The 103,949-nt window shown below is 50.7% G+C and overlaps 4 protein-coding genes across 7 annotated transcripts; all 4 read left to right on the forward strand.

Moving 5' to 3' along the window:
• Positions 1–674: 674 nt before the first annotated feature.
• CACNG2 (calcium voltage-gated channel auxiliary subunit gamma 2) lies at positions 675–51,901 on the forward strand (the record flags this gene model as incomplete). Its single annotated transcript, XM_084269789.1, has 4 exons — positions 675–885; positions 46,914–46,997; positions 50,721–50,861; positions 51,366–51,901. The coding sequence occupies 4 exons, from the start codon at positions 675–677 to the stop codon at positions 51,899–51,901; spliced, it is 972 nt and encodes a 323-aa protein (XP_084125915.1).
• Positions 51,902–66,419: 14,518 nt separating this feature from the next.
• On the forward strand, positions 66,420–73,520 carry EIF3D (eukaryotic translation initiation factor 3 subunit D). 3 transcript variants are annotated; one of them, XM_084269195.1, is made up of 15 exons: positions 66,420–66,512; positions 66,890–67,023; positions 67,352–67,397; positions 67,751–67,887; positions 68,000–68,085; positions 68,562–68,634; positions 68,759–68,874; positions 69,075–69,207; positions 69,809–69,956; positions 70,213–70,343; positions 70,617–70,702; positions 70,922–71,051; positions 71,511–71,653; positions 72,457–72,737; positions 73,424–73,520. In XM_084269195.1, exons 2-15 carry the CDS (start codon positions 66,901–66,903, stop codon positions 73,435–73,437), a joined length of 1,647 nt encoding a protein of 548 aa, XP_084125321.1. In that variant the 5' UTR covers positions 66,420–66,512; positions 66,890–66,900; the 3' UTR covers positions 73,438–73,520. The 3 variants fall into 3 exon arrangements, with proteins under 3 accessions (XP_084125321.1, XP_084125323.1, XP_084125322.1); XM_084269197.1 differs by having other exon boundaries at positions 68,762–68,874; XM_084269196.1 differs by lacking the exon at positions 66,420–66,512 and having other exon boundaries at positions 66,782–67,023.
• An 845-nt stretch (positions 73,521–74,365) lies between these two features.
• Positions 74,366–82,137, forward strand: FOXRED2 (FAD dependent oxidoreductase domain containing 2). The gene is made up of 8 exons (XM_084270693.1): positions 74,366–74,922; positions 76,483–76,734; positions 77,244–77,513; positions 78,265–78,431; positions 79,093–79,258; positions 79,748–79,989; positions 80,864–81,034; positions 81,780–82,137. The coding sequence occupies exons 1-8, from the start codon at positions 74,399–74,401 to the stop codon at positions 82,043–82,045; spliced, it is 2,058 nt and encodes a 685-aa protein (XP_084126819.1). The 5' UTR covers positions 74,366–74,398; the 3' UTR covers positions 82,046–82,137.
• Positions 82,138–83,984: 1,847 nt separating this feature from the next.
• On the forward strand, positions 83,985–92,258 carry TXN2 (thioredoxin 2). Of its 2 annotated transcripts, XM_084279038.1 has the most exons (4): positions 83,985–84,037; positions 84,715–84,932; positions 86,577–86,700; positions 91,496–92,258. In XM_084279038.1, the coding sequence occupies exons 2-4, from the start codon at positions 84,715–84,717 to the stop codon at positions 91,610–91,612; spliced, it is 459 nt and encodes a 152-aa protein (XP_084135164.1). In that variant the 5' UTR covers positions 83,985–84,037; the 3' UTR covers positions 91,613–92,258. The 2 variants fall into 2 exon arrangements, with proteins under 2 accessions (XP_084135164.1, XP_084135163.1); XM_084279037.1 differs by lacking the exon at positions 83,985–84,037 and having other exon boundaries at positions 84,423–84,932.
• Positions 92,259–103,949: the final 11,691 nt, after the last annotated feature.

Below are 103,949 nucleotides of genomic sequence, written 5' to 3' on the forward strand. Positions count from 1 at the left end.
AGGGCTTACAGTATACTGGGCAGTCTGGCTTGGTGGTAGGAGCGAGCGAAAGGAAGGAGAAGCAAGCAAGGAAAAGTGAGAGAGGATTGGAGCGACTGCCGCTGCCGGGGGAAAAAAATAAAAACCCAAGGAAGATAACTGGGAAGGAAAAGGATTTTCATGGCGCAGGCTGCAGAGCTAAGCAAGAAGACTGAAGGTTGCATCTCTGCTCTTACAGTCTCTAACTGTCTAGGTCCAGATAATGAGAGATTGTGTTGAGGATGCTGCTGCTGCTCCCCTGTTCACTGTGGAAGCCATCTCCAAATTAGCCATTACATATGGAAACTGGAGACCAGAATTTTAGAAAAAGGGATTAAGGCGTCTCGTTTTGGGGGGGGTTTCTCTCTTTATTTGTTTGGTTTTTCTTGGTTCTTTTCTCTCTTTTCTTTTTCTTTTTCCTTTTTCCTTTTTTTATATTTCAACCAGAACGTTTCCGATTTAAAAGGCAAGCCTCTTCCCGTGTGGTCTTTCTAATTTACACTCTTTTCCGTGGGCTTTCTTACCTCCCTTTTTTGATATCTATCTCTCTATATATACCCATTATATTATTAGTCGGAATTATTATTCTTTTATTTTATTAAACACACACACCCCAAGAATCAGAAGGCGGTTGGGTATTTGTATAATGAAGAATTATGGGGCTCTTTGACAGAGGTGTTCAGATGCTTTTAACCACCGTTGGTGCTTTCGCTGCCTTCAGCCTGATGACCATAGCTGTGGGGACCGACTACTGGCTTTACTCCAGAGGGGTTTGCAAGACTAAAACTGTCAGTGAGAACGAAACCAGCAAAAAGAACGAGGAAGTCATGACCCATTCTGGATTATGGAGAACCTGCTGCCTGGAAGGTATTTGATTCTGGACCTCCACACACCACCCCTTTTCCTCTCCCACCACCCCATGTTTATCCCCCCCCCCCCCCCCCCCCAAAAAATCCCTCCACATTCCACCATTTTCTCACTTCATTCCTTTCACCACAAATTGAGAGCAGTGGGCTCGGTTACTCAGGGCACAGAGGCAAGAAGACAGGCAAAACATTCTCTGCTCTGTTCCTGTCTCCCTTCCTTTTCTCCACCCTCCCACCCCCCCACCCCCCCCCTACCCGCCTCAACCTTCCCCAGAAATTCACTTTCCCCTTCCACCTGGAATAATGTGTTACAAAAACACCGAGAAACCCTTTGCAAAAGCAACTGTGCGGTCTGCCTGTCTTCAGCTTGTTTGTATTGCCTGGGAAAGCGATGCCAAAATGCTGTATTATTGCTGCGCTCCGGCTGTAACCACAGAGTGAAATAATTGCTCTCTTTGCATATGGCTTATTTGCAAAGACAAGACTGGGAGTGAGGGGCAATGTGGGGAGGGGGTGACTGCAAAGCACTCCGGATGCAATCGTTGGTTCACTTTAGGAGGGAAAAAGAGAGAAAGGGAAACAACCCTGTTATGTCCAAAACGCCTCGTTCAGTGAATCTAACAATTCCAGTCAGAGTTCAGAGCATTTCGTAATGTCTGTAAGCAGCCACATCTCACTGGGCTGGGTGCAGAGGGGTCTAGTTGGTGGCTGATTGGTTTCCTTTGGGGCTGGGATTTTTCCCCCACTTGTTTGTTGTTGGGGGGTTGGTGAGTGTAGGTTTTTTGTTTGGGACTTTTTTTTTTTTCTTTCCCCTTTTTTTAAGGTTTATGGTAAAGGCTAAAAATAAACAAGTCTCTGAATGGAAAAATCAGCCTAAGTCTGATGTGGTGAAACTGAACAGCAACTCAGTGACATGTCTGATGGCAGAAGAGACACCGCCGCAGCCAACTTCTGGAATCAGACGTTCCTAAGGGAGGGGGAAAGAAAAGAGGGGACAGTGATTCGCTTTTAAATATGTGTTGCTCAGTACTGCTATTGGTGTACGTGTGGGCTGGGGAGGTGGTCTTCAGCCTCTGCTGGAGGGATAGGGGCAACCGCTGTAAATGCGTGGTTTATGTTACACACGTAGCGAGGAGGAGAGGGCGAGAGCACAAGAGCGCACATTGCAGCCCATTGTAAGAGCCCTGTTTATGAATCAGCTCCCAGCTGGAGGGTGGGCTGTCGGGGGTTTATGGACATCTAGGGATAATGTCTGTGTGTGCCGGAGTCCACCAGAGCTGGGTGTGCCTGGAGCTCCCTGATGGGAGAGAGCTGGGAGTGGGTACCGCAGGACTGATTTTCTAAGACCGGCACTGGGAGATGGAAGGCAGCGGGGGGAGGGGGGAATAAACTATGTATGTCCTGATGTCTCTCACCAAAGCAAGCTAAAGCTGCTGTTTGGAAATGGTTGTGTCCGGGAAGAAGCGCGAATTTCCCCCCCGTTCTTGGTGCAAACGGTTGAGTGATGGCTGGACATGTTTTGAATAGCTAAGTGACTTCATTGAGCGATGGTCTATTTGACGCATACTGCATTTAGTGCCCTTTGTCAACCCAAACTGCTGCCTTTTAACATATCCTGCAGAGGAGCTCTATGCTGAATACTATATGCTGTCTCCACGCCAGAAAATCAATAGCAGTAAATTAATGGGGGATGTTTTAAACACACTCGCTCGCATGCACGCACATATTTCCTCCAAACAGATAAATATATAGAGGTATGTATTAATAAAAATGAAAAGTCTTTCACGCAGCTATTCATTACAACTGGGGAAGGAGACATCTCCTTAATTAAAAATTAATGAGAGAGGGAAGGGGGAAAAAAAAAAGCCAAGCCCAAAAGGAAGCCCAAATGCAAAGCCATGCGGGAAAGGGAGGCTGCAGGGAAGAACTCCCTTCCTGAGCCGTGTCCCCAAGCTGGAGGGTGGAGGGAGGCTGGGGTGGAGACAGGAGGTATGAGGACCCCGGCTGGGAGAGGCAGTGAATTCAGATCATGTCTATCTGCCCACAGCGCCGTACCCAGAGGGACGCGGTCTGAGGGGGAGGAGGAAGGGGCGGGTGAGGTTTGTCAGATCGGAGGAGCTCAGGGCTCCTTCTCCTTTACATCTGACAGGACCCCACAGGCACTGTGGAGAAGTGGCTTGCATGGCAAAGGAAAGTGCCAGGATGTTTCCAATTAAAAGCTCTGAAGTGTCCCCAGCCCCTCCCAGTGCTGCACTGCCAGCCCAGTCCCCCTGCCCTCCCTAACTGATGCTCTCCAGCGGGCTTGAGCTGCAGCCCTGCACAAGGGGTGTGAAATTTAGCCTGAGCACAAGTTGCACAACCATATGAGGGTAGGGACGGGACGTTTCCCTGCCTCCTGGATGCTGGGTAGAAGTGATGAGTGGGGTAGGAGGGTGCAATGCACCACACAGGCGCTGAGCCCAGCTCTGAGTCCCTAGCCTCAGGGACTAAGGGCACAGGTTGCACCAAAACTTGGATAAAGGCTGAGTAGCGAGAGCATCTCAGCAGGAGGCAAAACCATCCCTATGGCCACATTCCAAGCAGGGCCTGGGAGCCGGTTTGCCTCATGGGGTGGCACGGCACAGATCTGGCACCGCTGCTGCCAGGGTGCCTCTGCTTGGCTTCCTGCAGCCCCATGGCACTCTTGCTCCCAAGACAGCACAGCAAAGTATCACCACCAGCACTTGCATGGCAGGTCTCTTACTGTCACATCTGATCACCTTAGGGGTAAGGTTTCTTCTTTCTTGGCAGAAGGAATCAGAAAGGTGTCCCTGGTTGACTTGCTCTCCCCAGTGAAAGCGGCCTGCTGGTGAGCAGGAGAGAAGGGTTGCAGCAAAGGCTCCTTCCTCCCATGATGCAGAGGGTGGGCAGATTTGCAGAGGGAAGGTCTTGGTTCCAGGAGGCTCCAAAAAGGGAAAAACCCTTGGACTCTGTTCACACCCTGCCAGCAGTGTGGCAGAGGCACCTGACATAGAGACTGGGACAGGCATGTTTCTGCTGCCTGGGATGGGCCTTGGAGCAGCTCTACGGGGCAAGGAGATGGAGAGGAGGGCAGGAGATTTTGTAACAAGAAAACAGTCAAAGAAGGAGCCCAAACTGCCTCCTGCTACTGGTGGGAAGCCTCTAACGAGGTTGCCTTAATTTCTGGGGATATGAGGAAATGCTGGCATTACTCAACACTGTGGGCTGTCAGAGACGGTGAACTCCTCGTGTGCTAAACTGTCTTTCGTCTTCTTGCCCAAGACATCCAATAGCAAATATGGATGTGGAGACTCAGTCTTGGGCTGTATACACAGATATGCTGCGGTCAAAATTGCAAGTGCCTCTTGGAGAATTTTACCCCTGGGCTTTCAATTTTCAGGTTCCCCTCTCTTCGTTCATTCTGTTCCCCACAGCAGACATTCAGTCAGCATTTTTATATCTTAGTACTTCTCCAAAGAGGAGTGTCATTTGGGACATTCCTCCTCTATTTGGGATTTCTTTTCCCCCTTCCTTGTGTCCCACGGTGAGCCCTTGCTCCATGGTGTGGCTAAAGCAGAAAGGTGGTGTCAGTTCACATTACTGCAGATCACACTTCTGATTTGTTTCCTGATCTTCCTTGAGATAATTCTTTCTCAGGCTTTGGGGTTGCTCACATATGTCCCTGGGCCATTCAAAAAGCTTTGCCCTTTGAGAAAAATGGCTTTAACTGCACAGGCACAAAACACACGTACACCAAGCATCTGAGGTCTGCAAGCTCATGCCACACATGGATACTGCACCTCTTACAACTTCAAAATGGCTGCAGATCTTCCAGCCTAATTCCTTCTTGGCACCGAATGTTTTAAAACCACTTTTTATTATGAGTGATGCCTTGTCTAATTCTTTCATTAGCTCCTGTAGATCTCCTACAGGATCTCAAAAAGTGAGTGACGATGCCTTATCAGGGTCTTATGAAGCAAGCAAATGAAATGTATTTTATATCTGTAGGTTATTGGTTTTGTCATGTTGTCATTATTATTAGAAAAGGGATAGGTCTGGGAGGCTTTTGTACAGAGAAGGAGGGAGAGAAGAGTCCAGGGCAGGCAGGCATGAGTGATGCGCATGGGGTTAGACATCCCTGTAGATCTGACTGGTGTGAAGGCAAATAATTGAATGGATGCTGGTGCAGAAAATAATTCCTGCCTAGAGACCCTTCCCAAGGAAAATTAATGAGCTGATCTGTTCCCTTTCCAGCTTGTTATGTCTGAACAGCACATGAGAGTTAAGTGCACTTTCAGTGTTTGCAAAAACGAAGAGCTGACAGCAAAGTGAGGCAGGGCACAGGCAGTGGACAAGCTTCTGCCAGACAATTCCGGTGCTGCGTCGCTCCCTCACGTTGCCTTCTCCCACTGCTGCTTGCTCCTAAGCCACCTCTTTCTTTTCACACCCATCTTACCAGTGGGTTGTTTCCTTATCTTCCCTCGTACCTTTCCTGATTTCTTTTCTTTTCCCCTTTGTTCCTGTCAGCATCCCTAGTTTCACGCTGCAAAATTGCCTGCTGTCATACTTCCAAGGATCCACAAATCTACCAGGGTCCTTTCCCCTGACTTTTGCTGTCCCAATCCAGGGGCTTTCCTGAACACACAGTGAAAATAGGAGTAGACTGAGACAGGGTCTCCATGTCTTCGTGGTTCAGGACCGGGACCAGTCTAGCACAACCCCGAGATGAAGCAGCAGGCAATGGCCCGACACATAGCTGATTGCTGCTGGCATTGCATCTGCCAGGGAGAAGGATGCAGAGCTGGATGAGCCTTGGATGAAGAGGAAGACAAAGGACTTAAAAAACATGGGATGGCAGATGGTGAGGGAGAATTATTTGGGATGCCAGACTTGGGTGGGTTTGGTTCTCCTCTCAGCTTAAATTCACACCTGACTATAAGTGACCAAGAAGGACGGGATTTGAGGGGCTGAGACCTGCAAGTTCAATGCCTTTGTAAGATCTGACAAGGAAATGCTGTTCCACACCAGTGAGCTGCTAGAACCATCTTTTAAATTACTTCTAAATTATGAATCTTCCTACTGGCAGAGAAAGAGGAATGGGTTAATATTGTCCTGAAATGCACCAGAAATTGTCTTGCTGAAGAGAGTGAGAGCGAAATGCAGTGGGAGGGACGTGGAGATGCAGTGTGGCAGCAGTAATGTATAAAGAAATTACACAGAGATAGAACAAATGTCTCTTTGCCAGGGAGACCAGGAGCTATTCCTATCTGATGTTTCCCTTTTAACCCATCCCTTTCTCCACGCAGCGCTCTGAGCCCCCGTCTCACTCCTCTGCGGTTTGGTATGATCTAAACAAGAGTTTTGGGGGAGGAGGAGGACCGCTGAGGTTTGACAGCAGAATCTCCATGTTTATTTAATTTAAAAGCAGTAGCGAGGAGGTTGCCGGGGGGAGCAGGGAACATTTCAGGCTCTCAGATGGCTCTGCCCCCTGCCCCTGTTTTAAGAGCAGATTCCCAATCAAGCATACCCGGTTTATCCCAGGGGGAGCCCTCGCTGCTCCGTTCTGCGCTGCTTCTCCCTTCCATATTGCACTCGTTGTCGGGGGATGTGCTGCTGCCTTGCACGGGCATGTAACCTCCCCCCTTGCAGGGGGCTCTCGGGGTGGGAAGGGAGATGCTGCCGGGGGATGGGTTAGCAGCGGGGCTCTCGCTCTGTATCACTCCCCCAGCCCGCAGCTCTCATCCCAGGGCGACAGCTTCCCAGGAGGGGCAAGGCAGATCACAGAGCAGGGTCGGCATATGCAGAATGTACTGTGAATACAATACACCTAAAAGTTATTTTCCCCTTGCCTGTATGACCCCAGCTGTTTCCTTGCCCTCCATCTTTGACTCATTCTATCCATCTCCATTTTAATTGGTTCTCGTTTCCCTCTCCAGCTTTCCTCTTTATTTTTCTCTTTCATCTTCATGTCTCTTCTGTGCTTCCTCTCAAAAGCAGCTTCTCCTTCATTATTTCTCCCTGTTTCTCTCCAAGTTCTCAGATACCCATCCCCCTTGCTCTTTCCTCTGTTACATTATCTCGTCCTTGCTTTGCTCTGTCCCCTTTGCTCCTGCCATTTCATCTATCTGTCCTCTTTCCTCTTTTCCCTGCCATCATTTCCCCCCTGGCTTTCCCCCATCTCACATATAGTCACCACCCCACCCCCACCCCACCCCCCACCCCCAGCTGAAGGACCCCATCCATTCAGAGCTGTGCTGCCTCTATGCTCTAAAGCAACTGTTTCCCAACCCCTCTCCAGCTACCCCATCCTCCTTTCTCTGGCCAGTGTCCCCCCTCCTCAAAGCAGCATACGACACTAGTTGCTCTCACTGTCTTCTCTTGCCCCCAGGGCAGTCTGTCTACCTCTGAGGGGGGCGAGACCCAAGCCCCTCCTTCTGCTCCCCTCATTGCTCATTGCCTATGGTCAAGCCAACAGCCCTCCACTTTGCTGCCTCCAAACTCCCGTGGCCGGAGGGCTCACTGGCAGCTCAGCTGATGAGCTGGCTCATCTGCATGCAGCCAGCAACTGGGCTGGAAGGAGCACACAGCAGCCCTAAAAAACCTCCCTGGCAACCCTCAGACACGGATCAGGCCAGGATCCAAATGGAAAATAAGGGTCTCTGTAGCCATAACCCTAGGGCAGTTGTTGTGCACTAGAGTGAAGGATCTCTGGTTGTCAGGAAGAAGTGTCTCAGCATGCAGTCGTCCTTTTCAAGCTGTTTACAGGGGGATGATTTTCTCTGAGATTCTCAGGAATGCCTAAGAGGGGTGATGTGAATGGGGCTGGGGTCTCCGGGCCTGCTGGATCTCGATAATCAGCTAAACGAACTTCAGTGAGTCAGGTCAGAGGGTTCCACTGGCTTGTGGGAAATGGGGGATCATGTACCGTGCAGGGCTTTGCATGAACCACAGCAGCTCACTGGATGCCAGACCCAGGGATAGTGTTGCTAGCGGCCCAGTACAGTGCATAGCTGAGACACAAAACCCACCACCAGCAAGTCCCTTAGCGTAAAGGGTGGAATAGAGAGGATAGCAGAGAGTGCAGGAGCAAGGTTCATGCAAGGGATGGGGTTTCAAAGTCAGAGGAGGCTTCGTAAAAGGAGGACAGGGACAAGGAGGAGTAGAAAAGCCTGTGTGTATGAAAGCAGCCTGCAAGGCTAGACGTGCTTGCCTGGAAAAGGAGGTGAATGAGAGGGAAAGTGATTGGATTGTATTGAATAATGAATGGGGTAGAGAAGATGGATCAGTAGCTCTTGATTTCCCCATTTTGTAACACACAGACAAGAGGACCTGACGTGAGTCACCGGAGACCCAGTTAAAGCTTTCTCATTTGATGCGTATCAGGGCTGTGGAGCTCATTGCCACCGGAGCTCCCGTGGCCAAGATTTTAACAACATTTAGCAAGCAAGTGGGCATTTACGACAGAGTTCACGAAAATTAAGCATCCTCCTAATGGATGTGAACAGCATTTTGGGTGTTTCGTAATTCAGCAATTAAGCCAGTCGCCATAAAAACTAGGATAACATTTCACAAGGGCAGTCTATCCCCTATCTGACTGCCATGTGGTTCTTGCCTCTTCCCTGAAACATTTGTCAGGGATTAAACGGAGCTCAGATTTACTTAGTCTGGCATTTCTTTTGTTTCTAGATGCTATGCTGTGCAGTTGCAACGTAAGATGCAAACTAGGCCTGCGTTTCTGCTGGTCTAAATGACTGTCCTAATTTGACAAATTAACAGCGAGTTTAGGTATTTCTATCATATTTTTTTTTAGGAAGGATCTGGGATAGAGAGCAATTAAGAGCATATGGAATTAAGTGGAGTCCTTTTTCTTCACACCCCAGGGTATAAAGTAAGTAGTTAGCGATGAAGGTGCCATATATGTGCGAAGAATTATTATTGTTGAAGTCCCTGCTTCCCAGAAAGCAATAGGCTTTGGGTCTCTTTGATGCTATCGTGACTAAATTAGAAACGAGGTTGTCTCTTTTCTCTTGTATCTGTGGAAATGATTACTGAACTGGCATCTGATGACGTACAATACTGTAGTGCTTCTATCCACAAGAGATGAAGGCCCGATTCTCCCCTTGATTGCACTGATGCAACCCTGCTGACTCGGATGGAGGCACACTGCTTACGCTGTCCATGTAGGCAAGGGGAGAGTGAGGCTGAGGAAGGGCTGTGTGTGCTTTAAACAGCCGTGCCCCCAAGGTGGTCGTGTGCCCCCACTTTGCCAGTGCCATACCTGACAAACCAGGGGCTAAATTCACTTCCAGTGCAAGTGAGTGCAACAGCCCCAAAGTTAAAGAGATTCCACACTTATTTGTGCCAGCTGCTCACCCACTCCAGCATTTCCTTTTTGACTATTTCCATTTGCATCGTCTTTCACCCTCATTAGAAAAGATCAACCTGGCTGCCCTCCCTATGTGACAAAAATCCTCCCATGGACTCTTCACCTTGGATCAGTGAGCCTGTGAAATGGCAGAGGTGACCACGAATGCCCTGGCATTCACCTTTCCCTTTTTCTTCTTCCTGCATTTCTATCTTACATCGAATCTGTTTTCTTTACTGACAGCTTTCTGTCTCCCAGCCCCATTTATCCTCTTTGTGTTACGGAAAAGCTCTCCCATAAAATCCCAAGCAACACAATCAGAGTTTTCATAACAATCCCTGCAGGATAGGTGAAACCCGCTTCTGTTTCTGTTGCACAAGCTGCTGAAGTTTTTATACCAGCTTCCTATCAAATCTATAACTCCCCAGAGAAGAATATGGACTTTGTCCTGCACCTCCTATTCCCCCAGAGCATATACTCCTAGCTGCTAGCTGTGAAAAACAGAAAATGAGGATGGTATACGAAAACTTGAGAATGCAATGCCATCCTATCCATGGGTAGGAATACTTCTGATGTGTGTGTTTTTGCTAGAAGCAAACAACTCTAAATTTCTGATTTAGCTTGTTGTGTAAAGTATACATTCTGTCAAATAAAGAATAACACTATCCACCTCCGTCCCCTGGATTTTCTATCCCTTTCTGATTTATCTCTGCCTATTTCTCAGTTTTCATTCTCCTCCTGAACATGACTTTTTTTTTAGTGTCTACTTTATTTTTCTCCTCCCACTCCTTCATAACTATATTTTATTCTTAAATTTGCCATCACTCAGAGAACTCTCTTACTTCAGGTCTTGTTTATACCACCAGTGTAGCTGCAACGCGATGGATCGCAACTGAACACTGAATGTTTCCCAGGTTTATGGTCATGTTCATTCAGCATTCTTGGTTCAGATTTTTCTTCATTGTCTCCACCAGACCCATTTGGAATTCACTGTCTCTTCTTTTCTTCCCTCTTTCTCCACATCACCTTTCACATCTGCCATTTTCTCCTCCAGCCCTCACTCCTGAAGACATTTCTTCTCTTCTCTTTAAACTTCTAGCCCATAGTCCTCCCGGGTAAGAACTACTCCCCTTGATCCCATCCTATCCAGCTTCTCCAGAGTGGAAAAGCATTGACAACTAAGAATGTTCACACGTGTGTGTGTGTGTGTGTGTGTATGCACATTTGTGCACATGTGCATCTCCTTCCACATTCAGTCAGCAGGAAAGCTTGGTGGTTGAGATGAAGTGGCCTGGCTCTGACTTCTGCCTTTCAGGCAGCCATGAGGAGTCATCTCCAAATGCAGATGCTGCCCAGAAATGCCTTCAGAGTATAGGGTCTCAAGGGATCAATCATCAAGAAAATCTGCTGCTTCGTTTTAGATTCAAGCATTGCCCTTTTCCTTAGGCTGAGGGTCACGGGTTTTTGAAGGACAGTGGCAGAATCATGAAAGAAGGCTTTTTTCTCTTGCTCATTTCTGAGTGAGGGAGTGAATGAACTGTGATAAATATTTTTTCTGTATATAGCTAGAGCTGTCTCAAAGAAGTGGCAGAGGAAACAGATGGCAGAGGCCCTTTATAGGCAGCTGCTGTTGTCTCTTAAGGTGTCACCATCACAAGAAAAGTGGTTGTAATTGGGGAACTTCAAGATCAGTAGCGCCTGAAAGGACTCGAGCAGAAAAGAATGTCATCCTGTATGAAAGGAGAAGGGGGGGAGATGGAAGTCAAATATTCGAGACTAAGGAATGGTGCTGGTGAGGTCAAATAAAGTATAGGGAATAGGTTGAAGCAGCAGTGATGTTTTACTGAATGACACGGCTGTGGGGTGGATGGTATCCCTGTGTTCATATTTGGCACAGAGAGTGGGAACATTGTAGGCAGGGGAAAGAGCCAGTTCAGAGTATTTTGGGGACAGCAGGAGGGGCAGGTCTCCATAGGAAACAACTGAGTGAGGGACAAAGATCCCTAAGGCACTGTGGAGATGCAGCTGGGAGAGAGGAAAGGTCCATGAATAGCTATCTCCGGGCTTCCAGCTCCTCCAGCTTGCTGCAGAGCACCCCTGCAGTGTGTGCTTTGGGATGGGGCGGGGGGGTGTGTGTGCGTGTGTGTTTGTGTGCTACAGTTTGGTGTGGAAGTCTCTGTCCCAGATATTCTTCAAATAATTTGCCTGCCTGGAGCCCTATCATCTCAGTGTATGCAGCACAAAGAGCAATTGTAAGTTGACCTGTAAAACAACAGAAGTGGAGACATGTAGCGGCTTCCTCAAGAAATAACCAGGGCTAGGTTCCTTCATATCTTCCAGGCTAGGGGGGACTGCACAGTGGGACAGATCACTAAGTCTTCCAGTCATGGACTTGTTTAAATCTTCTCCCTTTGTGTCTCCAAAAGTAGGAGTCACATATTCCTTTTCAAGGAAGACAAAATACACAGAAAAATTCAATAGGGGGTTTCGAAGGAAATCAGGGAGGATGACAGAGTCTGTCATGAAGTGCAAGGGTTTGGGGTAACAGAGCAGCTGTGGACAGGCTTGGTGTTGGAGATTAATTGGAGCTGAATGTTGCACAGTGTCCTCCAGCTGAGACACCTCCATTGCAACTGCACTCAATAGACTCAAAGGAAACAACTGCCGAGAGCAGAGCAGTGCAGCTGTTTTGCTGTTGGGAAAGGGAGCAACAGAGAAATGAATATGTCTACCCTGCCAAGTGCACTGCAACGCAAACAGCAGCATAGCACACAGGAAAAGCATGGGATCCACAATTTTCCTAAATTTCAGGTGACCACCTAATCATTGCACCACTCTTCCCCAATCATCGCTCCACTCTTCCCCTCTCCAGTCATCACTTTGCCCGTGTGTGTTCACAGGAAAGCAGAACTCAGAAAGGCCAAGAACGGCTTTCCAGGAATTAATTCCAGGGGCTGTCTAAGATCACAGGAGAAAGGTGTTTTTCTGCGTGCTGCATCATTACAGCTTGGCCCACATTTACAGGAACAGCGAGGGGGAAAGCGTTCAGAGCAAAGCAAGACTGCGAGAAGGAGCACTGTGAGGATGCAAAGGCGCCAGGGCCAGGCAGCATTTACACTCTTCCCTGCAGAACCTGGGGGGATGGTTTGTTTCTGGGAGTAGACTGAGCCAGCTGCGGAAAAAAGCATCTCTGCATGCTGGAAGCATGGGGCTGGAAGGGTCTGTGGCAGCTGCAAAGCACAACTGGCCAGAAGGAATGACTAGGCAAGAGGGCAACCAGGACTTGGCCACAGCACGGCATGTGGAGGTGGTAATAGGAATGCAGTGTGAGTGCTAGAAGGAGCTAATTCAGAAATATGGTCTGAAAGAGGAGGGTGAGTCAGGAGAAACCCTGGGACTCAGAGGTAGGAGATGCTTGAACTGCTGAGAGAACCAGGAATATTAGCTGGAGATGATGGATGGAGATACAGACCTCCTTACCCATCTTCTCTGCTTTGTGGAATGGGGCATATTTTGTTCTGTCTGATGCCAGCATCTTCCACCCCTAAAGGCCTTTTCTTCCTCTCCTCACTGCTCCAGCCCATGGGAGAAAGAAGGGTTTAGGCACATATAGGCAGAACAGGATCAATCACACAAACCAACCAGCCACAGACTTGCAGCAATTTGTAAGGTGTGACCAGTGGTTGCAGCTCCACGCAGTAAAGTCTGAAAAAGTAAATTTGGGGAAGGGAAGAATCAAAGGAGCTGGACTATAAAATTCTTGTTCTGATTTGGTATTGCCAGGAAATTTATCTATGTAAGCAACTTAAGGCAGGCACGGCCACCTCCTGTGCAGTAAGCACATTAATTTGTCCTTCTTCTGGAGTCCTGGGGTACAGTTTCTGTGGCAGAGAACCCAAGGTTTGTCCAGATTACCTTTGGTAAATCAGGGGAACAAAAATCTCGGGCTGCTGCTCTTCGGCAGAAGGTTTCTGTGTGTTTCACCTCTTATTGCCATTGCGCCATTGCGGCTGCACCAAAGCTTCACGAAGGGTGCAAACACCTTATGCTAGGCACTGTACATACACAAAAGCTGTCGTCCCTACATCAAAGAAGTGACAATCTAAGATGACAAATGACATATGAAAGGCAGCAAAGCAGAAGACAGCAAACGTGTAGAACTTATTTCTGCATTGTTGCTTTTGACATCAGTAAGAGGGTATTACACCTAAGACTGGCTTCACCTCCTTCTCCAGGCAGAGCAGAATGCAGAACAGGTCACATCTGCCCAGTTCCAGGCAGTGCCAGAAGGAGATACCTGAATAACTCCAAGCAAGCTAGTTCAGGTATTTCAAGCCCTGATGGCTGCCCAAGCATAGCACGCTGCACAGGCAAATTATCAGCGTGTCTGAGAGCTGTCAGGATGCAGCACTTACTCAGGTGTGCCGCTTCCAAGACCCGTGCAAGGTCACATTACATTGTGCCATGGAGACTTATAGTAAAGAGCCTCTCTTAGCTCTTAATCCAAATTTAATTCCCATATCCCCGTACGGGCATGCCTGTGTCGCCATGCTTGGTAAGCAGAGGTGGTCTGAAGGGAATGAATGATCACGTTTCATTTGACTCCCATGGGAGAGATATAGTACTATTTGGGGTTCTCAGAGGGAGCTTGGTCCCAGACACACCTCCAAGTGCTGGAGAAATCTGAGGCCAGAAGATGCCATCACAGCTGGATTTCTCCTTTGCAATTTTAGCAGTGCAAGGATGAAGGACAGAGACTAATCTCCATGTGACCTGCAGATCCTGTCCTTTCACATGAGGGCTGAAGCTTGCTGAAGAGGCAATGCTGGAATGCTTTTGCCCGTGTGGTATCTGCCCTGGGGATATGTGGCTACTTCCATCTCTAGGGTTGTCACTTACCAGTGAAAATTCATTGGATTCATGACAAAACTGCAGGATTTACTAGCAAAGAAATAGTTTGTTCTGAAAATAAATAAAATCTGATCTGGAGGTGGTAATTTACTCAGACACCCAAGAGATCACTTATTTTGAGTATCTTGTTTAATTCTCACTGAGACTGCTAGTTTTCTGTCATTCTTGATCTTAGTTTTCTTGGAAAAAGGTGTAATATGTTACATGGCTTCTTCCCCACAACACAAATAAAGGAAAAGACTCAAGGAGAGGAAAGCTCCATGGCTGTCACTTCACCGGGCTGCACCACCACTGGAACAGAGGTTCAACCCACATCCAAACGAACCCTTAAGACCCGTACGAAGTCCTGGTCTTTTGGATCCACACGAAGAATTTGATTAGATCTGTGCAACAGATACACAGTCAGTAGCTTTTCCTAAATAATGAACTAATCAGAAATACTAAAAATAGGCTGCATTGGAACATCAGTTCAGCCATTTGGAATGTAGAGCAAACGGCACTGAATGTGTTTAATGAAGTGAAAGACCTTTGTTTTTAATCACTGAGCTATTGATAAATTGTTGATAGGTGATCAAATGTGGACTTTGCTTTCAAATGTTGGGACTTTATGAACCTGCCAAGACCCTCTTGAGTCACCCTTGTTCCTTTCACTGCTAATGTGGTAGGACTTCCTGACCTTTTCAGGACCTAAAATAAGAATAATTGTAATGTCATCTTTTTTTTTCCTTCTGGATAACAAACATTTAGCCTCTGGGCCAGTGATCAATTTTCAGGAATAAATGTTCATAGTTGTACAAAATCAGACCCTGGGAACTGGGTTGGATATGTGAGAGAAGGTGACAAGATGGGAGGCAAATCAGTTCACATCTCTACATGCTGTTATGAGAATATAACACCAGAGCATTAGATTAGAGGGATCGTGAGAGCAAATGAGAGGGAATCTGTTTTTGTGATTGTACAGCAGCAAAATGAGTGGGGCACTGGGCCAGAGCCTACAGCTGAGGGGAGGCTGAATTTCAGTGGAGAGAAGGAAGTGACCTGGGACCTTATGGATGTTAGACCAAGGGACATGCCAAAGGAGCAAGGGAAACTGAGGCTCTAACAGGAAAACATTAGGTGTATTACGAGTGTTGAGACAACACCATTGAACTGGTTTAGTTCATGAGAGACTCTACTGGCTGTTCTTCACATGTGGACTAGATCTTCCAGCGTGGCTAGATTGTACTCAGTCCCAAGTGACAGAGGAGGAGAAAAGAGTCTTAAACTACTGTCACATTCACAGTGTTTGAACTTAGTATGTCCAGGATTTCACCTACCTACAGGACATCTTCAGATGGAATTTAAGCACAACTCTTGACTACTTTGTGCTATTAAATTGGGCGAAACAACTGGAATTAATAAATTTGAGGACCAAGCCCTGTATCTAATGGTTGATATATGCTAATACATTAGTGATCTTAGTGGGCAGTTTGCTATGCACCTTGAAGCTACCATTACTTTTCCTTCCAGTGGAGAAGAACTACGTCTTTCTCATGGTCTGCAGGAAATCTCACACCATATTTGACATACAGTTTACACACTTTACAACCATGTTTTAAGACTGGTTTGTGTAGTACATACAGCCCTTAACAGCTCTAAGTTAATAGTATTGGGGTGCGGGACATCACCCAATCTGTGCTAAGCCGGGATAGTAATTAATTAGCTGACTGAACATTTGCATTCTGATTATAAACTCCCAAATTATTCAACTTTATCCTATTAGGAGCCAGGTTTTCCTTTTAACCTCAACTGCAAACTAGCTGTCCATCAAGTATGATGCGTTCATACCTTAGGGTGATGAGAGCAGCAGAAAAGCCTAAATAGGTTGCTAGAAAGTGCTGCAAATAAAAGAGAGATGGATTTCATTAGCAGCGATTGGCTGCTCTTTAATTGGATGAATCACCCAACGGGTGTGTTCCCAAAGCCAATCAGAGCGTGCCAGTTCAGTAGAGTCACAGTGAGCAACGCTGTGCTGCGTCATTCAGCATTCTCCGTTGAGTGATTAAATCCATGTCATTTGTAATAAATCAAACGTTGTCACAGGGTCAATCTTCTGGGTCACGCTAGGTTATCGTGGTGATTCTGCACTGGTTATATCAGGTACTGCTGTGTCATAGAGGATTTTGCTGGGTCATGGGGTCACGCTGGGTTCCTCAGATACCATCTCTTGAACTCACCAGGAGCCCTGCTGGAGTGTGTCAGGGGAATGATGAGAAGGGTTTGCTACACAGCCTTCTAGTGTGCCTGTTACGGCCCCTTCTCATGGCTGAAGTGCAATTGGAAAACGTGTACTTGTCTCGTTTATTAGTTTAAACAGACCCTGTGACTTTTGTGATTTGTTCCCTTCAAAACAACACCTGCCCAAGGCCCAAAACAGGCAAGATCTAGTCTCGAGGCAGTGACTTCTTTTTTTTCAGGACAGAAAACATCATGCTATTTCAGTTAATCGTGTTGTATATCCATAGAGACAGGAAGAGAACCTGCCCTCTGCTAACACTGCTGCATATTGCTGGGGGAAGTTCCTTGTTATAGGGAAACCCCCACACAGCCAAGGACTGCATAAACCTCCCCTCAATTAGGGGATGTGGCCAAAGGACGAATAATGGAAGTAACATGACATCATATTCCAGGAGTCCCTTGCTTTGGTGGTGGCTCGCTTTATGTTATGTTTCTGTCAGGTATATGTTGGAACAGCCCTGAGGTGACTCTAACTCGCATCAGAGACTAAGCCAATCTCTTCTGGTCTGATGGTCAGAAAAATACAAATGCAGCACAAAGCCACCTTTAACCCCCCACACCATCCATCCTGTTTCAGATACCGCTGAGAAAGCTGGAAATCCACAGCTTCACTACAGAAGTAACTTCGAATGGCACGAGTTTAAAATGTTGACATTTTTGTGCATAGAAATTCTGGGAATTTTTTTAAGATCATTATGGCCTCCTATGAAGTCTGTGTGGTTAGTTGAGAAGTAACTGATGCTTTTTTTTTTCACAGAGAAGGAACGTAAGACTAGCTTCAATAACATTTTTAAACCTCTCAGAATAAATTTATTTTCCATGACACACATGGCACCTCCAGAATAGAGAGCGGCAGATTGTGGTATGAAAGTTTTACTGGTACCAATCAGGATGTCATTCCCAACCCACCAGTGCCATCACTGGTCAGGTAAACAAAGACTGAAAGATGATTTACTGAAGGCAATGTCCCATTTTTCATCAGCAAAACCAACACTGCTGGTGAGGTTTCAGCTTGTGCTTTCTATACATGCCATTGTTGTCTTCTGCTCACAGCAACACAAGTCATTCTGTTAGTGCATGGTTTTTCACTCCGTGATGCATTTGATCACCCAGTGTCCCCAGAGCATAAGAAAATGCTCCCATACCCATTCTATATGTGGAAAAATTCGGACACAGGAAGATTAAATGGTTACCCAGGTACATACAAAGACTGTGGCAGACCTGAACTCACTTTTCACCAAGTCCTAAGTCTGTATTCAAATCACTACACCATCCTTCCATAGTGCCATTTACCTGGCCCCCACTGACTATCACACCACGGAAGGGTATTGCTGTTTTCCAAGTCTGAAGTACATAGATGATCTCTAAAGCACCATGGTAATGTCATGAATTGCAATCAGTAATGTATTAGAGCTGATTCAAGCTCTACAGTACTTCTTGCAAGCTCCCAAATTCTTTGAACATGGGAGGTCTCTGCAGGATCCACATCAGATCTCGCTGGTCTTCTGTTGGAGTCAGTGAATGAGCCAGGAAAAAAGTTATTCCCTCTGCAATTGAAATCAAACTCATCTTTTCCTCAGTAGCGCTATTTTAAGCCATTCATTATTATTTTTCTCTCCAAAGCAGAGGCCGTTTGATACTCAGGGGTTGTTCGAACCAAAGGGGAAAGAGAGAACACCAGCTTATTGTTCTTGCTGCAATCGCAGACTTACTTGGTACCTAAAAAAGATTTTTTTAAAAAACAAACCAACTCTGCAATGCTTTCAGTAAAAGGAAGAAAACAGCAGAGGAAAAAAGAAAAAGAAAATCCATGCTGTTGAAGTCTCGGGCAGTGTCAGGGAAGTAAGGCCTGAACTTGACATATTGGGTCAAATCCACAGTTACTACAAGTGAGCATAAACGACTGATTCTTACTTTCAGTGGTGATGTGTGTGAGGCTGAGATGTGGATTATCTCATTTAGCCTTTGCCATGTACAAAGGATCCAACACTGAGTTGGTGTGTACATCTGCAACAGATGGTGTTTAATAGCAACAACAGGCACTGTGGGTGTGCCTTTCCACGTCTTGCTGGATTCCAGCTTTCTCCTCGGGCTTTCCATGTCAGCTGTAGCTCACCTGGAGGAATTTTCAGGTGTGTTTTTTCTACTGCAAGGAAATTCATCCACAGTAACTTGCACTGCAGCACAGCTTCATGTGCGCTAAATGATGCAGGCAATGACACAGTTTGGCACCTCACATTGCTTGCCTTCTTCCAAACACCAGCACAAGGAATCATCTCACCATCTTTCATGAATTTCTTTCTCTACCTGCTTGTCTGTGTTTTCGGGATTTTTTAATTCATGTTCATCAGGTGCCTTCAATCCCCAAACATGTTCCCAAATCTTTTCCAATGTCAGCTGTGGAGCTAAAAAGGGATTTTCTGAATTTGATTGATCAGGCTGTCACAAACCTGGCTGGGAGCCATTTGTTGGGCACTCATCAAATTGCTGCCGCAGAATCCAGCTGCTGAATTTCCAATGTGTTTTTAGCCTCTGGAGCGTAAAGAGAGACAAAAGCACTACACCTGACTGGGCATCTCCAGGGATGTTTGAGGGGCACAGAGCCTCCATCGACCCTCTCTTTCTGAGAGCTCAACCTCCTGCTGCAGTTGCCTCTCCCTGTAGGTTTACGAGACTTCCCCAGGTAGCTTCAGTGCAGCTTTACACACACTCCTATCATGAGGCATGAGCCCTCTGGCTTGCACTTTAATTCATCGGGTGCTGCTAGATGTAACACGTGATAAAGGTGAATTTTGCGCACAATATCCACACCCAGGAAAATACAGGTCATGAAAAAACCACAAACATGGTGTTCCTAGCCACTGCTCCCTCTCCCTTTGACTCAGTGTAGGATCTCCTGCCTTCAGACTGCCAGTTCATAACTGTCTTTTCTGAACATGGTTATCCCCTTCATTAAATTAGGCTTTTTTTCTTTCAAAAACCATCCACTCCCCTATCTGCCACCCATTCTCTCCTGTCTCTTGATGAAGTTTCCTGATTTGGTCCTTGCCCAAGTCTGTCTTCTATCCTTTCCATCTTTACCTGGCTTTACTCAGCTTTTTGTAATGTGCATAGTGCTCAGCAATCCCACCACCCCTGCATCCAATGTCAGCCATCGCCCACCAGGATTCAAGGACCAGCTACTGTCATTGATGTATGAAGGACTCTTCAGCCTCAAAGTGAGCAGGCATTCACACTGAAGCTATCCTCATAGTTAATAACACCATGACATCAAGGAGAGCGCACAACTCATGCAGAGGTCTCACATCAACATGAGGCTTGGGACCAGCTGTTTAACAGCTGGCACCCAGGGAAGAGGTTTTTAAAACTAATGCTATTCTAGTAGCATTGCTGGCTAAATAAGTACAGTGACTTAGAAAGAGGTAGAGATACTTATCTCAACAAATGATTGGGGCCTTCAGCTGCTCATCTGGCAAGTGTTCAGAGCTGCTGGTTCTGGAGGACACCTGTCCTCCTGGATCTTCTCCACCCATTCGAGATTCCTGCACGGGAGCTTGGAGCAAAAAGATAAGATCAGGACAGATTAACTTCTATAGCTGTTATATATAGCTGTTACTCAGGAACCCAGTGCACAGCATCACCTGTGTGTTTTTATAAAGGGAAATAGGTGGAAGCTTCAGGTTGTAGGTGGCTGCAGCTCAGTAGATGCTCCATTCACAACCTACAGTTTAAGGACTGTGCTGTGGTATGATTTAGAGGGTAAAGGACAGAGTGCTTTGGTTTTGACAGGGGCATTGGGGTAAGACTTTCCATGAACGGGCTGTGCATACAGCCTAGGGTGTGAGACAGAGTCTTCCTGCACTGACATGCCCACACACAGACCAAGTAAGGATGACTCGATGGGCTTTTATTATAAATGATCCTTGGCTAACAACATGGACAAAATAATTTATGGCTCTTCCTGCATTTCTGAATAATCTTTAGTAGGTTGAATTGTCCATAAATCTATTGCTGTTCTTTGGATAGAGGTGTGAATCCAAGGACTCTCTGACTCTTAAAATGATGAAGTTTGGCAAGCAGAAATCACTTTTTAAATCAAGGATTCATTCTTCTCTCATTTAAATACTGCAGGAAGTTGTGACACACTTACAGGAAGTAAGGTCTGATTCTGGTAAACCAGGCTGCAATAACTTGCCATTTTTGGAGCAGGATGAAACACATGGCAATTATAATGCAAGAAGCTTTATGAGGATGTAACTGTTTAAAAGCTGATTAGGAAAAAGAGGGACTTGGCATCCAATCTGGAAGGGTAGTAGAGGGAGGGATGGCTGCATGGCAGGACTCCTGTTGGTGTATGAATGTCTGCGCCATGGTGGCATTGTTATCCCCTTCTTGTCCTGACAATATACAGTCAATGGCACTTCAGGAGGTGGGTGGGGGACATCTGGTTAATGAGGAACAGATGGACATCATCGGACGTGCGCTATACCTGCTCTTTCCTTCCTCGCGCTCTGATTTCTCTGTTCTCCCCTGCAGCTGAGCTCTTCCTTCTCCTTCCTTTTAAATGGGAGGGAATGGTTGTGTGCCCCGGCGAAAGAGCCACAAATGGCTCTGCTCAGAGCCGAGTGCAATACCAGCAAATGCAGTTAGGAAATGTCTCAGCTGTAGCATGTGCCTTTCTCTGGGATCTACATGCTGTGCTGGTCCCTGCTTGCTGCACCCCTTTCCCACTCCAGTTCCTGGACCCATCATGGCAGTGGGCAGCAGAGACCACTTTCTTATGTGCCATTTCTTTGATATGACCTGTTTAATGACTTGAGAAGGACTTTCTTGAAGCCCATTCTTTGAGGCTTGGCAGTTTACTGTGAAAAGGTATTTGTTTACCCATCCTGGCTCTCCTCTCATTAGCTTGCGGGGTGATTTTTAGAAGAGGTGCAATGACTACAGCTGGCAACCTGAATTTCCCTTCCATCCCTCTGGTTCCCTACCAGCGAATAGGTAGGATTTGTGTCTGCACTCATGTGTTCTCATCCAGTTAACGGGTGCCAGTAAAGTGGGTTTGTTGGTCTCCCATAAAAATCTGAAAAGCTGAATACAAACCAGATCCTGAGAGAAATACAAATTCCCAAAGGCTTGTGCATCTCACAGCTCAGAGGAGACAGCACAGCGTTCCTCAATGTGCTTCTACAAATGAAATCTTCCTAAATCCCTGTGTTCCAACCAACGCTGACAAAATAGCAAAATAATTCCTATCAAGTTCCAATTGGCTTTCATTAATACTGGTGGCTTTCATTGAGATTTTGTCCCTGAGCGATATGACAGAAAAGCCAGTCCCTAAACCCCTTCTCACTCCTTCTTATAGCAGTTGTACTTCACTACAGCTATGCCTGCTCAGAGTTACAGAGTTGAACTGATCCCTCAGTTTAGGTTACACTATGTGCTTATGTAACATCAGCACAAGGTTTTGCACCTTCCTCTAACTCACCAAGTGTGGGTGAGCAAAGTGCCCTGAAACAGTCCCTTTCAAGGGCACCAAGCATAGATACAGTCCAGCTGTGCTACCTTCTTCTGAGCCTCTAACCTGAGAGCTGTTACCGTGTCCAAAATCAGGATTAATTTTCCATGTAGGTGTGTTTTGGATTAAAGGCCTCTGTGTCCCTTCTGTGTTTTCTACTGCAGCTGCTTTGGGGACACATTGGATTTTATATATAGAGGGCAAAAGCATATCATGAGTGAGGATGGAGAACTTCAAAAGAGGTTGTTGTAGGTCAGGTGAGGTGGAAACCAAATTAGTCCACTTGAGTTGATCATTTCAATGAAGAAAATGGACCGAGCCCCCATGGTATTCTCACTATAGCACATAAATGCTGAGTTAGGATCCAGATCCATCCTCTGCCAGGATTTTGACTTTATGGGCAACTCAGAAGTATTATTCAATATACAACCCAGCCAAAGCATCATGACTACATCTGACTGTCCTTGGCTTTCCTTCCAAGATCTTTTCCATACTCCCTCTCTTTCTGCCTTTTCCCAAATGAGCCCTCACTCCTCTCTTATATCCATGGGGATTTAGCAAGCAGATTCTGTCACAGTGAGTTAGCAATACCTCAGCAGCCTTACAGAGTCCAATAGCTATTGGAAGGATGTGGCAAGGAAACGGAAAAGGCTGTTCATCCTTCTCCTTTTCCCATTCATCAGAAACTGAAGCATGACTCTCTTAGCTTTGCTCTGCATGACCCCCCTGGACTCTATTCTGCCTGGGACATTTCTTTCATTACAGCAGAGAAGTGAAGATCCTGACCCCCACCAGAGAAACCTCTGAAGTCCAGAGAGGCATGACTGTCTTTATGGTACTCCTCTCCCACAAGCTATTGAGCGACACAGTCTGTGACTGGTGTATGCTTCATTGAGTTCACAGGGAGATACCAGTCTAAGGATCCCATCCAGAAGTCCTCAGGGAGAGAACACTCTCAGCCATCCCTGGCAGCTCATCTCCAGGCTACACCATGCACATACAAATGAGTCTGTCAGGCCAGTCAGTGCTACCATTTTCTATCTGCCTGGATGGCTGTATGCTTCTTGTTTCATCTTTGATCCTTTCCTCAGTCACAACTCATATCTCTCATATCTCATTCCACAGGGACAACAATTCCTTACAAAGCCCTCTACTCCCATAAAAGAAGTATCTACTCAAGGTCACTGATCATGCGATCCTCCTGCTGCAATGGAGTTGGGGTGGTCTGGGCGTTTCTTACCAGCATGACCTCCCTGTTTGACAGCTCCCTTCCCTTCAACCCCAGGGTGCAAGTCTTGGCAATAACGCCATCTTCAGTGTTCCACCTCTAAATAGCCTTCCATCTGCTGAAGAGTGAAAATCAGTGTCGGTGCACCCGAACCTGTTCCCTTGCAGGGAGATTTTCTATGCACTGCCCCAGATTTGTCAAGTCCATTATGAAGAATCCTGTTGTGCAGCACTTCGATTCAAGACACGCTGCTTTGTAAGATAAATGCAGGTTGAAAGCGTGCAGCTGCATTCCTAGAGAAAAGGGCTACAATTCCCCAGAGACCCTCGAAGGTCCAAGGTAACTGCAGTCATGACCTTATTGCCTGCACCAGTCTCATCACTGCAGTAATGGAATGAACTTGTACAAGCCCCACTGGAGAAGGGACAAAACTAATAATCCCCATCCTCTCCTCTACAGCAAGTGCATGCCCAGAAATGACCTGGCATGCCTCTGAGGAAACTTTATGCCCAGGACTGGAGAGGGAAGGAACTGGGATTTACTGGTAGTTTTAAGAGTCAGTGGATTTTGGATTCTTGCAATTTCTTGTCAACTACAAGCTGATTCTTTACTTTCCACCAGAATGCAGCAACATGCAGTGATGTGCATTGCTCTTTGGCTTTTGAGACTGCTTCATTGGGATTTCAGGATTCCAATCTTCCTGCTGTGCTCATGGCACTTCTCAAATGTGGTGGGACCCATGGTTGCTCCAAGCTAAATAAAACACCCCTGGCCTGAGTTAGAGTTCAGTAGCAGTCTTTTCTCTCTGATTCAGTGTCACTGGTAAGTTGGAAATAATAATAATGCACCACAAACCTTAGGTGAAGTTTCCATCCGAAAAATGTTCTCTGAAGCTCACCAGTTATGAAGAACAACATGACCACCCAATGGGCTAGATCCACTGGAGCACTCATCCTTTCCCAATGTTTAGACTAGCATGGATGGTTCTTTTACTTTAGTATATGATCACTAACAGAAGTCTGACAATATGTTCCCAGTCTGGAAAAGTCTGGTTTTCCCTATATATGTTTTTCAGACTGATTTCTTTTCTCCTTCTAAATTCTAGTTATAAGACCAGTTTCAGAATCTCAGTCCTGTGGTAGGATGAAATTTTACAGTTGCTCTGTAGGTATTTATAGCCTGGTCATTATCATGCTGTGTATGTATTTTAGCACCAGCTTTTCAGGCTCTGCAATTACATAGCACTGACTTTCACCTCCAGTTGTGCTTGTTTATATACCCTCCAATCACAGGGCAGGGGGTGTTGTTCAGAAAGTTGTGTTAGTTAAGTTTGAATCACAGGCTAACTGAAGCGTTCAGGTGGGAAGGGACCTCACAAAGTCTCTAGTCCCAGCTACTGCTCAAATCAGGGCCAACTGTGAGGCCAGGACCTTATCCAGCCGGGGCCAGGTTTGAGATCATATCCCAGAAGAACTGCAAATGGATGAAGGATATCACTGAAGAATGGCTGTGCCCAAACTTCCAGAGGCATATAGCTTTTTAAAAATTAATACTGGTTTGTGCATCACACCTTTGTAACTTATCCCAGCACCTCAGTCTTGCAGTCCTCAGCAGGTACTGATGAAGAACTGAAAACAGCCCATCTTAGATATCAGATCAATATAACTTGCAAGCCCTGCTTGGGCCATATACTTGTAGAAAAGCCAAAGGAAACACCTCGTATGACTTTTCTTAGGTGGTATACACAAGTAGAGAGAAAACTTCGTCTACCTTATCATAATAACTAGAGGGTATCCAGAGAGTAAGACATGCAGGAAAATGTGAGCTGCAGTATCAAGTTCCTTAGGAGCTCACTGTGTGTACATGAACCCATGGCTGTGAACTCATGGCAACATCTCTGATGCTTCTCTGCACCAGTAGGTGAAATCACACACACCCTATTTCTGGTCCCTGCAGTAAAATGCACATGGGGCTCCCCTTTGTCCTGGGGATGAGTGGACGCCTCTTTGTGAGCCAACTCTCACAGGCTTCTGTGCACCTAACAGGAACGTATGCCCTTCTGCTGGCAAAGGGTTAGGCTGGAGGAATCACCATATCATAACCCATCCAGGCTGTCCTCAGAGTCCTGAGAACAAGAGTGGGATTATGAATCCAGTGATGTTGTCTCTGGTCAGCATGGATGTTACTGGATTTGGATTCCTGGCCTGTCAGGAGAGACAAGGAGAAATACATCCCTCTGAAAAAGCATTTATTTGGCTACTTATTCAGGAAGTTGTACAACAGCTCAGGGAGTATACTGTTCTCATGTAGTGCAAAGTAGGCAGGAAAGTTTTAGCAGCAACACCAACCAATTTAGCTGTTCAGATAAAGTCTACTTTTCTTTTTTTTCCCCATAAACATGCCGAGGTATCACAGTCCTCACGTGTTGAGGATCTACTGCTGTAGGTCTCAGAGCTGCAAAACTGTGCCAGCCGGAACTGCTCAATAGTTCGACGGTCTAGTGGACAAATGAGAGGATGAGAAATACAGTACAAGGCAATCTGAGACCATGTGAGCCTCTGTCAGCCAATGCCACCATTCTGGAAAACCCTGGGTAGTAATTAGAAACAGTAAGTATTTCAGAATGCAGCATTCCCTTCTGTGATACATGTGAGACAAACACCAAAAAAAGGCTTTAGGCTGGACCCCTGGATCTCGTCCAGTCAGGGCAGTTAAACCTGCACCCAGAAGTGCCTTCCCAAGCTTCAGGCTCCTGGGAGAGGCTGCAGCTCTAGGTGGTACTGCACACTGATGCTCCAGAGACATCAGCCATGGGGCTACAAACAGCTTTGTGCAGAACCCTGGTATCAGCTTGGGCATCTTGTATGATCAGAAGCTTCCCCTTTTGCTGTAGCAGTGGCTGCACTGGCCTCAGGCATCTCCTCTTTACTGTCACCTCCAGTAATTCCTTGCACATACATGTCACTGTTAATCCTGCTTTCCGTGAGCTGACTGCCCAGGCCAGCTCAGAGATGGGGCTCTTAGAGGGAAGCCACACTCCCAACCTAATGCTGTGCAGCCAGAGGAACCCAGTCAAATGACTTTGCAAACAGCCCCAAATTTGCTTGCTCGTATTCACTAATACGCCCCATAGCACAGAGTGTCTCTGTGCTACATATGGTAGATGAGCACTCGGTGTTTTGTTGGGTTTGAAATGTGTGTGATTCCCAGGGCTGCTTATTGGTTTTATAGCTGGTTTATAATCTATATGTTAGGTGTGTAATGGTGTACAGTAGCACGATTGATCCAGAGCTAGATGTGCTGACACTGTCATCTCTGTCATCTCTCTCTTAAACAGTTCATCAGATGTTTGCAATATAAGGTTCCAACGCCAACTTTATTTACCCACAGCCATTACTCTGCACTGCAGCCATTTCACTCCACACAACATCTGGGGTTTAATTTCGGGACTTCTTCATTCAGGAGCAAAGGCCCTTCATACAGTGAGCTGCAAGAGTGGTTTCATAGGCTCAGCTGGAGAAGATGGAAGTTTATAACTAATAAAAATGCCAGCAAATCGTATACATTTGGCTGCATTCACAGCTTGAGCTGAGTGAATTGGAGGCAGCGCGAGCTGCTGTAATGTGTCATTTTCTCTGTCCTGCCAGCACGTAACTCACACAACTTTAACTATCTTAACTACCGCTGGACTCCCCCGCACTTGTCCCTTGCCGCCCAATAAACAGGATAGTGATGTGGTGCTCCTAATAGCACCTGTAAGGCTGCGCGGTACTACAACAGTAGCGCTCCTGGAGCAGCCAAGAAAAGAAACATCGCTGAGCAGACCAGTAATTGAGAAAGCTGATGTATTTCCACCAGGAGAAGGTAGCAATTCATACTCTCTACCTGTCATTATCCTTAAGTATTGATTCTCCAGTCACATTTTCTTTGTTAAATGGCTTATTTCATCAAGGAGGGATTCTGCAGTTGCAGTCAAACTGGGACTGAATGGGTACCTGTGTTTGGAGTGAAAAGTGGATGTGACCTGAATTTTAAACTAACCTCTAAGACTAGCCTTTTAATGTCAACTCAGCATGCTACATCCCCCAGTGTTGGTTAGCTCCTGCTGTTTGAAGGGACAGGCTATGTACCAATGGGTCTGTTGTCAGGATTTTGTATCTTACTTTGGAAAAAAATTATGTGGTGGTTGTCAGATGGGCAAGGACATAGGTTTTAGTAAATATCACTTAAAATATTTGTGTGTGTGATCATTCAGTTTACTTTAAACAAATTTGCTTCGATTGTGTTCCCACTCCATTTGTCTGCCTTCTGTGTCTGTTCCAGCAACATATTTACTGGCACGGATTTTCACTCAAACAGCAACATTTAAGTGAACATGTTTGCAAAAGGCAAATGTTGAATCTATAATCAAAAAGTATTCACTCTGATGAGGCGCTACTATTAATGAGTTAAAGCCACTACCGAATCATTACAGGGAATTTTTAGTCTGAGGGAAACTTAGAATTTACATGCTAAGACAAGAGCTGCAAAATATCTGGTTTTCCAGGCATATTTTTAATATGTTCTTCTTTTGGGGAGGGCAATGGAAATGAAAACATTTTCCATTTCCAGTTGATGGTGTAGGAGAAAAGTCATTTAGTCTATGTGTCCAGTCAGAAAAGAACTGAATTTCAGACCTCTATACTTAAAGCAATGTTGGCAGAAATGGATTAGCAAACAAATCAGAGGTTGAATTGCCCTTGTGTTGTCAAAAAATGTCAATCAACAAACAAATTAAGGGAAATTATTCTTTTCCTCCAAGAATTATTTGAAAACAGATGGGAGTGAGAGCTAATATTTTTGATGGAGCATACATCTCCCAGGCTCTTCAAAAGAGAGAAGGGCTCTCTGTTGATCAGGCATGGAATTGTATTTTCACATTGCTTTTCAATCCCATCTTCTGGAACATTTGTACTGTGTGCTAGGAGAACGCAGACTGGCCTGGGTTCACAGTGGAAAAATACAAGACTAAACTTTTCAAAAACAATTGAAAACAAATCTGAGATCAATTGAAATCAAGACAGAGGGGAAAGGGAGAGAGACAACCCAAAAAGCAGATAGATGGAAATGTTAATCCAGGCCAAGGAAGCAGAACTGCAAAAAGATAAGTCAACAACTGGAGCTGTAGGACAGTGAGGAAACTGGTGCTGGGAGAGAAATGTGAGTAATGGCACAGGCTGGGCCAAATCAACTTGGAAAATAATGGAGAGGAATTTGAAAATATGCCTTGAAACAAATGGGAAAGCAGCAGTTTGAGGTGAAAAGGCAAAGATGTAATACCAGTTGTGCTTAGTTGTGCAAACAAATTCAGGAAACCCCTGAGTAAGAACATTTCAAAGGTCAGACCATGCTGTAGACATTATGACTGGTAGATTTGCTGTTGTGATGTACCTAGGGAGAAAAGATGAGTTAAAAATCCACAAAAAATTAGGCAGGCTATGCCTAGCATATGCAGAATGGGTTTCATAGATGGACAGAAAATGAATATGGATTATTTGAAGCATTTTTGCTTAAGAGGAAGTATTTTACCTGTGAAGGAGTTAACTGAGAAAACACAGAAGCTATCCTAGGCAGGAGAGGCTGCAGCTAAGCAGGGAAGAGCCAGTGCAATTATAAAAGGTATGTGTATTTCAGTACTCTTGGCATTAAGGTAGTTGGTAATGCTCACAGGAACTTTTTACTGAAACATCTTTTTTGTCTGTGAATGTCAGTTTGTTGAAGCTGACACTCTGCAGGAACATACTTTCTAGTCTCAGCAGAAAAGGTTGCTTAGATCTGAGATGGGATCGCTAGTCAGAAGGAGAGAAAGAGAAGAGGCAATCAGAGGAGCCAAATAATTAACTCATCTAGAATACAGGAAATCCAGGATGAAATCTTTGCTGGGTGCGAAGAAGAATTTGGACCCAGTTTCCACCATTTCAATAGTAGCCTAGATGCTAAACCACTAGTTCTTCTAGGGCAGGGTTGTTTTCTTCCTTCCTCACAGAAAACAGCTGAGGAGGTATGGATATGTCACAGTATGAACTAAAGGTTTATACTGAAACTTCTAAAATACCCTGATGCTTTACACCATCACATCTCTCCACCACTGAAGGCAGAAAGAAGACCCCGAAGCAGCAGTATCCTCGTGAACGGAGGCCTCTGGCTCTGATGCCAGAAGTAACTGAGCTCTGTGTGGTCTTGATCAGATGGTATACAACTACATTTTCACAGGTATTCCTTTCTCAGTGCCTCATCTAAGGTATTTTGCACCTACTGTTCCATTCTGTATTGTTCAAAGGTGCTGAAGACCTACTGCTCCCTTTCAAGTCCTACAGCAAAGCAATTAGGTTAAGTTATTTCAGACTGGGTTCCCAGAAATGAAGACGCATAAAATGAATGAACACATGAAAATATTGGCCTAATATCTCTGTGACTCAGCTTTTCTATCTCTACAATGGAGGGAGCGATGCTTACCGATTTCGCAAAGTGCTCTACGGAGGAAAAGGAGTATGAATGTTAAGTATGATTACAATTTTTAGTAGAAAAAGATTTGAAGAATCATTTATCCCTGGAGAAGAGATACCAGCACAGAAGAGGCAACCCTGTCCGAAGAAGTGCTTGAAAGTTGAGCAGTTGCTAAGGCACCAGAGTACCCTCATCGCAACGAGTATCTGCAGCCGGATGGAGTGGGCAACCATTTCACAAGACTGCCACGAGGTAAAAAAGAAATGGGACCAGTCGTCATTAGCAGAAGGGAGATCATTAGACTTCTGCACTACGGTCTGCATGAACCTACAGCGAATGTGGATGAGGACAGTCATGTAGGAGAGATAAGAGGGAGTGACTCTCTTAAGCGCTCTATGAAGAATAAGGAGGCTCTGGGTGCTTGTTAAATGGAACGGCGGTGTCGATGGAGAAGCCCGAGGACACAGCAGATAATGGCTTATTTTCAAAGAGTCGAGCAGAGTACCAGAAGCTAAGGAATTACTGGAAACAGGAGTAAAGTAAAAAGCCAGAGTAAGGAGATAGGCCTAAATGATGAGAGGTACCAGGGTCAAGAGAAGTAGTTGTTTTCTTGAGCGACTGAATTATGTCAGATGTTTCCAGGACTGCAAAGAGAGTAGGAGGAGAGGCATGAGAAAGGTTCAGGAAAGGGAGGAAAGGGGGGGTGTTAAGTCTAAGTGAGATAAATCAGGGCAATCTGCGATTGAAAGATGAAAAAAATATATTGTACTTGTCTGGAAAAGGGCTAGGAGGTGAGAACAACATGAGTGTGCTAGGAAGAATACTGGTGTCAGAGAAAGAAGGAGGAAGGGCTAATAACGGCTTGAGAATTGAAGAAGGAATAGGAACAAGACTATCCATAATAAACTATCCAGTCTCCTGCTGGATATGAAGGAAGGATTGGTACTGCTGTTTCTGAAAGTATAACCCAAATGATTGAAAAATCAGAGATAGGACAAAGTACCCTGAAGAAGATCTTCAATTTTGTTTGGATCTTGAATTTTCAGATTTTGTTTGGTTTGGGTTTTGGTTTTTAATGTGGACAGTGTTGGACAGAAGTGGAAATGCACATAGCACTGCAGGTATTGCCATAATGGGCTGAGAGAGGGACGGAGGCAGCCAGACAAACTGCAGATGTGCACTAAAAAGCATGTGGGGAGAATGCTTAAAGGGAACCAAAGGTTTAGTGTAATCCTGAGATGAAGAGACAACAGGGGTTGGAGCAAATCAAGCAAAATTGGGTTCATTATGAGTGCCAGAGATCAGGAAGCTGAAGGTGAGAAACTGCATGCCAATAGTTGGGAAAGGAGAAGAAAGAGGAAGGGGCAGCATGAAGAAAGAGTCGACACAGTTGGAGTAATAAAGTAAAGACTGTAAGAAGTCTGAAAGATCACAGAAGGTAAGAGAATAGAAGAAATTCACTTGTAGAAAATTGCTTCAGGACTGAAAGGAGAGATAGGCTGTTTCAAAAAAAAAAAAAAAAAAGAAATAAAAAATGCATAGGATGTATTTAGAGTTTCAGAGATGGGAGATGGGGGTTCTCCCAGGAGGGACCCACAGGAACAGAATGTTTCTTGCTCATGCTGGCAGTTCTGTCCTGCAGGAACTACCCTTGGCAGGACATGATCTAGGGAAGCTGCAATAAATAACAGAGACAGTGGTATCGATCTCCTTGGGAACCTGCAGAGTATGGGAAATGCTCTACTGCTGGGATTATCCCTTTGGTTGCCTTTTGGGGAGGTCCTGAGGTTGAAGGCGATCCCACTGCTTTCTCCTCTGTAGAAGTGTTCTGCACCCTACAGTATGTGGGCTGGGATAGGAGATCCTCGACCCCTCAGCGTCATGTTCTGTGGCTGTGATGACACCCATCCCACTGCTCACAGACAACCCTTTCCCTGCAACTGCCTCCCCTTACAAATTAAAGCTTCTGATGCGTGGCTGATTGATTAGGCAGAAGCAATATAGAGACAACGCTTTACCAAGCTATTTAGACCAGATCACAGAAGCACAAAGCCACTCAATTCTCAGAGCCAGAGAGGCCCAGCAGGACTATAGGGGAGGCTTAATACTCACACTAAAACACCCAGCGTGCAGCAGCTACATTATCTTTTCCTTACCTGCTGTTCCACTTGTGTCACTCTCTCTTCTCGAATCCCCGTGCTGACTTCCAGTCTCCTTCTACATCAAAGTTCAGTTCCTCATTTCATCTTCAAGGCCTCACGTGGCTCTGTCAGAGCTTGCTCCTTCCTTCCCCTCCCACCCTACTCGGTGCTCACTCAGCACCTCTCCACCTCCCCAGCCCCCCTCCATCTCACGGCAGTAATGACTCTGCTCCTTCTATGCTGCTGCCCTCTCCCCACCTTTCACCGCACAACTTGATTCACGTCTCTCGTGCCTGCCTCAGGACTCATTTACTGCAGCTAGTTTTCCTGTGTTAATGACTTCCACTTCTCCTACGCCCTTGGCAAGCTTTGCCCCTTCTGACTATTAACTTTGTTTACTACATTACATCTTTAGAATAAGGAATGATTCAGAGATACCCAGCCAAAGCCAGGAGCAAACAAGACATGAACATGCTATAGCCCAGTTTGTGACCTTTCTCAGGCACCTCCTCTCCTCATTTCAGCTGGCATGTCTCAGATTTCATCTTATCCCCACTGTTTTCCCACCGACCTCACCAGAGACAGGATCCAGCCCTCATAGTTGCTGCCTAACAGCTATCAAGCACCTCTTCTGAAGAGCTGAGCATCCTCAGTAGTGCCCCAAAGACTGGGGTCTTCGTACTACAAAATCCTGGGGGCAAGACACTGCCTTTTTGGCTGCCAGTAAAGCACCCTGTACACATGATGGCATGTGGAAATGCATAATAATGCTTAACGCTACAAGCAGACAGCATTAGCAGGGAAAGACTTTCCCCTCCTACTCACCCTTTGTCTATCTGTTTCATTCCTGTTGTCAAAATTTAGCATCCTCCACTGAGAGACTCGGTTTTGCTCTGATGCTTGGAAGGCATCCAGTCCCAGCTCGCTCCCTTTCTCTGCCAGTCTCCACAGGTATTCTGTACACAGGGCTTCCAGCTAGTCAAGAAATGCTCTCTCTTCTCCCCCCTGCAGGGGAATCTCCGAGTGCCGGGGTTGTTACAGGATCCCAGTGGTTAGGTAAAGTCATTCATTCTTGCTCTGATGTATTAACCACCTCTGCTGCGCAGCACACCATGAAGTGCACTACAGGAAAAGGGGAGTGCTTCAGCAGGAATGGAGGGCAGCCCCAAAGAGGCGTTTACACAGAGCATTTATGATGTCAGGTCACAGAGGAAGAGAGAGGAAAATCTGCAGGGTTTTGGTTCTAGCTTGGCCAAACTCATTTTGATGTTCACTAAAACTGGCTCCAGGAGAGACAGTTTGGAGCAGAGACTAACACGTAGACAGAGTATCATGTTTGAGGTTGACATGACTCTAATGTTGGCTTGGCAAAACCGAGGCCACAGCCTTCCAAGGCTTTGCTGCTCAGGAGGACCAAGAGGACAAGGTCTTGGCGCTCAATGTATCTCATAGGTTGGTTTTGAAGAAACAGACATAGACTGAGATGTAGCAACTGTAGGTAGAGGTAAGTGGACAAGTGCCTTCAGCAGCCACAGCTGTCCCAGCAGGACCCAAAGTGAAGCTGCAAACGTTTGCTAATTAAGGTGTATGGTACCTAACAGGAAGTCAGGTAGATGCAGAGACCAGGCTGGAGAACTCTTTCCTGTCCCAAGAAAGCTCTGAAATTATAAATCTTCCTGTTCCACACTGAAGTGGGGAAAAGATGGGTTTTTAAAGCTATTGTTTTAAACCAAAACCATGAGTTAAATGCACTGAAATTGTCACTAAGCCGATAGCTCAGGTATTCACTTCATTCACCTTTATTTAGGTGCTCGGGTGAAAGTGTCTGAATCTCTCTGAGGAATTTTAATTGAAAAAACTGACCAAATTCAAGAGAGAAAGACTTTCAGCAGTGGCTGTAGCATAGACAAAAAAAAAAAAAAAAAAGGAGTTACTCATGGAGAGACAGACACAGTGAGACTGAAATGCTGAAATGCTGCTGTTCTTTGATCTCAGCACATTTCCTGACTGGCAACTCCAGCTCGAAGGTAAGATAATGAGGTTGAGATCTAAGGTGCAGCACAACATTTGTTGTTGCTTCACAGACTGCTGTACCTATAGCACTAAATCAGGAACTGAGGAAGGGGTTGGAATTTCAGACCAGTGGAGAATTCATTCCAGTGGAGAATTGCTAATTTTTTCCAAGGAAAAGTGGGCAAATCCAGGAGTTTGGGGTTTGGCAGCTTTTGTAAGATATGATGTTGTTTTACAGACCTGAAATCAGGGAAATTTCCCTTCTGAAACTTATGTTACACCATGCTTGGGGTAGGTGGGGAGATCTGGTTTGGTGTAAGAAGCTCTGATGGTCCTATCTCCAGGTAATACAATCCTGGCCACAGAAGGTGGCTTGGTACCTGGTTTGGACACGATTCAAAGAACTGCAATGGCCTTTCAAGTTTCTAACTGAGTGTGACTGGACCAGATCACATTAGAAATAATATTCCCTAGTCTAGTATTGTGAGTAAATTTTATCCCATTATGAATAGCCTCCTCCCCAGGACGCAAGAGTAATGTTACGTGTAGAGTAGCTGAAAACGCTTCAGAGATTAGCCCTAGCACATAGCTCACACCTACAGACTCTTCTGTAATAAATTAGCGTGCTCAATGGATGAAAAAATATTGGTGCAGCAGCACGGCTTGCAGTCAAGCTTCAAAGGGGTTATTATGACTGAGCAGCAGTCCCTGCTCCCCGTACGCCTTCTCCAGCTGTGCCACAGGTAGTTTCACACTCCTCCTTTGCAGCCTTCCCTTCAACCCCCCTCTTTCCAAATCATCCTTCCCTTTCTGACCTCCACTCACCTTTCTTGCAGGCATCGTCCCTAAATCTAGCACACTTTTCCCCTCCATGGCTCTGTTTTTAAAAGCCAGCATAAACTAAGGGGACACACACACACGCACACAGCCATAAATGTCTCACGATCCTGTGCTGCTATAAACCTCCCTCCTCCAAACACCCTGCTGGCAATGTTTGCTAGTTAAATAAGCCCAGTGCTGTGCTTAAGTCTAACTTCTGTTGTAAGCACTTCAGGAGAGGGCCAAGTCACTTTTGTTTCCTTGTAAACCACTGGGGTACCTGCCACCCAGAGGAAATAACAATAATAAAATTATTAATGTTGTAATACCAGCCTCTAAAAGCTAACACTGCTCGCAAGGCTTGGCATTTGTTTTTTTCTCAGCTGCATGAAAGGGACCTAAAATCAAATCTGTGCTATATCTACTTTAACACCCAATGTTTGATGTGGATTATGAGAAAAGCAGCAAGTTGAAACAGCAGCAGCTCGTCTGGAGGCATTGAGAGCCACCGCGTCGCTGCACTCACACAGTCTGATCAGAGTCAGGCGGGCCAGCTACCCTGTTCAGCCCTGTGGGATACAGACTGTGTTTACCAACACTTCCTGCACTCTGGCGACCCAAGTCAGAAAGAAGCATGATGTTTGTTTTGTGTGCAACAAAGCAAACTCTGACTCTTCCAGCACCGAGGGTACTGCTCTCCTACAGCTTTCACACACCAGCCCAGTTGTGACTGTGGATATTTGCCCTGCCAGCAATTACACCAAAATAATCTCAGGGAATTGTGAGCCTAAACTTGTTTGGCATCCATATACACAACCCACACAGCTCTTCAAAACCCACATCTCAGCTTGGCTGGGAAATGCTAGAAGCAATATTAAGCCATGTTTTGATTCAGGCTGACTGGGAAGGGGCTGCAGCAAAGGCTGTCCCCACCCCAGGGATGCTGCCAAGGGAGGGTGCTCCCCTTTCTAGGGTAGCTGGGGACACCAGTGGCTTCCTCCCCATCTATCTGTAAGAAGGGGCTTGCTGTATATCAGGTCAGCTCCTCACTCTTCCTGCCCCATCTTCCCTCCAGTTTTTTTTTTTTTCTTTATTACTTTAGAAGTATTTGGGAGACTTTGGATTGTTTTGTGAGTGAGGTCTAGGTCAGGAGTGGATTTACTAGGGTAAGCATCCTAAAGAGGTTTGGTGACAAGCGATAGGATGAGAAGGAATGGCTTAAAATTGCACCAGGGGAGATTTAGGTTAGATATCAGGAAGAATTTCTTTACTGAAAGGGTTGTCAGGCATTGGAACAGGCTGCCCAGGGAGGTGGTGGAGTCACCATCCCTGAAGGTATTTAAAAGGAGTGTAGATGAAGTCCTTAATGACATGATCTAGAGGTGGACTAGTCAGGGTAAGGCTGCGGTTGGACTTGATGATCTAAAGGGTGTCTTCCAACCCAGGTGATTCTATGGCACACTCTCATTCCTTAATCCCTGATGGGTAGCCCTGGTCTGGGTGGGGAGATGCACTGTTTTGGGCTTTTCCTGAAACACCAGAACATCAGGGCAAGAAGGGAAGGAAATTGCAAAACTACAGGAAATTGCAAAAATAGAAAGTCTGCCCTCTTCCTCAGGGGGTTCATTTTCTGATCAGAGGTGGTGCATTTCAGGGCATAAAGGGCACAGGGCAAAACAGGCTCCACAAGATCCCAGCCCTGCATGTTGGTTGCAGCTCAACCCGAAGCGCTGCAGTCAGCAGCAGGGCTTTGTGCCAAGGAAATCCTACACAAAGTTCCCTCCTGGCCATCTCTGGTGGGCTGCCTGAAGGGACAGCAAAAATCCCAGCGTGCTTTCTGAACAGAGTAAGGGATAACCAATATTCCCTGCCTGGGTAGAGCCGCCTCCGCTCTCTGAGGGCAAGCCTGTGCGAGCTCAGTGAGCGCGTAATGGCTGCCATGCTCGTCTGCAGAGCCACCGCGCTGGGGGATCTTTCTCAGTGTTGCATGAAGGGCTTTGGGTTCCCTGGGGTATAAAAAGTGCTAGAGAAAACCCAGCCCTTCCCTTGTTCTATTTCCTCGCCTAAAATAAACTTCACACTCCTCTGCTGGGCTGGAATAGCCAGAACAAGTTGCGCATCCCCCATGGACCTGCTCATCCCAACGCAGGCGACCACATCTGGACCCCCAGCTCTCAGACAGAGATCATTAAAGAAAGCAAGTGGTGCCTACCTGCCGAGTCCTTTTCCCAGGGGAAGGGAGGGCAATGAGATGAAAGGCCCTGAGGACCACTGGGACAGGGCTTCAGTTTTCCCACGGGAAGCAAGCTGAGGAATTCCCACGCCCTGATGTTCCCCAAAATTTCTACTGCTGGCTGTCAATTATGTTACAGACTTGACAATTCCTACTGCACGCTGATGAGGTTGTGTGGGAGAACACAGGAGACTTGCTGAGACTGCCAAAGTGCTAAACGCATGCGATGGGGATCTCTCCCTTCCTCCATGAGTCTGAGCCTTGGAGGGAAAGGGGGAGGAGAGCTTAAGTGGTGCAGAAGAGGGAGGATGGACTGAAAGCTGCCTCTGTCATTGACGTGCTCCATTCTTTGGATTATTTCCCTGGGGTTCTCGGGTATTTTTATTATTAATAACTAATAATAATTTTTATATAGCGCTTTGCATCCTGAAGGACCCTAAAGCACGCCACATACTTCATAAGCTAATTACCAGCTGTGAGCCTAATTCCTTTCTTGGTTGTGACCACATCTGCTGAAGGAGCAGCTCAGAGTCACACTAGATTTACACCAGTTTAACTGAGGACAGCCTCTCCCTATAGATCCAGCTGGATATGTCAGAGACAAATGCAGTGTGGAGTTGGAGATGAAAGATTTGAATTGCCTTTTCTCCTCCTTCTTAATTTAAAAATGACTAAGGAGATAGAGTCAAAAAGCCTTGTGAGCACAGCATTACAAGTGTAGGATTGAACATCTGGAACTTGGGAATAGCCAAGTCCATATTCCCACTGGTGTAGGGGCTCAGCCCACATCTGAACCAAGGTGCTGTACAGCTCGTGGCTGCATCCCAGGCTGCACAGGACCCTTGCCACAGCATACAGAGGGCTGTTTTCTTCTTTTCTTGCTTGGTAAATCCATGTCTGTGCATGGTAACTTCCAATCACCTTACTGCTGATCCAAAACATTGACCTACTCCACTAGGTGAGCCTGACTCTCTTCCGTCATGCATGCTCTGTCCTGTCATGCATGTGCAGCAGCACAGTTCTACCTGAGGAGAAAAATGCAACCCAATAGAATGAGCTGAGTAATACATTTTCTGTCTCATTAATTTCTTCTGTGTACTTCTGGAGACAGGCTCTGAGTTCAAGTTTGAGACGGTTCAGTCCCTATGTCCTCATCCAGCTAGGATGTTGTTTACATGCTCTGATTTCTGAGAGTTTGATGTTGTAGCCCTATATGCAAAACCTGGCCTAGTTACAATATTGCTGCTGTAATAGGGGGAAAAAAACCCAAACCAAACACCACAAACCAACCAACCAAACAAAAAAAACCCAACCAAAAAAAACACAGAAAAGAGAAGAGAAGCAACAGCTCTTACATAGTCCCTTCACCTCATCCACCCCGTTCCCTTCAGGCTTACATTAGTGTCTCCCTTCCTCTGACACCTGGATGTGCAGCCGTGGATTGGGATTGCCTGTGGTAGCTATGGAGCATCTCTTCTCCTCCCACACCTTATGCACATCATTTCTCTCTCACTGCAGATAATTGCATCACCCTTCCTGTCACTTGACTCACAGTTGTAGTGTCACATTTGACTCGTTACACACACACACAAATGTTCTTGCTGCAAATTGCCAGATTCTTTTTTTTTTAATCTTCTGTAATATCTTGATTTGTTTCCTTTGCCCTTTCTGATTTGCTTGGACTTCTCTCCATGTTCTGATCAATTTCTGCCTTCACTTTTCCATCCTCTGCCTCAGCAGCTCCAGCACTCCAGTTTTGCTCCTGGAGTTTAAAACCCAACAACACGGTCCAAAATCTGAGCACAGCTATTTACAAATGCTTTTCTCAACACTTTTCCTGGTTCCAGTCTCATTTAAAGACCCGTTCTGCCTCTTCTTACAAGGCAAAGGCAATAGTGTTTACCGATTCAGCTGATACACCCTGAAAACAGCAGAGGTCATATGCCAGAATGTTCATATGGTTTTCCCATATAGAGTGACACTATCACTCTAACAATTAAAGAAATAGTTTCTAATCTCTCTCTGCTGAGGAATCAGAGGTATTGCAAATGCTTTACACATTTGCTGAATCACAGAGGAAAATATCAGTCAGGAAAAAACAAATTATTTCATTGACATATATCATAGAATCACAGACTGGCTTGGGTTGGAAAGGATCTTAAATATCAACTAGTCCCACCCTCCCCACCATGGGCAGGGACACCCTCCACTAGACCAGGTTGCCCAAAACCCCATCCAACCTGGCCCTGAGCACTCACTGTTCCTTGAACACGTATTTATGAACTCATAACATGCATTTGTTTTATATGTATACATAAAAATATTTTCAATTCCAAAATGCCAGCACAGCAGGGAAATACAAGAAACAGCATTGGGAGGAGCAAAGTTATCCACAGCTTTAAATGATTGAGGTGAGCCTAATCCATTTTTGTGTTCAGTACTGTTTTCAGAAGAAATTCAGTTCAGGTTTGATTCTGGCAAAGTCTAGAAAATAGAGGCAATTTTTTACCAGGGAATATGTTTGTACTGGATGTATGCAAAAAGGATTTTTTTTTTGAATGATTTCTATAATTGCTGTGTTGAGGTTTTTAATTTGTAACTTGGACAGATGTCTAGCAGTCCCTGAAAACCAGCCACCCGCAATGTTTCAGCTTCTAAAGCTCCAACGTGCCGGCTCTGTGTTTGCACCAAAACACATCCCGCAGCCCTTGCCCAGGTCTCCCAGCCAATCTCACTCCCTGCCTGTGACAAAGCAGGGGAAATTTCAAGCCACAGCGAGGATATTTTTGAAAGTTACGACCCTGTAAAAAGAGGGTGTTTATAAATGGAAACCTTCATATAATCTTAATAATAGGTTTTGCTACCGCTGCATCTCCACCCACGTAGAAGGAACAGCTATCGCCAGCTCTGAGGCAGAGTCTATCGGCTACCTAGCAGCATGCAGCAGCGTTCCGGAGCCGGGTGGGAAGGCGAGGAGCCTGCCGCCTCCAAGGAAAAATGCAGAGCGGTCCCAGGCTCCAGAGCAGGCGCAGGGTCCGGCCGTGGTGCAGCGCGGTCGCCGCAGCTGCAGCGCCGGGCGGGCGGAGCGCTGCAGGGCAGCGTGCGGCCAGCGCCGCGACCCGACGGGCGCTTCGGCGCTCCCACACCCGCGAGGCTCTCCCCGGGGGGCACCCAAGCTGCCTCCAGTGACACACATGGTGTCTTCTGCCACTGGCCCCCTCTCCCGCACCGGGTGACTGTCAGGGAGGGCTGCGGAGGGAAAGCGAGGAGTAGCGGCTGAGAAAGGCAGGACACGAGCCTCAGGGTTCGGATGGGACTTCTCTCCCTGGGGCTCAGTGGCCCTGCACTCTACCTTTCCCCTTGCACCTCATCACCTTCTCCTCCCCAAACGGGCTTCTCCCAGTTTTTTCTCCCCTGCCCATCTACATCTGTGTTTCTTTTTGTATTTATTAACTACCTCCTGACTAAACTCGTCTCTCTGACATCAGTATTGTCAGGCCATTTTACTGCTGTAGCTCTGGTCATTGCTAATGTGCTATGATATGCCCCTACCTTCATGCTCTCTAGGCAGCAATGGTCCATGAGGCAGTGTTTGTACCATTGTTACTGCAGTAAATTCCCTTTATCTTCCTTGGCAACAGCTGTAACAAACATGATTATTAATAATAAGGTGAGGAGAGCTGATACAATGGTTCTACCTTCTAGGCAGGGGGGGATATTCTTTCATAACTATAAGATCAATTTCTATTTTACATCAGTTCTTTTACAGGCTCCTTCACCACAATATCTGAATGATTTCCAGTGGCACATTAAGTGATGGGGCCTGATATCAGTCACATGTGGTTTGTTCTTTTATCCTCTCCCCAGGGAGAGAATTATGTATGCAACATTCTGGTTATGTTGCTAGGGTTTTGTTTGGGTTTTTTTTAACACGTGCACTGCTGCACGCTTGTGTTGGAGAAGACCACATCAAAGCAGGCGCATTGCTTTTGGACAAGAAGGTGGTCCTTTGTTCCCAGGATCTCTGCTATTGTCCCAGGTTCACCCCTGCAGACCCCATCTGCTGCCCCTCTGAGCTTTACCTTGTAGTGAAAAGTTCCTCTGTCCTGAAGGAGAGCTGTGGACTACTTGGTCTTCCAATAACCCACCTGAGCCAAAAAGATATTGCCACTGGCACAGCATCCCCTGCCACTGTGCAGGGTGAGAGCTGCTAGAGCAACACCTTCTCGAGCCCCACAGTGACTGTCCCTCGTGTCACAGTGGCTTGGGTTTGCTGTATAACCTTACACCCTGTAACACAGGCCTTTAAATGCATTGTGAGGCATGTGAAAAGGTGGCCTAATTTTTGTAAGGTGCTATCCATGGAGAGATTCCCTGGGAGGGATAATGAGGGTGTTTGAAAAACCAGCCGTTCTTCTGGCACATCAGCACAGGGGGGGCAAAAGCAGATGCCCCTGAGCGCTGCCTGTGCTCCCTGTCACTGCATGCTTCAGCTCCAAATCCACCAATATGATGACTGTTTTCAAGTGCTTCATTCTTGGAAGGGTGGAGAGCTATCAAAATGCCTTGGAAGGGCTTTTCCTGTGCTTCCCTTAGAGCTTCATGAAATCTCACTCCTTTCTCTTGAAGTCATGTCAGGTTGGGCATTAACAACTCAGTGTCACTAGTGTCATTTTTTGACAGGGACGGCAGACCTACTCTCCTGAGCTGGAAGCTCTTTGCCAATACATTTGCCACATAGCTGTGGAATTTGTCTTCCCAGCCCAGTGGCTGGATGTGAGCCCCACTTTATCACCTGGTACCAAACAGACTGCTCAGAAACAGGATCCTGAAGCAGAAAGAAAAGTGTTTGTGTCTGACTTCCCACCCTTCATGAAACACTTCTTGCATTTCTGTCATGGGTAGAAGGCAAATATTAGTTTAATCCACAATGAAGATTACCTCCAAGGCAGGAATCACCAGTCTGAATATGGGAGAGCTTTCACGTGTGCGGAATCTTCACGTTTATCTGGGAGATGGTCACGGTCCAGTGTCTGATCACTTTCATATTTTTAATATAAATATCCTTAGGCCACTTCCTGAAGGCGGGGAAATACCGCTACTCCCACTGTGAGTGAAAGAAGAGGAGGGTTAAGTGGCTTGCCTAAAATGATACAGGGAGCGTGTGGTAGAATGAGGTACTGACTCCTCAGCCAACACCAAACCATCTTTACAAGCTTTTAGAGACAACAGCTATATCCAGCCCCCTTTATTTATTTCTCTAGAAGCCATCAAGCCAAAACCTCTGCTAAATTAGAGAGTGAGACTGAAGGAAAGCTTTCAGTGGATTGCTTTTTTCCATAAATGGAAATACCACAAATCATTCTGGGAAAACAGGTCTTTCTGTTCTCATTCCTCTTTGTCTGCATCTCTCCTTTTGGACGTCTTTTCCTCTGCCTCTGGCTCCCAGTTTTCAGATGTACAGTCCTGACCATTTAAAAGTGTTCCTACCCTGCAGGAAGGGAGTAGCTTTTCATTCTCTGGAACTTAACTATTTTGCAATGGATTGCACTCTGCAGGCAGGCGAGACTTCTGAAAGAGACAGGGCTGCACAAAGCGGCACAAAAATAAACCGTATCACCGACAATACCCAGCCAGGTTCGCATCGGGGGTAACTTGGTCTGACTCTTGCTGCAGCAGACCTGATGGCTGCCAGCTGTCCTGGATAGACAGCATGTACCAAAACAATGACCTGGCCGCATTGGAGGAGGTCTCTGAGCAGTCAATGTTGATTTTCATGCATTGTAGACATTTGGTCCCCCTTGGCTGTATGGCAGGTTATCTCTGCTCTTAATGCCCCAGCAGGGCCGTGTCTGTCCAGGTCCGGGTACGGGGAGCGGGGTAGGAGTCGTAACAGCCCTAGCTCCTCCAGACTGCATTTTCCAAAGCAGGTGACAAGCAAAGGGTGGGGATCTCATCTAAGGGCTCCCAGTAATGCCCAGGGGACTTGGAGGCTGCTCTGTGATTTTCCATGGACCTGGGAAACCCCAGCCCTTCTGTTGAGAGACAAATCTGAGCTCCTTCCCGCCTCCTTTGCAGCCTGCACATCCCGAAGCAGGCTGCTCAAAGGATGCCCACACCAGGGAGAGGGAGGTGGCTGCGATGAATGAGAGAGAGACTGAGAAACAGGAGGAAGATCTGGTGGGTGAGCATGAAAAAAGAGGACGAGGGGAGAGCCCGGACTGTGCTAGGAGAGCTGCAGGGAAGAGGTGGAAGCGCACAGCTTAAGTTTCTCAGCGAGGCATGCAGGAGAAGCCAGAAAGCTCAACACCTGCCTGTTTCAAGGTTCACAGCATGAAATAGCTCAAATCAGGAAGAATGGGAAGGGCAAAGGGACACAACTACAGAGGAGACTTTGCTCTTACTGCTTTAAGGGGCTCTCAGACCCCTGCACACCCTCCCAAAGAATGATTTGCTCTTGCTCAGGCATTCGGGAGTATTAACTACAGGGTGGCTCATGGCTCTTCCCTCCCTGGCTCCACAAACCACACGTGCAGCACAGGAAAAGGTTGTTGTGTCAGACCTCGGCAGCGCCGCTGAGCTGCTCCATCCCCCTCCCCGCGTGTGGCCGCGGCACTTCCACCAGTGCAGGTGCCAGGGAAGCTGCTGCACCATCTCAGCAGGCCACAGATGTCTGTCAGAGAATTGCCGAGTGACCTTGGCGCAAGAAGTGACACCGAGGCCTTCCCCTCAAGGAGCAGGTTTCCGAACCGCCACCACCCGTCGCTCACCTGCGCCGAGCACTCGCACAGCCGCTGGCACCAGCGCACCCACACCGTGCCCTCTTTAACACGTCTCTGTGCAGCACGAGGCAGAGGAGTGCTGTCACCCCCATTTTACAGGGTGGGACTCTAAGGCAGAGAGAAGAAGTGGTTTTTAACAGCATGCCTGTGGCAGAGCAAAAGCTGAATCTTGTTCTTTTATATTCCCAGTTAGAGTATTAATGACCTAAATTCTGCATCCTTTCCCCATCCATTGCCCAGAGGAGCTAGGAGGTGTTGGAGGAGAGGGTGTGGCAACATGGGCAAACAGTCAGCATCCAGAGTCACGGCGTTTCATGCTGAGCACAGACAAAGAAGGGGCTAAAGTGGGACCAACGCTGCCCACCCTGCCCTCATGAACCCCAGCAGGGATGAGCCAGGGAGGGGGATCAGCCTGGAGCGGTGTATCAGATTGTGGTGATGGGCAGCTCCTCAATCCCACAACATTTTAAGCAAGCCAAGGCTGGACACCCCAACAGCCAAGCACCCTGCTCAGCCAGATCAGCAAGGTGGTTTTGGACACTCAGCAGCAGGAGCAGGCTTTCAAAGAGCCTGCGTGTCCCCTCACCCTGGCTAAGCAGCTGAACCTCTAACTAGTTACCTGATATGAGTCTTTATAAAAGACTCTGCACAAGATGCAGCATCTTTCCCAAGCAGCTTGATTCTGCACATTGGAATTAATCAGGCTCAAATACAGCAAGAAATGGAGCGGGGGAGAGGGAGGAGAGAGGAAGCAGGAAAAGGATGGCACAGAGTGAAGGGTTTTCTGAGACGCAGAGCAGCTTCCCTCCCTGTCTGATTCCAAATGCAGGGCTCTGGCTGCGCACTGGGAGCCTCGCCAGGGAGGTGCACGCAGGCTCTGCCTGCTCCCTCAGTGTGCACGGGCAGGAGACACTCAGCATTCAGGATGTGCTGGGCAAGGAGCTGAAATCTGAGGCTGCAGACTTCCCTGGTGCCTCGGAGAGTGGCAGTGTTCACGTGTGCTGTACAGCAGTGACAACAGCCAAAGAACCAGGGTACTGGGCTGCTCATCTGCCACGAGCAGAGGGACCCAGTGAGTCAGGGCAAGCAAGGGAAAGAACCCCCTTCATGCTATATCTGCCTTCCTCACAGGTATTTTAGTGGGCAAGTAGCAGGGTAGGAGGGAGTGTGGCGAGGGAGTGTGGCAAGGCAGTTTGCTTGATGCTTTCCATCCAGAAGAGGCACGGCTGAAAAGCAGGCACTTCTTGAATAAGGTAACTGGATTGGGAATGGGTGATTAACAAGCCCCTTTCATAATCCACAGTTTCAATGTAGGAATAACACTTCAGAGGTACAAGGAGAGGCTTTGTTCCTACTTTCTTCTCCTATTACTTACCTCTTACATGCACACACGCTCCTCTCTAGCCTCTTCATGGAAGCTCTTTGAACTAGTACTTAAAGGCAATAGGTATCTCAGAAGCATCAAACACAAGCCGACTGGATGCAGAAGGAGCCACGCTTAGGGGCTGACCTAGAAGAACCTACCTACTTGCATACTACAGCTTTTTGCTCAGTACTGCTTCCCAAAGCATTCCAAACCTTGCTCCAGCAATGCCTGGCCTTCAGATGAAACTCAGAGGGAAACATCTGAGCTTGGTCACGCTTCCAGCTGTTCCTAAATACCTGAAAGATCACTGGACAGGGTCCCTGCAGGTCTCAGCCTGGGTAGGGTTGGCCTGGAAGAGTTCTGGGTTCCTCACAAGCAACCCCTCCCAGAGGTAACAACCACAAGTCTGGTGGCTTCAGTGTCCCCTCACCCTGCACACCCAGCTGGTCTAGCAGCTGGGTTCAGGACCAGGGTGGCAGGTGGCTTTCCCAGGTTGCCACAGCATTTGTGACTTCCCAGACTTCAGCTCCAAACTCTTCTGTTGAGGAATCAGTCAGCCTGAGCCACTTTGGTGGCTGACCTCTGGTGAGGGGGCCCATGGGATCACTGTGCCTATCCATGCACCTCATGTGGACACTGCATTCCTCCCTTCGGGATAGTCCCTCCATTCTGTGTTATTTGCCTTCCTGTGCAAGAGTCCAGAGGGAAATATAAGGCAAGACAAGACAAAAAGTCTGGGGGAACCCCAGGAGGTATAATGACATTGTCTTCCACGCGGCCACCCTTTAACAAGCATGAACTACCTGATCCTTTGAGACACTAGTCAACCAGTGGTCACGATGACATGGCTTGAGGATTACATCTCTGGAGTGGTATTCCTGATTTCAAGAGGCAAGAGACATGAATGATGAAAATAAGAGCCTGATAGACATCCCAGATGACAAAAACCTGGGAAGATAACACTGGCCTCCTGCTGGGAAGCTGGTCATGGAGCATGTGAAAAAGGGTACCCTGTAACTAAAGTGAGCAGAAGGCCCTGTATGTAAACCAACCTGACGAAACTGAGGGTGACCAGCCCAGCTTCTCTCACTTATGGCAGAAGATTTGGATGCCCCGGTGCAAAGGGTGTTTTGCTGCTGAGCTGCATACAGACACTTGCACCAAGCTTCCTGTAGCATTAGTCTGCGAGAGGACACATGAGGAGGCCTGATACAGGTATGCAAAAGCAAGCAGTCATACAGAGAAAGTAGATTAGGAGGTTTTGTTCTTTTCATACCACACCGTAACAACGGGGCATATCCTGCCCATGAAATGAATAGGCAGCAAATTCAGAGCTGAGAGAAACAGATGCTTTTCCACCCAAACCTGATCACCCTACTGTATACAGCGCTGCTGAGATCCACTGAGGCCGTGGCTGGAGAAAGACAAACACCCACAGTTACACTGGTCCATGCTGATGGAAGGGCCCCTGACCCTCACACTTCACAGCATCACGCAGACTTTGGCTCCTCTTTCCATCCCACCCTCAGAGGCTGGCAGTGCTCTCCTGTCTGTCTGCAGCAGGAGTCATTCATGCCAGCCAAAGCATGGCTGTGGCTCAAACTCAACTCCACCATTGAGTGAGGGGCACTGGGCTAGGCGGGCATCAGGCTGGATCCAGGAGGCAAATAATCCCACGGTCCTGTGCAAATAAGAGGGAGATATGCGTGCAAGAGGGAGATACATGTGTGAGTGTGTGAGGAGAGTCCATGGGCGCTTAATGGGCATCCATACAAGAGCGGGCATGCTGCCTGGAAGGCAGGGCGGGCACAAAGGGCAACACAGAGGGCAGCTGTTCCTGCGAGGCAGGTTTTGGTGTTCTCATTTGTTCTTTTTTTTTCTCTTGTTCCCTAGGGAATTTTAAAGGTCTGTGTAAGCAAATCGATCACTTCCCTGAGGATGCAGATTATGAAGCCGATACAGCAGAATATTTCCTCCGTAAGTCCGCAGGCTCTTCTCCTTGCAATGGCTTGTAGGTGCTAGCATTGGGTGCCTTTTGCTTTCTGAAGGTAGGGTGGTGGAGAGGCTGGGACATATGAGGCTCAGCGGGACAGAGGAGGCGACCCCAGAATGTCGCCATCCCCCAAAACCCACTCTCACCTTCCTGGGGCCCTGCCCACGAGACAGTATGAGTTTCGAACTCATAGTAACAGCCAGTGGCATTTTTCATTAAGGGCAATTAATTACAATACGAATACAGAGTGTTAATTCAAATCCACTGTCAGCAGCTGAGTGGGCATAAGGTCAGGACTGGGCTAGCTGGGGCAGCATGAATGTGTTGCGTGCGTGCGTGTGTGTGTCCTCCTAAAGCAGAGGAAGTTTATATTTCCTTACCTGTAATGCCAGTTGTATCATACTTAAGAAATTACCTGGACTATGTCTGCGGAGCACCTATGTATGTCTTCACCCTTCCCAAAACACCACTTGTCTACAGAGGCTGCAGATCTGATCTTTGCTGGGTTTAGCGATTTTAGTGATGGGAACAGGAAGCAGGAAAAAAGGACAGTCAGAGCCCCTTGAAGAAAAGACCTGGTGCTCACTGAGAGCCTGTTGGAGGGAAGCTGTACCCTTCCTGCTCTGTAAAGAAACCTAAACTGGGCTCTGAGTCCAGCCTGGAACACGCGGGTGAAGCTCCCACTGCTTTGTGCATGGGGACAAGGAAGGCAGCCTGGGCAACAAGCAGATCCACATCATGTCTTACCCTCCCTGATCACAAGTCAGCACTTTCACCTATCCCAGAAGCAGGAGCTTGCTCTTTCCTTAGCACATCTGAACAGGGATCACTCCTCTTAGGTCCCCACCTTGCTATCCTGCCCTCCCTCCACAAGCCCAATGCCTTTTGACATCAAGAGAAGACATCTACTCCCTTCAGAAATCTGAGATAAGAGCTTTTGACCTCCCAAGGTTAAGCATCACAGGTCTCTAAAGGCTGGGAGTCTTTCAGAGTAGCTCCTTGTTATCCTGGCGTGCTCCAAGCCAGATGTGGAGACCCAGCCCTGCGGCAGGGATGAGAGAGATAATTTAGGCTCTGCGAGGCTCATTTGTATGTGAAAAGAGGCAGATCTTATGCTGCTTCCTCTTGGTTTCTCAAACAGTTCTTCATCCACTGTAAACTGTAAATAACCCAGGGAAATTGCTTCTTTCAGTTGCCTTTCTGCAGCGTCAGGCTCTGAATCGCTGCGTGGCCCCTGAACGGCAGAGCTGAATACTGGGGTTTGATCTGGTGTTGCACAGTGACTGTGCAGGCCGTCTCTGAGGGCAAACCAGCTCTCACAGAGTTGTTTGGGAGCGAGGAGGCTGCTGGCAACATCAACTGTGCTTCAGAAAGAAGACTTGGGGCAAAGGGGCGAACATCTTGGGTCTGTTCCCTCAGAGGGAACAAGATCTTAAGACAAAAACTGGCCCAGCATCAGGGCCTGACAGTGTTCCCAGGGTAGGGCCCTTTTCAAGAAAGAACCAGGTTCAAAGAGGGATTTGGCAAATCAATAAAGGACTACACAGGTCACTCCTGAGGGAAGTGGGATTTCTGCTGGCTTAGACCTGACTGGAGAGGGACCCCACTGAACAGCTTCTTCCCAGGAATTCTGCCAAACCAGAGTGCCGGAGTGCTTTGCATGGCAATGCCTGGAGGTGCTGGCAAGAACAGCTAGGAAGAAGTTGTTTATTAGTACCAGTACTAGGTGATTCCCTCATTCAGGGGATCTGAGGATTGTGGGGAAGTGTTGGTGGTCTTGCTAGAAGGGTTTGGACTTTATTTCTGTCAGCTGTTCACGTAAGGTGTCATAGGCTTTTTGAAACAAAATGCCTGTTGTCAGAGAGGAAGCAGAAACACCCCCACGTTTCTTTGCTAGAAGACACTCAAGTTGGAGGGTAGACAGATGAAACAAGGGAGCATCTAAACACCATCATGAGTCCCCTTCTCTTTAGTCTCTTGACCCAGGAAAAATGGATGAGATTCTGCCCCTCTTTTGCTGGCGTGGTCCTCCTGAGGAGCAAAAGCAGGGGCTGAGCTGGCTGCTGTCCTCCTCATCACATAATGCTCACAGCTCTTGGGTCAGCCAGCAGCTTTGTGTTCTCCCAACATATGTGAATTTCAGAATTAAGACCCAGATAAAACTGATGTGGTCAGGGCCAGGCTGTGGGACTGACCAAGCATCTCTCTGGAAACCCTCTTAACAGCGGGTGTCTGCTTGATGTTTGCTTACTGCCATTTAAGCTTCACATTGTCAAATCCTGCCTTGCTTTCCAGAAGCTATTAAGATGGTTATTATCACTATCCTGTTCCCTGAAACACGGCCAGGCAGAACTGGAAAGCAAGCAAGAGAGGTTCCTCTATGCCTTTTGCATTCTTCATGCAGAGGCAGTGGTCTAGGGCTCCCCTCAAAGAGCTGGCTGCTTATGCGGGGTAGGATCCTGATACCAGCAGGGTCTTTGAAGCATGGTCCCTGCCCACTTCAGAAAAAGACCCCAGCTTGTTTTAGTTGGGTTCATTCTTGCAGGCAAGGAAGGATTATATTTCAGCCCCCTTCCAGGTCTTTGCTCCACAAGCAGAATTGCACCAGCCTATTTGATACTTGTCTTTATCAAGCAAGGCTTCATTTCACACTTTAACAACTTATTTTCTCTTGGGAAGGAAGGAGGGAAGGCTGTCCTGGTTAAAAAATATATGGATACTGGCAAGAGAAAACTCAGGCTGACCACTGGTACCCACTGAACAGCCCACAAGCAGTGTGTGTGTGTGCATGTGTGCACGGGTGTGCGCATACACAGCCCTGGCCTCTCACTGCACAAATACCAGAAAGTCACCCCCAGAAGCTCTGGGGTACGTTTTGCATGCGTGTATGAGCACACATGTGCGTCTGTGCCATTGCCCTCTGCTGGCTGAGCTCTTCCGTATCGACTGATGGAGAGCGTGCGTGTGTGGGAGCTGGCACATCCAAATCCCTCTCTGTCCTCTGAAAGGAGCCCAGATGTTTAATCACTAGGATGAGCCTTCCGTTTTGACACACAGGGCTGGGACTTTCACTTCTCGGTGCCCACTGCAGCCACAGGGCTCTGCGCAGCACCGGGAGCTCCTTAGCTCTTCCCCAGCTCTGAAAGAAAAATAAATCTCTCCTTGAGATGCTTGTGCCCTTTTGGGAGGACTCGAGAAGGAGCAGCTCTGCAGGGAGCATTTGGGTTGCTGCTCTTTGAAGAGCAGGCTTGAGCAGCAGCACCCTGCAGAAGCTGGATAGATCTGGGGCTCCCCCTCCAGCCCGCAGTCCCCCCAAAACCAGAGGAAAAGACAGCGGAGCAGGGACAGGCAGCATAGGCAGGTTCCCAGCTCGGACACCAGCCCTGCAGCCCCGTCCACCTCCCTGCACCAGGCCACTGGCTTTATGGCCGCATTAGCGGCCAGGGCACAAGACAGATACTTTGGACCACTCTTCTTCTGACACACTTTGTTTCTCTCTCCCTCTCTCTGTCCCCCAACACCTTTATCCTTCCCTGAATTACTCCCTGCCTGCACGCTGCCCTCTGTGTGTCTCTCTCTCCTCTTTGTCCCCACCCACAAAATGTGTCCGCGTGTCCCCGTTGCCCCGTTGCTGCTTCCGTGCCCCCTTTTCCTCTCTCTCACACCGGCACTGTTCTTTCTGCCTCCCCTCCCTCTCTCCTCCACAGGGGCTGTTAGAGCCTCTAGTATTTTCCCGATCCTGAGTGTGATTCTGCTTTTCATGGGTGGACTCTGCATTGCAGCCAGCGAGTTCTACAAAACCCGACACAACATCATCCTTAGTGCCGGCATCTTCTTCGTGTCTGCAGGTAAAGGGACATGCAGGGCCTGACGCCCTGAAGATGGGCTTGGGACTGCAGGGGTGGGGGGTGTGTCTGCCCAGCTGGAGCACCCTGCAGAGACACGGTTGCCTAGGCAGGAGAGTGTGTGCTTCCCAACCCCGATGAGCCTTATTCGGGATGAAACCAGCCTCCCAAGGATGCCTCTTCACCCTGCCTGCTCACCTGCCAGAGGCAGGCAGCAGCACCCAGCAGACAGGGGCTTTCCCACTGTGAGGGGGCTGCTGGAGGCAGGGGTTTTCCCTACATCCAGTGTCTCTCAGGGACCAGCTAGGAGTGCAGTCCAGGGATGCAAGCAGGCATGCAGGGTCTTGCACAGGTTTCCCAGGGAAAGCTGCCCAGGGAATGAATGGGTGGTTGGGTGTCCTCCTCTTTCTCCTCCTGGGGGCAGGGACTCAACTCCACAGTCCCCACCACTGCCATGTGCGACTGTCCTGACATCTCCCTCTCTCTTCCCCGCTGGCTGACTGGCAGGTCTGAGTAATATAATTGGCATCATCGTATACATATCAGCCAACGCTGGAGACCCCTCCAAGAGTGACTCCAAGAAGAACAGCTACTCCTACGGCTGGTCCTTCTACTTCGGGGCCCTGTCCTTCATTATAGCCGAGATGGTGGGAGTGCTGGCTGTCCACATGTTCATAGACCGGCACAAACAGCTGCGCGCCAACGCTCGTGCCACGGACTACCTCCAGTCCTCCGCCATCACCCGTATCCCCAGCTACCGGTACCGCTATCAGAGACGCAGCCGCTCCAGCTCCCGCTCCACTGAGCCTTCACACTCCAGGGATGCCTCTCCTGTCGGGATCAAAGGGTTCAACACCCTCCCATCAACAGAGATCTCGATGTACACCCTGACCAGGGACCCGCTGAAGGCAACCACCACCCCCACCGCCACCTACAACTCCGACAGGGATAACAGTTTCCTCCAGGTTCACAACTGTATCCAGAAAGAGAACAAGGACTCTATCCACACCAACACAGCCAACCGCCGGACCACCCCGGTATGAAGCCGTTGCCAGGAGCTGAAAATGGGGCAGGAGCGGGCAGGAGGAGATGGGGTGGGCTGCGGGGTGGGGAGGGTGGAAGGGGGCAGGGGGCAGCGGTGGGAGGGGGAAGGAGGAGGTGGAAGCGCCCCTTGGGGGGAGTGGGGACCTTCCCAACGCAAAAAAAAAAAAAAATCCACAAAAAACTACAAAAACGAACAAAAAAAAAACCAACAAAAAACCAAGGAACAAGCAGATAAGCAGACAAACAAGCGAGAGAACAAACAAACAAACGAAAAGGAAACGTGAGGAAAGAGACAACAGTGAAAAAATTCTTTAAAAAAAAAGAAAAAGAAAAAAGAAAAAAAAGAAAAACTTTAAAACTGAGAGAGATTTAAAAAATAGAAATAAATTTAAAAGAAAATGCATGATTTCCCATGTACCATTATTTTAACATTTAATAAAAACAGACTTAAAAAAATAATAAAAGGGAACCAAGAAATAACAAATGACAATAAATCAAGTGGGAGGAGGAGGAGGCAGCTCTTTGGATTTTGGGGGGGGGGGTTATTCTTTAATTTTGTGCTTTGTTTCTCACTACCTTTAACCCAGCAGAGGCTCCTCGGGGAACAGGGGATGGGGGGTTTGGCCAGCAGCAACTTTGGTGTCCTTGGGCTGGTTATGGAGGATCCTGGGGTGCCGGGATCAACTGCGACCTGCTCCATTCCCCTGGGATCCATGGAGACCCCTTCGTCCCCCATGGGTTCACAGGGGTTACGAGTGACTCCTGTCCCTTGGGAGTGCAGGAGCCGATACAGTCACCCCTCTGCAGTGTCCCCAGGGTGAGGGGGGTTGTTCCTGCTTCCCCAGCCCTGGGGACCCTGGGGTTAACGGTGACAGTGCAAAAAGCAAACAGACACAGTAAATAAAGACACACACACACACAGACAAAGAAGCAAACAAAAAAAAAACAAAAAAAAGAGGACAAAAAAAGGTTTCTTAAAAAAAAGTGGCAATTTTTTAATAAAACAACAGATATAAATAAATGTAAATATTAATAAGTGGATTTACTTGCAAGAAAAACAGATAGTATTTTTTTTCTTTTCATTTTTGTTTTCTCCAGCTTTAAACTGTGAAAAAAAAAAGGGAAAGACAGCAGGGTGCGGGGTGGGAGGCGCAGGCAGAGGGCGGGGGGGCTGATGGAGGGATCCGGGGCTCCCATCCCTTCATGTGTGGAGGGGGAATGGGAGGGCAAAGCCGAAGGCAGCACGCTGATATGGGGGCAGGGCAGCACTCGTGCACACGTGTGCCTGTGCTTGCACGTGTGTGCCCAGCCATGTGCACACTCTCCTGTGAATGCTCCAGAGGCTCCCTGGGGCAGCTGTGAGCCCCCAAATCTGCCCAGATGCCCACTTAGGTCGCACCAGTGGGTCTGTAGCCATGTGGGGGCATGGCAAGGCCCACCTAGCCACTCTCTGAAATTGCTCCTATCCCCATCTGCTTGGTCTTGACACATGTATCCCCCCAGCCCCCAACTCAGGCAGCCCCCCCGCTCCAGATCTGAGGCCCCTGAGGCCCGGTAGCCATGCCAGGGAGAGGTGCAAAGCCACTGGGTGTCACCACACCTGCTGCGTTTTGTTCTCCTACCCCTGTCTCTGAGGGGTCCCCAGACTGCTGTGGTCTCAACCACAACAGTGAGGAGAGCTGGGCCCCCACCATCCCTCCCCGGGACCTCTGGCCTGGCTGGTGCCCCCTCCTTCCCTGCCATGTCAGGGGAACAGGGCAAGGAACCACTTTTAATCCAGCTCCTGCCATGATGGCTGCCACCAGGCAGGAGGGGAGGTGGCAACAGGGGAACCATGGGGGGTAGTACCTCTGTGACACCCCATGAGCCGCTGGCCAGCTTGGGGCAAGGACGGGGCCCCTTTGGGGGCTGCTCCCTAGAAGTGGCAGTGCTCTAGGTCGACGGTTGTCTGGATGGGGCTGCTGAGCCCTTCGGCAGCTCAGACCCACTTTTTGACTTTTTTTCTGTCCCCGTTCCTGCTGCTCCAGTTTTAGGAGCCGTGCAGTCTCCTGCTTCGGGTCCCAGCAGGGTTTCTGCTCAAAAGCAGTCTGATCCTCCCTGCACCACCACCCCCCTCCAGCTGCTTTAACCAACCCCCTCCCTGCTCTAGGGCAGGATGGGGGACTGCAGTGAGAGGGGACCACCCCCAAAACCGGCATCACAGGGCAAAAACATGTAAGCAGCTCAACTGGGTGTCCAGACCCCCCCACCTCCCCCACCCCTACCCCCCCCCCACCCCCGCTGAAATCTCCTCCCATGACCCCCTCAACCCTTTAAAAATTATTCACAGGGAACGCTCCCACCCCCATGCCCTTGCCCCCCAAGGAGTAAGTCAAAGCCTGTTTCCTGGACCACAGCATAAAGGGAGGGCGGTGTTGGGGTCTCCATCCCCAGCCACTCAATGCGGCGCAGAGCTGGGGAGCATTCACAGGGCCGAGCACGCCCCCAGGGCCAGGTGGGAAGGGGAGAGTGGGAGCAAGAGCTGGCCAGGAAGCTTTTTTCTGAGGGTGTTGCTCATGTCCAGCTCAAACCAGTACAAGAAACAAACCTCCATTTTCTTTATTTTGTGGTTTTTTTCAGACTGTTAAAAAGAAAAAAATTTTAAAAAGAGAAAATGACAAAAAAAAAAATCCTGGTACATGAAATAAAGATTTTTTTTTTTATAACTTGGTCCTCGTTTATGTGGATTTACTGGGAAGGGGTTTTATTGTCCTGCTGTGCTGGAGGAGTACCTGGAAAGCCAGCAAGATAATCAACTTTGGCGGACAGTTTTGTCCTCTAGCGATACAGCGGACAGTCTTGCTTCAATTGCTCTTCTCAAGCAAGTCTTTGAGATACAAGGAGGAAGGACATGGCAAGAGGAGAGGGCTTTGCCACAACTGTTTTTGAAGTAAGTGCAGATAAACTCAAGTCACATGTGTGGGCTTTCCCTGCTTCCCCCCAAAACATCTGTTCCAGCCCCCATTTAACCTCCAGCATCACCCCTCCTGTCCCATTCCTCCCAGGGTGATGTTACTCCAAGGGATGATACCCCAACTCCCACTCAAATGCAGCAGCTCTTGTGGCAGCCAAGAACTCATGGTGAGATCAGAACTCGCCCAGGGTTCAGGGCCCAGAAAGGGAAGAGAGAAGAAAGGGGGCCTTACATGGGTTTGGGGTTTTGTTCAGCCACTCGTGGCATTTCTGGCAATGTCCTCAGTAGCTGGGTTGGCGGCGGTGGCCTGGTGGAAATGCTCAGCGTAGGAGCCTGGAGTGGGGGGGTTACTTACTCACCCAGAAATGGGTGAGGTGGCAGCAGGGGACGGAGTGAGAGCCCCACAAAGGGGACTGGGGTCCTAGCAAATCCACTCACCTCCCACTCCCTTCACTCTTTGATGGGCTCCTCCTTGCTTTGGAACCTTCTGTGGCTTTCTGGAGCAGACCAGGCCCCATCATCGCCAGCTTGGAAGTATGACAGAGAGGGGCATCCGCCCGAGTGACAAAGCCCCTCTGAAGTATAGCCAGGGTCTGACCCATGTCAGTTGAGTGAGACTATGAACTGAACATGCAGGTGAGACCAGGGAGGATAGTTCAGCACCAGTGGAGGCGAGCAGCAGAGTGAAGGCACACCTGGCTCCAGGTGTCCTGGCAGACATTGATGGGTAGCAGTCTGATCATGGCATCACAGTCCTTCCCCGCCATCTAGGGCTCACCATCCAGATCCCCTGGCTGGCACCTGTAGGTCCCCACTCCAGCCCTCCCTGCCCATCCAGCACAACCCCCTCCAGCTCACCCTTATCCTTTGGGCCCCCGGTAGCACTTCACACCCACCCCATGTCTCCCCAACATGCAGTCAGACACACATTTCATGGGCCAGCCGGTGGGATGCTTCACTGCCAAGGTAATTGGGTCTGCCCGCCGCCCCATTTCTGCTTCTCCTCCAGGGACCAGTCAAGAAAGAGGGCATGAGGAGGGGAGAGGCAGCAAAGCAGGACAGGCACCGGATCCGGGGCACGCCAGGGAGCTCCCAGCCCTGCCACACACACATCTAGTGTGCCACCACCTCCCCATCCTGTCTAGTTCACAGACCCCAAAACCTGTTCACCCCCTCCTCACCCCTTTGCCTGGCTCTGAAGCAGCCCCCAGTGCTGAGTGCCCCCAACCAGGCATGGGTGGGATGAGCTGAAGAACAGACCCCGCATCTTCACCACCTTCTCTGCAATGATTCCAACCCCAGCCCACTGCAGAGCTGGGGGCAAGCGTGTGCTCCCTCATCCCCCCCTGTGCCAGTGGGGCACTGGGGAGATGCAGCTCCACTTCCCACAGGGTACCCTGTCCAGAGCAGAAGGGGTGCATTGCGCAGCCCCCCTAGATGACTCCATGAGGAGCCCCTTCCTCACAGGGGATAGATGGTCTTCCTTTTTCCCCTCTGCTTTTCCCTTTCTCCTGGCTTTTACAGGATGGGGACACAGAGGGGGAGAGGCAGGGGAACAGTTTGGCCTGGTATTAGGCGTGCAGAATGCTGCTCAGACAGGGCCAGCCTCCATGCCATAATAATTAATACTAATACTCAGCACTTATACAGCACTTTTCATGTTCAAAGCACTTTACAAACATTAACTAATTAATCTGTCAAATTAAATGATATCTTAAAGGGGCGGTATTGAAAGCAAAGGGCCTGTGTGTGCCTGTGTGTGGGCAGGAGCCCTCATTCCCCCTCTTTCTCATGGCACATTAGTGATGGGGTGTGTACAAGCCCCTGGAACATTACCTTGTGCCCTTCCTGGGTCTCAGTGCTCCCCATGCCACTTGCTTGCCTCTCCCAGGGCTGGCTGTGTGATCAGGGGGCTCTTGGTATACCCTGTGAGCAGGGCACCAGGGTCTTCTCCACAGCACCAAGCCACTGATATCCTGGGGAAGTGAAGACTTGTGACCAAGAGGTTAGTTAAAATGTTTGGGTTGAAAGAGTCTCCCTGCCCCAGTCCCAAGCCCCAGCAGTGGGGAAGGGGAGCCAGCAGGCCTTTTGCAGTGCAGTCGGAGTAGGGATGCAGCAGGCAACACCTGGTCTGATGCCTTCAGCCAGGTCCCTGTTGCACCTCAGCTCTGGGACCTCTGTGAGGGCACTGGCCATTCCCTGCTTTCAGGTGCCAGAGGACAGCAGTGCCCAGTCCTGCATGGGGCTGATTTCTGACAGCCTCCCCCTTCAAATCTGAGGGGACACTTGCCAACACTGGCCAGGGATGGGTGGAAGGCAGGCAGGGCATGGGCCAGGGACAGTGCTGCCCTACTCAGACTGAGCAATCCCATAGGATAGCTCTGGCAAAGAATGTCCTGTGGCCCGAGAGGACATGGTCTGCCCAAAGGATGCTGGCCAGCACTGGCAGTGGTGCCAGGTCTTCCTTTGCCATGGAGACAGCATGGATGAAGAGAGGGCTCCCTTTGGGGGACAGTAAGGGGCAAAGGAGCACTTCCTGCTGAGTAATGCCTAGATCCTGGCACTGGTGGGTCTGCTGTTAAATGTGTGCTCAACGCTCTTCTGCTGCCTCTCTTGTATGGACCACAGCCAGGGCTGGCTGGGTTTTGCTTCTGTGGGAGACACTTTGAGCTCCTCATGTGGGGAAACCCAGATACTTGGCTATTAAATTAACACCGGGCTTCTAACAGCATCACTGAAATGGTTTAAACACCTAGGAGCGGTAATTAGCAATAATGGTTTGGTGAGGGAGGAAATTAAGACCCAGGTATGGAGCCCAGTACTTTTCTCTGCAGATAATTTTTAGTGCCAAGTGGCTACAGAGAGAGGCCAAGTGTCAGGCACACAAGCCTACTGTTTTGCTTGTGTGTGAGGACTGACACGGGAGGAAGACAGTCACATATCTCACCTTTCAAAAGCCACTCACTGAGGCCAAGGATGGAGAGAGGCTCGAGAAGGAAAGCTGATGGAGAAAGGGGGTCTCTGAGGAGGTACAGTAAACCTAAGGAAAGCCCCTAGGTGAGAAAGGCTGGCCAAAGGCAGGCCAGTGGAATACCCCAGAGGTCTGCTTGAGGGTAGAGGTGGCTTCAGATGACTCAGGATTCCTTTTTTGGGTGCCTTCCAGCTGCTGGGGCTGCTCCCCTCCTCTTCCCAGACCCTTCTGGACACCCTCTGGAGACACAAAAAGAAGAGGCAACAGTTTTGCTAGGGAAACAAGGCAGAGGAAGAGTAAATTTTAAGAGTAGCTAAAGACCTATACAGTTTACGGGGATATGAATTAAAATGCCATCAGCCTGAGTTTTCAATCCAAAAGCAGAGAACAAGTCACCCCTCTTGCTAAGCTGAGGTATGGAGCTGGCCACCATGGGAGCTGCTGCCCAGTATGCTGCTGCTCACCCTGGCAGGGCATTTATAAGAAGTCCTGACCCAAAAGAGTGTGCCCACACCACATTTTTGGGGGCTCTGCAGAGCTCCAGAGCAACCGTGTGGCCAAAATGCTCCATAGAAAGCAGAAACTCGCCTCTAGCCTGGGAGAGGGGACAGGGAAAAGACCTCTTCCTGGGGGTCTGTGCCCACGAGGTTAGGGCAAGCATCTGTGATATCCCAGTGTCTATGGTGGATACTCCATCCTAGAACTGTCAGCCACCGTCTGGTAGAGGAGTCCTGAGGACCTGCTAGGCATGGAGCTGCAGTGAGGACCCAAAAATGAGCAGTCAGGACCCCGATGGGCCGTGCTGCTTCCCCCGGGCACAGCGGCAGGGGCAGGAGACAGGTGGCTGGGTGCCTGCCCAGCCCTCCCTCCTCCCAGGCTACAAATCCCAGCTTTGACCTGGCTCTGGCAGAGCCAAGGCAGACGTGAACCATTCTGGCAGAGTGTTGTCATTTGTGCCAGTTTTACACCGCAGAGGAGAAGGTGCGAATGACGCCAAACCCTGCTGCTGGCCTCCTTTCGCTTGCCCTTTACTGAAACCCCCGGGCCTCGCCCCCCAGCGTGGAGTGCCAGGGGAGAACAGGCTGGTGTGTGTGCAGCCAGGGCTGAGGGCTCGGGCCGGGCGGCCTCGGCATCCTCCGCAGTGCTTGGCTCTTGACATTGCGGAAAGTCGGCAGTGAAGGAGCCGGCCGGCCCAGCACCGGCAGCTTCAGAAAGGGGTCAAGATCTCCGGGTATGGGCTGAGTCCCAGAAACAGATCTTCAAGGGCAAAGCGCTGGACTTGGGAAAGAGTTTTCATCACTGCTGCTCCTCCTGCTGCTCCTAATCCCCTCGGGGATGGAGAAAACAAGGGACTTTGTTCTCTAGGGACCTGTCAATCAGAATCTGCCACCACCGTTTAATTTGCTGAATTTGTGCCTGCCAGGAGCGCCGGCCTGGCTGCCTGTTCCTGAGCAGGCAGTGCCATCCCGTGGGACAAGCACGGCACAGCAGCGGAGTCTCAGAGCTGCACTGTGCGGCAGCCAGAGCATCCTCACAGCTCCAGCAGGAGATGCAGCACTGGGACCCTTGCCAGGTGTCCCACTGGTGCATAGGGGTGGTGGGGGGACCCTTTCCAGTGTGCCAGGGCTCCTACCTTCTTCTCCTCAATCCCCCTCCCAGCAGGAAACGTTGGAGGGGACACAATGACATAACTCACCTGGACACGGGCATTTGGCTCACTCCCACCCCAGACAGGCTCCAGCCAGCCCAGGAGCAGGTATGATTTCAGGAGAGGAAGGAAGACAACAAAACTCTTACCCTGAGCTTAGTGTGGTTGTGAGGTTTGAAGCAGCACGTCCCAGCAAGTTGCCGGCCATCAGCAAGCCTCCCCACCTCTTGTCCTCTAAATTTTGCAGCTCCTCTGGTCTCCAGCTGGTGCCAGGCCAGGGATCATCCAGGAGTGCTTAGCAGGGAGGCACTTCAGGCATGCAGAGAAAAGAGCAATCCCATAGAGCAGTTCCCAGGTCAGGGAGCCCCACGGCTGCTCCATGTCTCCTCCTGCCCTTGGTGCTCTCCCCTAAGGGCTCGGCGCTGCTCATGGGCCCTTCTGGGGAGTGACTGGTGCAGGGAAGATCCCTTCCCAGACCCAGACCCAGACCCTTCCCATCCTCTCCTGCACAGGCCAGAACAAAGCCTAGACCTGACCTTGGGAATCAGCTGTGACCTTGGGAAGTGCCTCATCCAGAGGGACAAGCTGCAGACAAGGAAGAGGAGAGAAAGAAAGACCTTGGGCTGCTGCAGTGGGAGCTTTCTGGAGCAGGGCTGAGACCGCATCCTTTCCCGGCTGCCTTGGGGTGCCTGATGGGGGATGTACGCAGCATGGCTTTGCCAGAAGGGACAAAAGCACCCGGCTGACTCCTCCAAAGACAGAAGAGAGCAGATGGCACTGAAATCTGCTCAAGAGGAGAGGAAGGAATAGCCCCGAGGCTCTGTACTCCCTGTACCCTGAGAGGGACATTTGTCCCTGGCCAAGCATGTCGGCCAGCCCTGTCTCTGACCTACTAAGGGGCAGAGAAGAGAATGGCAACTCTGGGCTTGCTGAGCTGCTGCATGTCCCTTGCCGCTGTTCTCTTTTGTGGGGACTTCCCTCAGAGTCCCCGGGAGGGGAACAGGATGTTACACATAAGTAGCATCTGCATTTGGCTCCTTACTGCCTTGATAACTAGGTCTTGCACAAATGGGGTTCAACTCTGCTCCCTAGTAGAAATCACTTGGACTCTCTACCTCCTGATGTCTTGTCCTCTTTGCCTGGCTGGCATAAACAATTAGCTTTCCAGATGAGGGATCAGCCAGACCAGGAGCATCTGTATAAACATGCAGAGCATGGTCAGCCCCAGAAGATTCTGATTTTTTCACAGAGATTAATGTAACAGTGATGATGTTGAAGGAAGTAACTGTGGGTGCCTCTGTGCTGGGCAAGGGCCCTTGTAAATAAAGCCCATGTTGCCCGTGGTTTGGCTCACACGCACTAGGATTCTTTTCAGGGCAGTGCTGAATGTAATCAGGCGCTGGAGAACTGCAGGATATGGAGCGAGGCTTCTGCAGCTGAAAAGCGAACTGCTAACTCAGTGGTGAGAAGGCATGGTGTGCCTTGCACCCCCTGAAACCCATCCTCTTCCTCCTTGTTGGTCCAGCTGGGTCTATGCAGCATTTCCCAGATGCAGCAGCTGTGACCTGCTTCTGCTTCTGCTGACATGGTTCCCCATCACCACAATAGCTTGTATCTACTGTATTTTTCCTCCAGTGAGCTGGAGAAATGTTGTCCCTCCCTGCACAGAGTGGAGGTGCCAAACTCCCACCAGGAAGGCATACTGGGGTGGTCGGGAGGACAGCTGCAGAGCGGGAATTTGCAGCTCAGCCTGTGGACTCCCAAGCTCACACCCCAGCCACTGCACCAGCCTTCCTCTCCTTCTGCAGGCTCAGAGCCAGCAGGGACGCTGCCGGCGCCAGCTGCTCTAATTGAGCTTTGTAGAATAAACTTGTGGAATTAGCCTGTTGGCTGCTGGGATAAAATCCAGCGCTGAGTGCAGATCAAAGGAGGCGATCTCACTGACAGTTTGTGCGGAGACAGCCAGATCCAGGCTCCTGCTACAGCTCTGGGAAGGGCAGCGTTCAGCAGCCAAGGATGAGGACGCAGTGTGATATATGCTACCTCTTGTGGACCTACGTGTGGTCCAGGCCCTGATGGTCCAAGTTATAGAGGCTTTGGGAGAGATCTGACACCAGCAATAAAACCAGTCAAAGCTGGATGAGAGACAGCACCAATTTGGAGAAGGACAGTTTTTGAGTGCGCTATATATTTGTGGCTTTTCCCGGTAGCATGGAAGGAGCAGAGAGTGCAAGGCCAGGCTCTGAGCCCAGCCTACAGAGCAACGTGGCTTAAGAAGGGGAAGCCCTGCCCTTGCCAGGTTTCTGTCTGTCCTTGAGGGCAAGACGGCCCAGCCCAGCAGCTGCAGGGAGAGCTCAGCATGGCAGGAGGAGGAAGAGGAAGAAAGCTTCACAGTGAAAGCAATATCTGCTACCCAGAGTAATAAACTCAGCACATTTCCTGCGTGGACCTTACTGTACAGACATGGCTGGTCTGAACACACGCAGCAGATCTGCCAGGTGCCACCTGCTCCCAGCCCTGCTAGATCGCACAGGCAGCAAATTAAAAATGGGAATCGCAGCACGTGCACGGTAAAGTTGCTTTATGGACGTTTTTCCAGGGTTCCTGAAAACCTAATCAAGCATTTCCCAAAAAAAGCTGGGGAGCAACTGCCATGTGAGGAGGCCAGGTTTACAGTTCAGCCTCCAGGAGGGCACCCGGGAGAGGGAAGACGGTGCTGAAAAGGAGGCCACGTGTCGCAGCGAAGCGCCTGGCCTCGGAGAACACAGACTGGGAAGAAAGATTAAAAGTGCAATGGGAAAGATGGGATGCGAAGGCGGCAGCCAGGGGAGGACAGTGAGTCTTTCCAGCTTGTGAAGATTGGCCTGTGGCAGGAGCCAGTTCATGTATGGCCAAGGTTGGTTGCAATGAGAGCCCAGGAGCCAAAAGTGAGTTTTGCCACGTTAGAGACCATGAAAAAGACTTTGGAAGAATAGTCTGACCTGAAAAGGTGAGTAAACGTCAAGCTTTTCCACAGGGAGAAGGCATTAAGGCTGGAGACGGTGTCCCTTGGTTCCTGGGTTTGTCAAGAAGCGTGGGGCAGTGGATCCTCAGCATATGGCACAGGCATACGGTGTGTTTGGTGTTCAGTGAGGAAAAAAACCCCAACTGGCTATTTGCAATGCATTCATTACAAGAATGAGAGAAGGAACTATTGGAAAATAGTGTTTTAATGTGAACATTAGTCTTCCAATCCTCAGCTGCCTCTTTGAGTGGAAGTACAGTCACGCAAGCTGGAAAGCAACCCCTGTCGTAAGGCTTTCCAAGGCATCTTCAGTCAAGGGAGAGGGGATCTATTTTCTAGGAAAGGCCCCTAATGGGTTGGGCGCTTGGACTTGTTTTCCTTCATTTAAACCTGGCAAACCTCTGGTAAGACTGCCTGAGCTGCATCTTGTCCTCACTCAGCAGAAGGAGGCTGCTGCTCAACACAGAGCCAGCTCACAGAGCAACAGCTCTCCAACAAGGCCCAAAAAGCGGTGGAGGATGATGGCAGGGAAGGTTTTAGAATGGAACACCCACGGTGCTGGAGTGAGCCCCTCTTTCATGGATCTGCTAACACCAGCACACAGCCCAAAAATGGAGAAGCGGGAAACAAGAATGAAAAAACAGATGGGAGCAATTTATCCTGGCTGTTCTCATGAGCATCTTCCAGGGAAGAATGATTAGCCTTATTAACTGATTAAGTGATTAATTAACTGATGAACTGAAATTACGGATCAAGGCTCAAATGATTGCAAGCAAGTGTATTTCGAGCACATTTCCGGGAAACGACGTATCTCACGTGGCTTTAACGACAGCTCGAGGCCGGGCGCTGAGCCACTGGCGGTGTGTGGGGTCAGCAGGACAGGATGGAGAGGCACACGCAGCTGCGGGGCTCCGGATGCATCCCAGCACAGGAGACAGGACATGCAGTGCCTGGCACAAAGGGGAAAGTGAGATGGACCTACTCCCTCCTCTCTCCTTGCAAATTCGAGCTAAACGGGGCAGCAAATCACACCCACTTCCAGAGTGGATGTTTTTCTTGGAACGTTTCTTCCCCTTTGTGAGAAACTGGAAGGTTCTGTCCCTGCCCAGAAGAGCATTTATCCTGCAATGGGCAATCCCCACATACGCTCTCTCATCTAACCCACACCTATACCCTCCTCTGCCTCCAGAAAAGGTAGCCTGATGCACTAAGCCCAAACTGCACGTCATCTGTCAGCTCTGGGAGACAGCAGCATTCTCTTTTAAGGACCTCACCTCAGGAGCAAAGAGGAAGCCATGGAAAGGGGAAGCCATGGAAAGGAAGGGCTTTCAGGTGTTCGGTCCATTTACCGTTGCTTCTCTTCATTCCTAGTCCAGCGTTCAGGGTCTCTTGCTCCTTTTACTACCACCTCCTTACCAGGACATGAGCATAGCAGCTCCTTCCACCAGTTGCCCCTCTGAGCCCATTGGGCCCATTGCCCCAGCTGGGAAGGGTGAGAGACGGGTGCTGCAGGGGTTACCTGGAGCTGGGATCACACTCAGCCACTGCCAGCGACCGGCGAGGCTGTTCCAGCACTAATGATGTTTGTCTCCAAAAAGGCTGTTTAGGTGAGACAGTTACAAATTGTATTTTATAAACTGTATTTCTATAAGTGGATTTTTTCGCTAGCAGGGAAAAGCGCTTTAATAATCCCACTTCTGATTAATGGCAGGGTGTCTTGGCAAAGCAGAGACTGCTGCGGCTTCAGTTCTTTCTCAAGGAGGAATTACAAGTGGTAAATAAAGGAGAAAATGCGCTCCTCTCTGCCTGGAAAATATTGATCTAGACTCTTCTTAGGTGAAAGATACCCAGTAAAATTCTCTGAAGAGTTTTTAGCTTGTGAGCTAGAGAGATCCATAAACTGGACCCAGCTCTTTTTGGGGGTAGAGAAAATTTCAATCACTCTGGCATGGGAACATCTGAGATTTAATGATTTATTGCCCTCACTCCCTGAGAAGAAACATTATCCCAACTGCAGAGACAGGGATCCAAGGCACAAGTTGTGTTAAATGACTGGCTTGCGGGCTCCCAGAAAGGCCATACAGTTGAATCCAAACGTCCAGCCCTAAGTCTCCCCTCCAAGAGGTCAAGGAAAACCATCGGAGGCAATGCAAAACACTGAGCACCCCACTGTGAATACAGCAAAGGCAACTGCAATTCCCATTCTTCGCACCTCTTTAGCTCTCTAGGTCAAGTGTTTTGTAACAACTGCTAAACCCCAAAGCCAGTTCAATGATCACACAACTACAGCCTGAAAAATACCTGCTTTTCTACAAAACCGTTGCATAGTTTGGAATATATTTTCATTTCAAGCGGTTGCATATGAGAGAAAATTAAGAGGCACAGCATTGAGTCACGATTCCTGTCATGACATGTGGCGTTATTGACATACTTCTTGTCCAGAGCCCTGTAAGTCTGTTCTCTATCAAAGTCATAAATCTCTCAACTTCCATCTCTGCTTTTTACCTGTGAGAACAGGAATTTACCTACCAGACTTCACAGTAATCCCATCTCATCTGTGTAGCACAACCTGGCACAACCGGGTGGGTGACCGTGCGCTAGTGATTAAAGTCGTCCTTTGACTAAGCTGAAGACCAGTGTTCTTCCAACACGATTTCAGGCCAAATAATTTGAATTCAAGTTCTTCCAAAGGAAAAACAAAAAAAAAATTAAAAATTCTCAAGATTGGGCAGCCCCTTGTGTGGTCACAAACCCCAGATTATCTTCATAACATTAGCAGATAACCGGGGGACAAGTTATCCCACCCCACCGCGGTCGGGCAGGTCGGTTACACCGAAACCATTCCCAGCAGGAGTCACCTGCCAGGCGCTGAGGTACCAGTGCTAGAGGACTCCCACGTTTCCAGAAAGTTCAGTCATCCTTACAGCTGGGGAGAGGGTGCTTCTGACCCCCGGTCCGTGGCCGTGTGAGCTCCCTGCTTTCAGCAGACACGGAGAATGATGTTTTCCCTCCTCTCTGTGACAGCCGGGTACAAACAGAGTGGTTCTGTCATATGTCACCCCCGGGCCTCCTACTCAAGAGCCAAACCCGAGTGTTTGGATAGACAGAGCGAGCCGACCACCACCGGCACCGCTTCTTCCCCACTCCTGCTCGGCTTGGCGTCGGGCGCTCACGGGGAAGGAGCGAGACTGCGGAAAACAGCGTGACAGGGCACGGCAGTGCGGGTGACAAGGCAGGGCAGTGCGGGTGACAGGGCAGGGCAGTGTGGGTGACAGGGCAGTGCGGGTGACAGGGCGGTGCAGGTGACAGGGCGGTGCTTGTGACAGGGTGGTGCGGGTGACGGGGCAGTGCAGGTGACAGGGCAGCGCGGGTGACAGGGCAGCGCGGGTGACAGGGCAGTGCAGGTGACAGGGCAGTGCAGGTGACAGGGCGCTGCGGGTGACAGGGCAGTGCAGGTGACAGGGCAGCGCGGGTGACAGGGCAGCGCGGGTGACAGGGCAGTGCAGGTGACGGGGCAGTGCGGGTGACAGGGCGCTGCGGGTGACAGGGCAGTGCAGGTGACAGGGCAGTGCGGGTGACGGGGCAGGGCGGTGCGGGTGCCGGCACACAGCGCTGCAGGCGGGTGACGGGGCAGCCCGACCCGGGCAGGGGCCGCACGTGGCGCAGCCCGTCACCCCTCGCGCGCCCCCGCCCGCCGCCGGAACGCGCCGCCCAGGCGCGCGCGGCCACTCGCTCGTGGAGCGCGCGGCGCGGCCCTTCTAGCCCGGCTCGGCTGCGCCCTGCGGCCGTGACGTGCCGCGCGCTCTGTGGCGGAGGCGCTTTACGGCAGCCACGCGCGCTGCTCCGCGGCGACCTTTTGCTTCCTCTTTTTTTTTTTTTTTTTCAATTTTACGACAGTGACGCGCGGCGGTGCCGCTGTCGCGCGGCGCTGACGCGGAAAGGGCGCGCCGGGGCTGCGCGAGGTCTCTCTCCTCGCCTCCTGCCGCCGCCGCCGCCGCATCCGCCGCCATCGGGGCCGTGAGGGCGCCGTGCAGGTGAGAGGGGTGTCGGGGCCCCGCCGCGCCGGCCCCGTCTCCTACCGGCACCCCCCCGCGGGCAGTGGGACCCCCGGCCCCGCCCCGGCGCTGCCACCGGTTCCGGTGGGGCCGGGTCGCGGCCCCTCCCCGCACACACACACACGGCGGCGGCGGCCGGGGCTCCCCGCGCCCCTCTCACCCTATCCCGGCCGCTGCCTTTGCCGCGGCCCCGTCCGGCGGAGGTGACCTCCCTGCCTTCCTTCCCTTCCCTTCGCCGTGGGCAGGGCGCGGTGCCGGGCTCGCAGGCCGCCGTTCCCGGTGCCTCACGGCAGCGGGCGTCGCGGCGGGGCGGCAGGCGGGGCTCGGGGCTTCATTTCTCCTTCTCCCCTGCGTAGAAGTGTAGAAAATGGCGAAGTTTGTGACACCCGTGATCCAGGACAACCCATCCGGCTGGGGCCCCTGTGCTGTGCCTGAGCAGTTCAAGGATATGCCCTACCAGCCCTTCAGTAAAGGAGACCGCCTGGGAAAGGTACTGGGTCGTGTCACGGTGTGGTGGGCTGCTGCTGGGGCAGCCCTTCTGGCATCCCACCTCTGCCCCTTGCTGCTGGGTTTTGCTTCTTGCTGCTATGGCAGCTGTTCCAACACCCTTTGCAGCCTATCCTAGCACTTGGCACATTTGTGAACAATTAGGGCAGGGGAACGGAGGTGGGAGTGGAGAGGGTTACTGTTGGAGTGCACAGTAGTATTTGCCTTTGCTGTTTGAAGCCCTGCATATGCAAATCAGAGGTGGGAGGAGTGGGGGGAGATACCTATCAGGTTAAAAGTGACTGATTTTGACTCTTTATGCTTGTCCTCAGGTGGCTGATTGGACAGGAGCCACGTATCAGGATAAGAGATACACAAGTAGGTGTTGTCTGGTGGCGGCTCCTGTGGCTTCTTTCCTACAAAGTTTTCTGCAAGCGTCATTCCTGCCTTTATGTGTCACACCTGCTCTGGTGTGGCCTGCACCCTCAGCAAGGGAAGCTGCTTCTGTTGTGAAGCTCCATGGGCCTCTCCCTGTCCTTAGGGCAGACTCCTGAGTTTTGTACTGTCCTGTGACTTGGGCTTCTCAGGGAGGCTTGGTGGGGGGAGGAAACATGCTGGAGTGAGGCAGCAGTCCCCAGTTTTTGTGTCAGACTTAGGTGAAGGCAGTTGAAGGGAATTTGGGGGGAAAAGGGCTAGAAGCTTGGTGTTGAGATGCTTTGGTTTATTTTCAGATAAGTACTCGTCACAGTTTGGTGGTGGAAGTCAATATGCCTATTTCCATGAGGAGGATGAGACAAGCTTCCAGCTGGTGGATACCGCACGAACACAGAAAACCGCGTACCAGAGGAATCGTATGCGATTTGCACAGGTAACATGTTTGGAACAGGCCCAGAGGAGAGCTTCAGCAGCACGCAATTACTCTTAAAAGAACATTAAAATGTGGTGGTTTATTTTTCTTTTTCCCTCTTCAATTTCTGCAGAGGAACCTTCGGAGAGACAAGGACCGTCGGAACATGCTCCAGTTCAGCATGCAGACACTGCCAAAGAGTGCCAAGCAGAAGGAGAGGTGAGGCAGCAGATAGGAGCACACCGTGCTTGGGTTGGAGTGTGTGAACATACTGCTGATGAACTTGTTAGGTTACTGGAACAGAACCTGCCAGAACGAACAGCCAGCAAAGAACTTGAGGATATTTCAAGTCCGATGCTCTGCTGATGTCACCAGTAGTTGCAAGCATGGGTTTCAAACGGCTGTCTAAGAATTCAGAAGGGTTTTTGAGTTGTGGTTAGAAAGCAAATGTGATGTATTGAAGCAGAGCACACCATCTCTTTGGAGATGAAAATATTTAAAGAGCTGCTCAGAGCAGAGAACAGAACTTTTAATTCCTAGAGCATCTTGATCAGCAGACAGCTCAGCAAATGTTTCAGTGGCTCGCTGCCTAAAAGCATTGCTCCTCTGGTGGTAGTTTGGAAGTGTGGGAGCGGTTGTGGCATGTAGGGATCAGGAACTCCTGTTCATGGCTCTTCATGTGTTTGTCATTCTAGAGATCGCTTGCGCCTACAAAAGAAGTTTCAGAAACAGTTTGGAGTGAGGCAGAAATGGGACCAAAAATCACAGGTAACAAGCTTTCTGCTCCTGTGACGGTTTGGTTTCTCTGGCTGTGCTCACAAGGCAGCTCCTCCTGCACCAGTCCTGATGTGCTGTGTCTCTTTCTCTCTCTGTCCTACCTGTGGCTGCACAGCAGAAGCCTCGTGACTCCTCTGTTGAAGTCCGCAGTGACTGGGAGGTGAAAGAAGAGATGGATTTCCCTCGGCTGATGAAGATGCGCTACCTGGAGGTGTCGGAGCCGCAGGACATGTGAGTTCCTGAAACAGACATTAGTTTGTCTACTGAACTGACAGGATTTTTGGAAAACAGGAGGGCAAGGGGTCTCTTTGGCCAGCCCTGGTGTGAAGTAGCCAAAGCAGGGGGAAGTAATGGAACACCCAGCAGATGACTCAAATCTGGGTGGTGTTATGTGTAGGGAGGTCATGAAGATGGTCCTCTTGCCTCTGCAGAGAGTGCTGTGGAGCCCTAGAATACTATGACAAAGCCTTTGACCGCATTACAACAAGGAATGAGAAGCTACTGAGGAGCATTAAGCGCATCTTCCACACCGTCACTACTACTGATGACCCAGTTATCCGGAAGGTATGTCTGCTGGTTTGTAAAGCCCAATAGTGTGCTGCTTGGTCTGTGCTGTTGTTAGAGACAACCCTGTCATGGTCAGACCAAAGTTAAGGGCAGATAAATTCCAGATTCCTATGTGTGCAAAGAAAGAAAAACCAAAAAACCCCTATCGAGTGTCATGATTTCTTTGGGCCCAAGGCACAGTTAGATTCATGCAAAACAAGGAATGCTGGCTGAGGGAAAGCTGTAATTCTGGAAGGGCAGGCAGACCAGTCTTGAGCTTTGTTGGGAAAGAAACTTCATGTCCAGAGAGGTGGTTCTTGAGGTTTCTGCTTTTGGAGATGTGAAGGCTCAGAGATTCCTCTCTCTGAGCAGATGAGCAGTGAGGAGCCAGATCTTTCCCAAGGGACTGCATGTTTCTTACATTTCCCTCCTTCAGCTGAGGGTGGGTAGTACCTCGCGCTTTGCGTAGCAGTTGGTGATGTACCTGCCAGTCTGGCTTCCTTGGCGTGGGAGAAGACATTCGGGATCGTGTTTGCTAACGCTTCTGCACTTGGCTGGGGAAGGGAAGGGGTGTTGGTTCTTGTTGCTAAAACAGAGTTTTCTCCTCCTGTATCTGTAGCTGGCAAAGACCCAAGGGAATGTATTTGCCACAGATGCCATCCTGGCCACACTGATGAGCTGCACTCGCTCCGTCTATTCCTGGGACATTATTGTCCAGAGAGTTGGATCCAAGCTCTTCTTTGACAAGAGAGACAATTCAGATTTTGGTGAGGAAAAAGCCTGAAAGAAATCTCTTGTTACAATAGCTAAAGGGTCTGATTTTATCTGTGCTGTTTTTTAAGTTCATTCTGTGTCTCGGTGTCCAGACTGAGACCCCCCCAGAACAACCCAATTCCTGCAGGACCCTTGCTGGCTGTGGGGGTAACTTCATCTCAATCTGCTTCAACGTGGGGGCAAGAGACTCACTGAAGCTGATGTAGTTACTCCCCGAGTATAACCATTTGTGTCTGGTTTTCTTCCCAGACCTTCTGACAGTGAGTGAAACAGCCAATGAACCACCGCAGGAAGAGGGCAACTCCTTCAATTCTCCACGCAACCTTGCCATGGAAGCTACCTACATCAATCATAACTTCTCCCAGCAGTGTCTGAGGATGGTAAGGTTGCGTAGTCGTGGGTAGTGGGGTCTGTGGTTTGGCAATCCTCAAGAAGATAATTCATTAAGGCTGTTTTAGTGCAGTACAGAAGGTAGAACTACTGGTGAGCGGTGTGACACTGTGGAATAAAGTTCAAAGCTGTCTTAATATTTCTCTTTTTTTTTTTTTTGGTATAGGGGAAAGTAACTATTGTCACTGTAAGGGATTATTTATCCAGTAGGGAAGAGCTCCCTCAGCTTTGTCTCCTAACATACCCTTTGTTTTCTTCTGCAGGGAAAGGAGAAATACAAGTTTCCCAACCCAAACCCCTTTGTGGAGGATGACATGGATAAAAACGAAGTCGCCTCTGTTGCATACAGGTATGTTCATCTCCCTGATGCCCAGGATTGGCAGGGGGACAGGATGTCAGCGCGATGCAAGAGAAGGCAGGAGTGTTATTAATAGATGCTTTACCACGAGAGGGATTTTTGGATATCCTCAGAGTTAGCAGAAGGGGGGAAAGGATTTTGCTGAGTACTTAACATGGGTCTAGAAGAGAGCAAGGGTCAAAAATAAGCCGTTGGACTATTCATTGGCAGATATCGAAGGTGGAAGCTGGGAGATGATATCGATCTCATTGTCCGCTGTGAACACGATGGTGTGATGACAGGAGCCAATGGAGAAGTGTCATTCATCAACATCAAAACACTGAACGAGTGGGATTCCAGGGTGAGGAAGAATGAGACCCCAAAGCTAGCTCTGACTGCTTCACTGCTGCCTGACGTGCCAGGCACAGCAGGCAAGATGAGACAAACATCTGGCAGTGTCCCCCGCATGCTCATGTGTCACCAGAGGAGTAGAGCTCTGGTGGCCAAGCCATGCTGATGGGATTAACCCCCAGCTGTGAGGTAGCTGGTTTGAACCATATTCTTGTCCCCAGACCTGTTCCCCTGCTTCCCTTGTGAACTTTTTCCTCACAAACTTCCCTTCCTAACCAGTGCCACAAATACTGGCCAAACCCTCACGCTTCTCCCTTTGCGGCGCAAGGGCATTCTCTGCAGGCTGCTGTTCACATCCCCCTGTACGGTATCATAAGGTAGACAAGAAACTTCCCTGTGTGCTGACAAGGTAGCTGAAGAGATGACAGCCTCTGGGTTAAGCTGACCCTAGTTTTGATTCCCTTCTCAGTATTGCAATGGAGTAGACTGGCGCCAGAAGCTCGACTCCCAGCGAGGAGCTGTGATTGCCACAGAGCTGAAAAACAACAGCTACAAATTAGCCCGCTGGACCTGTTGCGCGCTGCTGGCTGGATCGGAATATCTTAAGCTCGGGTAAGACCAGGATTTCACACCAAACATCTTCCAGGTGCATTTGCCATCAAATATATTTCAAAGTATATTTCAAAGTGAACCGTCTGTGGAACAAGTAATTGGAATATCACCCTGTGCTTTGAGTGGTGAAGGGGGAAAGACTTGCAGTGAGCACAGCAGCCTTGCTGGAAGCTGCTTCCCCTCATCATCTGGCTGATGTGCCCCTGCTGTGGACTGACCTTGTGTGACCTTGTGGGTGTGATGGGGGGGGCAGCTTCCATGACTCTTTGCCAACTTGCTGAGATTGCCAGCAAGGGAAATAAATGCAGTAACTGCTGCCTGTCAGTAATTTGATTGAGATCCTCAGTGCCCTGTTGCCGGGAGATGGGGTGGAGGGAAGGTATTCCCGTAGCCCTTGTTGTACTGTTGCTTAAAATCAGTCAGTGCTGTGGGTAGTGAACAAGAGGCATTTACTGACTCGCTTCAGGTGGTCCTGCAGTGCTAGGTTCTGTCCCTGGGGGTGGGACTGATGCATTTGCCTCAGGGTAGGTCCAGGCTTCCTGCTAGCCATGCCATTGGCTTAGTTATTACCTGTCAGACTAATTCTTCTCTGTCTCTTGTGGCACCCCCTCTGACTTGGGGTAGTGGTACATTACTGATCGACAGCTCGTAGCCAGGAGCTCCTCTTAGCTTGTGCTGCTGGAGTATTGGGACTTTTCAGGCCAAACCCCCGAAACTTAAAGACCATTGTGCTGCTTTTCTTGGTGTTGCTCTTTCACTGATCAGTCTCCTGACACCACGCTGGTTCCTTCTCCCCCCACCAGGTACGTGTCCCGTTACCATGTGAAGGACTCTGCCCGCCATGTGATCCTGGGCACGCAGCAGTTCAAGCCTAATGAGTTTGCCAGCCAGATCAACCTGAGCATAGAGAACGCCTGGGGCATCCTGCGATGTGTCATCGACATCTGCATGAAACTTGATGAGGGGAAGTACCTCATCCTCAAAGACCCCAACAAGCAGGTGATCCGGATCTACAGCTTGCCTGATGGCACCTTCAGCTCTGATGAAGATGAGGAGGATGAGGAGGAAGAAGAGGAAGAGGAAGGTTTGTAACATACACAGTGATCTGTGGTTTTAAGTGATCTACTGGCTTGGATTAAAAGGGGTGACTTGTGCCAAAGAATGGGTTTAAAGGGTGAGATCTGACTCCTGTAACACCAGGAGAGGAGTGAGGCTGTAGGATGGGTGGTCCTGAGGGTGGGAGTTGTTGGTGGAGAAGATGTGAGTGACGCTGGGAGTACTTGGCTGGAAGCAGAAAGAGCAGCACTGTTAGACTGTGCTGCCCTACCCGGGAGGAGGTAGCGCAGGGAGGGCTTTGCAAGGGGTGTGCTGCAGCTGAGCCGGTGCTGGTGGGTCAGTCTGGGAACACAGAGTCCAGTGGTGCCATGGTGGACACCTGCCATCTGGCTGTGTTGCCTAAAGCCCTCTGTGCTCCCTCACGTGACCACTGTGTGCTCTGGCAACGGGGGGAGGGAACCCTTTGACCTGGGAAAACACTCTTTTTCCACCAGGGTGTGGATTTTACAGGGAAACTTTAGGCGCATTAATTTGCTCAGGGCTGTAACCTGTGGTGACTCTACAGGCCCCACCGGGGGTCGTGGGCGAGGGGCAGTTGTGGGGGACTGAGTGCCTGGGAGCAGGGGGGCTGGTGCTGCTTGTTCCTGCCCTGCCCCGCTGGGTGCTGTGGGCGGACGCTTGCCGGGTCTCATCACCCTTTCCCTTCTCTTTCAGAGGAAGAGAGCTGAGGGGCCTCTCCGAGCCCCAGCCCGCCCGCGCTGGAGGAGCTTGAGGGGGGAGGAAGTGGAATAAAGTTGCTTTCCTTCAGTGACGTGGCTGTGATGCGTGTGGCACGGGCCGGGGGGGGTAGGGAGGGGGGGGGCAGGGGCGCGGCCGCGGGGGTGGAGGCGAAGTCGGGGCCTCTCCCTTTAAGTGTCCCGCTCCGCCCCCGGGCGCCTAGTGCGCGCGCGCGGCGCCGCCATGGCGGCGGGAAGCGGCGGCGGCGGCGTCACGTGACGCGGGGGGGTGCGGCGCCTCCCCCTCACCCGCGCGGCCCCGCGGCCCCGCCCCTTTCGGCGCGCGCGGCAGCCGCCGGGCGCCGCGCGGGAGGAGCGGAGCGGCGCGAGCTCTATGGTGCAGGTGCGGCCGTGGGCGGGGGGGGGGCAGCCGGCCGGCTCGCAGCGGACCCGCGCGCCAGGTGCGCCTCGCGTCACGCGCGGCGCCTCGTAGGTGGCGGCCACGTGCCGCACGCCATGGGGCGGGGGCAGCGGGGCCGAGACCGGTCTCTATTGGCGGGGGAGCGAGGGCAGCGCGGGGCACCCCACCTCCATTGGCTGAGGGCCTTGCGCCTCTTTTTCCCATTGGCTGTTGGAGCGCGGAGGCAGCACGGGAGCTCCCAGCGCTTAGCCCGCAGGTAGCGTCCCGCCTTCCCGCCCAGAGGCCCCGCGCCGCTCACGATTGCCGGGGCCGGGGGGGGCGGGGGTGGGAGTGTCCCCATTGGCTGGAGCACCTGGGACCCCCTTTGCTATTGGCTGGCCGTTGGGCCTCACCCCAACACCCTCACCGGGGGTTAGGGCCCTGAGGGATGCTGCGGTGTCATGGTGGTCGGGCCTTGTAGGGAGGTCTCTGCTAGCTAGAGCCACTCACCCACCCCCTTGCTGATGCCTCTCCGGTCCTCTCCCCCGCAGGGGTGGCTGTCGCGGCCTGGCCATGGCCCCAGTGGTCTGCGGGACGCTCCTGGGGCTGGCCCTGTACACTGGCAGCCTGTGTGCGGCAAGCGGCGCTGCTTTCCTTTACCACGACTACTGCGTCATCGGGGCCGGCCCCTCGGGCTTGCAGGCCGCCTATTTCCTCCAGCGGGCTGGCCGGGATTACGTTGTCTTCGAGCGCAGCCATGCTCCCGGCAGCTTCTTTGCCCTCTACCCTCGCCACCGCAAGCTCATCAGCATCAACAAGCAGTACACGGGCAAATCCAACAGCGAGTTCAACCTCCGCCACGACTGGAACTCCCTCCTCAGCCATGACCGCCGCCTGCTTTTCCGGCGCTACTCCCGTGACTTCTTCCCCGATGCCGATGCGATGGTGCGTTACCTGGAGGACTTTGCTGCCATGCTGAAGCTGCGGGTTCAGTACAACACGGCCATCGTCCACGTGACGCTGGAGAGGGATGAGCAGGCCTGGAACGGGCACTACTTTCTCCTGACCGACCAAGACAAGCAGAACTACAAGTGCAGGTAATGGGCGTACCCGGGGCTAGCCACACTGCTCCCCACAGGCGTCTTTGAAGTCACAAAATCATAGAGTAAACTAGGTTGGAAGAGACCTCTGAAGATCATTTTATCCAAGCCCCCTGTCTGAAGCTGGGGCAGTGACGTCAGGTAACTCAGAGCCTCATGTAATTGAGGCATAGGGGTCTCCAGTGATGGAGATACAGCCTCTCAGAGATTTGGCCACCATCACCAGAGCTTCACCACCACCATGGCATAAAATATTTTGTAGGGATCAGTGGGGCGGGCAGACTAACAGCTCTTGGGAAGGCATTGTCTGTTGTGAGCCACATTATCCCTTGGACAGCTGAGGAGCTGCCAGGGTAGAAACAACTGGCTATGGTTGTCATCACTGTGGTTTCCAATGCTTGATACATTTTATCACTATATAATTGCCCTCTGTAGAATAGAACTCTACCTTAGTTGCACTTGTAGCAGCTGTTGCTTTTATTGCAAACTCAGGTGAAACAGTGCAGCAACACCTCACCTCTGGTAACCCACACGTGCTTAGAAGTCGTACGCCCCAGCCAAATGAATTCCTGAATTATCACAGAGCCATCAGAAGGGAACAGAGACAAGTGGGGCTGTTGCAATAGAAGGAACTGACTGTGATGAACCTCGAGGTTGCTGGTCCCTGATTTCCCTTCCCACTGTCATGCTCACGCCTGTGTATCTCACACTGCCACTGAGCTACATTCCTAAAAACCATCTAGAAGTTGTTCATGTGAACATATGGAGTATATTTCTCACCTCTCCGGAGAACCTCAGCTCTACGATTGCAGGTCACGCTGGCTGTCACTTGGAGTCGTGCTGGCTGGCAAGCTCTGGGGGGGTCAGAAGGCAGTCCCAGGCACCCACGCACCATGAGCCAGTTGCTCTCGGGAGCTGTGTGAGGAAGGCTGGGACAGCAGACGGTGCCACGAGCCTGGGCTGCCTGCTGTTTCCATGTATGTGACGAAAACTCCCCTAAGATTCAAGTAAAAGCTCTTAGGGAGAGAGATAGAAAAGATTACTGTACTTAGAGTAATTCTTAGCACTGAAAGTATTTTCTAATGTGTTTTTAAGACTAGGAGTTATGTTTTAAAATATTGAAAATGTTTTCTGTTACTTTCTCTGCTGTGTTAGAAGTCGGTGCATTTTATACCAGGTACTTTTGACGCAGGATATTATCGACCCCTGAAAGGCTTTGGTGTTACAGTGTGTGAACACGTACGAGCAGCACTTGCACGCTCACAAAAAACTGAGGGAGACTTAGGAGACAAGTGGAGCTTTTATGCACAGCACCTGCATTGACTTGTGCTGCATGTAATGACATTCCTAGTTATCTTTGGCCTGAGGAGAGGAGCAGGTCATTAGATGAAGCTGGGGAGAGTTTTGTATTGAAACCGTGACCCCCCTCCAGCCCTGCTGGATCAGCTGCACATCACAGCTGTCTTCCACTGTGGGGGGAGGGAGAAGTGATGAGATGGAGCAGGATCCCCATACCTGTAATTCATGCATTCCCTAGTGCTGTCCCTGTTTTTGCAGCTCTTTATTGGTCGCCACTGGCACCTGGGTCCCCAATGTGGTAAACTTCCCTGGCTCAGAGTACGTTGAAGGTTACGAGACCGTGTCCATCAACCCAGAGGATTTTGCTGGCCAAACCGTGTTGATCTTGGGCCGAGGGAACTCGGCCTTTGAGACGGCAGAGAACATTCTGGGCGTCACGAATTTCATCCACATGGTGAGCCGGTCCCGTGTGCGCCTCTCATGGGCTACCCACTACGTTGGGGATCTGAGGTAGGAAACCACTCTTCTTCCTCTTTCTAAAGCAACTGGAGTACAAACAAGGAGAAGCACTTCTTGACGAACTGGGGTGGCACAGGAGGTGCTGCGGTCCTGAGGGTCACAGAGGAAACATGGGGCCTTCTATCTGAAGGTCCTTGGTTTAAAGCAGTCCAGGTTGCAGTTGCTGAATGCCAGAGATTGATGAGAGCTCATTGGGGTCTGCGTGAAATAGGAAAATGTCCCCTTGGAAACTGTATCATTAAAAAGTGCTGGCTCCCAACTTGTTTCCTTGCTTGCGATCGCAGAGGAGAGCTGAGGGGTTGGCTACACCCTGCAAGGGCAGCAAGGCTGTCCCACCTGTGCTTTTCTGTGAAGCCTGAGGCTCTGTGGATAACCTTTGCACTCAAGGGGAGTGTGGGATGCTGTGTAAATGTGTCCCATTTCCAGCACCTGACACTGAAGCGTGGATCCCACCTCTTGCCCTTTCTTTTAGTCTTTCTTCTATTTCCTGGTTCTTGTAGAGCAATTAACAACGGCCTGCTGGACACCTACCAGCTGAAATCTCTGGATGGGCTTCTGGAGGGCGACCTTGAAGATCTGGCTATTGTCAAGGACAAGAAAGGGAAGCTGCACATCACGCTCCGGTTCTACCTGGAGAATAGGAACACCAGTGCAGGCATCAACTCCATCACCCTTCCGCAGGACGAACTGGATAACTTTGCCACCCGCGCACCTTACGACCGTGTCATCCGCTGCCTGGGCTGGAAGTTTGACTTCTCTATCTACAACAGGTGAGGGGGAACCAGGATCTCCAGGGAAAGCAGGTATTTAGAATGAGAGACACTGATGGGCCTGACTCGGGATGAAAGGGAAGGTCGGGTCCTCTCCTGGCAGCATTGCCCGGACCTCCGGGTGCTCTGAGCTACCTGGTTCTGCAGAGTCCTTTGTTTACCCTGCAGCTATGGCTGTGTCCTGGTGGGAATGCGTGTGCCCCTGCCCTCTGATCAGGCTGCAGAGCTGAGCAAATGGCAGTGTTGGGACCTGGGTGACAGAGAAAGCTTGTACTTTTAGAACTTAATGTTCTGACTTGCCACATCACATGGAAAAGGCTAGCAGTGTGTTTTGTTTGGGTTTGGGCTTGTTTTTTGACAGAGGGTGGTACAGGCAGAGATTGCTATAGAAAGGTTTTGTCTGCTTTATTTTTTCTCCTGAGGATGCAACTTTCATTCTACCATGGTTTGTCTCCTAGTACATCCTGCAGTTAAAAATGATACATCTAACATCACAGTGTTCCAAAATACACTTGGTGGCTCAGGCTGGCATTTGATCTTGACCAGAGCTACTTTGAGAAGAGCACCCATGTCTTCTGGAAGATCCTTGTTGACTTAGTGCTCTTGGGAAAGCAGTAAATCCCACTGAAGGCAGTGGGACCATGAAGCAGAGACTTGCAGTGGCTGCAATATAACGTTTGCCTTATCAGAAATGCTTTGGTTTTCCACCCCTGCCCTTCCTGACAGCCTGCTCCTCTCTCTTGCACATCAGATCACTTAAAATGATGCCAGGAAAAGGGGATAAAAAGAAGTATCCTCAGATCAAACCTAGTTACGAGTCCAGAGGCACTCGGGGGCTTTTTGTTCTCGGCACTGCTAGCCACTCTGTTGACTTCAGGAAATCTGCAGGAGGCTTTATCCATGGATTCCGGTATACAAGTGAGTACTGGGGTGTACAGAATGCACAGAGGTGGGAGTCGTTCCTCCCGTAGAACGAGCAATTCATTGCTTACTGCTGGAAGGAGATCACCCTTAGTCTTGCACTGGCAGTAAGCAGAACGACAAAACACAGCCAAGCTGCAGCTTTGGCATCTGAAGTAGAGGAAAAGTAACTTGGGGTCATATCTGAAGTTTTTGGTTGTCTGTCTTTGTTTTGTCTTCTGTTTCTCTTGCCCATTGTCTCTTATTTATGTAACACAATAGATCTCTGCCTGCCAGATGCTTTGCCTCATGACAGACTGTGGGTGAGAGGTCTGCGCAGCAGACTTAAAACGCAGCAGCTTTGGGCAGTAGAGAGAATTTCTGCCTTTGTGTGTGTGTGCCCATCCTTATCATTAAAGGACTGCTCAGAAGTAATGAAATGTCCCCAAGGACGCCCCCCACCCCCTCACCAACCGCTTAGCATCACATCAGCTTTCAGAGGGCATCTCCACTGCAGTTACCAGAGACTGGGGTGGGAGATCCTGAGCGTGGAGGAGCTGTAAAGCTTATTTACCATGCCCTGCCTTCACCTGTGTGCGCCACAGCACAGCGATGGGATCTCTTCAGAGGGTAAGGTGGATTTTCAGATAAGCTGGCTGTGTTTCTCCCAATGCCTTAGCTCGTGCCGTTCACCGCCTATTGGAAAACCGTCACCACGGTGTCCCCTGGCCATCCACAGCCTACCCGATTACACAGCTGACCAATTCCATCATCAAGCGGGTGAACGAGGCCTCGGGCCTCTACCAGATGTTCAGTGTCCTGGCTGACATCATACTGCTGAGAGAGTGAGTGAGTAGTTATTCCCAGCACTGCACTCTATCTTTTCGTTCCTTTTTCCATACCATTGCTTCCCGTGGTGCCACCATACAGACAGACTGCTCTGTCCCTGTGTAAGGGCGTTACCATCACGTAGGCAGTCACCTCAAAACGTGGACCACTGCCACAACTGGTGCCACTGTGCCCAGTTCTGCCAATTACCCCTCCCTCAAAGGGCTGAAATGGTCCAAACGTTCCCTCTAGGCTCAGAGTACCTTTGTGCTGTCCCCAGGGAAAAGCCTGTGTGCATGTAAAGAGGAATCCCACAGTCTAGGAAAATAATGGAGTCTTGTAACAGTATCTGCAGCCTTTGTAAAATCTGCATCAAGTTCAGCCCAGATCTGTAATGACCAAAAATAATTACTATCAGATGGCTTCTGGCCTCAGCCCTGGCCAGCTGAGTGGGTGTTGGATCCCAGCTGTCAGAAAGGTCTAAGTGTCATGGTTGCAATTCGCAGGAATGCCACGGCATTTGAGTACCTGGAAGAGTACCCAGTTGGAGTCCTGGCCGAGCTGGAAACGCAGACGGGGAGAAAGGCTCCCAATGGGCTGTTTGTCGTCATCATGGAGTACGGGAGGAATTTCTCTGGTGCTGACAAGGATGTCTTCTACTACAACCGAGCTGTGGGAGAGGCACAGCACGCCTGGCAGTCCAACTTTCTGCACCCTGTTATTTACTATTACAAACGCCTCCCGACAGGTAAGCTTTCTTGTCTCTCCCGGCTAATTATCAGTTAGGAGCTAAACAGAGAGGGATGAAGATACTTCAGATCCAAAGCAGGGGGAGCCTGAAGGCATTGCACAACCTCCTCTTCCACTTCCTTTGTGTCCATCCTCTGGGGCTCCCACCACCAAAGCATGAGCTGAAGAAAAAGTTGGGACCTGGCAAGAAGTTTCCATTGGTCAGGCCGATACAGGGTGGGAAGGGTTGTACCAGAGACCTCTCATTCGAGAACAAGAACAAACAAGGGGCTGGGAACTTCCCCATTCCTAAAAAGAGCAGCACTGCTTCCCTTTGGCAGCCTGCATGTATTTTGCAGGGTCCCTGCAGATGGAGCTGGGCTGTTCAGTGTTACTGCCAAAAGAAATCTGCTCTCTGCATCTGACCCAGGTCTGAGAGGTCATGCAGAGACAGAGCAGCCAAAGGCAAGGGTTTGGAGGTGACTGTTACATCCAGCAAACACGCTCAGAATAGATTTCCTTGGGAAATGAGTGTGCTAGATCTTGGTCTCCAGAAACCTAAGGTCAGGGTCTGGCCTGCCTTGCATGGAAAGAAGCATGATGGGTAGCAGCATTAAAGCTTGGAATGCAGCTCAGCCCATCTGGCAGTCCCTGCCCAAGGGGGAACCCAAGTGAACTGACAGGGAAATACTGCGGGCAGGGACAAGGGGCAGCTGTGCAGCGGCAGGGTTGTTGAGGACAGGGCTAGCATAGGGGACAGCAAATGAAAGTAAGCCAGGGATTAAAAAGGTCAGGACAAAAGCTGGAACAGCTGTCATAGCTGCTTTCCACTCCCCAAGCTCTTTTTAATGCCATTTTGATTCAGAGAGATTCCCTTAATGTTCTCTTTGCAGAGCATGAGATGAGACTTCGCCCCCCAGACTGGCCTCTCCCCCGCCCAGATGCGGTCCATCACATTGTGGAGGACTTTCTGACAGACTGGACGGCCCCAAACGCTCACATCCTGCCGCTGAGGCGCTTCTTGGAGAACTGCCTCAGCACTGACCTGCGCAGCTTCTTTGCAGGTAATTCGAGCACAGGGCCCAGGAGGAGGAGGGGGGATGTGAGGGACATGGGACATGTGGCAGGACGAGATCTCTTCTGCAAGTACCTGAGATCTCCCTGTGATGAGCTGGTGACTCACCATCAGTCTCACCTTTCTGATGCACTCCGCAGAGAGTAAAAGGTGTTGGTGCTGTGTGGATGTTCCCAAATAGCCTTTGCTCTCGCTCACCACCAGAGACTGCCCCAGGCACACACAGATTTAGGGAAAGGTGTATGAGGTTTGGTTCAATCCCTGTTCTAGGTGCAGCTCTCCTTCCTCCTCCATTATCTGAACGTTTCCTTGTGTCATTGGGTCCCAGAACTCTTTTAATGTATGGATGACAGGATTGCTTTCCCATAGGAAATAGGAGCGCTGGCATGTGAGACCTGGTCTCCCTTCATGGTGTGGGAACCTCCTGCAGGAACCCCCCATGGCACGTGGAGGGAAGCAATCCTGCCACTGGAAGAAGGTGCCAGAGGGCTGCAAGTTGAAATCCAGCCTCTTTTCCTCCCAGAGTGCAGACCAGAGATGCCACCCTGCATCTCCTGAGTTCTGCAGCATTGAGTTGATTATTGTTGCCATCCAGGACAGGGTGTCAGGTGGGAAACCAGTCACTTTCCCTCATCCTCCCTGCCTTTTGTTCCGAGTGAGTCCTCGAGAGTTTGTGGCAGTTACTCTCTGCAGAGTCTGATGAGTTATTTTGTGTTAATCCTTTCCTCCTGCAGAGTCTTGTTTCCTGTTTGCCTTCACCCGTCAGAAGCTGCCCCCCTTCTGTCAGCAGGGGTATGTCAGAATGCAGGGGCTGGTGGGGAGTGAGGGGCTCCGGCGCCACGCCCTGGAAGCCGGCCTGCTAGAGGATTACACTCTCACAGACTTTTTGGGCAACAGACCCCCTGACAGTCACGAAGGGTCACCGGACCAGCTGCTGAGAGATCATGCGATACCAGTTCGTCCACTACAGCATCTTGTTAATGCCAAGGATGAACTTTAACCTTCCTGGCTCCACACTGAAGCCCGTAGGTGCTGTTGTGCCAGTACTGTAACAGAGATCCACAGCAGGATTCTGCCCTTTCCCATGCACCCCTCCATCCCCATCCCCATGCCTTCCACCCACCGTGAGTTGCCAAAGACCTGCTCAGATCTTGCTGTTACAAAGAGGACCAGTGTGCTCCGAAGGACAAGTGAGGGGCCAAAACCTCAGTGATGCTGAGGCTTCTACGTTGTCCTTGCAGAGTTTGGAGTTGCCTGAAGATGGTGTTTGTGATTGTCTTGCAGACCAGTATCTGCAGTGATGTCCAGGGCTCTAGAAAAGAGTGCAGGAGCACCTGGGGAACTTAACATCCCTCTTCTGAGGGGACCTGCTCGCACCCCGTGGCAGCCCGGTGCAGGCTCTCTGCGCCCTGGACACCATGTGCTGCGTATGGCTGAAGGTTTGTTTGTGTGACAAATCCCAGAGCGGGACTCCAGGTAAACTTTGTGGTACTCTTCCAGCATATGAGTTAGGGCAGTCATGTAGCTTGAGGGGAGAGGAGTGGTCTTTTTAGTTACCATGGTAGGTCAGAGAATTTGGTGTTCCCCAGAGAATACCACAAGTGACCCTTCCCTCTAGAAGAGGAGTAGCTTGCCTGGAGTGCCTGGGACACACCTCCGCTGTCCTCATGTTTTTCTTCTCCTGCACCAAGCAGCCTGAAAGGTTACCCCCGTCTTTTATAAAGCATGACCAATGTTTCTCCTATTTGCACTATGTCCCATCAAGAAAGTTTTGGGTGAACATGTTGTTAAAATACTTGTCCTCTATTTCTTTTATTCCCTTCCAGTCATCGTGTGATCTTATGGGGATTGACTGGGAGGCTGTCCGCACTTCCTGCTTCCTCTGCACCCACCTGAAGTTGTCTGTCCTCTCCCTGCGGGCACCTTCTGCAGCCCTGGAGCTGCAAAGCAGGAGCAGTTTTGAGTTCGACCTTACACTGTCCCTTTGATTTGTAGCAAACAGAGGAGGAGAAAGGGGGAACTGGCTTTTACCTCCACGTGTCTTTCAGCCCCTGAGCATCTCAGAGAACACACCCTATTTGTTCCGTCCCTCTATGTGCTGATGTGGGGTGTAGGTAGGGGCAGGCACCTTCTTCAGATGTTTTCTCAGCCCTCTGCAAATTCCCACAAGAGAGCTGCAGAGGGGTCACACCTTAAACTGTGATTCCCCTTAGAAAAGCAACAGCCTAAAAAACCCGGCACCCACTGGCCCTTTGGTGTGCTCTGTGCCTGGAGCAGCCCAGGGCTGGATCCTGGGGTGGGGTTTTGCTGCCGCTCCCTTCCCCTGGATCCGGGGCGGGGATCCCTTGGCACCCAGCCTCGCTGCTGGCGCCGTAGGAGCTGCCAGGCCCCGGGACTACCGGCTCCGCATCCCCTTCATCCGGCGCTGTGGTTACAGACCCCGCGGGGGGATAGGCCCCGCTGGGTGCAGGCACCCGTGGGAGTGGGGCTGGACCCGCTGCGCTGCCCCGTTGCGCCGCGCTGGATTTACTCTGGGGCCCCAGGGCCGGGGGTGCCGCAGGACCGGCCCTTCCCAGGGCAGCTGGCGGAAGCAGCGGCGGCAGCGCCGCCTCTCGCCCGGGCCTGAGCAGCCGCCGGCCGGAGCCGCCGCGGGCGGGGCGGGGCGGGACAGGGGCCTGCGCCACGTGCCGAGGGCGCGCAACGCCCCTGGGCGCTCTCTCGGCGCCCATTGGAGGGCGCCGCCGCCAATCGGCACGCAGGACTCTCCCCGTGCAACGCAGCCCACCGGCCGCTTCAGGACGGTGGGAAGGGGCTTAAAGGACGGCCCCAGCGGCCAGTCAGAGAGCGGCTCTTGGGGCGACGGCCAATGGGCTGTGAGAGTGCCCGCCCCGTCTGTCGCAACCTTCCTGCGCCGGCGGCCAATGAGCGCGCGAGTGGGCGGGGCGCTAAGCGGAAGTTTGTCTCGGCGCGGGTGACCTCCGGGCCCGGGAAGGTGCGGGGTGGGCGCTGCGGCTCGGAGGGGGTCGGGTCCCTCCGCGGGCCTGGGGCGTCCCGGGGCAGCGGCAGCGGCAGCCCCCTGCTTAGGGGTTCCGCACTGCGGGGTTGGAGTAGGCAGCCAGGCCCGTTAGCGATGGGGGTCCCGTCTGGCGGGGCCGGAGGAGCAGCGGGGGCCCCCGGGGGTTGCGTGGCTGCGGCCTGCCCCGCCCCGCCCCGCGTGTTGTGGGGCTGAGGGGCCGGCCCCGTGGCCGTGGGGCCCCGTCCCGCCGGGAGGAGCTGCTGGGGTCCTGCAGCTGCGGGAGCCGTGCCCCGCGGTGTCAGGGGAGCTGGGCGGGAGGGGGGGCTGCCCCGTGTGCGGGACGGAACGGGGCGGGGCGGGCTCCGTTTGCGTGGGGTGGGGGCCCTGTTCCGTGGAAACGGGTGAAAACTGGGGTCTGTAGCTGGGGTCCTGTGATGGGTGAGACCCCACGGCTGTGGGGCTGGAGCTGCAGTGGTGTCTCAGGGGCTGGGCATAGGGCAGTAGACACTCCTGTGTGGTGCCCCATGTGTCTCTGGCTTGGGCACCTGCTGGCTCAGGGGCTGCCCTGCCAACGAGAGTCTGAGCAGGGCCCTGCTGCAGTGGGACCAGCTCTGGGGCGCACCCATCCCACGTGCCTTTTCCTCTCCCCACAGATGGCCCAGAGGCTGGTGATCCGGCGGCTGCTGTCCCTTACCCCTAGGACGTTGCCCCCACAGAGGCAACAGACGCTCCCTGCCCCCCTGGCACCACACAGCAGGGCCTTTGGCACCTCGGCAGGCTGCAGGAGCACCTTCAATGTGCAGGATGGGAGTGACTTCCAGGACCGAGTGGTGAACAACCCCAAACCCGTTGTGGTGGACTTCCATGCACAGTAAGTTCCCTCCATGGTTGTTGCGCCCCTCGCTGCTGTCACACGTGCAGCTGTGTCCCTGCTGCTGCTGTGACACAGTGTGCACAGCGGGGCTGTCAGTATGCCTGAGTGCTTGCAGAGCTGCCAACTGCATCTGGTGTTAAAAGGTGCTTCCACCCCTACGGCACAATCCATAGAGGTTTTGCCCATCAGGTTGTGCTGCTGTTGGTGTAGCTACACCCTGCAGGAGCATAAAGCTAAAGTGCCAGGAAGGCGTTCCCCGGGGCGGCATAGCTGCACCTCCCAAGTTCTTGGGTGTCGTCCTGGCCCTGCCATTGCATCATCCTGCAAAAGACACCTTAAGACAAAGCTCTTATATTTCCCTTTTTTAGCTTTATCATTTAACTGTCCTATTAAAAAACCCTAAATTATATAAACAACCTTGGAAGAACACCATGTTTGCTGTACTGCTGCACCGTCATGTTGAGTCTTTCCAGTTTTCTTATGCCATGTGTTCTTGAGGCAAGGCTTCTGACAGCGAGTGCCTTCATGTATTAAGAACAGCCACGTGATACCAATGGCAGCAGTTGTCATTAAGAAAAATGTTGTCATCCTCATGCCAGTAAAAATGCTCCCAGACATTATCTGCTGGATTAATGACACTGATTATTTTTCTTTTCTGGAGTATTTTCCGAACAGTGCAGTGCTGTCGTGTGAGCCTGTTGTGGCTGATTCTGGGCAAGCAGAGTAGGAAACAGCCTGAAAACTTCTGCTTTAAATAGACCAAACTGACAACCCTAAATGAGTGTTAATGGGGATCATCCAGGGAAGAGAAAGCAAATAATTGCAAGCCTGAAACCTGGTACGGAGGGAAGCTGGAGAGAAGCAAAGTTTACTAGAGCTTCAGGTTTAAAAGAAAAGGGCACATAGAGCTTTAACTCCTGTTCTCCTTGAACTGAGTACGTTTACAGCATCCTAACTGGGGCAGATAGAAGATGCAGGGGGTGTTTTCTGTGTGTATGGCACTTCACAAACTGCTGCTGCTACACTTTTTGCAATAGGGGATCCCTTTTTGAAGTGATGCCACATCTCTGGGAGCTCTGCAGCTAAAGGGGACTTTCTGTAAATCCCCTTTATGTGTGAGTGTGAATGGGAAGTCAGCGTTCTGGTATTTGGCATAAACTGATTTTAGTTGGGCTGTGACCCCCACGCCCAGCAGTGACACTCGCTCTGGGGCAGATGTGTGGTCAGCAGGGTCACAGCTCTGCACCTGTGTGCCAGTAGGGATGCAAGGCAGAGAGTGGGGGGTCAACGGCCAAGAAGAGGGGGTGGGAGGACCACCAAGGCTGGCAGGGTGGACTGCAGTGTGATAGAAATGATGTCAAAAGTGGCATGGATGCTGAATAGTGACCTCTTACGGTGAGTGCGAGGTGTTCACGTGCCACCACACACACAAACACTCCCCAAATCCCCCCGCCCACTCAGCATTCCCCTTTGACTACCCCTTTGTGAAAGAAACATTTTTTGAAGCTGTGGTTTGGGAATGGTGTTTCCAGGCTGGGTCGTGAGTGGTATGGCAATGGCAGTAAAGGCACTAGTGTACCAGCAAGCCTTCTGCTGCTGTGCTTGTGCCCTCTAATGTCTCCTTTCCTCTTTCTCCATCAGGTGGTGTGGCCCGTGCAAGATCCTGGGCCCCAGGTTGGAGAAGATGGTGGCCAAGCAGGAGGGGAAGGTGCTGATGGCCAAAGTGGACATTGACGACCACACAGACCTTGCTATCGAGTACGAGGTAGGAGCTGGAAGAGCACAGGCTTTTTTTTGCTGGAGGTGTGAAGAAGGCCCCTCCCTAGGGAGAGGTGTGTCCACATGGCAGCAGCGTAGTGGGGAGGGGAAGCCCAGTGCCCACAAGCTCCTGATCCCTGGTGGATTTCGCTGCTTGGCTCTCCTCCAGCAATTCTGCTTGTGCTCAGCATCCCCACCTCCAGTTCTGCAGAAACATGTCCTCTGTCTTGCAGGCATTTCTAGTTAGATGCTTGCCTGCCCCCCAGGAGCCCGCAGCCCTTCTGTTTCGCTGCGTGCATGGGCTGCTCGGGCGCAGCGCAGAGACGTGAAGTACCAAGCCCCAGTCTGTGCCACACTTGAACACGGTTCTCTGTGCAGCCAGCCCGCTCTCTTTCCCTTCCTTGTTCAGGATTTCTTGCTCAGGGCAGGATGTAATGTCTCATCTTTCAGCTGCAGCACATGGAGAAACCAGGGATCTTGTTTGGACGGGTGGAAGCCAGGTCAGGGGACACATATAGGCAACAGGACTTTGTGTCCTGCTCTTGACAAGCACAGATCTTGGTGCTTACACTTGTGTTTCACACGCCTGTTGCGTGTGTTCCCTCTGCTGTTTCAGTCCCAGGAAGGAGCAGAGCAACTGAAGAAAGCCATGGCCTTGGTTTATGTGATTTGTTTTATTTATCTTTTCCCTGTGTCAGTGATTAGGTAGTTTAAGAAACACAGAAAGCCCTCTGACAACTGTGCTTGCCCCTGTTGTCTCTCCTTGTAAACAACAGTGCAGTCTGTGGAGTCAGGGCATCCTGCTGCTGTGTTTTACAGGGAAGAAGGTACTTCATCTGCGTGACACGCAAGTGAACACTGAGCTGCTTCCCCTGCACGGATGAAGTCCCACTCCCAGGGTGAAGGTTAGCACAGGAAGCTCCTTGAGTTGCTCAGCAAAGTGAGAACCATCTCCTGAGCAAGATGTCATTTCAGTGAGCCTGGAGGAGACACTGTGTAGTTCCCACATCCTTCCAGGAGGAGAAGGAAGCGGGAACAGCTTGTTCCCTCCCACTCTTTCCCAAGGAGACCTTTCTGCATGTGCCATGGTGGTGTGTCCACCCAGCTGGTGCCCAGAGACATGACGTGCAGCTTCCAAAAGCTGAGCACGAGAGCCTCCAGTGCTCTCTGCGGTGGTGACGGGCACACAGATGTGCCCCTGGCTGAGGAGGGTAGCTCCTGGCTCCTGAGCAGGGCTGCATGTCACAGCGCTGCATAGCTCAGGGGTGCTGGAGACAAGTTGAAGGGGGTGAGGTTGTTTCAGTGGTAGTCAGAAAGTATGTAGATGCACATGAGGCTCTGGTAGCAACCACCCTAAGGAGAAGAGAACAGAGTATATTAGCTTAACTTTTGTAGTGTTCCAAGCCTTCCAGTAGATTAAATGAGCAGGGATTACAGGAGGATAATCTCAGATGGCTGGAACATGGCAGGCAGAGTGTGCGTGTGAAGCAAGATCTGCAGGAAGAGGCTGAAAGTGCTGGGTTGTGCAGGTTTGACGCGCTGCCCGCGCTGTCCCGCTGGGCAGTGAGTGAGCAGCTGCCCCCCCTGCACAGACACCCGTTTGTCTGCAGGGTCTGTCTGTCTTGCAGCCCTGGTGGCATAGGAGCAGGCAGGGGCTGGCTGCCTGCAGGTCCTTCTGGAGCCTTACAGATAGACCTGCTGAAGCCTTTGTTTTGCAGCAGGGCCTGTGGGTCGTTGCTGCATCCCTGCTCTGAGTGATGTGTGTTAGCTGGTTTTGACCATTGTCCCTGTGGCTAAGGCCTCATCCCCAGGCAACGTCTGTGAGCAGGACAGCTGCAAGCATGTGGGGTGAAGGAGTGTTTTTTTGCTTGGATCTTCGTCGTTTAAGGCTCCTTTTTCAAGGCAGAAGCTTGGTTTGCATGCTGAGCACATGCTTGGTTAAGGAGATGTGAGCATCAGGGCTGATGGGAGTACACCAAGTTGAGATCACAGGGGAACTGAAGACAGTGTTTGGGAGAGATCAGGAGAACCAAGGGTGGAATTTGGGAGGGATCAGGAAAGATTTGGTTTAAAGTAATTCCATTGGGAATCAGATGTCTGCTGACTGAGAAAGTTCATGTTTCAGGGTCCATGTGACCCCTCTCGTAGCTGCCAGGAAGTGTCCTTCCATCCATGTTCGTTCCCCTGCCCTCGCACGCAGCCCCTGGCTTGCTGCCCAATTGTGCAACATCCTCTTCAGCAGCCTCCTTAGAGGTGGGGGGTGGAGAGTGACCCTCTAGAAGAGCTGAGGAATGCTGGTGCATTCCTTTACTGTGCTGCAGTCTGCCCTTGGCTCCCAGCTGTCCTGGCATAGCACGAAGCAGGGATGTGTTTCCTACAACTAGAAACATCCCCGACGCCCTTTCCCATCCGGTTATGCCCAGCACAAAAGTTCTTTCCCTGGGGGTTCTTCCTTTTATCCGACACCTTTCATCTCTGGTTGTGGCCTTTCTCTGCTGCTCCAGCCTGCTCCTGACCCCTTGCCCTGAGAGCAGAAAGGCAGAGGAATGCTTTTGTTTAATCTGCCGTCTCTTAAATTCTTCAGATGCATCTCTTGCCTTGGCCTGTTGCCCACTCGTGTGTCCACTGGGAAAGGGCAGCCCCTTCCCTGGCTGCTGTGGGTGGGCAGCCCTGGAATGCTGCTGGATACAGGGGTGGCTGTTCATCAGGAGAGCTTGGTCCTGCGTTACACCTCGTTCTGAAGCTTGAATGAAATCCTTCCCCCGGCTCCGCTGCATGGTGCCCACGCTTGTATAAAAGCCCTAGTTTCAGATGGGAGAGAACTCCCTTAGCATGGATGCTGCCAGGAATAGCCAGCACACGTTTATTTATCTGTGTGGTCAGTGCTGATCAGAAGCAGCCTGACTTTTCCTCTAGAAATGCTCTTGAGGGAGGAGGAGGCGGATTTGTTTAGGGTCAGTGCAGATGGGACCCAAAAGAAAGAAGAAAAAAGAAAGAAAAAGTAAAAGGGCCCCAACTTTGCCTTCTAGAGATTTCCATGCTTCTCAAGCAGCAATACAAAGTATGTGCTCTGCTAATGGGCTGCCCTTGCTGCAGCTAACAGGAGGGAAGCTGTCAAAAGCATTGTGTTTTCTGGGCAGAGAAAAGTTGCTCGTTGTCCCCAAATTCTTACCCAGCTCTGCAGCTTCAGCCCTGGACCTGCCACGGGGTTTGCTCACTGCCTTGAAAGGGGAGGAGATGAGGGGATTATGGCTGCATGAAGCTCGTGAATGTGCTGATCAGTGTGTAGAGCCCTGTATCATGGGTTTATCTGCTCTTGTGTTTCGAAGAGTCGCCCTTTCCTCACCCAGGACATAATGGCCTGGCACTGGTTGGGTGCACGGGGTTTTGTGGCTGGAGCTGGGGTAACTCTGCTCATTATTAACCCGCTTTGCAAAGCAGAGGGAGGCTCAGCAGAGCTTTGTTCTTCTTGGAGGGCAAAGAGGCAGAAACCCCCTTTGAGGGAGTGCAGTGTTGGTACTGCTTTCCTCACCTCTAAAATCACAGGGGGGCACGTTGGTGGCATCATCACCAGTGCTGAGGCCCGAGCCTGCCGGATCTGCTCCTGCCAGTCGCTAGGAGGAGCTGAAGGTTGTGTGTTGCAGCAGCCCCAGTGCTCCCACCCCTTCAGATGAGGCTGCACAACCCCTGTAGTTCACAGGCTGCTGGGAGCTGCCCTGGGCTGGTGGGGCCGGAAGGGAAGCACAAGATGTCTCTCTCATCTCAGGCTCCCGATGGGAGAAAAGCCAGCCCCCCGGCAGGTTTCCCGAGGAAGGGCTTGCAGATCTCACTGGGTAGCACATGCGGGAAGGCCCCACAGGCTGGGAGGCAGCTGGTGAGATAAGGACAGGATGTGTTTTGGGGGGAGGCTTTGCAGAGATAAGTGCACCAAAGAAACACAACCGGATCTCTCTGCTGCCACAGCGCTCTGAGCTTCGGTTGCTCTTCTCAGTTGTGTCCCCAGGGTCTCTTTTGTTGCTGGTCAGCTGGCAAGTCCCTTGAGAGCCTTGTCATTTCCACTGGTGTTCTCGTGGATAATTCTCAGAAAACTTTGTTCTGGGCTAAAAAAGCCATGCCTGGAGCAGCACAGCTGCCTGTTGGCTCTGGTCAGAGGGACTTTTTCCACTTCTTACCTAATCCTCAGGGGTCTGCAGTGGATGGTCACTGGTGTGTGACCAGCTAAACCACTGAAAACAGGAGCAGAAAGGGAAAGATGGGTTGGAGGGGGTTGTCAGTACCACGGTAGGATGAAGCAGGAAATCTGCCTGTGCAGTGATGGGTGGGGAACCCTCCTCCAGCTCCAGCCCTGTCTGGAGAACACAGGTTTGGTCCGATATCACCCTGGCTATACAGTGGCCAAAGGTCATCATGTCTGAGAGGCGTCCTGGTAAACCAGGTTTGTTTGCTTGTGATAGGACAAAGGGGAATTAGAGAAGGAATTTGTTCTGGGTGGAGGGGAAGCTTTACCTGTTTGTCTTTATATGAGCTTTGAGTTTGTCTTTTAAATTTGGGTCTTATTTAAACTCAAAAAACCTTGATGTAAGCAGTGCAGTGTAAGCTGGTTGCAGAGATGAGGCCACAGGGAGAGGAGGAACTTGGAATGCAGCTGTCCTGTGTTTTGCGAGTGGGCCTGTTACCTTTGAGCAGCATATGCTCAGCTGCCTTGAAGCCACCTCCTCTGTAGAGCTCTGCTCAGGCTCTGGGTGCAGCTGGGCTCCCACAGCCTCTGCTCACCTGTGTCTCCCTCTTTCTGTTGCCCCCAGGTGTCGGCAGTGCCAACCGTCCTGGCTATGAAGAATGGAGATGTGGTGGATAAGTTTGTGGGGATAAAGGACGAGGATCAGCTGGAGGCATTCCTCAAGAAACTCATTGGAGCCTGAAGCAAAAGGGTGGCTGCGCCTCTGCCTCTGGACACATCCATGCTGTGCGTTCCTTGCCAGGGAGAGCCGAGGGGCACGTAAACTACCTGCCTTGTACGACCTGGGGTTTTCTTCTGGTTTGGGTAGGGGTTGTTTTTTTTTTTGGAGATGCACAGTGTCATAACCTTTCCTTCCCACTCTCCCTTCTCTTGGCAGCAGTAGTTGTAAAAGGCGCTGAGGAGCGGGACTGCTTATTCTCAAAACGGGGAATGTGGCTGGAGCTAGGAGCCTGTGTTTATCAGCAGAGCTGACGTGCAGAGCTGCTGCTGCTGAGTTGAGAAGGAATGTTTTTCTCTTTGCCTAGCATCTGATAGCCCAGAGCAGAGGGCAGCTACTCCCTGCAAGATGTGGGTACATACCTGCCCTGGGTGGGTTTGTTTAAAGCTGAGAATGCCTCTGACTTGTCTGTGAAACCTGTCTCTTTGTCCCTCTGTCCTCGTGTTGCTGGGGCAGGTACAACTCCTCTGCAAACCCATGGGTTCCCGTTATAATTTTATAAGATAAAATAGAAGTATTTTATGGATCTCTTTTTGTAGGTCTGCAATAAAGAGAACTTTATTGGTCACTGCTGTCTAGCTGGAGAATAAAACTTGACTTTTGAAAATCACAGGGCAGTCCCTTGTCTGTCTGGAGAGAGGAGAGGGAGCATCAGCAGCACAGTGGCTGGTTCCTTACAGTGGGGTGAGAGAGAGCGCGCGGGTTACCGCTTGATCCTTACTGAAAGGTAATGTGCTGGAAAACAAACAAGTGGATTGCTGTCACAGGGCTCGTGGTGCTGCTTCTGGGACCCCCTCTGGGTGCTGCTGGATCCGGGATGCTGGAAGGAGTCTCCTCCCACGCGCAGTGAGAGCGGATCACTGGGCACAGGGAATCTGAGCTGCGCTGGCTCCCCCGGGCTTCGCTCGCTCCTCTCCTGCCCGGGGAGCCGAGCGCTCGTCTCTCCCTTGCGTGAATGATTAAATCAGCTCCCGTGGGTGAGCCTCGCCAGAAGGGCAGGCTTTCGACTTCATAATAGTCTAAAGGTCAGGGCAAAGGGAGGTGGTTGTGTGTTCCTATCATGAGCAGCCTTCCGCCCTTCCCATCTCTTCCTCCTCCTCCCCACATACACCTGTTTCCAGCTCACCTGGCTTCCAAGTGCTCCCCGCCTCCTCGTGTGCTTGGCGGCAGAGTACTGCGCCAGGGCTGATACCCATGTAATGCCTAATTCCTGTTTGCTTATCTAAGCTGCATGAGAACATTGTAAGTGCTTAATAACCATATACAAGCTGCTCTTTTTTTTTCCTTTTGCCTTCCCAGCTTCTGTTTCTTTTCAATCAGTCTTAACTCTGCTTTGGCCTTGTTCCATCTCGTCTCCCTGGCACAGGTTGTTATGAGCAGTGAGGCGATTTTCCTCTGCACCTTTGCAATAACAACTTGTGACCTCTGAAGGAGCAGGGGAGTGGAGATCAAAGTCCCACGTGTCCTCCTGCAAGTGCAGTGCTGCAGGCATTGCTGGTGCTCCCCACTCACTTCCATCACCCCAGGGTGACAGCACAAGGTGGTGCTGGTCCCCTGAGATGCGTGCCTCCCCATCCGGGCTAGGCTGATCTCACCCCCGGCATGTTGCTACAGCTGATGTCACTTGGATGTAATTTGGTGAAGAACTGTTGGTCAGTTCCAGTTGGTGAAACCCAGTGTTTTATGTTATGTGGGAGGCCGCAGAAGCGATGCTGGTCGTGTCCTGCTCATGTTTCAGGCCGGGCAGCCTGCCCTGCAGTTTCGGTGTTCCTGCTCTGTAAACACTTCTAGTAAAACTCATCTCCATTTTCCTGTGGGAGCAGGAAAAGTAGGGGAACAGCGTCACGTACCCGACAATAGTCAACTTTCATGCTCCACCATCCTACAGAACAGGAAAAAACACAGTGACTTTGCATTGTGTAATTAAGGGGCAGTATAAATTAGCTATTTTATCACTTCCTTCTAAGGAAAAGTGGAGCTAAGGTGCCATTCAGCTATTAAAGCGCCAGCACGCTTTAGGGCACATTACATGGAAGCCACAACTGTTTCTGAGAAATGCTGAAGCCCCACACACATGGTGCCCTGTGGAAATCCTTCCAAAATAGTGTAGGAGTGGTTTGGGGGCACCTTGAGATCCCCTGAGTGGTTTGCATGGACTTCACCCCAGGACAGCACTTGAAGCATGAGGACATTTTCTGTGGCAGGAATCTTAAATTTAGCTCCCTGTTTGCTGTCTCCTGGGGGAGGCTTCAGGGGTCCCTCCAGCTGCCATAAGGAAGGGGGAAGCTCTACCAGCAGTGTATTTACGTTGTGGGCAGGAGAGGGGTTGTGCAGCGCTTTTCATGCCACCTGAAAGTGATGTTGGTCTTCCTTGAGAGTAGAGAGCCCAAGTAATAGGCAGTTCCTCAGGAGCAGGTGCTTTTTCCATCGCAGCTCAGAAAATGTTTCCTCTTTCCAGCAAAGATGCAGTTGATCCTTCCTTTTGGAGTTAAACATACCAAAAGCTCCTCTGATCTGTTGAGCACTTACTCTCCTCTGCTTGCATTACAGCAGCTTTCTCAGCTTTTCATGTTGCTGTTTCTGAGGACATGGTGGCTGGTGCCTTCGCAAGGGGAGCAAAACTGAGTTAAACCCACTTCTCCCACCTCAGGTACCTTTTGAACCCAACCCTGACATTCTGTCACCAAAAGTCAGGCGTGGTGCCTCTGTCCTCATGGCCCCATCCAAGGCAAGCAGAGGTTCTGCGTTTATTTTTGTTGGCGTTACAGTTGCATCGAGCCCTAAAGCAGCTGCTCCTTTTCCTGAGGTGTTTGTGTCTGCCTGCTAAACCCAGTGTTAACCTCTGCCTGCTCCATGCCCCAGCGAATGCCTGCAAGGAGGGAGGGAAAGCTGCGTCACCTTCTCTGCTAGGGTGCCACACTGAGAGCAGCTTCAGGTGCTGGAAGAGGATGGACAATGCAGGTTGCTGGTTTGCAGCGTGCATGGGGCTGTGCGTCTGTGGTCCCCAACAGCTCTGAGGGGGGCAGTTTTGGCTGTGTTTGGCTTCAGTGAGGTCTGGACACACCTGCCCAGTCACCCAGTATTGACAGTAAATCCTTTGCTTTATCAACATATTATATGATTCCTCCTGTGCAAAGGACAAAACAAAGACCAGCTGCATGTCAGCAGGGAGAGAGCTGCCACTAGCGTTGCCCAGGGCAGGGCCTTTCACCAGCCTGGCCGGGCTCTTTCCCTTAGCAGTTTGTTCATCTCTTTGGGCTTTATTTTATTCTTATTTTTTTTTATCTTTTTTAAATCTTTTTTTCCAGAAGAATTCTTTTTCAGCTAAGTAATTGGAGGGTTCAGGCAGAACCAGCAATTAAAACCTCCATCCCTGCAAGGCTGTTAGCAGCAGTGCTAAGTGTTGCTTCTGATGGGTGGTGTCACGTGTTTGGCTGGAGTTTCTTCTTTCTGTGAGTTCACGAGTAACAATTGCACAGCCATATATCTTATCTTTTTATTGCTTAGGATAAAACTCTCATTAGCTTGCCTTACAGACCAAAAGGAACTACCCAGGCTCAAGTTCAATACCTTCCTGGCCCTCTTTTCAAGGCCGTGGGGTGCACCTGTGAGCTTTGTGGCCTCTTGGCAACATCTTATTTTCAGCAACACTTTCCCTTTCAAAACCCTGCCCAGGCAAAAGACAGAGGCTGCGACTCGCTGTGAGTGGAAACGTGGGCTGGATGTGGGGCTGGAGCAGGCTGTTGTGCTGAGCCCTGCCTGCTTGCTTTTTTCCCCTGAGCTATGTCCTACCATTCAGGGAAGGATGGAGGCAGCAGCAGCAGGGGAAACCTCTGCAATGGCACAGGGTAGGAGCAGGGGACAGTCACCAAATGTCTTGGAGGAGCCAAATGGGTGGAAACTGGAGGGCCTGAAAACGTGGCACCCCACATCCTTGTGGGGATGGAGAGACGAGAAACCCTGTGGCTGCCTTCCTGGTGGCAACAGGTCCCTGCTATGGAGAGACCAGTCCTGTGAGGAGAGGCCGGAGTGGGACGTGGGGGGCTGCTCATCCCTGTGGGTGGGGGTGAGCTGGCAGCTGTGGGCAGTGGGGCAGCACCCAACCTCCTTCCTGCCCGCATTGACTTCCAAGGCACTTGGAATCCAAACAGTTGGGAGAAAATGCATTACAGTTGGCTGTTTCTTCTCTGTGGCCTGCAGCTACTGTGCAGTGAAGTCACTGCACACAAGTGTACGTGTGTTGATCCGCTCACATACTCTGTTGTGGAGACTGCCAGGAGCTTCTGGGGCTCACAGAGGTAGCTGTAGCTGCTGATGGAAGAGGACAGGAACCATGCTGCTTGCTCTCCAGCCTGGGGGAATGCTGAGCTCCTGGTACCTATCTTGGCACTCACTACTCATCCCACTGTTGATGAAGGCACCCCAGCTCTGTGTCTCCTATGAGTGGAGTTGTGGTTGAGCAACAGTGAAAAACAGGAAGCTTTTGCAGTGAGAGTCCTCAAGCATCCACTTCAAGCTGTCCATAGAGTACAAGATACACCAGGGATTTCAGTGGTTTCCAGAGATGCTGGTGACCTCCAGCCACCCTCACAGCCACAACCCCTCCATGCTGGCCCCATGCAACCGGCAGAGAGAGGGTGTTTTTTGGCCAGCTCTGGTAGCTTCATGGCCTGGGGATGGAGGGGAGCGGATCTGCATGCCCCGAGGTTCCTTTCTTGCTCCACCATGAGGCAATAATGCTTCCGCCCGGGCCGTGGGTGCGGGCGCTGCACAGCTCCTGGCCTTGCAGGGCCGCAGCAGGCAACGAAGCCCCGGGCCCGGCTAGCACAGCGGCTGCGACGGGGCGCTGGGCTGCATGCAAGCTCCGGCACGCCCGCCAGTATTTATATAACAGCGTTTTGCTTTAATCTGGCTTTTTAAGCACATTGTCAAAGCCCTTTCTGTTCACTGGGAGCCTTTTCCTCCCCTTTTTTTTTTCCCTTTGACTGCGAGTTTCGTCTTTCAAAGCTTGGCTGGTCCTGAGTGATGGTGAAAAAGCCCATTTGCAGAGGCTTTTTGTTCCGTGCCTGTATTGTTCGGGCAGAAGTGGTTGTTTTCTTTTCTCCTGGCATAGCTCAGGAGTGACTGCATAGTCTGAGCTCAAACTTTCTAAAAATACTCACCCGTGAGGAGAGACCCAGCATGGCAGCGTTCAGACCCAGAGATTAACGCCTTAGAAAGGCACAGTGGTCTGAAGAGAAGCTGGTGGCAGCACCATGCCAGCTCTTTGGGCACTGCGAGCGCTGGAGCTGCAGTGCACAGCAGGCAGAGGGGACCTGCAGATGCTGTGGGTCTCCCTGGGCCACCTGCACCCAGGTACAGGGGAAGCCAGGGTGCAGAACCAGCCGTGGGGAAGTTCTCTCCGGGGGGAGGCTGTTGGGTGACTCGGAAGTTGTAAAGAAAGGACTTCTTGCTGCTTGGAGAAGTCAGGCTGAGCGATGAGCTTGCTCCTCGCCAGAGGCTGGTCTTCGTAACCACATCCTCTTCTTGGAGCATGAGACAGGCGGCTCTGGGGGAAGGGATGGTGTCTGGGAGGGAGCGGAGCAGAGGTCTGGCCTGTGACAAATTGCAGGAAAGCATGTGGGAGCTCCTTTTTGTCCTTCCATGGGCTGACTGCAGGAAGCTCCCCAGGTGACAGCTTTAGCAGCTGCTGGGACAGGAGACTGTATTGTCCTGCGCTGGTGTTTACAGCCATGCCAGCTTTTGGCAGGAAGCAACAAGACAAAACCCTCACATTCTTTCTTGCTCTCCGGGTTTGCTCTCAAGGGGCTGACCCTTCGGCTCAGCTCCTTCAGCTTAGCTCACCACCTGAAGAGGTCCAGCTTCCCCTTCCCGGTTAGGTCAGGTCCCATGGGCTTCACCCTAAGATCCTGGCAGCAGCATGGAGACTCTTCATAGAGCTCAGGCAATATTAAAGGTTGCTGCAGCCGTGCCTGCCCCTGCATTTCTAATGCTAAACAATGCAGTCGCCCAACCACATAGCAACCACTCCAACCCTCTTGTACCTGTCTGGGCCCTGTTCAGTTCCCTTTTCGCTGGCCTTGGTCTCAAGTTCTGTTCTCAGTCTGGGTTTTCTTGGTGACACTTGGAGGAAGCACGTGTGGGGCTTTCTCAAGCTTTCTGGCACTGCAGGGGAAGGCAGAAGCTGACAGCACCCTTGAGATTAAAGGATGTGGGAACATGAGGAACCCGTCACTGCTGGTCTCATTGCAGCCTGTAGCATGGAAACTGGCAGCATGTGGCCATGTCCCCAAGTCAGCTCCTTAGGCTGCTGTCATCTCCCCATCCTGCTGCTCCCCTACGAAGCTGTGCCTCTCCAGTGACACCGCACCCAGCCCATGGCAGGTGGTGGAACACGGCCAACCCAAGGGCAGTTTCCAGCCTTGTCCTCTGCAGCCAGGACATGATGGCTGAGCTCTGCTGGTGTTAAATCCCAAGCTTCGTTCCCCTGCCTCCTTTTTCCTTTCCTCTGTGGGCCTTTATCCCAAGGCCAGGAATGAGGCCACTTCCCCTCCAAGGAATCCACAGGCTGTGACATTTTCTGGCAAGGATGGCCGTGCGCTGGAAGCCGCTGGCAACATCCCCCCACCGCAGGGCTGGTGGGGCAGGCGGGCTGGTGTGTCACCAGCTCTGCCGAGGGGTGTCAGCCGGGGCTTTGCATGGAGCGGATGTGCCTGGTGTTGTAATCTCAGCCTGGAGAGCACCTGGCTGCGGTTCAGCCCCTGCCACGCTCGCCTGCGCCGGTGATCTCACGGGGTTTTGCAAGCGCTGGCTGGGCACGGCCGGCCCACAGTGGGGGAGCTGCAGGGAGGGCGCAGAGTGCGGGGTGATTCAGCTGGGGAGCCTCTCTCCTGGCTGAGTCAGGCTTTATGCCTGTGTCTTTGTGCCCTGCTGCTAAGAACTGGCAGAGCCCCCCAGACTGTGTCTCCCCGGCCCTGCAGCCCCCCCCTCCCCCAGCCCAGCATCCTGGCCGAAGCCTGTTCCTGCCATGGCTGCTTCCTCTTTGCTGCGCTGCTGCCCGCAAACAGCTGCATCATGTCAGCTCAGCGGGCTGCGCCACCCCGATAAATGACCCGATCCCTGAGAGCGGGGACAGAACTGCCAGTGCAGGGTTAGGCTGAGGGGAGGGCAGCACATGGCTCAGCCATGCTGGGGACACACACTCCACTGCACATCTCGTCTGTATCTCCCACCAACGTCACGCATCTGGGGGTCTTTTCTTGCCCTGTGTACAGAGTGCAGGTAGTGCCCAGGGTGTTTAAATCCAAACTGCAACGCATGAGGAGGGAACACGCTTTCTCCAGGGCAATGGGGTCTGGGGGTGGGAATTGTTTTGGGATGCTATGGCTGAACACCTGGAAAAAGGGGCCATGGGCAGCTGCAAAACAATGCTTGTGGAGATGAAGGAGGGACAGCTTCTGACCATCACTCATGGGACCTTCTCAGCAGCCCCTCGGGCTTGGTCTGGGGACACTGGGAAACAAAACACTGCCTAATGGGCCTGTTCTCCTGCCCCATTTCCTTCCCAGCCTCCACTAACTCTGCCCTCTCCAGTGCCAGGACAGGGGGATGGGACAGGAAGGACCTCGTTATTCAGGACTTGCTAATTAGACAGGAATGTTATCTCCAGCCCAGATGTCAGCTCTGACCTCCCTCTAACCTTCTTCTGGAAATCAAAACAGACACAACTCTGTTTGTTCTAAAATAATAAAAATAAGTTTGGGATGAAGCAGGAAAACCTGGCCCTGGGCGTACGGCTTGGGAGGGAGGAGGGCACACAACCAGATAAGCCTGGTGGCATATGCCAGGTTGCAGAGCTGGGAGGGACAGGCCTGGGCAGTGAACAAAGTCCCATAGCTTATAGTGGCTCAGCATGTAGACTACATCCAGTTGTGGTGGTGGCACAGACATGGCATCCTATCCCATCCCATCCCATCCCATCCCATCCCATCCCATCCCATCCCATCCCATCCCATCCCGGCTCTGTAGCTCTACCTTCCTGATGGGGAAGGTGAGCTGAGTTTGTATTTTACCTCCTTGCCTTCCTTTGGGATTGACCAAAAGGTCCCAAAATGAGATGCTGATCCCTGGAACGAACTCTCTGTTTGACACCTGACCTGACCGCCTTTTGTTCCTGCCACCAAGAGCAGTCAAACTACTCCAGTAGTTTCAGACTAGAGGGATCTGGGTGGCATGAATAGCTGAACAGCTAGCAATTCCTGTCCTTGGTTTGTAGTAAAAATTTGATTTATTGCATTTCTGTAATAATTTACTATAGCTGGAGGGGAAACTTTGCCCAGCTCAGGACTTGGCCAGGCCTTTGAGCGCCTCACCCTACGTTAACCCAGGTTTACATCTCTGTTCCCCACAGCAGACCATGTTGCTTCACTTCCTCTTCTTCATAAGCCCACAGCTCCGGCCTGGAGCTGAACACCACAGAGGTCTTTTGTCCAGGCACCCCTTGTCCAGGCACCCTGGGCTGCAGCTCCTTGTGAGAGAGGCCTGACAGCAGCTCTTGCTGCAAAATGAGGAGCGGATGTGACCAGCTGAGAACCAGCACACTTAGTCTTCCTCATTCCGCTGCAGCCTCCGTATCTTGGGGCAGCCACTGGTCCAGGCTTGGCCCTCCCCTGCCTGGCCCATCCACACCATAGAAACCAGCGTGTGGCCTGCTCTGAGGTGCCCCAAGCCCTCTCTCCAGGGATTCCTTCTGACAGGGCTTTCAGCTGTGTAAGGTGGCCTGTGGGGAGCTGGGCTGCACACCCAGCTGACAGTGCAGAGATGTCCTGTCCCTGCCTCCCTCTTCGCTCCCTGCCTGCAGCTCATCTCAGCTTTCCCCATTCCCCACCTTTTATGATGACTTCAGAGGGATTGCTCATCACAGACAGGGCACTGCTGACTTGCAGCCACACGGATCGCTCTGCCTACCGTTATCCCCGGACACCAAGCAGGTAAGAGGTTTTGCACCCTCTCGCCTGCCTCGTTTCCTATCACCTGCCGGCCCACTAAGTAATGGGTGTTCTGTCTTACACCCCAAAGGTTGTGTTTCATAGTTATGACATCATGGCAATGATGCATTGCCCTCAGGCAACATCACTGGAGCAGAACATGATTTCTGTTGTCTTCCAGTCCTGGCTACCGCCTGGTACACCTTGTCTCCCCAAGCTTCAGGGTTACTGAAGCAGAGTAATAACTGAGACATGAGTAATGGAGAAGCTACCTGACCAGATTCACACCTGACTATAAACATCTTCTCCGATACCCACGGGAGGGAGGATCTTGCCTGCTAAGGTGCAGAGCCACTCAAGGAGAAGGATGGTGCCCAGGCACCCCTGGGTGCACATGCGGGCAGCATTCACACAGTACGTGTGCAGTACAGCTCTGCTCACAGACACCAGCACAACTCTCCAGACTTGAGCGAATCTGCACCCATTTTTCCACGCTGGGCAGATGCACCGACCTTCTGTGTGATGCTGTGTGTGTTCTAACGCAGGCTCACACTGCACATGCACACCTCACTAAACGTGCTCACAGACTCACCTTTTTACTAGTAGGCAGAGACACCTGTTCTCCTTCAGAAGGTGAGATGGACAGCTCCTCAGGCTGATTCAGGATGGTTGTTTGCCTTTGCATTCACAAACCAGAGCCATTCCACTGGAAGAGTATGAAGCTGGCCAGGGAGCTGGAGCATCTGACACATGACCAGAGGCTGATGGAGCTGGATTGGTTTGCAAAGAGAGAAGATCGCTTTTTAGAGGGTAGTTAGTCTTCTAGTGTCCAAATGGAGACTATGCAGAAGGTAGAGTCAGATTGTCAGAGGTGCTCAGTGGAAAGACAAGAATCAAGAACAGAGATTGTGGATTTGCCATCCTCAGAAGTGTTCAAAACACAGGTAGATGTGGCCCTGAGCATCCTGATTGAACCTTAAGACTGGTCCTGCTCCAAGCAGGTGGTTGGACTGGAGACCTCCAGAGTTATCTCCTACACTACATAATTCTGTGATTTTTGTAATCCTACAAGCTTGGCAATAGATGTTCCTTAATTCAGATAATGATTGCAGCCACTTCCATGGGGGATGCTATAACAGCCCCTGTGACCAGCCAGCCACGCAGTAAATTGTCACTGGGTGTCACTGGGAAGGAGGCTCTCTGGCCTCTCCTGGACTGCATTTCCCTCACAGTTTCTGGCCAGCTTATGTCTGGCTGGCCATGACCTTGCATTTCCAGTGCCCCTCCATCACTTAGGTAGTCACATGGACCAAGAAAATGATCAAACTGGAAACATCTCTCTTTCTCTTGGTTCGTTTCCAGCTAAACCAGCTGGCTGTGTCATCTGGGACTGGCAGTAGGAGTGGGAAGGTCAAAGGAGGGAGGAGAACAGGACCTTCTCCTTTGGGGGCTGCTCAGATTTGGGTTGGCTTCATGCAGTTGTCAAGCCCCAACCCTGGCCCTTGTGAGGCTGAGGAGGAACATGATGTTCCGCTCCTGTAGGTCAACCAAATCCACATCACTCACCCCAGGGGAAAGGGTGCACTGCTTCTCTTTCTTGAGCCACAGGCAGCCTGCAAGCAGCTAAGGGGTGGCTGTTGTGGTAAGATCAGGAGAGGGGGCATCAACTGAAATCACTCCTACCTGTGAACCACTCCCACAGCTCCTGCCCCCTTGGCTCTTCAAATATGTGGCTTGAGAACTATTAAACACTCAGTATGTGGTAGGGAAGGTCATCACAGCCAGCAGCTCATGTATCTCTGTGCAAACCTGGGTGTCTGCGAACTGGTAAGCCCATGGGGCAGCACCTGCCCCACTCAGCCCCACACTTCTGCAACTGGAACGTCACCACGACTACGAGAGGGGTGTTGCAGAGGAAGCTCAGGGGCCTGTTTCCTCTCTTGTCAAACAGACATAGCTGCCTCCTGGAGTGCTAAATATGACTGGTGTTGGTAAAGATACTGGAAGGCTGGTGGTCAGCATGTGCTTTGCTCTCTGGAAGGGCAGCCTGCCGCAGCTCGCATGTGGCGTGGCTAATCCCTGCCTGCTGCTCCCTCCCAAAACATGCCAGTATTTGCAGAAAGAGATGGGTGCTGTGAGTTTTGGGTTCCCCCCCCCCCCCCCCCCACTGGGAGAAATCGTGTCATACCAGAGTGATGTCCCACGGGCTGGCAGCAGGCCCCAACACAGAGCTGCAGCCCGAATCCCTGCTCACCGTACCCCCTCCCCAGCCCAGCATCGCACGCAGGCTGCTTAGCTTTTCACCTCCTTGGTTTCACGAACTTGTGTCAGGCATTTTTGTGCATAGCAGCCTTATCTGATGGCAGTGAGGCTTCTCACATGTTTATGTTTGGGTTTATTTGTAGCCAGTTTCCAGCACAGTTCATCGGGGGGATGGGCTGGGGTTGAAATGTGTAAGAACCCCAGACACTGGCAGCTAGGCCACAGATCCTGCGGGGGGGGCAGGGGGGGAGGGAGGCAGGGGGAAAGCCCCCATAGCACATCCAGAGGCAAAAGGAGCTGCAGCAGAGTTTGTGCAACCAGACCGGCCATCTGCAGCCTTTCACACACCCGCCAGTGCCTGACAAGCAGCACTGGGGGGCCGAGGGGAGGGTTGTTTGTTTTTCCTTGCTTTTTTTTCTTCCGGTTCTCAGTGCTGTCACAACCAGATGGGAATAGGTTTCCCACGTTGGATGCAGAGCGACTCTTCAACCCAGCGCTCCCAGATGCCCACAACGTTACAAAAGCAGGCGCTTCTGCTCCACCACATCCCCAGCTAGTAGGAGGTATGGGGGAGAAAGGGAGGGGAGCCGGGTCATTCTGTAGTTGGAAACTGAAACAGCTGGATTCGGGGAGGGTTCCCAGGGTTTTTCCCGGGAAGGAGGTCAGCAGCTTGTGCAGGCAGCTAGCCTGGGAGAAGCGCGAGGAGTTGCCCCATGAGGCTCCACCTCCGCAGCTCTGCTGCTTGCTCTTGCCCATATAAGGCTGCGGTTGTCCCAACAGAAAAAAAAAAAGAGACAGAAATAGATGTATGATCATTACCTGCCTCCTCTGTGCTAGACTGGGCACCTTCCCAAGTCACTCTTCCTGCCCAAGGCTTTCAGGGCTCCCCTCCCCACTCTAGCTCCCGGAAGGCAGTGGTTCCCATGTCTCTGCTCACAGATGTGCAAGCCCAGGCCATGAGGTACAATTTCTGCAGGTACTTTGCCCTGCACAACTTCTTATTTTGGACTGTTCTAAGTGTAGAAAGCCTCCTGCCTGAGACTATTCACTTG

This window comes from Gallinula chloropus (genome assembly GCF_964237585.1).
Source record: "Gallinula chloropus genome assembly, chromosome: 1".
In the NCBI taxonomy this organism is placed as follows: Eukaryota; Metazoa; Chordata; class Aves; order Gruiformes; family Rallidae; genus Gallinula; species Gallinula chloropus.

What these genes read in the sequence shown, in the direction of transcription:
- EIF3D (XM_084269195.1), top strand. Translation starts at nt 66,901, where the DNA reads ATGGCGAAGTTTGTGACACCCGTGATCCAGGACAACCCATCCGGCTGG. An exon ending in TCAGGATAAGAGATACACAA is followed by an intron (nt 67,398 to 67,750) that starts GTAGGTGTTGTC and finishes GTTTATTTTCAG; the next exon opens with ATAAGTACTCGTCACAGTTT. An exon ending in TCGGAATATCTTAAGCTCGG is followed by an intron (nt 71,654 to 72,456) that starts GTAAGACCAGGA and finishes TCCCCCCACCAG; the next exon opens with GTACGTGTCCCGTTACCATG.
- FOXRED2 (XM_084270693.1), top strand. Translation starts at nt 74,399, where the DNA reads ATGGCCCCAGTGGTCTGCGGGACGCTCCTGGGGCTGGCCCTGTACACT. An exon ending in GACTTCTCTATCTACAACAG is followed by an intron (nt 77,514 to 78,264) that starts GTGAGGGGGAAC and finishes CTTGCACATCAG; the next exon opens with ATCACTTAAAATGATGCCAG. An exon ending in CCTGCGCAGCTTCTTTGCAG is followed by an intron (nt 81,035 to 81,779) that starts GTAATTCGAGCA and finishes TTCCTCCTGCAG; the next exon opens with AGTCTTGTTTCCTGTTTGCC.
- TXN2 (XM_084279037.1), top strand. Translation starts at nt 84,496, where the DNA reads ATGGGTGAGACCCCACGGCTGTGGGGCTGGAGCTGCAGTGGTGTCTCA. An exon ending in GTGGTGGACTTCCATGCACA is followed by an intron (nt 84,933 to 86,576) that starts GTAAGTTCCCTC and finishes TTTCTCCATCAG; the next exon opens with GTGGTGTGGCCCGTGCAAGA. An exon ending in ACCTTGCTATCGAGTACGAG is followed by an intron (nt 86,701 to 91,495) that starts GTAGGAGCTGGA and finishes TGTTGCCCCCAG; the next exon opens with GTGTCGGCAGTGCCAACCGT.